Source organism: Numenius arquata, chromosome 8 (genome assembly GCF_964106895.1).
Source record: "Numenius arquata chromosome 8, bNumArq3.hap1.1, whole genome shotgun sequence".
Taxonomy (NCBI): domain Eukaryota; kingdom Metazoa; phylum Chordata; class Aves; order Charadriiformes; family Scolopacidae; genus Numenius; species Numenius arquata.
The window spans coordinates 60,296,674-60,440,852 of NC_133583.1; the positions used below are offsets into that span (position 1 = coordinate 60,296,674).

The 144,179-nt window shown below is 43.9% G+C and overlaps 2 protein-coding genes across 3 annotated transcripts in view; both read left to right on the forward strand.

Moving 5' to 3' along the window:
* The first annotated feature begins 22,795 nt into the window (after positions 1-22,795).
* Positions 22,796-61,306, forward strand: LEPR (leptin receptor). Its single transcript, XM_074151410.1, is given in 20 exon segments — positions 22,796-22,809; positions 28,093-28,151; positions 30,899-31,207; positions 32,255-32,372; positions 39,301-39,506; positions 41,056-41,201; positions 41,887-42,025; positions 44,820-45,116; positions 45,290-45,407; positions 48,348-48,547; positions 50,256-50,404; positions 50,662-50,818; positions 50,909-50,991; positions 51,879-52,095; positions 53,239-53,421; positions 53,973-54,088; positions 54,090-54,120; positions 54,618-54,720; positions 55,092-55,167; positions 60,488-61,306. Coding segments are annotated over 20 exon segments (3,540 nt in total).
* Positions 61,307-109,648: 48,342 nt separating this feature from the next.
* The window catches only part of PDE4B (phosphodiesterase 4B), a 196,249-nt gene continuing 161,718 nt past the window's right edge, over positions 109,649-144,179 (forward strand). The window contains exons 1-2 of one of the 2 annotated variants that reach the window (XM_074152140.1): positions 109,649-109,690; positions 111,886-112,121. In XM_074152140.1, coding sequence (XP_074008241.1) covers positions 109,649-109,690; positions 111,886-112,121 — 278 coding nt within the window. Of the gene's footprint in view, positions 109,691-111,885; positions 112,122-132,354; positions 132,591-144,179 lie in introns of those variants that run through there. The other variant, XM_074152141.1, reaches the window with a different exon arrangement.

Consider the following 144,179-nt stretch of genomic DNA (forward strand, 5'->3'; position numbering starts at 1 on the left):
TTGATTGTTCCCTGTTCCCTCTCCCATGAGGGTGATCATCCCTTGTCTGCCTGTGCAGATGGCTTGTTTCCTGCTGGCCCTCAACACTTGGAGGTCCTTATGGCCATCTATGAGAGAGAGAGTGCTGGGGAGAGCCGAGGGGTTATAAAAACATACTATTCCCACCAGAAAATCCTTAGATGCTGGGAGAAGATTGCTTTGGCTTTGTTTAATAAAGTAATTTAGGTATAACAAAGGTAATTGTGCAAAATTGCACATAATATAGTCTTGCCTTGGAGTCTTTGCATATAGGGAAGACTTCTTCCTGTGAAACATGCTTATAACATTTCTGTCTATTAAAATGAAGAATTTCAAGCATGTAGTTAGAGCAGTAACTCCCAGGTGGTGTGACCTGCAACCCTGATATTTTCTATGTTAGCTTTGCTTGCCAGCAGCTGAACTGGCAATCAGTGGTGGAAGTTGCCTGTGTTATGTTGTATTTTTAATTGCATGTTTTTCCTGGGGAATGCTTGTGAAATTACCTGCTCCCTTTTATGGAATTTTAAAAAAACAAACAAAAAAAACCCCAAAACACCAAACCACATGCACACACAAAAAAAGACCAAAATCATGTTCCGGTTTTATAAAGTTCACTCGAAACCCTTAAGTGGAGAATAGAGTGCTGAGGCTCAAACACAGCTGGAGGCAAAAAGGGATGTTGATGTCTCCTGGTAGGTCCAGGAGGTCAGGTGGGGCTATTGGGCTATTGATATCTGTGAATTTTATTTTCATCACCTGCTTTGAGCTTCCTTTTCCACTGTACCGGCTAAGTTGCTTTCATTTTCTTGGTCGATATGAATAAATGACAGATGCTGCTTGGGTGTTTTTGTTTGCTTGAGGATTTGGGGAGAAGTTAAACAGTATTTATCGCGCTTTACAAAGTCTATTCTTGAAATAAGAGGATTCATGGTGACATTTATATGTTTTGCTTACCCTTTATTGTGACTGTTTGATCTGGGCTTATGATTTCATTATTCATTTAATTCCTGCCTAAGACTGGTATTTCATAATATAATAGGAGCCTTTGTCGCCAGTCTTCCATCTTAAAAAGGAAAAAAAAAAAGCCTTTACACAACATAGAAACAAGAGCTGCAATAGTTGTAACTTACTGGCTACTGATCAAGCTCTCCCCTTTTGAAGCTGGTGGGACTTTGCTGCTGGGGTCAGTGGGGCAGGAAAGGAGGGATAAAAGAGGCCTAATCCCGTTAGATGTGAAGCCCTTCGTGTCTGAGGGCAATCTGTGAGCGTGTTTGTGAGTCACTCTGTGGAACAGACTGTCCATCTTCCTTGAGTGTCTGTTTCTTCTGGCTGCGTTCCACAGGATATGGGGGTGATGTTGGCTACAAAAAACTCCATATGCCTGTATTTCAACAGAGGGCACTTTACTCCGGGAGAGGATTTAACAGCTTGTCCTTGTTTCTAGTAACATGGCTCAGTGTCACCCTGCGTGGCCAATCTTTCTTTGGCATTCTGGTTTTTTTCGGACTAAATAAATGCTAATGATTGCAATGAGATGTTAGGCGGTTTTAAACAACTCCATGGTGATTAAGCCATTTCCCATATAAGTCTTGAACGAGAACTCTGCTCTTAGTTTAATTTTATAATATTAAGAAATGCAGAATATTTCTCATATGCATACATAAAGTAAGTTTTACCTTTTGAGTCAGATAATACAAAATAATATACTTTAGGCAGTCCAGAGAATGCTCTCTCTTCTGTTCATTCCTTCAAAGAAGATTGCATTCTTAATAAATATTTTGCTGTTTAATGAAAATCTACAGCAGAAAATATATTAGTTTCCAAGGATTTTTTTAATAGCTAGACAGATCCTCATTAGAAACAATTTCAAAACGCAGTGTCTTTCTGGTAGTCTCATAAGTGAGCAATCCGTAAAGTTAATTAGGATTCAGCAAATATCCTCAGTTAGCATTCAGGTTATTCAAACCCCTTTAGACACCTAATGATGGATAGAGGCGTCTCTGTGTTCCTCTCTTCTTTTGCAGTGGTTGTCCCCCAGTGTTAGTCTGATCTCTTCAGCTTTTAGCCCTTTTCCCTGAGGACTTGGGGGAAGGAAAGCACAGAAGGTCCCAGCTCCAAGTAGGTGTTGAGCTGCAGCCCTGTACTGGTCCCAGATTTCATCCTAACTCTTGGGTTGCTCAGAAGGTCCTTGGGTCCCTTACCTAACCCTGGCCACCTGGGAGATCCCCTTCCTGTTCCACATGTGCCTTTACACAGAATCACAGAATGATATGCAGTTGGAAGGGACCTCTGGAGATCTTCTAGTCCAACCCCCTGCCAGAGCAGGTCCACCCAGAGCAGGTCCCACAGGAACACGTCCAGGCGGGGTTTGAATGTCTTCAGAGAAGGAGACTCCACCACCTCTCTGGGCAGCCTCTTCCAGGGCTCTGCCACCCTCACAGGAAAGAAGTTCCTCCTCATGTTTAGGTGGAACTTCTTATGTTCAAGTTTGTGCCCATTTCCTCTTGTCCTGTCCCTGGGCACCACTGAAAAAAGACTGGCCCCATTCCCCTGACACCCTCCCTTGAAGTATTTATAGGTGTTGATCAGATCCCCCCTCAGTCTTCTCTTCTCCAGAATAAACAGACCCAAGTCCCTCAGCCTGTCCTCAGCAGAGAGATGTTCTAGTCCCCTCATCATCTTTGTAGCCCTCTGCTGTCCCCCCTCCAGCAGTTCCCTGTCCTTCTTGAACTGGGGAGCCCAGAACTGGAGTTCCATTAAAAAACAACCCAACTCACCCCTCCCCCCAACCTCTGGCAGCTCCTTTTTCTCCGGAATGAGAGAGTGAATTTTAAACTCCCACAGTCAGTAATCGCAACCAGTCCTTGCTTCCCTGCCCTGGTGGGACTCCAGCTATTGTCAGCTCCAGGTGCCACAAGAAGCTGAGCCAAAAGCAAGTCACACATTCAGAACAACTTAACAAACACTGGTTTATGGATGGTATTAACAAGATGGAAAGAGGGGCAGGCAAGTGGCAATTTAGAAAGAACTATGTCATGAAATACTAATTGGTTCTGGATGTGAGTTGATGGCTCTGACTTCCCATTTCTAATTACTTAAAACTTGTGTTTAACAGAAAGAGGCTAAAAATACTCAGTGCTCTTCTGTAAGGACGGACTTTCTCAGATACACCGAGAAACCGTTCTGAGCTGACGGTTTCTGTAACCAGAGAGGAACAGCAATTGTAGTTCCTCCTTTTGAGTGCTATCGCCTTGATCGTCCTTGCCCCATTTTCCCTCAGTTCCGTTTTGGTGTCTTTGCTATTAAAGCCAGGATTTGTTGTATAACTTGCTATAGCAACATGCATATAAAAAAGCAATATTTTAATATTATTTTTTTTTTAGCGCAACCTCGTTTAAGGAAAAAAATCCAGCATTACTAGATAAGGCCAGTAAGCACTGTAACGGGATGTATGTCATTAACCTTACCCCAGTACAACTGGCACAGCAGAATTATCTTGATTATATCCCTGATTTGCCCCTATGCAGTGAAAAATTTTAATTTGTTTAAAGTTCACCGTGTACCTTCACTTAAAAGCTTAACCAAAAATCCCCTAAAAATCGGCAGAAAGCCTCCTGGTGGTTTCAGTGAGTTCTGTGTGAGATCTTGGCAGGAACGCTTTTTCTACCAGCACTTCCACCTCTGGGATTCAAGCACTGATTTTGGCACAGAATATCTGAGAACCAAAGTCAGGACTTGTGCTTTTCCAGCAGTGTGTAAAGGTATATTTGGACAGCCACAGCTGGGACTTATCATGGTAATGGGGGAAAATGATAGCTTTCTGGGACAGTTCCTGTTTACATACATATTCATACATATATATATTCATATACTCCCTTTTGTAGGTATAATTTCATTCTAAAATGTAGAATATTATGCATGATGACTCCCGGATGAGGAAAGAGTCCACTCTTTCACTATGACAGAACTCAGATTTGAACAGGGAACAAAATATCTGACTGGAAATAAAATCGCAGTGTGTACATTAAAAAGAAAAATCTGTTTTCCAGCAGGAAGTCATCTGAAAGACAAAAACAAAAAAAGTTCTTCCATAAGATTATTATTTTTTTTTTTTAACAGGAGAGTTGTCTGGGGGTTGAATTGGACTAAATGATGGAGGTAGACTGATCGTTAACTAGTGAAAGGATCCCAGCATGAATAAATAAATCCATCCTGCTCTTCTCAGAGCTTGATTCAGTTCCTGTTGAAATCACTGGCTTTCAAGTTAAGCCTGAATTTTCCATTCCCTTAGTGAGCAGTACAGAGATTGGTACCTCCATAGTCCAGTGGCATTCCAGTGGGAATCTTTCCGTTCGACTCAAAAGGAGGAGTGCAGCTGAAGTAGATTAATGTCACCTGTGGTGGCTTTGGAGAAGGCAAAATGTGATGGAGTGAAATGAAAAGGGAGCGGCTCCTCATGGGGCAGCTCCATATGAGACCATCAGGAGCTGTGATGATACACTGGTACCTACAGACAGGTTCAAGTCCACAGTTTTTCTTAAGATGCAATGGTGATGTCACTGATTTGTAAAAAAAAAAGTCACAGGTGATTGTAATTGGGCTGTAATTTATTACCTGTCTTTAGTGGAGAGATACACAGGAAATTCCTTGTGCTAAATCTTAAAGGCTTTGTTAATAATTTTAAAAAGAGTTTTAAAAGATAAGCTTTTCACTAGCTCTGATTTGGCATATTTGGTTGTTTCTTAACGTTCTGTTTTAAATATAAACTCTTACTCATGTCCTAAGCTCGGTACAGAGTGGAAGAATTTTTATTAAATAGAAAACCCCTAATGTCTGCTTTATAATTCTTGAAAGAGTCTGCTCTGGCAGTGGTTGTGATTTACTGTCTTTCACTGTGTGAAGTTTGTTCAAAAATGATGGTTTTTCCAACTTCGTGGGCTGCAAGGTATTTTTAAAACTTATATCTCTTTGATTTGGTATGGAAAATGGCCCAATTTGCTTAATTTTAGTTTCATCTTCTGTTTATACAGTGACTGTTTCTGACAAGTGATGAAAGCCATGGTTGATGACAGCACTGATATCGGTGCGTACTCCTTTTTCTTTAGTGACAGGAATAATTACACCGATAGACAGAAATAAACATAAAGTCAATTTTGGTGGATCGTTTACAAATAGATCCTGAACTTTTTGCTGCTTTGGAAAAGGCTGCCTATAAGTAAATCAAAGGGTAAAACCATCATTCTTCCATCTGTTCGTCTGACATTTAAGTGCCTGTTTTTATTGTATACAACTCTTCTGGGTTATGGTGTAAGGTAGTATAAGTTACTGAAGCTAATTGTATTCTCTTCACCGCATCTCCTCTGTAATGCGCAGGTAATGAGGAAGTCTGTAGGTAAACTCATTATGAGGGTCAGTCAATACACGTTTTCCTGTAGCGCTTTTTGTAATCACGTTAACTTGATAGCATTTCCCTGCCCTTCTGCAAACTTTTAAATTGCGTTAATAGGCCATTCGCTAGGACTGTATTTTTATTTGGAGGCCGAGTGTGGGAACAGGATGCGGGATATTTTGTTCCCATATGAACATCAGAACTTCCTACCCAAAGTGAAACCTTTTGAAGTTAGTTTTATTAATCATGTTCAATAATCAATTTTATGTCTCTCTAACCCCGTGGACAGAGAAACTGGAGTGGTGGAAATGAAAAGTGGCAAGGGAAAGGCAACTGATGCTTCGCTGGGGTTATCCGGGGGTGCCACAGTATTAGCAGCATTCAGATGTCCTGCAGTCAGATGCGTGATGGAATAATGCTGCATTAAATATGACCTTTCCGAAGGGAAAACCTGTCTGAACTGAATAATCAAATTAGATTTGTGTTTGACACACTTCAAGTGGAGACCTTTTGGCTAAAATACCCAATCAATAAGGGAGAATTTTGATGTTTGGGGATGCAGAGTGCCTCTAAATGTGCAAAACAAGGGACTGTGACATTTTAAACAGGATGCAAGGTATGGGATACAAGTGAAAGACTAGAGTGTCTTCTGTACCCGAATCTTTCAACAACCTGGGGTTGTTCAGCCTGGAGAAGAGAAGGCTCCGGGGAGACCTTGGAGTCCCTTCCAGTCCCTCAAGGGGCTCCAGGAAAGCTGGGGAGGGACTCTGGATGAGGGAGAGGAGCCACAGGAGGAGGGGGAAGGGTTTGACACTGAAAGAGGGGAGATGGAGATGAGATGTGGGGAAGAAGTTCTTTGCTGTGAGGGTGGTGAGAGCCTGGCCCAGGTTGCCCAGAGAAGCTGTGGCTGCCCCATCCCTGGAGGGGTTCAAGGCCAGGTTGGAGGGGGCTTGGAGCAACCTGGTCTGGTGGGAGGTGTCCCTGCCCAGGGCAGGGGGTGGCACTGGATGATCTAAAGATCCCTTTCAACTTAAACCATTCTATGATTCTATTATCTTCTCTAATCTAGTCTTGTGTGAACAGCTCTAGTCTTTATACAACACAGTTGTATTTTCATCTGTGTGTGGAAGGACTGAAATTCGTGTCTGCTCTCCCTGTGATCCAGATGTCGAGGTTCACTGGTGCTTGTGGGGTTCCTTGCCCACAGAAACTGGGATGAGAGGGCTGACTCCTTCCCTGCCCGTTCTTCTTGTCTTCTTCAGCATCAGCGGTGGCTTAGCCTTTACCTCCTCATGCAGAAGCGAGAGCACTTGGCAAAGGGAGGGTAGCACTGTCTGAGGAAACGTTTCCCGTGTGGAGTCCATGCGGGAATGATCCATGCCATACAGATCATCTCCCTCCATGCGTCAGTGTCCTCTGAGCCTGGTCCACATGGCACTGAGATGTGGGGTTGCTGCAATAGGAAACAGCTGTCCCAGTCAGTGTGTCTTGGCTTGGTGCCCACGTCACACTGCTCCAATTCCTGCTGCCAAGTAGAGAGAGCAGTGTTTTCAAAATCCAGTGTCACAGCCAGAAGTTCTCTCATCAGCCCCTAAGTACGAGGGCACAGCACCCTTCCTGCTGGTGGTGGGTTGGTGGTTCCTGCTGGTAGCACGAGCCCCTTCACTGGGACTTCACCCCCCATTTTGTTGGGGCTCTGTCTCCCTCTTGACCATTTCCCTCATATCAGAATCCCATGGTCTTCTCTTCGGTCACACCTCCTCTGTGCCAGGGCTATCTGTACACATCATTTCCGCCCCGGCGGGGTCCATCTGCTTCTTGTTCTTGCTTCTTCCCATATCTGGCCCTTCCTAGCCCAGTTTTCCTCATCTTCCCACCACACGCTCTTTCTATACCCTTGTATTTTTTTTTCCTCATGCTGTTTTCCCATGCTGTGCCTTCCTTCTCACCCATTATTGTTTGTCTAGAAAATAAATCATGCAGAATATCAACATCTCGGCGTAGAAGGGGGTCCAACCATTCCCCACGGGGTTTTTTCCACTCCATTTTTTCTGATTTCCTTCCAAAACTATTGGTCACTTATGCTGGAATATTCCCTGATGTTTTGAATTTGTTGGATCTGGCTCTGAAAAGTTACTGAGACAGAAACGTCTTCACTGCTGCACGTAATGTCTCAGCAACCCACCACATCTGGTTTTGAGATACGTATAAGATGCGCTTTCTAATAGGTCTTGATCGCAGTGCATCTTAATATGGATTAAATACTGCCAGATTTCGGAGGCTGAGACCCAGATCCTCAAGGCTGGATGCCGAATTCCCCCTAAAGAAGTGTCTAAAGACGTGGTTTGGAGCAACACTGAAAAAAATAGTAGTTTAAAACTGGACACACTACGCTAGGACTTCGCTCGATATTTAGGTAAAATAATCAGATTTTTAGATTTTTCATTGTTGCAGCTACTTTGGGGAAAATTACACAATTTTCTAGAGGTTAAGAGAAAAATGCATGTTCTCAGTAGGCACTCGATTATGAAACGGATCCAAACATGGTACACTGAAGAAGACTCTAAGGCTGAGAGAGCTCAGCAAAGGGCTGCTTGCCAAAAAGCCCCAGGAAATTAATTAATAGTTGCTTGACAAGCCACTCAAAATAGCGATTGTTGCTAAACTGGAGCGGCAAACACGGGATGGTGCTTTTAAGACACCTGGTGTCTTCAGCGGGTTGAATTCCTGTGCGGACCGAGTCGTACGGAACACGAGGAACACGGTACATGGGGCTGACAGCACATCGCGCTGGCTGCTGCGCTGAGGGTGAGTTCTGCTGGCCCTCAAAATACAGCGAATTCTTCTTGGCATCATAAAGGGCTCTGTGGCTGTTCCTAGGATTTTAACCGTATTCTAGAGGTGGTTATGATCAGAAGTAGGGATTACTGATGTCATGAATGCATGCAGTGTTTGCGTCAGTGATTCATATAGAATCATAGAATGGTATAGGTTGGAAGGGACCTTTAAGATCATGGAGTCCAACCATCAACCCAGAGCTGCCCAAACCCCCGCTGACCCATGTCCCTCAGCACCACGTCTGCCCGGCTTTGAAATGCCTCCAGGGATGGCGACTCCACCACTGCCCTGGGCAGCCTCTTCCAAGGCTTCACAACCCTTTCAGGGAAGAAACTTTCCCCAATATCCAACCTAAACCTCCCCTGGTGCAACTTGAGGCCGTTTCCTCTTGTCCCATCGCCTGTTCCTTGGGAGAAGAGACCGACCCCCCCTGGCTACACCCTCCTTTCAGGGAGTTGTAGAGAGCGAGAAGGTCTCCCCTCAGCCTCCTTTTCTCCAGGCTGAACACCCCCAGCTCCCTCAGCCGCTCCTCACAAGACTTGTTCTCCAGAGCCCTCACCAGCTCCGTTGCCCTTCTCTGGACACGCTCCAGCCCCTCAATGTCTTTCCTGTCATGAGGGGCCCAAAATTGAACAAAGAACATCGGTGGATTTGCTTCTTTTCTGGACTGCCTTTTTTGTTCTCCTGGAGAAAGGCCTCTGAAGCTATAGTGGATGGACATATGATCCTTTCATTTTTCAGGGAATAATAACGCATCTGAAAAGAGCCATGAAAGACATATGTGACATTCTCTCCTATTTAGGATTTTTTTTCCCTTTGGGATGGTGGGACAAGGTGGGTGAAGATCCTTGTACCTGTTCTCTAACAAATGTCACACTGGGCAATGTGCTATACTTCTGCCAGGTTTAGAAATGTTTAATTTGCTAAAAGGCCTAGTTTTTTTTTTTTTTCATTAAGTTTTTCAAAACACCTCCTCATTTTCTCCACCATTTATCTCTCCTGCCAGCTCTATTCTGTGAATTCACCTCCTCTGTGCTAGATGACACACTTGAGAAACTCAGATTGGTGCCAGGTTTTTATAAAGCGCTTCTGGAGATAGATTTTTACCACCTCCCCCTTAGGGAAAAAGTAGTGGTGTTTACTTTTCACTGAAATGTAGCTGAGCAGAGCTCTCATCCTGGCAGGGATTATGGGATAATAGACTAAACAATGCTCCTCTTCTGAACCAAAAAGCGTATCATGGGGTTTTTTTCCATGGTTATGACATCAGCAAAGAGTAATTTTACGTGACCAGCAGCGTTTTGGCTGTGCTACGGTCCCATTCGTGCACATTTTCACGACAGTCTGAATTGGATGTATGTACATCAGGAAGAAAAATAGAAGGAAAAAGCATGTCAGCCCGTTGGAGAGCTGTCTGATGGCCCTGCGTAAGTTGCCTTCACTCTTTCCATTATCCTCTGCTCTCTATATATCAGAGCTGCTTATTCCTGCTAGGTAAATGCATGATCAGGAAGTGTTTTTACTGGAATCCCAGACCCTGGCTAAAACACCAATGATCTTTTACTCTGTCAAGCTGCATTTTTTTTTTTTATTCCTTTTTTTTTGATCCACTCCCTTGCCCCTAAAAGCATTTCCCTAGTAAGTGTTTGAGCACTTCTTTGCAGAGGGGAGAAATCATGGAGGATCTCATTCTGCTGCTGTAAGCTGGAAACGCATTCAGTGCCGTAAGATGAAGAGCTCAGGAGGGAAATCAATGCGTAAGAACATGTGGAGGACTTGTTTCTCTTTTCCCCACCATGGGGACACGTGAGAGGAAGCCTTCAAGAATTGCTTTTATTGGAACTCTGTACTTTTATCATTCCTTTGTACTTTCAGTCTCGATTCCTGCCCGTAATGATACACGCTACAGAAAGATGCAGCTACAGGCACCTCTTCTCTAGTATTAGAAGGGCAACAAAGCTGGTGAGGGGTCTGGAGATCAAGTCTTGTGAGGAGAGGCTGAGGGAGCCGGGGGTGTTCAGCCTGGAGAAGAGGAGGCTGAGGGGAGACCTTCTCGTTCCCTACAACTCCCTGAAAGGAGGGTGTAGCCAGGGGGGGTCGGTCTCTTCTCCCAAGTCACAGGCGACGGGACAGGAGGAAATGGCCTCAAGTTGCCCCAGGGGAGGTTCAGATTGGATATTAGGAAAAATTTCTTCACTGAAAGGGTTATTAAGCCTTGGAATGGGCTGCCCAGGGAAGTGGTTGAGGCACCATCCCTGGAGATATTCAAAAGACGAGTTGACATGGTGCTCGGGAACACCATTTAGTGTTGGTGGTGGTTTTTTTTTATAAGGTTGGACTAGATGATCTTAAAAGTCCCTTCCAACCTATGCAATTCTGTGATTGTATGTCCTTGTTTCATTTCCTCATCTGCCAAAGAGGGTCGCATTTTGCTATCTAAATATCTTGCTTCTGTAGAGTCAGAACAGAGTTGAACCGTGCCAGCTTGCAGCATGAAGACCTCACGGAGAGCCCAAGAGGTTTTCCGGCACTAAATCAGGACACTGCAAGCGGAGGGGATCCCTGAGAACAAAGTTGGCTGAGCGAGGTCGTCTGTGTTCTGCGTCTTGTGACTGCTCACTGTGATTTTCATAATGTAAATCCATAGCTATGCAGGGGTGCAAATATAGCAGATGTACTTGAAAATGATAAATAACTGATAAGAGGCTGGGAAAAGAGTGGAAAGGACAGTATGGACAGAGCTCAGAATGGGCCATGCTGCTTTGCTGTTATAAAAAGCTAAAATAAAAGCTCCAGAGAGAAGACTATTTGTCCAAAGAAATAATAATCTGTCATTTTACCGTGATTCCTACAAGAGGAAACTAAATTACAGCAGGACTAGAAAAGCAAGGTTTGTCCTATTTCCCCACACTGCAGTTCTCTTTCTACTTACATCCTCCTTGTTCTCCCTGGAACCAGGTTTTGTGTTCCCACACACAGGGCTTAGTCATTTAAAAGAAAATTAGATCAAACAGATTTTAATTTATAATCTGAGAAGTAAAATAATTAGAGAAAAAGAGAATTTATTAGAAAACAGGTTTCTCGTTTAAAATATTGCAGAAGTGAAGTACAAAGGTTAACATGGCAGATTGGTTTTCTGTATCTCAGAGGCAGCATAAGTACAACCTATGATGTAAATGTTACTATAGTAACTAGTGTTTTTATTTAAAAGCCCAGTAAATAGACATATCAAACCCATATAAATTGTCAAAATGTAAGTTAAACTGCAGACCCTGCTAGTTGAAGGAACACTTTTTTTTGCCAAACTTACATTTTTGCTGCAATTTCCCCCCTGCAAATGCACTCAGTATTTTCTTCTTGCCAACTGCATTTTGGCACTCAGGAAACGGGCTTCGCTCATGGTGACAGCGCTAATTACCTGGGACCTCTCACGCAGCTATGCGAAGGCTTAAAAAAGGAGGAAAATCCCTTCTAGTGAATTTTCTGTAGACCATTCCCTTCTGCTTCCCTCGAAAGCTTATTCCTAACAGGTAGAGCTACCTAACTATAAAAAGATTTAAGAATATGTTATGAAATATTACATATTCCTCCCTCCCATTCCACGGATTCAGCTGAACAGGAGGGAGGGGTCCCCTGAGGACCCGAGTGTGTTCAGTGCTGCTCTGTTTCCCTCCCTTCCTTCCTCCTGCTCCCCCTGAGCAGCCGGTGTGACTCCGTGCCCCTCCTGACCCTGTGCTGGCCACAGCCAGGGCTGCCGTCAGAGCTGACCGTCCCCTGAGGTGTCACCTCTGCTGTCTCAAATTTGCATGGTAGGCTTTGATTATAGAGTAATTACAGATTTGCGTAAATGAAGAGTCGTATCTTACGAACATCAAGGACGTGCTTTTTGTGCTCATCATTCCCATTTTGAAAAGTTCCCTGTGCTTAGTTGTTTGCCTAAAAGATGAATGAGTGGGTCCTTGCTGTTTGACCTGTTGGTATTACGTATTTTGTGTTGGACAGTGAGGCTTTTGTGACTAGACTGTTGATGTATTTAAGTTTGATTGCCAGGAGGTGACCCGTGTTGTGCTGTATTTGACGTAATTTGTTTCCTAAAAGATCATGCTCAGAAGCATTTGGAAACGTCACAAGCTTGGCAGGTTCTTGCAAAGAGGTTGGGCTACAACCTTCGCACCTGCCAGCTCAAAGTTGTCAGAGGGGTTTTGACACCCTTCAGGCTTTAAATTTCTAGGGTATGTCCTGCAGGGTTCCTGTCTTCTGGGAAGGGTGGGATTTGGGGAAGGAGATGTGAAGAAGCCTCCTCGATAAGCTTTTAGAATGGTCACCAACAGGATCTGAGCCCCGAGGTAGGCTGAAGGCAAAGTCCTCACAAAGGACTGGAAAGATTGAGAGCCAAGAGGGAGGAGCAAATGGGTGTGAAGCCTGTTTATAAATGGGAAGAACTGGCTTGAAGCTGGGAAAGGGGGCTCAAATTTATTGTAAGACTGTCACCGGGGGAGAGAGAGCAGTGAAAACCAGAAAACTGGAGAATCTGGATGCACCTCACCTGGCCAGGACAGGGAAGGAAAGGTTCTTACGCAGCTTGTGATGGGATGGAGACTGAGATGCTTCTCTGCATAGGAACAGAGCACTGTCCTGTCTGGTTGGAGTCTTGGCTATGGCAAGGAGAAAAATCACAGGTATAGTGTCTGTAATCTGAGCTGGCCAAAGAAAAATCAATGTTACTGTGCATCAGTGCATGGGATTACGATGTAGATGCAGCTTTAGTCTCGCTGTCAGCGGTCATCCTTCTCAAGCTATGAGTTAAAGCTCTGTGTTGATATTGCTGATGAGCTGAGACCAGGACTCACTGTGATGGGCAATGAACGAGTGTTTCCAAAGGAAATCACTTGCCCTGAGGAGATTATACTTTAACAGACGAGACAAGAATTGCCAGTATTACCAACGGGCTGAGACGAGTTCTGGTGACTCACGATCAAACTAATCAAATCTACACAAACACGGGGCAAGTAGCGGTGGCCTTGGCTGACAAGTCCGTACGGCCAGCAGGACACCATGCACATCTACAGTGTAGGTCCAGGACGACCACAGACCTGTTCTCCTGGGGCTGCACTTGCAGAGCCGCAGTCACTTGCCCTGCAGGGCTTACAGGATCAGTTAGTGTGGCCAGAGCTGGCCTTTTGGGCTGTCCTGCCAGTGAGCAATCACAGCTACAAACTCAACTTAAACCTTGTAAGTGTGGCTGCCCTGGGAAAAACCTTTCTTCAGGGTAAAGTAGAACATCAGATGCATCTCTGCATGTGTACAGATAGAGGAGTGCATCCATAAGGGAGAAAAAATATTTAGTTTTTTGGTTTTAATTGCTTTCCCAGTTATTTTTTTTTAAGTATATATTGACTAAGTTGTCATTTCTCTTGATGGTGAGATACAACTCCCACAGGATGACGGGACCACTGGGTATTTAAGGTTAGAAAGGACCTCAGGAACTCTCCAAAACAACCTTCTGCTCAAGGAGAGCCAGCTGTGAGATGAGGCCAGGTGCCTCAGGCCTTTATCCATCTGGTCTTGAAAACCTCCAAGGATGGAGAGAGCTCTTCCTGTTCCACGGCTTGACTGTCCTCATGGGGGGAAAAAGTTTTTATTTCTATCATTTCTGAACCTTCTCATTTCACTTTATGCCTGTTGTCTCTTATCTTCTGACCATGCACCACATTGAAGAGGCTGGATCTGTCTTCTTGATAACCTCCCCACAGGAATTTGTTCTCTACTTGCTAATTTGTGAACAAGTTTGGTGCTGATGCATCCAGAAGATGACATGTTTTTTCCTGCAAAAATGACTGCTGATTGTAAGTATTTTTAGTATTTTGGTATTATTTGTATAGATGCTTCAGACAGACTTATTTGGTAAACTGAGATAGTTAACGGAAGTAACACAGAAGCTTAAAAGCACAAGGAAACATAAAAAATGTAGAAACCTGATGTGTCTATCAACTTGAATTATTAATGTGGGGAAAAAAAGCCTGATGCAAAACTGGGCAATTTGTCACATATGAATCAAACTTTTTACACTTCTCTCATGAATAATTTTCAGTCTCTATTATCCTCAGAGACTTATCAGCTTCGTGTAATTTCTCTCTGACTCACTGAATTACTTCATCCTCTGCAACTATTTTCTTGCCTCAAAACCCTCCATTTAAGATGGCAACAGTAGTTTATATCACAATCTACACATATTTAGGTCTCTCTCTATTTTTTTCCTCTATGTATTAGGAATGGAATATTTGAATGTACACATTTCTGAGCATCTAGAATACGCAGCTGAGCATAAATAGATTAGCCTGGCAGTGGTTCCTTCCCTTTGCTTCCGTGTGTTTCCATCAGGTGTTTAGGAACGTGCCACTAGAGTGAATCGCCACGTCCATCATGGGACACTGGCCTCCTTCAGCCAGCGCAGGAATACCTGTGCTAGGGGAACTATAGTTAAAAGCCAAACAGTTCTAAATCAAAGTTTTGTTGAATATTAGCCTATTATTTCTTAAGCTTTTCATCTTTCTCTTGGTATCCTGTTGTTCCCTGCAGGGTTTTTGGGACAAGGAGCATCCTCTCATAGTGCATTGGTAGAATATCTGAAACACAAAGTTCATTGGAAGAAAGGTTTGAGGTTAATACAGTTCTGCAGTGAGGCAGGTTTTTCATTAATATTAAATTTAATCCCAAAGACAGAACTTGTTAACTATTTGTCAATAATTTCACCTGGATTTGTTTCTCACAGGAGAAGGATCTACTCCCTCTAAGGTGCTTGTCCAGTGTGTCAGAAAGAGAGATGAATTTTATTCTTTCATATGAAGCCACGGATTTGGAATCCCACTTCTCTTTTTTCCCAGTGGGAATCTTGCTGGCATGTAACCAGGGCACTCTGCGATAACTGCTCTGCAGACACGATGGTTCAGCTGTTCCTCTATTCACAGACAAACTGGTCTTACCCTGCCATCATGTGAGACAAAGATAGGAGTTTTGCAGCTCTTTAAAAAAGACAAGGTCTGTTCATACTTCACCTTGTTCAAAAGTTTCTCCTGATGACGGCATAAAATGTCTGCGAGTGAGTCAATGTTTTAAGATCCCTATTTTGCTGCCGGCACCTCTGCTCTTAACAGATGTGATTCATTCCCGTGTGCCTCCAAGGTGAATCGCTGTCAATGAGGTTTAGACACCTAACGATGAATTATTCTGTCCTGGAAGGTAAACATGTGTACTCCCAGTGCTGCAATTGTTTCTCCGGTCCAAAGCAACACTTTAATTTTTTGTCCTGTAAAAAAAATAAATCAACAAGGGCCATCTGAATAAAAGAGAGGAATTGTCCTGCTCTAAATTAGACAGGTGGGTCTCTCGGATTATCTTTTTCAATTAATATAGTTACACCTGCATCAGTCTGGGGAGGAAACCTGAGCATGCAGCTGCCATGGGTTTCCAGCAAAGGAAGAACATACATGTAATTAACTGGTTCTATTTGATAAAGGTATGTGCAACAAGTTTTAATGTCTATTCAATTGTCCTTTCTTCTCATTATAATATCTTTTTTTGATTCTGCGCCTAAAAGTTTAGTTTGTTAGTGTATTTGATGCCAATTTATTGTATCAGTCAAAGTACAGGACTATGTGTACAGCAGTGGGGAACACAAATCTTTCAGGGGAAAGAACATATATTTTCCCACAGAACATGTTTAATCACCTCCTCTGCTATTTTTAATTTGCAGTACGGATTGCAGAGAGCATTTCTGTGGGTGCACAAAAAGTAAAGGTTAATTTTGTTGGTGGTCTTAATACAGTAGCAAGCTTTTGGTTGGCTGATGAAGGTTGGATGCTGGTAAAGAGGTGCAGAGAGATTAAGTGCAAAACATTCTTGCAGCAGCAAAAATGAATTGTTGGAACACTTCCCCTTGTGGAGGCAGAGCCTATCTTTGCATCAACTTCATAATGAAAACAGACGAACTTCTGGTCACTAAATGATTTAGAAAAATTTCTGATACATACATACATGTGACTAGTTTTTATATAGAATAACAGTGTTTGATTTTTCTGCAGCAGTTCCGTAGTTAAGTTTCTTTCACCTGTTTAAATATGAACTGGTTAACCTGTCATGAATCAAATTGGATGGATTAGAAGGGAAAAAAAACCCAGAAAAATGCTGAAACCCGTGCTAGAAACCCAGAAGGAGCTCAGCTGTGCTCAGAAATGACAAATTTAACCTGGCAGAACTGAAGCTGAATTTCTAACCCTTTTTCTAGCTCTTTCAGATGCATAATCGCTCAGTTGCACCAAGTAGCTAAGGTTAGGATGCTTCAGATTCCTGCATCTTTATTCTGAACTGGAAACCTCAGAAAAGTTCTTCTGTTCAGACTTGTTATGTTGTCACTAACCTGTCACTGTTGGGGCAGGCGGCTGTAGCGGTTTTCCTCACTACAGGAGGGAAAAAACTTGGTGTTTTGGGGTGGTTTTTTTTGCTCTTGAAGAGGAAGTTTGCAGGTCTTTCTACAAACGTAGAAGAGGTTTCAGTACTACCTGGCAGCAAGATTAGCATCTCAATAGATACCTATATAAATGTAAAGCTGCGCAGGAGACTACAGATGTATAGATTATAGATGTTTTTATTTGTAAGAGGTCAGGGTACCATCATTATCTGTCAACACAGTGACTATATGAGTGTCTCCAGCATGACCGGTGGAAGAAATTGGTTTAACGTTGCATTTATAAAATAAATAAACAAGCAAACCTTCAAGGCTAAATAACATCAAGTTCTTTAGTTCCATCAGTGGAACTTCATCTACAGTCACGCGTTTCTTGCTCTCAGTGCATTGCAAAGCGTGTGCGTAGGTCACTGAAGTCTTCTCACGTGCTTTGCAAAAACACTCGGGACTTGGTATTTTATGGCATTTTGTTGTTGTTCTTCAATGTACAACTCTGACAGGCTCCTGGACCTTTGTTATTTCTGTAATGCTTCAAGAGAGAAAACCCGAGGTGAAATGTAGAACAGAGACAAAAGGATTTGAGAAAGATGACTTCAATAAACTCAGTTATACTGAATATCAAATGGAAAGTAAGTCTAAAGAGAAGAGTTGTCCAGAAGAGTTGGCATTTTCTTGGAAAAAAATACATTAAAGGCAGGAAAGCACCTGCTCCAATGTGAATTAAAGGCAGGACAGTTAGGAGAGGAGCAAATAACATTTTTCTCGGTAATGTGAACCTTTAGTTGGAGTTGAAAGCCAGGTTAAGTTATTGAAGAGGACTTGTCAAAGAATAACACAAGCATTTAGGGGTATTTTCAGTAAGTCCCTAAATAATTGAAAAGTGCATGTTATATTAATTCCTTGGATAAAATGCTAGCAACAGTTGCAAACACTTTAGAGAACAAGATTAGAATTCAAAGCGACAAACTGCTGAAGTGGTCTGAAATAAATAGGCTGTAATTCAATCAAGACAAGCGCAAGGCACTTAACCCAGAAATAATCAAGTGCACAAACAAAAGTTCTGCAGGAAGGATCTGAGGGTCGGGAGATGCGCAAAGCGAGCCCGAGTCAACACAGGCGCGCTGTCGAGAGGGGAAAAAGCAAACATCCTTATGGGATGTGTCAACAGGGCTGTCTCGTGTGAAAAGTGAGATATCTCTTCCCCCTAAATAGCACTGCCAAGTCTTTGGTTGGAGTGCTTCGGGCATTGCTCTTCAGAAAAGAGACAGCAACAGGAATAAGTGCAAAGAACTCAGTTATCCTTAGCAGGGCTCCAGAAACGGACATCTATAAAGGCTGAAAGAGCTGGAACTTAGAATCATAGAATTGCCCAGGTTGGAAGGGACTTTAAGATCATCGAGTCCAACCATCAACCTAACTCTGATAAAAAAACTATCACTAAACCATGTCTCTAAGCACTATGTCAGCCCGTCTTTTAAATCCCTCCAGGGATGGTGACTCAACCACTTCCCTGGGCAGCCCATTCCAAGGCTTAATAACCCTTTCCGTGTAAAAATTGTTCCCAATATCCATCCTAAACCTCCCCTGGCGCAACTTGAGGCCGTTTCCTCTTGTCCCATTGCCTGTTCCTTGGGAGAAGAGACCGACCCCCCCTGGCTACACCCTCCTTTCAGGGAGTTGTAGAGAGCGAGAAGGTCTCCCCTCAGCCTCCTTTTCTCCAGGCTGAACACCCCCAGCTCCCTCAGCCGCTCCTCACAAGACTTGAGCTCCAGACCCCTCACCAGCTCCGCTGCCCTAAACTTTAGTTTACACAAAGTACGATCACTATGAGACAACAATATAACATACATCAAAGGACTTCTGAAAGAAGGAATTACCTGTCTTCTGTCTTTCTTAAGTATATGAAAAAGTAAAAGGATTAAACTTCAGGAAGATTTAGTTTAGCGATTAAAGGAGGAAAAAAACTTTAAAAATAAATATGCCCTAGTGTAGGTTACGTAGGGGATTTTTTTTCTGGTTCACTGAACACCAGTGCTACATGGGGAAGTGAAAGAAAACTTACTCTGTCAAGTGTTTGTCTCGAGATACTCTAACCTAAATAGAAAATGATTTTCTGCTGGTCCCTCTTTGGATCTCGCCCGGCAGGGACGTGGCAGAGCGGGCAGCTTGTGACAGCTTTTGCTTACGCTATGGAAGCCCGGGATACAAAAACTTCAGCAGCTTCCTGACCTCAGACACAAGCTGTGCGTAGTCAGATTTCCCAAACTGTCATATTAGAATAGAGAAATATTAAAAATAGAACTTCTCAATTAGAGATGGTGGTTATTTTAATAATGAGCGAAATTGGCTGATGCTGCTTTGAGGAAATGGATCATGAATTACAGAAAGTCAATAAATAAATAAAAGTCAATCAGTGGGTTTGTTTGTGCAGCCGTGGCCGAACTATTTACACAATATAAAAGATAGTATGATATCACATTCAAGTCTGTTGACTGAGAAGAGCTTGCATTAGGTAAATAAAAATAGTTTTCTTCATACCTTATGAAGCAGAGATACCCTTTTTGCATTTTTTTTTTAAATAATATAGCTAAAAAGGAAAAAACATTGTAAAAAAACCTCAATTGCATGTATCTGGGACCTATCAGTCTCTGGTACCCTGGTTCTGAACCCCTCCTGCTTCCTCCAAGAAAAAGGATGAGCACAAGCAAGATTAAAGATGCATCATTTCTAGGGGGCTCAGTCCTCGCTTTAAATTCCTTGATATAATTTCTATGGGTTTGGTTTTTTTAATTGGAAGTTCCTGTTAAATAAGTGGAATTGCTTTACATACGCATCAGCTCTTTCCTCAAAGAGCTCTTTATTCACAAGGACAAACGCTGCAAGAGGGTGAAAATGTGATTTACACCACTACTTGTGGAGTAAAGCGTGGTTTTTATCTGCTTGTCTTAAATTAAAAGAGAGCCAGCAGGTAATGGATACATACATTATAGCAGAAGCAGGTCTTTTAAGAGAGATTTGAATGAATGGATCTCATTAAGAGAAAATAACCCACAGGCGGGGATACCATGCAAGCCTTAAACAACTGTGGAAGTGAGGAAGTGGTAAATAAAGCGTAGCTTCATTTCAAGCTGCTGGGTGAGGAAAGGTATATACAAACAGAGAGAGGGAGAGACAATCAACTGTCAGGTAGTATAAGAATTTAAATCTGGGTGTGTGGAAAGGGGAGTGGTACCGAGTGGTTTGGGGTGTGGGTGAAATTGGTCATAACTCAAGGAATTCTCATTGGTAGCAAAGAAACGTGAGGGTAGAAAAGTCTGTCTAGATTATTTTATTGAGTTTTCTTTTTATTAGAGGCACAAATCTCTATAATCATTCTTTTTTTGTCCTGTTATTCCCATTAGAAGATTGTTCCAGAAATGAGTCTTCTATTGGCCAAGACTCAGATTTTAATAACAGGCCTAAATGTTTCTGTGGTGGGTTTATAACCATCCGACTTACTGCTGGAATTGTCCTTTCCTTTAAATACTTCCTAATTCCTTCTCCTTCGGGTTTACTCCCCAACTGCTCTACCTCCCCACACCCGATTTGTTCTAAAGTCTTGTATGTTGTAGAAATCAGATATTATAACACCTTATAAATTTCTTTTTAACTCTTATTGTACTACTACATAACAGATTTGGTTAAAATACCAGTGCCTGGGTCATGCAATTTCATGGGATATTTTTTCATAACCCTTTTTTCACGTATTAAACTCTTTCAGTGGTCTCCCTGCTGTGGCTATAGTAATTTTAGTTTCCTTGCGCCTTTGTTACTCCTCCTGCTCCTAATGCTATGGTCAACATTGTTATCTTTATGGCAAACCGAGGAGATTCTGTATCTAACATGGGGTTATAGCAAATCTGTAATCTCTATTTTTGCTGTTTGTTTTAAGGGGGGGTTATCTCTAATCTGTAACTTAATCTCTGCTTTTGCCATTTTTTTTAGTATTATTTCCAAGTCTCCTTTTCATGCCGTATCTTTAATGACACCCGGCACGGACTACAGTTGGAGACAAGGTGCTCTGGGTGCATATTCTTCTGTGAGCCTGATCCACGCTGGAAATCTATGTATGCAACTGGGCCCACAGCTATCAACAAACCTTGAAAAAAAGTGGCATTTTTTACCTTAGTAACTGGACCCCTGACTTCCACGTGAAGGTAGCTTCTAAGCTACATACGGTATAGCTTTTTGGAGAAGTACAGACCGGTATGGTGTATTTGTTGTCCATTTTAGAACTATTTGTATAGCCTCGGGATGTTGTTTGCTTTCCCAACTTCAGACCTGGTCTTCACGAATTTAATACTTGAAAAACTCATTTAGCAATTCAAGGTCAGGATTTACATTTATTTCTAGTTACTAATTTTCACCGTCTTTTTCTTTGGTATGGCTGAGGATTTTTAAGTTAAACAAAATCTTTCTGAAAACAATCCATGTATATTTGGTATTAAAACATCATTAGCCATAGCAGAGTAGCATAGTAAAGAAGAGATGAAAATAGTCTCTCTGCATCCAGATTGTTCACAAAATAATGGGAAATAATTATCTGTGTTTCAACTGAATGGCTCATAACTGAGTTACAAACCTAGTGCTTTTTTTTTTTTTTTTTAAATAAAAACACATTATCTTTGACAATTTTATGATGCAGAAATGAGTTCCGGTTGGAAATCTAGGTGTTTTGAGGAAATGGCTCCAATGTTTAATATCATAATTCTAAAAAGAAAATAAATTCTGTAGATATTTTTTCTTTTTTTCTGCTACTAATATTAGCATTTTCACAACTTTAAAGAATGGGGTTTTCAGAACGAAATTTTATACTCATTTTCTAGTATGTAATTCAACAAATTACCACAACCAAATTGCACAGCACTGCTTAATGTGCCGTTTAAAAGAAATGTATCTGAATCAGTTTTTTTTAATACACTAATCTTTATCCTTCTACTGACAAATAGGCATGGTTGTGTTATGATTAGTAATTCACAATGTTTATGTTTATGGTTTTGTAACAATTCAGAGATCCTTGGGAAATATAATGAATAGGCTTAATAGCCAGAAAGCATTCCCTATACTTCTGGTTTGTGTCACCTTTTACTTTAACAATTGGCTATTTTGTATGGCCCCCACTGTTAAAACCACTAACTGGAATATTTAAACTGAATGTTAATTAAATTCTTAAGAAATGCTTGTGTGGATCCAGACAGCTCTGATTGTTCCCTGAAGGTTCTCTATTTAGCTAAAACAGTCCCACTCTGCATTAAAAAAAAAAAAAAAAGGGATAAGAACTGTTATTAAATTTCTTTCTACTATAATGATAATGTGTTAGGCTATTAGAAGAGGAAAACTTTGATTATTCTCTGTCAGTTCTCCCTGAATTTACCCTGGACAGACTCCCTCGAGGCCCGCCATGCCAGGCAGCGGAGTCAGGACGGCCGGGCAGGGAAGCCCAAGGTTTAACGTGCAGGGATACGCGGAAACTTTTCCATAAAAGCACTTTTATTCGTACTCTGTACCGAAAAGAGAAGTGATGCCATGTGACTGAACTTACTTCTCGGGGCGAAGCGCTGACAGCTAAACCCCCTGGCACCCGTGCTGGTGGGATGTGAGGAGCTTAACAGGCGTCCCACCTCACCCGCTGCCACCTTTTTGAAGGCTTAAACTTTTATTTTCTTCAGCGACGTGCTATTTGTATGAAATTAAATTAAAATACGCAGGGGGGGGAACGCCACCCCGCGCTGCGAGGGGGGTCGCGCCGCCCTCAGAAAGGGACTCCCACGCACCCCCCCCCCCCCCCCCCGCCATCTTGTGTGTGAGGGGAACCGCGAGCGGGAAGCGGCCCCTCCCCGCCGCCGGCCGGCCCTGAGGGGGGCCGGGCAGGGCGGGCCGCACCGCCCCGGCCAGCGGACGGACGAGGCGGGGCCGCTAGGCCAGCTGAGGGGAGCGGGCGGCGGCGGGGACCCTTCTCCGGCCATTCCAGCCGGCGAAGGTGCCCGGCAGAGGCGGGAGACATGACCGCCGCGGCGTAACTTCGGCTGCCGGTGAAGACTGCGGGAATGAAGCGGAGTAGGTGGGTGAATTTACTTTTTTCGCTTGTTTCTCTAATTTGCGGCTTTCTCCGAGTGACTGCCGTGGGGCTGAGGGTCCTGCCCGCTTCCCTCCCTCCCTCCCGGCTTGACCGGACCCTTCCTCTCACCCGTGGGGGTCGGCTCCCTCCATCCTGGAAGTGGGGAAAAAGGGGCAGCTTGAGGTGAAAACCGGCTGGTTTTTGCCGAAATACACGTTGAAAGCGGAACGGAGCCGGTGGCTGAGCGTGGTCTGTCCCCTCACAGATCAGCTCTCCAAAGGATAACTTTGGAGGTTGGTGTGGTGTACCCAAATCAAACCTTTTTTATTTTTTTTTTCCTCTTGAGGCTTAGTGTCTGAAGCAAAAGAAAAAAAGAGATCTTCTCGAATGAGGGTTGTGAGTCACTGATGCTGCAGAAGCTATTACAGTCCGTTCTGACAGAAGAGCACTTTGGAAATTTGCTGTTAATTATTGACACAACATTTATAAATAGAGTTTATAATGAAAACACTCGGAGCCCCTTAACTACCAAGTGTGGCTATGATACGAAGGAGCTTCAAGTGCCAGGTAACTGCAGGAGCTCTGCTTATAGTTGCATGTGAGGAAAAACCAATAGATGTTCATCAGTTAAAAGCACCGAGAGAAAAATGTGTATTTAAAATGCTTTTCTTTATTGCTGACTTAAGATCGGGAATACTTATGATTCTTAAATCTCTCAAATAGTGCGTCGTGAGGGTGCGCAAACTTCAGTGCTGTGATACTGGAGATGCAGGAAGAAATAGAACCCCTGCGCTGCCGGATCCCTGCCTTCCCTCTGGTGAACCTGTGGATGTTCGTGAAATGAGGGGATAGTTTCACTATGGTCAAGAAGATTTGTACGTTCTGTAGAAGCTTTGGGACGTTTTGCTGTTGAGTTTCAGCAGAGAGGCTCTATCCGCAGACTTGGAGCCTGTTTTTGTAGCCGTGCTACAAGGGGAGCTCTGCTGCTGATTTTAATGTCTTTAGTCTGTGGGGCCACATACAACTTGGGTTGCCTTGGTTAAAGCTTTAGTATTAAAAGGAAAAATTATTCAATGCAAGTCATATTCGTTGCTATTTTGTATATTCCATTTACTCTGAGCTCTTTATTAATGATAGAATGGTTTAGGTTGGAAGGGACCTTAAAGATCATCAAGTTCCAACCCCCTGCCCTGGGCAGGGGTCTCCCACTGGACCAGGTTACTCAAAGCCCCATCCAGCCTGTTTAATAATGTTTACTAATATACTAAATGACAAACAAATGCAATGAAATTCCATGTCCAGGACGGCTGACCAAGAACCACTGGTCTTGCCAAAACCAACAGGACTGGAAAGCCTTCGGCACCCTTAAGCAGCAGGCCAGAAGGCGCTGTGCATAGGCATTATTACTAAAATACTTTTATGCTTTATAGAGATCTTTTAAATATTTAAAAACAGCTGTAATGGGGTGCTTGCAAAAGTCAGGGACAGTTTGTGTGCTTGCAGTATAATGTTCCTGTTTCCTATTAACTAGCAGCTGTTGTTGTTTTTTTTGGGAGGAAAATTAAAAAAAGAGCTCCAGACCCTGTATGTGTGTATGTTACTTGAGGAAAAATAAGAGATCCTGGCAGCTGAGTTTCTATAAATTTCTGTAGGCTTTGAAATTGTTCATTGGAAACCACTAATATGTAAAGCTCTTATCTTGCAACATTTGCTCATCTAGTCTCTTTCTCCTTGTAAAAGTCGGTGAGAATTTTGCAGCTGAGTTTAGTGGTGTTTAGGGTTGTGCTACTCTGCTGTGTCCAGGACAGGTCATGGAGATGTGGCACTCTTAGTCACCAGTGCCACCCTCTGTTCACTGGTGTTCAAACTGGACAGGTAGACCTGCCTCATACTGCAGTCCTCTTTTCAACCCTCTTTCTGTAGTTCAGAAAGGAGATGTGCAGAAATGTAAGTTGTCAAAGACAAGAAACTGGGGTAAAAAGCAACAAAAAAAGGCAGCTCCAGAAGGAAAAGGAAAATTTTGAGTACATTTTCCGTGCCCAGTGAGCAGGTGTTTGTGGATCACCAGCCGTGCTTGTTCCAGGCTGTGCTGAAAACGTTTCCCATGCTGATGTGCCAATGGATGGTATGATTTCTCAGCTGGCCCGTAAAGAAAAATGATCTTACTTTCATTCTTGTCCTTCTTGCTTGTCCTATCTGCTGTGTTTTGTTTTTAATCAGATGTTTTTGTCAAGGCAGGGACTCTACTTGCTGAAGTTTTTTGTACAGTGGTTAGCATGGAGAGGAACATACTATTTACAAATGGAATTGGAAAATTTATTGTATGCAACAGGAGCAAAGCTGGTGGTTTCAGAATGCAGTATCTTAAGATAGATGTGTTAAAATGGGCCCTGATTCCTTCTATTTGTATAGATACCTCCCGGCCGCGCATAAAGCCATTTGTCCGTGCTGTGTTAACTTACTCTTTCTGGAATGGAGCTAAAGCTAGAAGTTTTAATAATTCTCTTTTATTTAACTTCCCATTCCCTGTAACTGTTCCTGTAAAACTTGCATTCTTTCTTACAATGAAGTTAGGAATTCTGGTAAGTTCAATATTCTCACTAGAAGAGATACTGGGTAGTCGTGTCTGGTCCAGTAGCACATTCATCTTGTCCTGGGAGTTTTCTGTAGATATCTCTTTTTACCCAATTCCTGTATAAAGTTTACACAAGCAACACTGACCTTTGAACAGGAGAGGAGCGACTGCTGGTGACATGTAGCTCACAGTGCTTTTTGATCATGTACAGCACTATTTTTTGTTCGTGAATGTTGTTGGAACCAGGATTGAAAAATAACACCTTTGTGAAAATCAGCCTAGATGGATGCAATAGAAGGAGGAAGAGAAGATGTCTCGAGCTAGTCTGAACTGTATTTTTGTCTTCTGGTACAAATATTGTTAATTATGGTTAAATTAGTGCTGATATCAGAATCTCTTTGATTGCTCTATTATGGCAGCAGGAAGTGAAAAATGCCTTTATCTTCAGTAGACTACATAATTATAACTTTCCTTCTTTGAGGTGCGTGTTGTTCTGGGGATCTGTGGCTGCTTTCTTTTCAGGTATTGCAGGGTGAAACTAACACAGCAGTTGCTATTAACGCAATTAACCATTTGCTGCCTTACTCCCAGGAACAAACAGGGGATGGTGTCTCACGTTCTGCTTTGAACATACAATGAACTATGTGTAGTTACTGAAATAGTGGTTCTTTCCTTCAAACATATGGAAGCAATAGGGCTCAGATATCTGGGTAACAGCCTTTGCTTCTTGCAGTGCCTGTGATGGGAGAGCAAGTGATGGACTTCATGGCTTATTTAGAGCTCTTGATGGTGGATATTTTTCACTTGTTTTGAAAGTCAGAGCTTTAGAGTATTTACTGTAACATCCATGACATATTGATGACTTTATAAGCCTTTGAAATGTATGTCTGATTGTCTTGTATGACATATGGAAGTGATCTCTGCCAGTTTCTTGCTAAGAAATGGTTGAGCTATGAACAGCAAATTTTTGTTGCACCTGTAAAAGAGGAACATGGACTGTTTTTCATACATTTAATGGTATGAAAAGTGTATGCTTATGTCAAGTACATTATTTTAAAAGGTTTCTTTTTCTTTGGTTAGAAAGTTGGGAAAAAAAATACATAACTCTGATCATAGGCTTTTGGAAATAATCCTGGACTGTATCTTTGTGAAACGACAGATTTAATAGAAGGTTGTAGCAAGATAATTTGTCTGGCCTTCATGGCTCACCTATTAGGAAATAGACTAATGGAAGAGGTACAGGTAAGGTTGGCCTCCTAAAAGCTGTGCTGAGAGGCAAATTTTCCTCTGAAATAGCGGTTGTGAAGCACTGCTTTTGAAATTTTGAGCTTTCCTCTTTAATTGCTCAAAATGTAGCTTAAAATGTACTCTGATTGTAACCTGGGTGAATGGGGAGAAGAGTGGATGGGACTGACTCATCTTGCAGACTGAAATGAAGGTGGTCTGTGCTGAAGAAATGGCTTGGTGCCGGTTCCAGCCCCAGATAAATTTACAAGTGCTTTCCTTGTGGGTGAGCGTGCAGGGGGACAAGGATACTGAAATGTTTTACCTTCACTGGTGAGTTGTCTGCTGCTTCAGGTAGACAGCTGTGGCTACTGAATCACCTCAGTGTCAGGGTCACTGGGTGATCTTATCGAGGCCTCTGTTGAGGGGAAAAAAGGGAGAGGAGGGATAGCTCTGAGCAGATGGTGGCTTTCCTTATTGTAACCAAATCCTTTCGTTTTTTTAGCAGCTGCTGGTTCCTCTGTGGGGCTGATCCTCCGCTCTGCTCTGGCTTGTTGAGGCACTGCCCTGGGTGAGACAACGGGGATGTACTCACACTGTGCACTGAGGAGGGGTAAAAACCAGGAAGGAATCGCCCTTTATCTCTCCTTCTGGTCTTCTGCGTCCACACACGCTTTCCTTCCAACTGTGTAGCCAGTACAGAGACTCTCCCACCACCGTAATCTGTATGTATCATAAAGTATGTATACATATATATAGTATAGTACATGCACCCCCAAACTGAAAGGCCAGTTTATTACATAGTGTTGGCGCCAGTTCTTTTGGTAACATGGATGTTCTCAAGGAAATTGTTCTCAGAAATATTGAAGAATACTTAGGAGGGACTCCCTAAATCTTACTTCTTGCCCCAGCTTTCTCTGTCTGACTTGAGCTGTACATTGTACTAATCACTCAGTTCTGGTTAACTACAATGGCAACCAAACTCTGTATGTTTTACTCTGATGTCCTCACTGAGCTTTTTTTAAAGTATAAAAATGCTTATATTTGGGTTTTAACAGAATTTATGTAACTGTGGGATGAAAATAAAAAAGAACAAAGTGTCTGAAATGAAAGAACAGTATTGAAATATTAATGTAAAGTTTAGTGAAGTCTTCACCACTGAAATGGGTGAAAATTGAGTATCTCTTGGATGTTTTGATTGTTTGGATTTGTAGTGCCTTTCATATGACCAAACCTGGAAGGTGAACAATGATCAGCAAAAGTCTGGAGAAATGAGATACTGTGTAGCTCTAGTGATGAAAGAAGAGATATTTAATTGATGTTCTAAGCAATACTTTTTTTCCTCAAATGGCATTCTGATTTTATTCTTCCTTTCTGCTTTCAAAGGTGTGAGTATCAAATTAACCGAAGTGCACCAAGATGAAACTCTAATGAAATAATAGAGTGATGATTATCAACTCTCAGTTAGTTTTCTATCTTTTTTTCAGATCAGTTTTACAAAGCAAGATGTATTGGCAAATCATTCTGACCATATTTGTGCTATTGGGTAAGTTACTAAAAAATAAGTCTGGAAATTATGCAGAATGAAGAGTCATCACCATTTCTGTTTTACAGTGATGTTTTCAAGTCATGCTACTGCATTAGTATCTTATCACAACATGCAACTAGAATAGACAAAGAACTTGGTGTCATGTTCAAGGCCAGGTTGGAGGGGGCTTTGAGCAACCTGGTCTGGTGGGAGGTGTCCCTGCCCAGGGCAGGGGGACAGGAACTGGATGATCTTTAAGGTCTCTTCCAACCCGAACCATTCTGTGATTCTGTAATTGAAATGTTGACACTCTCAGGGTTGTGCTTGTGTGTCTTATCCCAAAAAGCAGTGCAACTGACTTTTAAGATCAGGAGGTATCAGTGGAAAGTATGTGGTGGGTCAACACACATTCAAATAAATGCCCTAGTCAAAATTTGATAAGATAGAAGTTCATGGGCAATTTTTTTACCCTAATAGGTCCAAAAGCAGAAGGGAAAATCCCAGTTTTATCAGAACTGCAAAGTTTCGGTTTAGTTCACTGTAGCCAGGTGTCACTTTGAGTCTGAGCTCTGCTTTTTTAGGTAGCTGATGTTCTTGCTTTCATATGCACAGTGCTGAAAAAGGGTGCTCAATTAACTGCAAATGTTGGATATAATAAACTGGTTTTCTAATTGGGAAATTCTAATTGTCTGTGATAATGTTGGTGTATGCTGTTCAGGGACAGCTGGTACTTGCCTTTCATTTTTTTGATTAAAATAAGAACTATTTAGAGACTTTTGGTGATGATGCTTAGGGAGAAAGCAGGTGCTGTAATCCAATGAAGTTAGTTTCAAAAATTGTATCATCTTGCACTTTCACAAAAGATGAATCAATAATTAGATTTCTATATAAATATACATCTTTATATATAATATCTTTTCTGTATACATATAGATCTTTCTTTATCTTTCTGTATACGTACCTTTATCCACTCAGTATCAACTGTTGCGCTGTTGACATTCTTTTAAATACCTTACGTAACCTAAACATACAGTGTACCTTTTAATTAGAAAACCTGGATGCCTTGGGGAGTTTTCATTAGACTTCAGAGCAGTTTGTCCCTGTCTGATGGCCTGGAATGACTGAAAGTATCTACTGAGTGGCCATCTCTGTCTGATTCCGTATAAGCAAATAGCCGTGGCTGGTATCTTTGTAGCCCCGTTAACCCAGACATGAAATAAGTTGCTATTTGAAAACATTCTTAATGCATGCTGCATTTTATTAATGGGCTATAGCAGTCCTATGCTAAACATTCTGTATTGTAAAGCATTGCTATTTTTTAAGCACTTCTGCAGAAGTGGTAAGTAGCTGCACACATTTTGACTTCATAGGATTTAATTAATCCTGTGAGATTGTCTGGTGTGATATGCGAGGGGGGGTGTGTCTGTTTTTCAGGGAAATAGATGACTGGCAGGAATCTCTTCCCACCCTGTGGTTGCCTCTGTGAATTGGGCAGGATGTTAGTTATCTGTCCTGCTTCATAGGCAGCCATGGCACTTACTCATTTGTTCTTTTTTAATCATGTATTATGAACTAATAATCTGTTCGGTCAACTGAATCCTCCTCGTGCGGGCAGGAGGCCTAATGAAGCTGATAGTTGGAGTGGCACAAACTCTGTGAAATGAGAGAGGAGGAAAGAGCAGAATCCGTCAGGAGTCCCCTATACAAAATCCGTGTAACGAGAAAATGAAGTGCTGTAACACACCGCATAGTAAAACAATGTCTGCTTTTAAGGTAGCACGCACTTACTTGTCTTAAAAGCTTACAGTTTGTGTTTTTATATGATTTAGCTTATGCTTACGTGCTATGAATCAAACAGTGCTAGAGAAATTCTGTTTCTCTAATTTTGGCTATTGCAAGGCATAGAGCATGAATTAATTTCTATCTAATGAACTGCTTAAAATATTTATGCCCTTACTGAGCAAAAAGCTGAATGCAGAGCGTGCAAATGACCCACATGCCTTTCTGTAACTAGAGCTTTAATCTTTGAAATTCATGCAGTGTTTTACAGTAAGCTGTTTCCAAAACCGACATGCACATCATTCTCAAAAATCATTGTTAGCGTAATTCAAGCTATGACTTACCAACAAGAACTAAAAATGTGGCCAGAGTGATTTTATTTTGAAGAATGTGTCTGATGGAAAAGATTATTCTTTTCCTACATCTCATTTCCCAGATAATGCCCTGGGGTTGCATAGTTACATCCAGTCGTGTATTCTTGTAATACTAGTCTTTGGTATTTAACAGTTACAATGTGACTATGTGTTATATTTACAGTGGGATTATTTTTTCTACAGTAATGGAGCCATGTTATAAGAGCTGGATGGGAAATGCCCCAGCACTGCAGGAGGAGATGAGCCTCATGCCTGTATAGTGCATGAACTTAGATTTAGGATTCACTGTATTTTGAATTAATATAAGCCAATTTACCCCAAAGAGATGCTTCCCTTAAAGTCTTGGTCTTGACCTGTTTCAAGAGGTGGAGAAAACAGAGTTGGGTGTAGTGGCTCTGGGGGGAAGGCTGGCACCTGTCAGTTTTGACACCGGTTCAGAGGGGACCTTGTTAGTAATTTTGTCTGCAACTCAGAGGAGAATAGTCCGTAGAAATAGTCTGATTTTTCAGTAATGAATGTGTTTCTGTATAACATCAGCCGCTTCCTTTCCATTGTCAAGTAATATGAACTTTTTCTTTTTTTTTTCAGACATCTTTGCCTTTATATTTGCAGACTTCCTTCAAACAGCAGTTGCCCATTGTATGGTCCATCAAATTCCTCCCAGGAACTTTACATTACCCTGTATGCTGCTAAATGAGACGTTTTTGAGTCCTTTCTCTGCTGAAGTTGTAGAGAGCTGGTCTGGTTTGAGGAGAGAGCGTGAAACACCTGAAACCAAGCCTCCCTTGCTAATGAATGAAGAGAGTTTCCTGTGTTGCCTTTGGAGTGATAACAACATGGAGTGTTCTTTGTACAGAGCAAGCATGCGAGCAAGGAAGTTTATTCCTTCAGAAATAAGTATCTCTGCTTCTCAGGAAATAGGTAGGTTTTCCATTTGAGGGGATAAAAAGTTACTTCTTAGAAAAAATGATTGGGTTTTTTTTTGTTTTTTGGGAGGTTGGGGTGGGGAGGGGTGTATTAATGGATATTCATTTTTATCCAAAGCAGACAAGATAGTATGGTAAAATCCTTCATCACGGAAGTCCGTAGTGGAAGCTGAAGGAAATCGTATAGCAAAGTTTCAGAGGCGGAGAGGGGCGGGAGGAGTTGCCTGTCTTCCTTGGGGAATTCTGAATAAAATATGTACCACTGCATACGAGGACCTTAGCCCAGATCTTCAAAGGTGTTTAGACGCTATGAGAAGTATTTTAAATATTTTTGTGGGTATGGACTTTAAACTCCTTCAGGAGGTGGGGGAGATCTTTTCTGCCTGGATTGTGATGCCTTAATAAATATCTGTACGTGGATTAGAGTTGAACTATTTTTTCCTAGACTGTTTTTCTCTTCCTTTAAGCCAGACTGTGAGCAGCATACCGGCCTGTTGGCATACTGCTATCAGCAGCAGGAATCTCACTGACCTCAGTAGAGTAGAATTTCATTTTACAAGAACTGTCCAGTGGAACAAATAAATCTCCATTAAAGACTGCCATGCTAATTTATTGCTGTTGTGTATGCAGTACAGCTGCATGTGTGTGCACAATGTCCCAGTGCACAGCCACATAGAGCCTGTACCAGTTAACAGTAGCAAAACCTTCCACCACCAGCAGCAGCTTAATTTCTTTCTTCCCCTTGTGGCCTTGTCCGTAAAGCCAGGTAAAATATGTTCCTTCTCCAATAATGAGAATGCAGCGGTATCACACAGGTTGTTAGCCTTTTAAGTGTTAAAGGACATATACTGGTGCCCAATTCAGCAAGAATTATTTATAAATATTTGCACACTTGTGGTCCGGCCTCACCTTCATGAATGTCTGTTGCTTGTCCTCTCTTTGTGAGTGTATTTTATCCTGGCTCTTGAGTTGGTTTTAGTTTAGTGGGTTTTGTTTTGTTTTAATATAGTTCAGAAATGTTTAATCCCTTTCTTTTGTTCAGATTCAAATTGGAACATTGAATGTCGGATTAAAGGCAAGCTGGACCTGTTGGTTTGTAGCCTGCGGTTTTTGAAGTTGTACTTGAGAACCGACTTGAAGGTTAATCTTTTCTATGCTGTGTAAGTACACACTGTTAAATTTCTCTCAAGCTGCCTCTCAAGCTTGCAGCACAGTGGTAGCGTTAGCTTTGCAAGCAGATGGTATTTTATGTAGCTTTGTCTTATCTAAAAGTAATCTTGGGCAATATGGAAAGTTTATCTTCCTGTCTTTGAGTGAGAAATGGTTGGAATGGAGGGTGCCCCTCCTCTGTCCTTTCCATGTTTCTTAAAATGCTTTAATGAAACCAGTGTTGACTTGCTAAAATATGTTTGCTGTTACAGTTGTTTAATTTTAAAGCTATGACCTTGATTCTGGCTTTTCTGTGCTTTTGACCAAATTTCCTTAGGAAACAGGCTAAACATAAAACAGTTGAATTAGCTGAATTTACAGGTGATGACTTCTACTTAAAAGGCCAGATATCACTGGCCACAAATTATCCCTGTAGTCAGGGTAGAAGGCAAGTGTATTAACTAGTATTAAATACAGGTGTTTAGTTGACATAATACTTTCAACGTCAGTGATAGAAGGAAGACTAGGGAAAATGTGTGCCCTCTCCAGAAGGAAAGGGGAGACCTGGTCACCTGGGATATGGAGAAGGCTGAGGTACTCAACAACTTTTTTGCCTCAGTCTTCACTGGCAAGTGCTCTAACCACACCGTCCAAGTTGCAGGAGGCAAAGGCAGGGACTGGGAGAATGAGATACCTCCTGCCTCCAGCTCTGGGGCCACCGACATCAGAAGGATGTGGACCTGTTGGAGTGGGGCCAGAGGAGGCCATGGAGATGCTGCGAGGGTGGGAGCCCCTCTGCTATGAGGACAGGCTGAGAGAGTTGGGGGGGTTCAGCCTGGAGAAGACAGGGCTCTGGGGAGGCCTTGTAGTAGCTTTCCAATATCTGAAGGGGGTCCCCAGGACAGCTGGGGAGGGACTCTGGATGAGGGAGGGGAGCCATAGGAGGAGGGGGAAGGGTTTGACACTGAAAGAGGGGAGATGGAGATGAGATGTGGGGAAGAAGTTCTTTGCTGCGAGGGTGGTGAGAGCCTGGCCCAGGTTGCCCAGAGAAGCTGTGGCTGCCCCATCCCTGGAGGGGTTCAAGGCCAGGTTGGAGGGGGCTTGGAGCAACCTGGTCTGGTGGGAGGTGTCCCTGCCCAGGGCAGGGGGGGTTGGAACTGGATGATCTTTAAGGTCCCTTCCAACCCTAACCTTTCTGTGATTAAAACTGAAATCAGATTTTGAGTGGGTTCCCATTTCCAGTGTTCCTCATTACTTTAATTTCTGAAATACCATTATATATGTGTTTGTGGAAGAAGTGGATCTGAATTTGTCTCTGTTCCATCCAGTCTCAAGTGCAATAGAAAAATCTTTGCCAGTAATCCTAGTGCAGTAACCTCTGTATTGAATTTTTTTTGGTACGCCTAACATCCATGGAACAACAGATTTGAGTCCCAGCTGGGATGAAGAGGTTCTTTGTATTATGAAGGGAATTCAGTAAGTGTCATGCGGGCCCTGTAGCCTTGCTAAAATCCTTGTGGCATTTCTGTATTCAATTACTTTTTTCTGCAAAGGCGAGTGCAGTCCCTGACGTTGGAAAACTTGTTTCACTCCCCAGATTTCCTATTAATAATTTTCTTTTCGGGTCCCTGTGTTCTGGGGAACAGCTAGCAAAGCATTTCAGATTTTGGTGAGGTGACAGCTTTCCTGGTTGGCTTGCTGATACCTTAACATTTTATTCACATGAGCCAAAATACCTTGAAAACATTCCCAGTTTTAAAAATATGCATTCCTGGCATGTGTTACTCCCAGGGAGTCTGGAGATGAAGCCAGAATTCTCACATATAGGACAGGCAATGTACAAAAATAATGACCTAGAAGAATCTACAACAAAAAACCTGGGTCCTCAACGGCTTTTAATTTTTTCAGCATTGAAGAAGTATCCTCTTATTTTACACAACCACAATTTTCCTGCTTGTAAATGATATCAAGTTACTTTGAATAGAAAATGTTTTGTTCTTTCCAAAACAGTGCTATGACAGGAGGGTTCTCTAAGAGGCTCGAGCAAGGGCAATGATGAAGCTTTTACCTTCCCTACCAGCACGTCTTTGGGAGGAGAAGGAGTATTCTGAAACTTAATTAAACAAATTAGGTTAATTGTCTACCAAAAGTGAATGATCTTTCCAGTTGTATGTATTCTAGGAATGCTGTATACCCTGATGGTTAATTACATTAACTGAAATCACTTAGCCTTAGGGATCCTGTTGTAGTGGCACAGATAAATGCTCCCAGTTTAATTTTGAGCACTGATTGTGATTTGCCCTTTCAGCAGATGGTGATGTATAGGCTGTACTCATATTTCTGACCTATTTGAAGCGCCTGTGAGGCTCTGCTTTAGTTCTGGGCTTAGGCTGCTGTGTTTTTAAGGATAAATCATGGAGTTTGCCTCAAGACTGGTGCCTCGGTTGAGTGCATCAGTTATCCATTGAGCCTTCTTCAGCTGGAGACCATTAACCTTTCATTGGAGACTTACCCTCTCCTGAGCTCCATCAGATGTTCTGCAGTTTAACGGGGCAACTTTTTTAAATAAGCGTTGTCCTACGGCTACTATATATCAAATACATTGAGATATAATTATTGAAAATCCTTAGAACGCCAGAGAGCTTTGCTCCATCAGTTCCTAATGAAGGTAGTGCTTGCACAAACACAGTATAAAGAAATACTGCAACCAGAGTTACAATGGTGACCTTATTTCTGACATGCCTCATAGCTACCTAAATGTTATGTTGTACCTTTCCTGAAGTTAATGTATTTCTTCCTAAAAGAACTTTGACATTTTGTTTTGGGTTAGGTGTTCCATTTGCAAGGAATTGATAGAAATTCAGTGAAGACATTCTACAGTGTCTAATTTAAAGTCTCAAAGTTCGCCTCGGGGCCACAGGTTAATTTACCATGAGTAACAACACTTTCTGAAGTATGGTTGAATTGTGCACCAAAATACAAAACATTTAGGAGGTGTTAACTTAAGGTGTTGACTAGAAGAACTATCTGTGCGCAACTGAAAAGCGCAGTGTTTGGAGTGGAAAAGAAAAGCAAGCCTTGGACACGTGCCCTTGTTGCAATGTTAATTACTTCTGTGGTTCAGGGCATGCAGTATTTATTTTTTTTTCCCTCTTCTGCAGTGTCTCATGCTTTAGTCCCATGTTTCCAGCTTGAAGTCCCATTGCCTTTGCGCATTGTCCCTCCCTTCTCTGCCAGCTGATAAAACTGAAGTTCAGTTCACAAGTTTTCTGTTGAATATCAGAGGTGGGCTCCAGTAATCTGCTCGCAGACCTTCATCTGCTTTGTACCGATCTGGTCTTTGCCTACCTCTCTCTGCCAAGACAAATCTCTCCCATTCCAGCAGCCAGCACTATAAAACCGAATGAGGACATAGTATATATTTTATAAGCCCTCTTTCTTTCCTTCCCCCCACCACAGTTTGGATCTGGCTTAGATCTGATTGTTGTTGCCTGATGTAAAGTGCTTGTTGAACCAGGATTTATAGCTTCTCTCAGCGTGCTGCAGTTCTGATGGAAAACTCCAGTTTTTAATAGCCCCTTGCTTTGTTTTAAGTTTACCCAGAATTTCTCTCTCATTCTTCTGAATGAAGGCACTGACCTCTCCTGAACTTGTGAGGGCTCTGTAAACATAAGCTCCTGTGAAGTCAGTATCTCCAGTTCAGGAACTGGTTATTCTGTAACTGGATCCATGTGCATCCAAACTGAAGATGACAGGCTGCTCGTGTAATCCCAGGCTGCCGCATTCTCCAAAATACTTTGGCTTTCTGTTATTTTTCTTGTAATCGGGTGTCATACCTTTAGCCCAGGCTTGGCAATTTGGAATAAGTTGACGTGGGGCCATCTCATGATCATGTCCTCCATCGATGTATTCTCCTATCCCAAATTCAGTCCCATGCCCGTTTACTCCCAAATAAGTGGCCTTTGGAACACAATACTGGCACAACACAACATGGGGAGGAGCTCTCTAGCATCTTTTCCCCCTGTACCTGTGTCTCTTCTGGGTGCAAATAAGCCTAGTTTGATGGTTAAAAATGGAAAAAGTCATTAGGAATGATTAGGAGAAAGATGGAGGAGGGTGGTAACTGCTTTCCAGGTAGATCAGATTAAAGACGTGGTTTGATGAAAAGACTGCGTACTTATGGACTGATTGTGGGGTTTTGGAGGCTAATAAAATCTGTGAGCAACAACAGAAGGCTGAAAAACTTAAAAGAAAATTCTACAAAGTCTTTGAAAGGAAATTCAGGAGAAGGAGGGAAACCACAACTATAAAAACAAAAATATTCCAAGTAATTTAAAAGCTGTATCCTGTGTGCTGATGCCAGATACCATTAGCATAGGGTTCCATAATTCTCATGTCCTAAAGTCTGTGAGTCCTGGTAAAAATTATTTTAGGAATGTCAGTATTGCCTGACTGTAGCACTAATAAATGTAAACTACATATTCACATGAACCTGCATAGCTTGTGAGGTTCTTATTGCAGAGTACAGCTGCTGTGAGGGCATGGTATTATTGAAAATCCTTGCGTTACTAGCTTCTAAGTGTGTCCTAAAAACAGGGTGGATGCATAATAAGTGTATGTTGATGAGGGGGGCCCTGATTAGGGACATCCATGTGTGTGTACATAGTGGGTTCCCTGGCAGTCCCAGACAGTGTGATTTGCACACATTCTTCCCTATAATTCATCAGCCCTTTGTTTGCTCCCAACCACTCCTCAGGTTTTGACCTTTTCTTTTTTAAATCGGGCAGATTATGGCAACAGGGTCAGTGAATCAGTCCCATTTCCCCTGTGCTCTACAGTCGGTTAAATGTGCTAGTTACCAAATTGACTAAAAACAAAAAAAAAAAAGCAGAAAATCTTGTCCTTTCTCCTCCTGTAATGTAGAATTCTCTGCCCTTCCTGAGTTCAAGTGTTACAATCAATCATACCAACTATAAAACTACTAAAAACCTTTACAGAAAGGTTCTTATTCTATTCAGTTTCATTCTCTGAATTAGTAAAACAAACCCCTTACTGTACAGAAACAATTCCAAAATTACTTCAGAACAATTCAAAATATAAGCTTTTTTTTTTTTTTGGTAAGGATAAAATGTCAAAAGCGGGAAAGAGTCCAGGATGGCTTAACTGTCAGGATTTGTCTTGGCTTTGCTGCTGTGAGAAGTTTGGCCAGAAAATATTCACACTATTAAATTCAGTACCTTAAGGGAGACCTGTGTCACTGAATACCTGCATTGTACCATAGATGTGTATTTGTGTTTGAAAGAGCCTAAAGAATTTCTGTGGAATAGAAATGAGAATGAAGAATACTTTGGGAACTGTTGGCTGCTCTCAGAATAGAAGCAGCTTTGTGCCCACTTGTGCGGTATTTATTTCATAAATCGGGAATGTTTTGACTAAAGTCAGTGGAGATTGAAAACAAGTATAAAAGAGTAATCGTACACGTGAGGTTTTCTCTAAAAGTGCCTGTAAAACATATTTGAAAAGCATCCGTGTACTACAGTGTACGTGGGAAGTAGTCCGGGTCTTCTTCGTGCTGCTTCTTGAAGTTGACCCAAGGAAAATTGTATGTTTAGAGATATAAACTAAATGTGATGGTCTGTATTTCAGTATGAATGTATATGCTCTTTGTATATCCTGTAAAACATCTGCTAACATCAAGAGACAGAATCATAGAATCATAGAATGGTTTGGGTTGGAAGGGACCTTAAAGATCGTCGAGTTGCAAGCCCCCTGCCCCGGGCAGGGACACCTCCCACCAGACCAGGTTGCTCCAAGCCCATGCATGACTGCTTCTAGCAGTATATATGCTACTTCGTCATTTATTTCATTTAAAATGTATTGAAATCATATTATTAGAAAATCTAATTACACTCTTTATCAAACACATATTATTCCCATGCAGCTATTAGTTGTTTAAAACTTCAAAAGTTTATTTTAGACCATACGATTTTTGCAGTGGATTATGTGATCAAAGCCTGTGTGTGTTAAACTCTCAAGAAAGGGGGGGGGGAAGGCAACTCTCCCCCTGAAACTAAATCAGAACCTTCAATCAAATATAGTCCTATGAGCTTTACTCTGAAAGCAATAAAAGGAAAATGCAATAAGTTACTTACTAAAGACTTTCCATGAGCCTGTCCCAGACAATCGTAGTAATGAGTGTGAGTAAACAATCTACTTTCCTAGGAAACATCAGACTCTGATAGACAAGCGTGCCGGGCATGAAGATAATTAAAGCCTTATCTTGGAATTAAGTGTATAATGTTAAGACTTTTGGAGGACACAGGTGTATATATAATTTTTTTCTCAAATACTATAAGTTGTTGTAAATGACTACTGAAATGTGTTCTGAATGGTGGAGTTGTTAAATCTTTTGTTATTCCAAAACTTGTTTTTCGCTTGAATAATTGTTTTGATTATTATATTACTTGTAATGCTTAATTGTAGCAGCAGCTGGAAGGAATGTTAAATTATTTAGATTTTATTTCAGTGCCTTGTGAATAGGAATTAGAATATAATCTCCATGGGGGTGACAGAGAGCTGCCGATTAGTCTCCTGTAAGGTAAATTAACTTTGTGTGCCTGAGAACTATCTAGTAATAGTTACCAGCAGGAATCAGAAACCGGTCTGACTAAACTACAGGTGAATCTAGTATTGTAACACGTTTGTTTTGAAGTCAAGCCTAAGGAATACTTTTCATGAAATCATCTTGACTACTTTCCTTGGAAAGCATTTAAAAAGGGAGAAGCGGCAAAGTAAAAGCAATTAGTTACAATTACTGCCTTTTTTACTTTTTTTTTTTTTTTTTACATCTTATCCAGATTGATAAATCTCCTCTATTGAGATTATAGAAAGAAATACTGGTTTGTTTTGGTTTATGGTTTGTTTTTTTCCCCCTTGTAGATCAGAGCTGTCACTGGGAGATGTATCTACAAGCTCTCTAAAGGGGACTGTCGTGGTTGCTCAGTGTGACTGTAGTGACTACGATGAGTGCGAGTGTTCTGTGCCTTCTCCGAGACTGAACTATACTTACGTCATGTGGCTGAAGATGACGATTGGTGTAACGCCTCTGTGGTCACCTTTGATGTCAGTCAAGCCCATAGACATAGGTAAGTATAATGTGTATTTTAAAGCTTTTTTTTTAATGGAGAACAGCAGCGGGATGTCTCTGCTGGAGAAGGAGGGCACAGACAGAACAGGAAAAGACTTCATGGTGCTGTCTCGCTTGTGCTGTACGCGTTTTGGAGCTGCCTAATGCTTGTCTGGGCTCTAGTACAAACCCATTCTGAGGAAAGGCCAGGCTGTCAACACTCCTGAGCTTTCATTTCTAATCGGGACCTCTCTGTGCCTGAGTCTGGGGTGGTGGTGGAGCTTATCTGTCTTCCTGAGGACTTAAATTAAGAAGTGAGGGGGAAAGGAATCTGTTCCTAAAGTTACTTAGCAAATAAAACCACCTCTTTTCTCAAGTAACTCTGTTGTCCTGATGCTTGCCTCCTTACACATACAATACCAGCTTTTTCCAAGTTGGAAAACATTCCTCTGTATTTAATCAAGTTAAAACTGTGCTGAAATTATGAATTTGATATGTGTTGTTATCCAAAATGCACAGTTATTGCAGATCTTGGAAAATTTCAAAAAGGCAGGGACTCTTTCAGCTGTGGGGAAAAAAAAAAAAGGAATTTTATAAACTTCCTAACTGATGTAAAGTCTCTGGGTGGGCTAGTTTTGAAGATGAGAGGTTGCATTTTTCATCATGCTGCTTTTAAATTATGCTCCAGGAAAAAATTAAAAATTCAGAGTTGCTGCCAGTATTTAAAATGACATAATTAGTTTGTTCTGCTTAGTGAAGTGTATTTTAAAAGTGCATAATATTAGTGTACGTTCTGCCAAGATTTAGCTCGATTAAAATTATTTTGAAAGTTAAGCTGTGAGTACTTGTGAAATGTAGAGTTGTACTAGCTTATAGATGATATCAGTAGAACAGGTGGCATCAGTAGAACAGACGTAATTTGAATTGTAAGAGTGACGGAAGTGTGATGTAGAAGTTACTGACTTGTGTTTTAAAAGCTATGCTGTTTTCCGAGGACGAGTGGGTGTAATCTTAACCATCATTCTGAATTGCCTATCCATTTCCCTCTCCAGAGAGTTCTTTTTATCATTGCGGGAAATTTCTGAAACCCTCCGTTTTCACTTTGCCCTAATGTGGCTCTCCTGAAGATCTTCTTTCATAGCCATAATCAGTAGGGAAGAGATGGGAATATTCAGAAATTCTTTGTGTACAATATGAGGATATTATCTCCTGTCTCCTAAGGAGCTGAGCTTTGCTCAGCGCTCCCATCCCTCTGTGCTCTTTTCAGCAACACAGGTAAATTAGTACTTGGTTACTGGGGAAAATCATGGCTCAAGGCAAAAAATTAATGTAGTCTTAAAGCAAATGTTAGGTCAAACCGCATGTCTTGATAACTAACTCTATAACGCTGCCAGGGTGTGCTTTTTCCAGTGATATTACACTGTCACGTGGTAGCTGTAGAGCAGCTCTTGAAAACGGAGTTTAAAGGAAAGGTGTGAGAGAGACTTCTGAATCAGTAAAAACCTGTTGCCACCAGCAGTCACAGGCAATAAGGTTAGTGGTAAACTTGTTAATTAATTTGTCCGCAGTAAAGCCTGAACCTCCTTTGAACCTGCACCTAGAAACGGCAGAGAAAGGTCAATTGAAGATCTGCTGGTCTGCCCCTGTGCTGATGCTGTACCCACTCCAGTATGAAGTGAGGATCTCTGCGAGTTCCGGTGAAATCGGTGGGCAGGTGGGTCAGGTCTGCTCATTTTGTTTTGTGATTCAGGTCAGTGAGTCTCTTCCAGAACCCAGGATTTCTCACCACCCTCCTTCTCCTTGGGCAGTGGTGCTGGTGGGCTGAGCAGCGCGGCTGGTCTGGTGGAGCTGGGCAGGGCACACTGGTTTTTCCTGTGCTGGTATGTCCAGTAGACCCTGGACAATCAACAGAGTGTGGTTAAACTGGTGAGCTGGACTTCATCTGTTAAACTGAGAAAGCCACTACACAATGATGAAAGACCCATCTCCTCTTGGGTCATACAGATAAACTCCCATCTTTCTTTTTGGCTGAAATGCTGGGTTCTATGAAGTCTGAAGGCAAAGCTCTCTCCTCTCAGCAAATCCCAGATTCCATGATACCTGTGTATATGTTCATAGTTATAGCTTTTATGAGTGAATTGCTTTTTCTGTTGTTACCATGCAACTGGCTCTGGAATAAAAAGCAACTGTTAATTAGCAGTCCTTAATGAAATAACGTTTTCCACAGAGGTATGCAACTTGTACCATATTCAGATTTACAGTAAATTTAAAGAAGAAAGCTTTTTTTACCCAATTTGCTACCTAAAAACTACACTGTAGAGTATTTGTTTTGCTTCCCTCTGTCTCTTTCTTTTTCCTGTTTCATTATACAACAACAACGGCTTCTGATAATCCCACAGATGGTTCGAGTTGCTCTAGAAACCTCACTGGCCATAGACAACGCACTACTTGATTCTTCACCCTTAGTTCAAGTGCGGTGCAGGAACCGTCGGGGTCCAGGGTTCTGGAGTGACTGGAGCACACCGTATAATCTGGGAGGTAGGTCACGTGCAGTCACGTACGTGCAGTGGAATAGAACTGGTTTTCCCAGTTTGATTTGGTTTGTGGAACGAGTATTTGGGAGCATGTGTTATCCAGGGAGGTACCGTATGCATGAGTTGGGCTGAAAAATCCTGTGGAAGTTCATTCCCCTTCTGGTTCTCTTTCTGCATGGCTTTGCCTGAGATTCTGCTCCTTCCTTTGTACAAGTTGTGCACTAAAAGTGTTCTGCACAGTCACCCCCATGACACCACCTTGTCTGGCCCTGTTGCTTGCTCACCAAGCACCTTCTCAGACCCAGAAAAAGCTCTTTCTCTAAAAGTTTTTCCATTTCAAAAGACAGTTGGCAGCGTTTAACCTCTACTCGGTAGAAGATTTTTCTCGTAATGTGCTTTCTCTAACTTTTAGTTTAGTGTGAGGCTTTGTAGTGGAACTAAAAGTGCAGAACACGGTTTGGGGTTTGTAGATTTAACATAATCCAGCTTGGTTTGTAATGCTGAGCCCCAATCATAAACTGCATGATAGCCCCAGTTACTTAGTTTCAATGGGTGTGGCTTTAGGGTTAAGCATATAATCTTATATACTGTAATCAATTTACCACCCAAATTGGGTGAATTCCTGACATATTGCACACGGTAAGAGCTCTCCTAGAGTGAGTAAAGGGAATGATTTAATGATGTCACTTATATCAATATAGTTCCTGCTAAAATGATAGATCATAATGGCTCTTTATCATGGTCAGAGTATATAGGAAGGGAAAGAAAAATAGTTGGGCAGATCCTTGGTCAGTGATCAGGGTTGCTGATCTGCTTTGCAGATTGAATCGTTTTGGGTCAGCCTAAAGATTTTGGACATTTTACATTGTATTTTTCTGTGCTCCGCTTATGATTTGGTCTGCGTTGTCACAGGTGTCCTCTAAACTATTACATGACAGTGCTGGTGCTTTACCTCGGCGCTTATGTATACGCCTGCTTACTGTGTGCTAAATAGCGTAATATATGTGTTTAAATTAAGTACCAAGAAAATAACTAAACTTTGCAGAAGGAGCGCCCTTCCAAGAAAGCTGGAAATACACAGACCCTCATGGCAACCAAGCATGAAACACAGGCTGCCTGTTTAAATGACTAGAGGTCTAACTGGCCCTTAGCCTTTTGGATTTATATATCTATATATAAAAATTTTAAAAGATGTATGTGTGCATATAAATTTTGGGGGGGGTAAATACACATTTTCTCTCTCACATACACATATACTGATATTTTCAGACAGGTTATGAGTGTATTGAGAAATACGGATGTAAAACAGGTGCCACAGATACTGTTAAATTATTTTTTATTAATCCTGTTACGGGATATGTAATTGTATTAAAGGTACATCTCATCAGCAAAATAATCCTGTTGTGGCAAACCTGGGAGCAGCACAGAGGGATTGATGTCTTCACTGCAGGAAGCTCAAATTGGTGTATTTTCCGAAGGGTCAATGTTAGGATGAGCCAGTGGAGGCCCAGAGGAGTGTGCGGCACAAGCACTGCCTTGCATTCACGGAGCCACATTAACACCGCAAGAGTAAACGCTGAAATCATTTTAGTTATATTTTTGTTTAGTTATCATTTAGTTATATCATTTAGTTATACTTTTGTACAACTGACCAGTTAGTGTACTGATTTATATTTAAGATGAAAGTATTTGACACTGACAATATTGTAAGTCTGTGTTCTGCTATCTGAGAAGGCCTTAGGGTTGGAAAAATCCTAAAAATATCCGACATGGTTCCTCAACTATGGAAAACAAAGCTGGCCTTTTAAGGATTTTCATGCTGTCTTTGGGTTGATCTGTGGCAACCGTTCCTTTTCAGCAGGTATAAAACACCTGGAGCTTCCCTAAGTACCTGACATGTTTACATGCTTTGCAAATTCAGTGTCTTTATTCCTAGGTGAATTACTCATGTATCACTGCTGCCATTTGGTATTAACGACACCGCTGAGATTGTAAAACAAGTTTTTGAGACATTAATCTCTTGCTGACTTCAGTAGGAGCAGGGTTAGTAACTACTGGAAAGCTTGATTATATATTTTTTAAATTTTTTTTTTCAGTCCCCTCTCCTCCAGTTCTGAATAGCAATTCTTTCAAAATCTATGTTCCAGTGTCACAGTAATGCTTCAGTTGGTGTATGATTTCAACATCCTTGCAGGGTTCAAACAGATTCTTTATTTTTTTTTTCCAAACCTAAACTTAGCTCTTCTTTTACTTGGATCTTCTCTCACTTTCACCTGAGGACAATTTTACAATTTTAAAATCTGTGGTGTATGTGTCTGTGAGATGAGTTACAGAAGCTGACCCTTTCTAGGTTGCAAGTACTTGTTGTGGTATTTAAATAACCTGACCTGATGCCTTAAAAAAGTGGGCTGAGTAAAAAGCAGCAGTGTTAATATAGTTTCCCAAGATTTAATTTAGAGGAGCACGTATAATTCCCTTTTTCCCTTGTGCCGCTGTGTATTGGTTTCCCTGTACCTTCCAGTGATTTTCTGCTCATCTAACTCCTGTTTGCCTGGGGATATTAAAGGTTATCTTTATCAGAATTTACAAATATCAGTTATGGAGGGAGGTAGTCAGACTAATTTCTGCCCCTCTCGCCTTATAGGTGTTAATAGGAATTAAGAAGTAGGAAATTTAGAAATACAACCAGATGATGATAATAATAATAATATATTTCTGTTGACATATGCTTTTATGGCTTTTGTTCAGATTCTAGTCTCAATGGATTTTTTTTTTCCCTTTTTTTCCCTTCTGTGTAGCTGAAGTCCTGTACTTCCCTCCTAAGATACTGACCAGTGTTGGTTCTAACGTTTCCTTTCATTGCATCTATAAAAACAAAACCAAGATTGTAGTGTCCAAGAAGATTGTTTGGTGGCTGAATTTAGTAGAAGAAATCCCAGAAAGTCAGTATACGCTTGTGAATGATCGCGTAAGCAAAGTTACTCTTTTCAACTTGAAAGCAACAAAACCTAGAGGAAGTTTCTTCTATAACGCATTATACTGTTGTCATCAAAATAGGGAATGTCATCATAGATACGCTGAATTATATGTAGTAGGTAAGATTCCAGACGATTTTAAATTATAATTTTGGTGCGTTTTAATAGTCAGGTCAGAATATTTCCATTTTAAACTCCAGTTAGCTTTTTATCGAGCAGTTATGACTTGTAATGCATGTTTTCGTGTAAACGATGATATCTTTATTAATAAACTTTCAATGTGTTTTAATTAGATGTGAATATTAATATCACGTGTGAAACGGATGGGTACTTAACTAAAATGACTTGCAGATGGTCTGCCAACCCAAACACGTTGCTCCTGGGGAGTTCCTTGCAGTTAAGATACTACAGGTATGTAGAGCTTTTAATGCACTCTCTCTGTTTGGAAAGCGTTGCTCTGGAAATACTATTACAGCAAAGAATTCCGAATAGATGGAATTATAAAATGTGCTTCATTTCTGTAATCTGGTTGTTTTCCCAACTGGAACTCCAGGGGTATTAACTACATGTGCAGAAAGGGGGCCACAGATACCTGAGTATGTAACATGGATTCTATTTACCACCTTTTTCAGCATTTATAAAACCTCTAGGTGCAGTTTGGAAGCCAGTTTCTTAAAGATGTGTTTGCCTGGATCGGTTATAAAAATTACTCTTCTAGTTGCTCGTATTTACAAATTGTAAGGAAATAGGAAACAAAGCGTTCACAGTGAGATTCAGCACTATAGCAGTGGCCCAGGGAGGCAGTAGAATCTCTGTCTTTGGAGACTTTCACATCTCGACTGGACAGGACCCTGGGCAGCCTCATCTGACTTAAATTCAGATTTAGTTAATTAAGATTAGGTTAATCCTGCTTTGAGTCGGGGGTAGGACTGGAGACCTCGAGGTCTCCATTCAATCTTTGCTTTTTCTGTAATTCTGTATCTTTTTGTCTATATGCAGGCAGTAGATAAAAATACAGGAATGAAGTTTAATTCATTCCAGATGGAAAAAATCTTGCTTGTAAAGAGAGAATCAAATCTTAGTTCAATAAAGGGATTATTGCTTTATGAAGGTGGCATCTTTGGTGGCTAGAGCAATTCTCAGTTTTCTTGGTTTTGGCCGGGTATTTTGGCCGAGCTTGTTTTCAGACGGTTGGTTTAATTTTGTCTGTCTTCTGGACAGAGCAGGAGAACTGGGGCCTGGTGTGGGGCAAACACATTATTGTTTGCAAAATACAAAGCCGATTATTAAATCGGTGTATGATCATCCTTATCTTCATTCACGTGCACAAATGCTGCCTGTGATAGTATTGTTTAACCACAAAACTAAAAAACCCCTTTGAGTTATTAATATATTGAGATTAAGAGTTTCCTACAATGATGTTATTCTTTATATAAACAAGACAGACAGACAGACAACCCTTCCTGAGAAAAAAATCTTCAGTTTTGCTGCTCTGCTGGGCTGAATATGTGCAAGTTTTGGCCAACAACCTTAAATCAGCCCCGAGGGCCTAATCCTCTTTGGAGAGTTGGATTGTCTTCTCTCTTGGAGGTGGACTGAAGTCTTGAACAATCATAGTACCCAGGTGAATATTTCTCAGGATTTTGTGGACTAAAGTAAGAACTGGAATGTTTGAAATTTCAAGGGGAGGCATTTAGGGCAGGATTAGTGACTCGCTGACTGCTAAGGCAGGTTTTGTTTCTACTGTCTTCACAAATATGAATATAATAAGCGTACTGCTGGGCAGGGAGCTTGAAATAAAACCCATGCTGCTCTTGCCATGGTTTTTATTCCCGCTTTTTTACTGTTGAGGTTTAGCTAAAAATGTTTTTTTTTTTTTCTAATAGGAGGTGATAATCTGTGCATTTGTTACAGCGTCCCTGCTAGATCAAAGAGTGAACATTCACACAGGCTGAAAATGCTTCCCAGATGCTAGTATTTATTGTGATCTTTCTTTCTGTTCTTTTTTTTTTGTTTGTTAATAGTAAGATCTGAAAGAGGAAAAATAAAAAAATAAAAACAATAAATCGTGGGGAATCACATGAATGCAGCAATTACTAAAAAGTTAAAGACATTTAAAAATTTATAGTTTTGAAAACACCAGTATCATTTGCATAACATTCTGTTGCATATTGGGAACAAAAATACAGAAAGAACTTGAATGTTTTACCAACTTGAAATAAAATGAAATGGTTGATTTTTTTTTTTTTAATTGCCCAAGCTTGATTGTAAGAGGCACCATATATATACATTGGAGTTGCTTAGACATAGACAGGTCCTTGGGATGAAAGTTGGAAGTTCATGTGCTGCATTGGGTTTTCCAGGAGCACACAGCTATTCTTCTCAGTTACTGATGCAATTACATTTTACAGATGAAATCCAACGCTCTCCAGTAATGCGGTGCGATAGCTTTGCTCTTGGTGTTTTGTTTTGGTTGGGTTGTTACTTCATCTGCCTCTGCAGTCGGCGCTGCCAACAGAAACAGCATGGAAATGATCACGCTGGAAAAACAGAGAATGCAGAGCTAAACCTTCAAAGCACAAGGCACCAGTTTAATCAGTATTTTTTACTTTGACAGGGAGAGATTCAGCTGAGCGTAACTTTTGTGGTTCAGCTGAATAACTAGTACCCTCTCTGGCTGCTCTCACCACAAGTCTGAGCAGTGCGCAAGCTTAGCAGAAATTAGGAGAAATTGCAAAACTTTCCATCACCGATAAGATGTCCGGTGCCATTTTATCCAGAGTCCAGGTCTCCTCTCTTCTGCTGCCAGATGTGATACTGACTGTATGTGGGATTTTAATACCGCCCTCCAGAACTGCTGTTTTTATGGGATTTCCATCTCCTGAAGACTTCACTGGGCATGTCCAATTGGTCCACGTGGCAGCTTTCCCCTGGACGCCAGCTGATACTTTGAAAGTCATATTCCTGGCAGGAGGAAATTCTTGGCTGGACATCTGCCTTGCTACGTGTATTGCTAATCCATACCACTCAAGTAACATGATTTATGAGTGTTTGGAGATGCCTGCTCTTGGCCTACCTGTTCCTTCCTGTGGTTAATCTGTTATCAAGAGATTTTGCACTAGGGAGAGCCTTCCATGTCCTCCTTTTAAAGGCTAAAAGCCAAAGGTTTAACACCACGGTGTTATTTATCCGTTTAGTGCAGGCTCAAGTTCAAGATCTGTCCAAACGATCATCAAAAAACCCCAGATGGTTCCAGCGACACCACTTGTTTTAATTACCTTCAGAGTTCTATATTGCGGCGCTGTAGTTGTAAGGTATTAACTGAATGTTGGGGTTTTTTTCTCTTTTAAGGAGCAGAATTTATTGTTCTGACTTTCCAAGTACTTCTCCAAAATCAGAGGTGAAAGAATGCCATTTACAGAAGAATCATTCTTATGAGTGCATGTTTCAGCCTATTTTTCTTTTATCTGGATATACCATGTGGATAGAGTTTAAGCACTTCCTGGGAACACTTGAGTCCTCACCAACCTGTGTCGTTCCGGCAGATGTGGGTAGGTTAAGATTCACGCACGTCTTTCTTCACTTGTGACCTTGGATTTCATTCCTTATATGGTGTAGGTACAGTACTGCTTCACAGCATTTCAAGTAAATTAGATTGTGGAAAGAACATAAAAACATGAGAGCTTTGGTATTGTCTTCTAAAAGACATGGGATTAAATGTTATTTCCACACATTTTGCTCGGCACAGGAGCAGATTGTAACTCCAGCTAATACCTATGAAATGAAACATCCAGTTTTGCATGTTTATCCTCTTGGGGGTTTTGCAAAGACATCTACAGAAAATACAAGTATTATATTTAAAAAGACTGTCTTATTTTTAAGGTTCTTGGTTTTCTATTTTTCCTGAAGTCTTTGACTAGTTGTTAAGCTTATACTTTGATACAGCGTAGCACTATATGTATTACTTACACAGTTATATATTCATTTAAAATCCTAGGGACTGTTCATGCTTTTGCAAAGCTTCTTCACATAAAGCACTTAAATTTGTGTAAAAGCAAGAGGCGAGAAGAGTGTTTGAATGTTTTCAAACACTGCAAAATGTGCAAAGCACTTCTAATTATCTGGTTGATGACTCAGAGCACTCATTGGACTGTGTATTTTTTGGACACAAATGTGGATATATGTGGAGAGAAAGCATGGGAGCTAGACCACAGAAGTGCTGCGTAAAATAAAGCAGAAAAATAAAATACATCTATTATGTGTGGGGGGAAACGTGCATAAATGAAACCAAACTATCCTCTGCATTTCAAAGTTTAAATAGAGTAAGTAAAAATGAATGTCAGGGGAAGGAAAAGCAAAGTTCATTGCGTCATAGTTAAGCGGGGTATGGGAATTATTATTACTGTTATTACTGTTAATTTAGTGGCCGTGTGGTTTTCAAGGTTGCTCTGGTCTAGTTCAGAGAGAGCTGTTTGTGCCTTTTTGATCATCAGAGAAGTACTGGGAGCCTTAGGTGTCAGAAAGGAGGGTGGTGCGAGAGCTGGTGGGTGGGAATCCTGCACTTCTGCTGCTTAGACCATTTGCCAGGAGATCCTGGCACCTTGTCAGCCTGGCAGCTGTAGCGTCGGTCTGTGTCGGGTACGATTTAAAGCTTATTTCATTTTTTTTGTTGTTATCCCCTCACTCATCATCTGATTAGTCAAAATAAGTTTATTCTAACTTTGTTAACAAACTAAGGCTTTGTGACAGTCCTGTGCAGAGTGCTGAAGAAGCTTAATTTTGGTGGAATTTCCTATTAGTAAAATAAAAACTAAAGGTTATATTTCCATTAATCATTGCAGAATGTCTGTCACCATCCTTTGTAGCAGCTGCCTTTCTGGGCCACGTGAGCCGCTACTTTCCACGGTGGTGCACCCCGGTAGTGCCAGGCTACAGCGTTAGCTGTTTGTGGCGGGGGAGGTACCAGGTGCTAGCACCATTGTAAGCTACTGTGGTTTAAATTAAAATTAAATGTACTGAAACTTGCCCATGGCTTTGTTTTCTGTCTAATGGAAAATTCATTCAAATATTTACCAAAACTAAAATCACAAAAAAAATCTGAAGTTGATATATCAAAATCCAAGTTTCTTACAGAACAAACATTTTATTAATAATTAAAAAAATAGGCAAAGAAAAAAAGCCACGGGCAAGTTTCACTACCTGAGAAATGTCAGTGCAGATGTTACAGTCGTTTTTTTTTCTTTTCTTTCAACTTTCTAGTGAAGCCGCTTCCTCCTTCCAACGTTAAAGCAGAAATCACCAGGAATGTCGGGCTGCTGAATGTGAGCTGGACAAACCCAGTGTTTACAAACAACGAGCTTAAATTTCAGATTCGGTACGCCGTGAACAGGAAAGAAATTACATGGCAGGTACTGTCTTTTTGCCTCTAGATCGAAGCCTGAATTGTTGCAGTGTTGGCATTTAGTGTGTTGGCTGTTTTTTGTGGAATTTGTGGCATGCAACGAATCGCTTGCAAATACTCATTTGCATTATCTAGCAAAGGAATATTACCGATTATAGGTAATAGGCAAATTTCTCACTGGATTAATTTTCAGGAATTTTGGCTTTAACAGATGCCTAACTGAGCCTTTTGTTCTTACTCTGAACGTTTTGACTTCTGTTACAGCTTTATGAGGTTTCAAATGCACCAAGATCAGCTGTGATAAAAGTTCAGAAACTCTGCGTGGAGTATGTTGTTCAGGTGCGGTGCAGGGAACTGGATGGACCAGGTTACTGGAGCAACTGGAGCAGACCAGCCTACACCCTGGTACAAGATATCAAAGGTACATGTGGTCTCAGAGCGCGCTCTGATGGTCTGTCCAGTGTCAGACTGAGACGTGCCACTTTTCTTTCAAAACTCTGTAATCTTGCAGCTCCTTTACAAGGCCCTGAATTTTGGAGAATTGTTATTAAAGATCCGGTGAGGAGGCAGAAGAACGTTACTCTCCTGTGGAAGGTGAGAACAATTACATCTTGGTCTTTCACTTTGCTCCAAAAAACATGGGTGAAATTGCCAAAAAGGGAGTATGATAAGCACAAGCAGTTGATGTTTCTGGTGGGACTTTGTAGGCAAGGCACTCGGGATATGACGACTTTGGTGTTCCTGCCTCTTGCTTGGCAAATACTAGAGGTTTTTGGTGAATATTGATCCTAATACTGTGATATCAGGTGAGACGGTTCTGTCTTCTTTGCTCAGTCAGCCTGTCTGATACTTTATTTCCTTTACTTCAGTGTTAGTTAGACAAATGCTATGAAACAGGGACTTAAAATGCAATTTATTCTAATACTCAGAAAAAAGATTAACACGGAATCAAAAACTCTAAGTTACAATGAGATATGTTCTTCAGCTGCCAAGATCTCTGAGCAGAATGTGCCACCGACTCCCAGGCAGCTGCCTGTATAAACACCACTGGAACTGCCTGTAAACTGGGCAAAGCTGCGTTAAAAGGTTAATACAGGACAGAGGGGAAAAAAAAAAAAAGTACATCAGTGAGTGCCTGCTCCTGTTTGCCCTTGTTTAGGATGCAAAGTCGTCTGTTCTGGTTTTTCAGTCCTGAAAAATAGTAAGGTAAAACAGTGAGTTACTACAGGAGTCCGGAAGTTTGTATTTCCTTGTCCCCCCCTGCCCTCCCTTCACTGGAAGGATAGCAAGTAAGTATTCCAGCTCTCAGAGACAAGAAATTAAGGCTTTAAATGGACCTTGCTAAAAGAACAGTAGCCAGTCTACAGAATATCTTTATTGGGTCGTGTTTTCTTAAATTTGAAACGGTGCGTTCTGCCCAAGTAGCATTTGCTTTTGAAATCAAAGCCTGGGAAATGAACTAATGCCAATGTTTGCTGCAGCCTCTGCTGAAGAATCGCTCACTGTGCAGCGTGAGCCGGTACGTTATAAAGCATCAGACATCAGGAAACACCACGTGGTCAGAGTATGTTGATAATGGCACTACCTGTTCGTTTCCGTGGACTGAAGACACACACACCGTTACGGTTTTAGCCATGAATTCCATTGGAGTTTCTTCAATTAATTTTAATTTAACTCTATCACAGCAAATGAGCACAGGTAAGAACACTAATCAGTAATCATTCTGAGATATGGAAGATGCTAGGGATCCTGGTGGTGCTTTTGGACAAAGTCTTCTTTGTAATAAAATTCCCTTTGTTGGAATAAAAAATGTTTTATGATGGTATGTTCAGCTGTATTTGGGAAACGGATTCTGTATCTCGCCAACAGAGCTATTTGAAAAATGAAAATTCCATCATATGAAAATCTTAATGATCTTTGGGTTGGGAAAAGAGTTGTCTTTAACTGGGTTTTCTTCCTTCCACTGACAGAAGAGAAAGTAATTAATCAAAGAAAAATAAAATCTTCCTGTAGAACTGATCTTTCATCTATTTTGTCGCGGGAACACCCAGCATTCCTGCTGGGGAATGTTTTGTTGTTTCCAAAATGAAATGTGGTCTTGTTTCTCTGGCTGCTCACCTGATGGGCTGCCAGAGTACATAGTTTTCAGAGGTTTGGCTTTACTTCCTCTGCGGCCTCTACATTGATTCGGCTGCACTCTGCTTTATTAATAAAATAACAAATTAACAAAACTAATACATTTTCAAAAGCAAAAATTTATTTTAAATACTTGAATCATGTGACATTCGTATGCAAATATATGCTGTGGAGACATTAGTGCTGTCTTTTCTTGGAACTGTACTGCTGTAATGCAATTTTTAAAGCATTTTTATGGACAAAATTTTTTCTGATGTTGTGTAGAAGCATATTCTGAAAACCCTGGGGTTGGAAGCAGGTGTAATGGGAAGCGTTTGTCCGACTGGATTGTTATCTTGGTGTACTACTTCGAGAGATTCAATAGGATTTAGCTTACAAGGCTCTCAGTGTGTGCTTTGCTAGCTAAATGTTGACAGTTCAGTAGTTGTTGATATTTTTTTAGTTAAGGAGCGATAATTAAGGAGGTGCACGTGAGAATCGGGATATTCTTTTGATGTCTGGTAAGAAACTTGATTTATTTAATGTTCGGGACTGGTTGGTATAAACCGAGCTTTGCTGGCTTAGAGAAATGCATTTGCCTATGTGAACTGAAGAACAGGCCTTGTTATATAGAAGATAATGAAGCAAGTAAATGATAAAGTGCTGAAACCATAGCAGTTATTCATATGCAAGTAATTCACGGCTGTTTTCTCCTTGCTCTGGCAGTGAGTGTAGTGCAGTCCCTTAGCGCTTACCCGGTGAACAGCACTTGTGTGGTTTTGGTTTGGACGCTTTCACCTCAAATATATGTGATCACATCTTTTGTTATTGAATGGAAGAACCTTAACAAAGAAGAGGAGATGAAATGGGTGCAAGTTCCTCCAAATATTAGTAAATATTATATTTATGGTGAGTGTGCACTTAAAAATATAATACATTATGTTAATTGTTACAGAACACAAAAATGTAGCATTGCTGACCTCTCAGAGTCATTTTTCCCGCCTCTCTGGTCCTGATGGCTTTGGACCAGTAGAACAATTCTTGACTATCGTTAGAGGGTTGACTGTTGCATTAATAATCAGATTAACATAGAATGAAGCTCAGGATTGTGTTCATTTTTTGGCAATGCAATGAAATTAGTTCTGGAATATTGAGTGTACCAGCTAATTATCTCAGTTAATATGCACATTCCATTTGCATTTTGGCTTTAATCTTAGAAATTTTTACAGTAGCTCCATAAAGGTGTTAATTCCAAAACAGAATAATGCTAGATTATCCACTATAGATTATTAATTTTAATCTTTTGATATTAAAGCATGTATCTATAAAAAATCGCTTTCATTATTCCCCTCTCTCTGGGCTGATCTGGCCTCTGGTATGTGACCCAGACCCTCTGTGGAGGTAATTGTTTAAAAGGAGGATAATAATTTTGATTCAGAAGGCTGATTTCCTCTTTCCAGATCACTTTATTCTGATTGAGAAGTACCAGTTCAGCCTGTACCCTGTGTTTGCTGGAGGGGTTGGCAAATCCAGAGCAACGGATCAGTTTGCCAAAGGTGATTTACAGGATCTTTATCCATGTTGCTTACGAAATAGGAGCTTGTAAAAGTAAACTTCAAATGCAGAAGTCTGTATCTTATCAGAAAAAAAATGTCAATAATAAAGTAGTGGTAATATAGCTATAAACAGTGATCTAGACTTCAGTTGCTTTAATTTGAAAAGTCTTTGTGGGATTAGTTGAGTGAGGGACCTGAATTCCCATGCATCCAGCTTAACAGCTGAGATCCCAGGTCCCTGTGATTCTTCCTTCTCCAATTGTGGATTATTCTCTCATTTCACGCGCTCTGATTTCATTTCTTAATAGTGAGGGAACAGTGAGCACCTCCCACAGGGATGGAGGAGGAGTCACCTCAGTATTTAAAATAGTTCCTTCCTTTTTGTTTAATTGTTCTCAAGGTAAAGGCTTGTTGATGTGCAATAAAACTGATTATCAAGTTTTTGTGTGTTTAAGCTGTTGTTTCTGTTTGTTATTTCCCTATTGCAAGCCATTTGTTCACCGACAAATTATTTTACTGCATTATTTTCTGAATTCCTTTTATTTCCAGGTGGATATGAAGATGAGAATAATGCCAGCCTCTCTGTGGTTCTGCCAATAATTATTTCAACCTCGGTTTTGTTGCTTGGAGCGTTGCTGGTTTCGCACCAAAGGTAACTTGGTCGTTGTCATATTAAAGTCTCAGGTGGCCTTTAGAAGAAGATGCTGCATCAGAATCACTTCAGCCTGTACCACATACTCCTTACCTTGGCAGAGTGACTGGCGGCCAAGTTAACGAGCGTCGTGTGCTTTGAATTTGCAAAGCACTCTGAGTTCCATATTTAATCGTCATCACAAACTAAAGTCTGGAGTCAAAGCCAGTTGAAAAAAGTCCCTCTGAGTTTCGTGGGAGGCTGTGTCATTGTCATAGTGTTCTGGGTAAATAACAGCGCGCAGATTCTTTTCCTGACATCGCAAAGGCGAAGGGCAGAAGTACAGAATCTATGAGAACGGTACCAACTCCAGAATTTCCTTAATATTTCAGAATGAAGAAACTATTTTGGGAAGACATTCCAAACCCCAAGAATTGCTCCTGGGCGCAAGGAGTTAATTTTCAGAAGGTGGGTATTTCCCTGGTGATGCTTCTTCCCCCACCCCCCTGGGTCTGGCTGCTGTTTGCTCAGTACGAACTCTGAATTAGTGAATTTTTTCTGAATTACTGACCAAAGCACCGTGGAGCCTCTAAAATTAGCAATACAGTGGTTCTTTTGGCTGTAAAAAGCTAATACCTGGAAATGGGCCATGACCAGACCCCAACACCTCTTTGGAATGTAGGGGGGGTGTTTAAATTTCCAGGCAATTAATAAATCAGTTGCAGAATCCCATAGGTGTGATGCTCATGCACCTCAGTCAGTGCCACGTGTGTTTCAAAGGCCACATTCTTTGCCGGGGTAAACTGCCTCTCCATCCAGCACATGAACTGGGAGCTGCGATGTGATGAGCTGTGACAAGTCAGAGTCTTTACCTGGCCTTAACCAGTTTGCACCAGTTTTACCAAGTTTCTCATGGTCCCAGAGTCTGACAGCGTGCAAACACTGAGACGATAATCTATAATAACCTAATCATCTTCAAGCCTGTTATTTCTAGAAGAAAGAGCATCCAATGGCAGAAGATTTTTTCACATACTTAATTTGTGTTCCCAGTGAGGGTTTCTTTTCTCATCTTTTATTTTATTTCATTTCATTAAAACAGAGAATGGATGTTCTTTGAAGTCTAGTCACGGTCACTGCCTGCCGAACCGTAGGGCCAGCTCCCAGGCTTCCTATACACAATTGTTAGAAGATTTTTTTCGCTTTATATTGAGAAGACGGGAAACACAGATACAATATAACGCTCACTTGTTTAAATATAACGAATCCTGGAAGTAGCTCTGTCAAAAAATCTAAAATGCCCTCACAAAAATTAAGAGCAAGTGCCGTATTACAGACCAAAACACGGTTTGTCACTCGCGCTGAATCTGGGCACATCAAAGTGATCAAATCTCTTATTTGCACAAGTACTCGGTTGTCCCATTGTGGTCTTTTGAACATTTTACGTGCATGTGGGTGCAGCAGCAGCTCAGAGAATGCAGGAACTGTGCGTGTGTTGGGCCTTACTGGTTTTTTCGTTGCTTGTTTGCTTGCTTTTTCCTGAAAATGCCAATGTGCGTGTTGCTTATATGATTTCTTTGCTTGTTATTTAAATATGCGGCCACATTGATGCAATAAGCTCTAACATTAGAGCTGTTTGAAAAAGAAAACAAGCCAGAAAATCCACTGTTGGTGGCATTAAGGCAGTTTCTGCTTATTTTTTTACTTACAATTTTTTGTGGCCTTTTAATGTGCTGAAATACTTACTTCTCAGAGGGACCATGCCATATGTTTTAATGTGAAATGAAGCTCCTGGAAATCCTTCTGTTGGGGAAGATGTGGTTGTGGTCGGGTGGAGGGAAGAGCAGGTGTTCTCCAGCCTCGTGGCAGCAGCCACGTTGGCGTTAGCAGAGCCTGAGCCTCTGGCCTGTTCTAGAAAGGTCAAAAATGTGTTTTGCTTGCACAGGTTGTTAAATCCCAGCCTGGTCTGATGTTTCTGCTTCCTGGGAAGGGCTGGGATCTTTGAATAGCTGTTGGTTGCACCAGTGCACCCCTATTTGTCTATTTAATCTTCTCATCTCTGACAAAAGGAGCTCGTGACAATCCTCACTGTTCCCGATTGCGTGAAGTTTGCACGTTGGATTTAGCACGTTGGAAACGATTCTCCTTGGTGGCTGGTAGAGATGAAATAAGTGTATTAAAGTTGAGGAAGCCTTAACTAGGAAAGGAGGATAAAGCTGACACCCTGGTGAAACTGTTCCATATTCATATGCCTTGTTTCATAATTAGCAGCAAAGAAATGATGTGTGCAAGTATGAAAGAAATTGAAGTCTGACATGACTTTTGACAGGTTGTTTTGCAGCAGAAAGCACGTCTCTGGTGCATTGTGCTCACCCTACTGGAAAGCGTTGCTTAGAATCATAGAATCACAGAGTGGTTTGGGTGGGAAGGGACCTTAAAGCCCACCCAGTGCCACCCCCTGCCCTGGGCAGGGACACCTCCCACCACAGCAGGTTGCTCCAAGCCCCCTCCAACCTGGCCTTGAACCCCTCCAGGGATGGGGCAGCCACAGCTTCTCTGGGCAACCTGGGCCAGGCTCTCACCACCCTCACAGCAAAGGATTTCTTCCCCACATCTCATCTCCATCTCCCCTCTTTCAGTGTGAAACCCTTCCCCCTCCTCCTGTGGCTCCCCTCCCTGATCAGGAGTCCCTCCCTGTCTCTCCTGTAGGCCCCCTTTAGGTATTGGAAGGCCGCTGTAAGGTCTCCCTGGAGCCTTCTCTTCTCCAGGCTGAACCCCCCAACTGCTTAACGTTAATGGCACTGAAGGCACAGTTCCCGTCCTCAGATTAGCATGATATTCTCTCAGTCATCTCGTGAGCATCTAAGGCCAGAACAGGTTCTTTGCAACCATATGTTTAGGGCTAAATCCTGCTTTTGTACATGTGTGTAGAATTTCCAGTAGAAAAAGCAACATGCAGTACGCGTATGGTATTTTTCCTGAGTTGTAATAAGCGTTGATCAGGTAAATAGCCGATACACCACTACTGGGAAGTTCTGATGCCTTTCCGAAGGCACTTCATGTAGAACTCCTGTCTTTCCTGGTACGTATCAACATTACATCCTTGAGTCAACATCTGATCGTTGCTTTGTATATTCAGCGTAACACATTTGGTATTTGGTACTCCGGAACTGCGTTTAGAGAGTGTTATTTTATCCTGATTTTATTGCTTACAGCAGCAAGAGGTTAAAATCATAATCTAAAAAAGGCAATCTAGACTCTGTCGTGCAAGCCTTTATCTGTATGCCTAATGTCAAAATCATAAAAATTCCTCTTATTTGCTCAATAAAACAGTAAAGAAAAATAAAAAAAGCTTTAGGACCTAATGTTGAAGAAATTGCTTCAGCGCAACTACAAATATTTTACAGGGAAATTAATATCAATCTTGCAAGGACTCGTGCGTGCCTAAATTACCCTGCTGTCTCCATGGGGTCATTTGCCATGTGTAAAGTTAAATATATGTGAAAGTAAAAATCTGATCTTGGCAGAATTAGGCCAGTAGCATATTTTGATATATCTTTGTTTTGCAACTAAAGTGCAGAGTCATTCTGACTTTAACCTGCCTCAGGCGCGGTCGCTGGCTGGTCAGAGGTACTCTGCTGGGTATGAGACAAACCCAACTCAAAATCTGAAGGGGAGAGCAAAATAGAACGTTGTTTGAAATTCCTTGTTTGTTTGGATCTCGTTTCATCGGTTCAGCAAAGTTTGGGAGCTGGTGATCTGAGATTATGACTTTTCTCCTGAGTTTTATGGAAATACTTGTTGTTTAGCACAGTTTGTGCCCACGTTATTCCTTGCCTGCTTATCCTGTGGAAATACAGCACATTCACCCGGCTTGCTCCGTTGTTGCTGATATTCTATGGTTTTACGTTTTCTCAGGATCGCAAAATCACAGAATGGTCGGGGTTGGAAGGGACCTCTGGAGATCATCTCCTCCAACCCCCTGCCAGAGCAGGTCCACCCAGAGCAGGTTGCACAGGAACGTGTCCAGGCGGGTTTGAATGTCTCCAGAGAAGGAGACTCCACCACCTCCCTGGGCAGCCTGTTCCAGGGCTCTGCCACCCTCACAGGAAAGAAGTTCCTCCTCATGTTTAGGTGGAACTTCTTATGTTCCAGTTTGTGCCCATTTCCTCTTGTCCTGTCCCTGGGCACCACTGAAAAAAGACTGGCCCCATCCCCCTGACACCCACCCTTGAAGTATTTATAGGCGATGGGTTATGCATTGGATTTGATTAAATATCTGACATGTTTTCATAAGTGATGTGTCCGAGTGGACAGATGGTGGCCTTTGCCGAGCAACATACCTGCCTTTGCGTGTGATGTATTTAATCTTCGCCAGCAATATTATCTCTATGCTTTCCGTGGTACCCAGATGCACAGCTTGGAAGGAACATAAACCATCTCCGCTCGGGATAAACCAGCTGCTGGTTGTAGGAGGACAGGTATATCAGGAGGAAACGTGGTTTTTTGGTTGTTAAAAAGATTCCTGAAAGATTTCCATTTGAAAGTGCTGCTGTGGGCAGGGTACACTGAATGAACACACTGAATATACACTGAATATTAGGCTGCTTTGGCACCGCAGCGTCTGTCGTCCTCTTCAATTCAAGCAAAGGCAGCTTTCACCGGGCAATACAAATTGTGATGATTATGGCTCGATGTATAGAGTACAGCAGCAGCCTACGGCTCATTTCAGTCGCTGGTTAATCTTGTATGTGGTTTCTGACATCATTTGGAAGAGGAGGAGAGGTTCCAGTGGGCAGGTTGGTTCCAGTGTGGGAAGATGATGGAGTTGTGTGGGGCAAGTACGGAAGCAGTGGGAAACCAGCTCAGCCGGGCGAGGGCACAGGCGTTAGTGCCAGCTGATCTAGCCCAAAGTACTCGCCTAAGATAGGCAAGGTAGTTCACTCTTTTCTATGATTGTATCCTAATCTCAGTATTTTGACACGTTCCTGGTTGTTTTGGCAGCTTTCCCACCGTAAAATATGGTTTGCTAATGTACACAAAATCTGTTTTGTATCTATTTGTTTTGTCTTGAATTCATTAGGAAATACGTGTTTTTTCAAGTGAGTTTTCCTTTGTAGCTGGGAGTTCCAGTTTTGCTGTCGGTTCTGTATATACGCTGTGTGTTTTACACGCGTATATATTAGGTAGTAGCAAAGCATGCAGTTCTCCAAAATAAATGTGTGTTTCTCTTCGTGCAGTTCAAACATACAGCTGCTGTTCAGATGGGAGCGCTCTAAAAACACTATGGAAAGGCTGAATTTGACGCTAAATAATCCAATCCTAGCAGGGAAAGCTACTTTAGTTCACACGTAAATGTTTAAGGCTATTGTTTATACAATCTAAATAAAAAGCCAAGGAAGTCTGAGGGTGTAAGACCTTTGTCTTGCAAAGCACTTGCATGCTTTTTAACAATATGTGTGTGTTTATTAACGTTGAAACGAACGAGATCATTCAGCTGCTGCTGTTTCAGCTTAAAGGATGCGCTGGCTTGGCTGGAGCACCGAGCGCTTGAGAGAGCCCTTGCTTTGCAGCACTTGTCACACAAACAGGTCCCTGCTTTCTGCTCTTGTCCTTCAATTTTCGTCTACACACAGACATAAAGAAAAGAAATGTGGTTTTGAGGATTTCCAACTGTATACTCTTACTAAAACTATGGGGATTTTGACTGTGATTCTTAAAATCAGTAGTTTCATACTGAAATAAAGGTATTAAGTAATAGATGAGCATTAAAATATATCTTTTCTTCTAGCCTGAAACTTTTGAGCATCTTTTCATCAAGCACCGGGAAGCGCTGTCATTTGAGCCTCTTCTTCTGGAACCAGAAATAGTGCTGGAAGACATCAGTGTGACTAAAGCGTTGAAAAAAGAAGACACGCAAGATTTTTTAGTGATTGATTCCATGTTTACAAAAATTCAAGACTCCGAACGTGACTCTGCTTGCTCTAGCAGCCATTTCAACAGCAGCAGCTTCTCCGAGAGCTCCCGTGATGACCAAATCAGCAGAGAAATGACAAGGCAGTCTGATATTAAATATGCTACGCTTATCAGTAACTCCAGATCAAGTGGGCTTTACGAACAGAAACTGAATCTACAAAGTTTGTTTGATAGCTGCTTCCCAGCTGAGGATCCCTTAGTTACAGGCGCCTTCTCGAGCAGCTCTTGGAAGGTGGGAAACGGGGCGTTCCTCGTATTACCCGATCCACCTGGGAAGACTCTTTCCCTTTCCCTTATTTCTTCAGAGGGATTCTCAGAGCCTTCAGATCAGGATGACGCTTTCACAGACGGGGACAGTCCTGAGCGGAGCCTGTGTTACCTCGGGATAACATCGTTGGGAAAAAGAGAAAATGACGTTTTTATAACAGAAAGTTCTGGGGTGATGTGTCAGTTGCATACAACCGATCTACTCCAAGAGGTGGGGTTTCTTCAGCGTACGCCCCCTAATTTAAATGCCTTTATCCAAAGTAGCCTTAAGTATAAAGCCATTGTGCCCTACGTGCCGCAGTTTCAGATGACCGCTGCCAAGGTGCAAGAGACCACAGAGAAGAACTCTTAAGTTGTCACACCATAATTTGGTACTCTTAATGTTTGGGGTTTTAGGTGTCGATACATTCCCCTGTTTTTCCCTCTCCTGACTCCTTTCAGGAGCTCTTCTGTCTCCTTTCAGGAGCTCTCCTGTTTTGAAGCTGGGTAACGGGTTCTGTATTTGAGTGCCAGGATTTCAGTAGGAAGAAATTCCATTTATTGACCTAGTTTTCAAACGTGAGGCCTTCTGTCAGAGATTTGATTGCTGCCAAATTACCTATTGTCGGTGCCTGTTGGTGTGTGTCTGAGCGCCCCCGTGAAGAACTGCACTCGGAGTTGGACTTGGTGCCGTAGGTGTCGAGGCAAGAGGATGGGATGTGATCCGGATGCCGCCTCTGCTAATGCTTGGTTGTAGAATCATAGAATGGTTTGGGTTGGAAAGGGCCTTAAAGATCATAGAGTTCCACTGGGCAGGGACACCTCCCACCAGAGCAGGTTGCTCCAAGCCCCATCCAGCCTGGCCTTGAACCCCTCCAGGGACAGGGCAGCCACAGCTTCTCTGGGCAACCTGGGCCAGGCTCTGTGCTGGGCTGTGGTCTGTCCCCAGGGCAGAGCCCTCCACGGCTTTGTAAGCCCTCTGTAGCCACAGCTGGCTACCACGAACCTACACGGCCACCACATCACAGCACCTTCCAGTGGGGACAAGAGACTCTTCCTCCAGCTGGGGAGAGGGGGAGGAGTCGGGGCTTTTGCAAGGCCTTGCTGTGGAGATTCCCAAATGCTCCCCAAGGGCTGGGAAGGATTTGAACAACGCCCCCCCCTAAACGAGCAGAGCTGCTTTTTTGTGCATTTGCTAAATTGTCCCTTCACAGTCCCAATGTGGCTTTTCCCAGCTTATTGTTGTGAAACACGACCGTGTTTCGCAGGGGGGCGAGCGCAGCGCGTCTGTTGGCACTGCAGACCCCCGCGCACCTTTCTGGAGTGAAGCGTCTCTTCTCTTCAAACACATCAGCAAAGTGGGTGTCGAAAGAGCTCGTTCTTGTTTTAGGGTTTGCTTGGGGACCCCAAGGGCAAGACAGAAAGGAGCGACCTAATACGTGGATTGAAATACGTACGTGTGATGTTTTTGGGGGGGGGGGCTCAAATGTGTCACTTCAGTGAGAATTATTTGGGACACTGAGTGCTACGGACCGAGTCAACCTGGATGCAGCGCAGCCCCTGGATGCTCGGAAAGGCTGCCAGGTTACAGTGCATCTGTGTCCACTTGGAGCGGTGGTAAATGAATGTACGGTACAAATACCAAATATATTTGTTAGGCTTTTTTTTTTCTCCAAAATCCTGATGCATTTATTGCATTTATCTGGGATAATCTGAGCCTGTGAGTACACAGATGGTGCGGGTGGAAAAGCAGTCAGAAGGTGGTGAGAGGGAGGCCCTGACCGATGGCAATGGCCAATGTAGCTGCTCTTCTGGGGTCTCTTTTTATATAAAAAGTAAATAGAAGGTATTCATCAGTAGCATCAAAGAGCTGTAAGAGAAACTGTGAGGTCGGAGATGTGCGGAGCAGGGTATGAAGCGCTCCCTGCAGGAGTGATGGTTCCAGTAGCTAAAGATGTATGTTACTGCAAAAAGAGGAAGAGAACCTAAATTCTGGTGGCCTGGGTAGAATGATGTACTTGGAAGTAAAACCTCCACATTTTTGTTGTTGGAAGTGAGATTCTAGTACAAATGGTACTGATGTTAAACTCACACCTCTTCCAAAGCCCTTTCCTAAGAGCCCCCAGTAGAAAAGGCAGTAATTTCATCCAAGGATCCTGTATTTTTGTTACTTGGTGAGCGCAGCCATCTCTGCGGGCTTGGAGAAGTCGATTTGCCTTCACGAGCCCAGCTCCACTCGCTGAAAAACCTCAGATGGGAGGAAAATTACATCTTACATCTCAACCATATTTTCTGGGATAAGCAGGTAAAGAAAACCACACTTATTTGCAAGCCAAATGTAGTTTTTTCTACTTCATAGTTAGTAAATATTTTTCTATACGTGCCTTTTCAAAGAACTATTTTGAGGAGCTGAGAAAGATGAATATATTGTGTATTCCAAACCTAAATTTATGTAAAACTTGGACAGGCAATTAAAAACAGAAGGGCAAAACCCAGCAATGATAGTAGATGGTAGGAGAGGTGTGGAAAAAATATGTTCTAGATGAGAAATCCTACAGAGCAAAAGGGACCAAAGCGAGTATTTATCTGCACTTTGAATTTAAGACAAGCTTTACCAGAAAAAAAACCCCGCCACTTTTTTCTCAAACCAGCTGCTAACCTGGCTCTTGCTGGGTCTCTCTGTTTCTGGATGTTGAATATGACACAAATCTAATGTACTTGTTTCAAAAATACTGTGTATGGTGGGAGGAATTAAAACTTGTTTTGTGTAAGTGTCCAAAATTCCTCGTCACTTGAAAATGGGATTGAAGGCTGCAGGGACAGACCTGAAGTCTTGAAAACGTTCCTGTGGAACTCCAGGAGTAAAGCTGTGATTAACGCCCCGGTGGATGCTAAACTTAGAATTCATCTGAAAAAGAGAAATTCACGGCTGCCAGCGCATGAGCCTGGCGTGACACAATCTCCAGGTCCCGAGAGTGCCCCGGGAACAGAGGCGGGTGATGGATTCTGCCTCTCCTGATGGTGTGTCCACTAGGTCCAACATCTCCTGAATGCTGAAGATGCGGGGAGGCTGGTGGAGGTGCCTGCCCCACCAGTCCGCCCAGCCAACGCCACGGGGATCCCCTGAATTTGGGGTGGAAGAGCTGGATTCCTGCACATCAGCCTCCTCCGTGTTACCCTGGGCCGCAGAGGAAATGCGACCGGCCGAGATGTGGTTTTGTGACACCTGCCATAGTATAACCGTGTCACCTTCTCTTCGGAGTACAGACTCCCCTCCCGGTGCCCCCACAGCAGACCCAAGGGAAGGGGCAGCGCGGTTCTCTGTAGGCTGGAATAATAAACGCCTGAGGTTTGGATTTAATTACAGTGTCCAGAAAAATGATTTCGTTGTGTTTGAAGATCATCTTTCTGCAGAAATGAAAATCTCGTATTGATTTTACCGTAGAGAGTCCTCATCCAGTAGCTCTGTAAGGACAGGGGGACCATTAACTGTAGGAACGATTGGCCGAGTGAAGCAGTGAAGGCTTTCCCAGGAACACAGGGAAATTCCGGAGTTATTCGTCTGTCCCCTGTCGTGCAGGACCCTGACGTGCCTCGGCACTGACGGCAGGAGAGCGGTGGCAGCCTGGACTCGCCGTGCTGCCCGCAGCTGTGCTCCAGGGTTGCGGTGTGAAAAAAGAGGTGGAGAAAGGCCTCCCTCCATGGGATTTGGTAGATATCCAGATATCGCCACCTTTGGAGTCCAGCCTGACCTCCTGGGTGCCTCTGCTGTCCCACACGTGGTCTTTTCCTAATGGTCAGAGCGAGTGGTTCTCCCTAGAAACACAAATCGATAGGGTATTTATAAAAATCCCTGCTGTGAATAAGAAATACTGCAAATGCTGGCTGATCTCTTCAGCTTCAGCAAAAAGAAAAGCTGTGAAGTACGGTTACCGTGGAACCGAGCCATTTAACGCCTGAATGTCCGTGTGCCTTTTCTGAAGCAGCTCCACACCACGTCTCCGACCCCCGAGTTTCTGACGGAGCAGGTAAACCCAGCTCCCCACCCACAGCGAGGCGCAGGACACTGCTGTTTGAGTTCAGCCAACAAATACTCCCCAAAACCGGCTCTCGGGCCAGCATTTTCATCCGTATGGAATGGACGTTCAACCCCGTTCCTCCCCTTTCCTCGCTCTCGTATAAAGCTAAAATCTCCATGTCCTGAATCCTCCGTCTGCTGCCGTCTGCCTCTGCCCTGGTCTGGGGTTACGGCCTCGGCTCCAGCCGCTCCCACGGGCAGGATCTCTCACAGGAGAGCTGGAAATGAAAAGCTGGGCTCAGTTACCACACTCTTTTCTGTGTTTTATTCTGTGTTTACAGCGGTCTCCTCCTTCCCCAGGGCAGCCGATACACCAGCTTTACGCAGGAGCAAGATCTCCTTTGCTTACTCCTGGTGAAACAGCGATGGGCAGGTACCGTGCTGGGCAAAGGCACTTGCTAAGGTAATTCTGGAGGGTTGTTTTCCCCGTGGAAATCATAGAATCACAGAGTGGTTTGGGTTGGAAGGAACCTTGAAGATCATCCAGTTCCAACCCCCTGCCCTGGGCAGGGACACCTCCCACCAGAGCAGGTTGCTCCAAGCCCCCTCCAACCTGGCCTTGAACCCCTCCAGGGATGGGGCAGCCACAGCTTCTCTGGGCAACCTGGGCCAGGCTCTCACCACCCTCACAGCAAAGAAGTTCTTCCCCACATCTCATCTCCATCTCCCCTCTTTCAGTGTCAAACCCTTCCCCCTCCTCCTAGGGCTCCCCTCCCTCATCCAGAGTCCCTCCCCAGCTTTCCTGGAGCCCCTTGAGGGACTGGAAGGGGCTCCAAGGTCTCCCCGGAGCTGGGTGCCCAGGGACACAGCCATTCCGCCCAGCGAAGGGCTGAGGGAGAGGTTCACACTCGGGAATTCTGCACTCAGAGCCGTCTGAAGCAGGATGGAGCCGGGAGCCCACACTTGGTCTCTTTCCTGGGCTCTGGACCTGCCTTGGTGAGAGACCCGGGAATTCCCTACCAAGAAAGAGGGAGAAAGCCGGGACCAGGCTCAGGCCGTGATCTGCATCCGAGGAAGAGGGTTGCTGGGGGCAAAGTAGGTTTCAGCTGGTGGCCTTCATTGTTATCCGTGTCTGACACGGTCCCCTCCAGCCAGGGCCACTCCTGAGCACGGCATGGGGAGGGAAACGCTGCAGAAACACATTTCGGAGCATCCCGAGGGCGCGGTGCCACCATCAACCCAGGCCCGGCTGCGGGAGCGACCCCGCACGGTGTCCGTTTGCTTCTGATAGTGAAACTGTTGATGCTTCCCCGTAAATACACCTCTGCCTTTGCTACAAATAATTCAGGGCCAATTCCCAGTAAATTCCATCCTTTTGCAGAGATTTTAATTTATTTGGCCATGGCTCCACACGCACCGGGAAAGGCCTCTTCAGTTTAAACTGGAGAAGCAACTCGGAGGAACCATGCGCAGCTTCTGACGTATGTAATTAGCCCTAATATTAAGCTCTTGCAAATTAATTTTGAAAAGCATTCAGGACTATAGCTCATTTTTCGAAGACAATTAATCCAATGTGTCGTGATTCCTTTAACACGTCGCTTGCAGCTACAGTTAAATGCCTTTTTTTTTTTTTTTTTTTTTTTTTAATTTAAACTGCAAATGTTGTTTGAAGCAGCAAGAGTTTCCCCGTTCCGTTGGGGTGTAGGTTGTTGCTCTGTCTTTGAGCCGTGGATCCGCGCAATCAGCCTTGGCCTTCAAAGTCAGCAGCAAAACGGGGTTTGGGGGGGTTTTCTTCTCCCCGCGCGCAAACTGCCGACGGATTCCTTTCCCGTGCCTGGCTTTTACTTCTGGAGCGTTTACGGTAATTACTTCCCGCTGATGAGCGTGTAACGCGAAACACGCACTCTACAACGGTGTCAGAGTAATTCTGTAATTAATTTTGTGAATAAACTGTTTGTGGCTGGTGTCGAATAGGTGTTTGCCAGCCCTTGCCTGGTGCGGGAGCCAACAGCCCGGGAGAGCCCCCTCCTGCCCCCCCCCCCCCCGGGACTCCTGAACTCCATCAGAGGTGGGGTTTTGAAATTGGGAAAAATCTTTAGAGTTTCTATTTGCAGTTTATTGGAAGCTGGAAGAGCCCGGAGTTGCTGTGTAACACGTGGCGTTGCCATCGGCTGGCTCCTGAACTGTGACATACGGTTGCCCTGCAGCGTCCCACGCCGTGCAGCCAGACGTGGGGCAGAGCTCAGCGGATTTGGGGGGGTAGGTGTCCCCCCCCTCGCGCTGGGATGGAGGATCTGAAGGGTCTTTTCCAACCTCAATGATTCCGTGGTTCTGTCACCTGGCTCCTTGGTCCGTCTGTGTCCGTGCTCACAGGCGCAGGACTGATGCAAAGAGTGTATTTGCTTGTCCTTGTCCCTGCCCATGTCCCTCCGTCGTTAGTGCGGCTGCCACCACACGTGTCACCTGCTCGATGTCTGCTCTGCGTTTTGGCGCTTCCCGCCCTGCGTCCAGTGAAACCTTCTCCTGTGAGGAGATGCTGCAGGGGTTATCCTGAGCCAGCGGACAAAGGCATGGCCGTGAGCAGCCCCTGCCCCGCCGACACAGAGTTCAGGCCCATTCAGGACAGAAATGCCAACGTGAGGCCCTTGGGCGCCCTGAAAAGCCACCCAGAACCACAGGAGCCAGGTTGTCCCCATCTCCCCTTCCCTGAGGAGCAATGGTGTGGGGCTATGGGGGGGAAGGAGACCCGTGTCCCCACCCCGAGTGAACTCTACAAGCCCCTGGGTGTTTCTTTGCCCTCTCCGCTCGCCCACCCTGAGCAGCGAAGTCCTGCTTTATGAATGGGTCTACCCCCCAGGAACTGTCTCGTCCCTGTGGGCACCACAGAGCTGGGGGGGGCACCTCTCTGCCCCAGGAGGAGTGGAGGTGATCAGTGGATCACTTATTTCTGAAGATGTAAGGAAAAGTCCTGCGACAGAAGCTGGATTTGCAGCTGGACGCTGGAGGGGAAGAGGAACCGATGGAGGCAGCAACGGAGACATTGAAAGGTGGGGATTTTTTCCTAAGAAACATGTAGCTGGTTTGTCACTGGCTGGGGGTCTTTTTGCCTTTAAATAAACACAGAAGAGGTAAAATCACCTCTTGGGGTATGTCTATTAAGGCCACTGTCTCCCTGGCACCTCCATGGGAAAGGACTCGAACCCACAGCTCCTTCCCTCCTCTCCAGTGCGCGGGAGCCGGCTCTGAGCTCGGGAAGCAGTGGATGGACAGGGAGCAGGAGGCAGGAGACAGGACACGCTCCTTTTCTGTGTCCCCCTGTAAAAAAAACCCCAAACAAACCCCCAAACACTACGTGTGCTGGGGCAGGAGTGTTAATTTTTGGAGATTTTGGCGGTTGCCTAATAGTACAGTGTGCTGCACTTCTGCTGTTTTTATAGTTATCTGAATATTTTTGAGTTGTAATATTCTATATAATACAGTTATGTTTATTATCCCGCTCTATTCTAGTTCTACTGCGGTAAATTCCTGCCGTCACTAACAGAAATTATCCCGACGGACAAGCGTGGGGAGATGGTGACACGACGGGGTCTGGTCAGAGCACGAGGGCTGCGGCGGCTGCGGGGCATTTCCAGGGATAATAAGCGCGATCTCGGGAAAGTGCACTGTCTTCTTCCTTCCTGCGAAGGTTTATATCGGAAGCTCAGCAGGTGACATCTGGGGACGCGGGTAGTCACTGGCCACAGGCAGGTTTCCATCCCCTGGCAAGTTTGGGAAATTACCCTGCGGGCACCAGCTGGGGCTGAGCTGCCGGGTGCGAATGGCTATTTCTGTGCCTCCTCCCCGCACAGAATTTGTGCTTCATTTCCTCGATTCCTCTTTGCTGGAACCTGGTTTGGCCAAGGCTGCACCTCACCCTCGCCAACCCATGACACACACACCACCGGTCTGTGCAAGAGGAGCCGGTGGCCAGGAGATGGCGACGTCAAGTAGAGAAGAATGTCCCCCGCCCGCCTGACGCCGCTCCCTGTCGCGGCCGAAGCCCCGCTGTCGCCCACTTGCTCTCTGTTCCTTGTGTCGCCGCCGGCCAGGGGCAGAGAAACGCCCCCACCTCCTCGCCGAGCATCCCTGGAGCTCTCTGGGACATCAGCCCTGCCTTTCTCACTGCCACCGGTGAGGTCTGTCCCGTCTGGTTAAATCTCAGCGTGTGACTCAGTGTTTTACGGTAATAACGCCAAACTACTTTTCTGTAATAAAATCACCAGCCTCATAGGACACTCACAGGACGCTCCTGCCCCCCAAATCTGTGCAGGGCAGGAGAGACCCCATTTATCTCTGCTTTGAGCAACCTGGCCTGGTGGGAGGTGTCCCTGCCCAGGGCAGGGGGTTGGAACTCGATGATCTTTAAGGTCCCTTCCAACCCAAACCATTCTATGGCTTTATGAAGAGCTCAGCAGTGCCCTTGTACGACCTGGTCTCCCATCCCGAGGATGGAGGAGTGTCTGATGCACCGAGACGGGAAGGAGAAACAACAGGAACCTCGTGGAGTTCAACCAAGAAAAATGCAAAGTCCCGCACTGGGGAGGAACCGTCCCTCAGCACAAGCACCAGTACAGGATGGGTGCCAACCGGCTGGAAAGCAGCTCTGCAGGAAGAACCTGGGGGACACCAAGTTGACCACGTGCTCCTGGGTCAAGGAAGTCCCCCAGCACCCTGGGCTGCGATCAGGAGGTGATTTAAAAATAGAGAAGTGAGCAACACACGCTTCCAACAGTTACCCAGCCTGCGATTCTGCTGTGGATACTCCAGTTTATGCGTTCCCTCATGCAGAAAAAGGAATTAAAATGCAGGTTTGTGGTGTGAATTTCTGTCGGAGGAAGGATCCCATTCCTCCGGTCTTCCTTCTGCTGGGAAAGCAACGGGAATGAATTTTGTCAAGGCTGGAATGAAATCCGCAGGCACTGGTGCGCGCACAGATTTTTTCTGACGCGCGACAATAAACCGCTGAGATTTGAGCGCTTGACCCGGTGGCCAGATGCTGCCGTTGACGAAGGCGCGGTGGCAGCACGGTGGCTCTCACAAAGGAGCGCCGCGCTGCTGGCACCCAGCCCCGCGAGGACCAAAAGGACCAGCAAAAACCATTTCCTTTCAAGAAGAGCCAAACTGGAAACAGGCAGCACCCCTCGTGGACGGAAAACCGCTTGGTTTTGGCAGGTGTCATTCTGTTCGCTAATTATCCTAAACAAAAGAAGAGCGAATTGTCTGTGTGAGGCTCTAATTAATTACTACCCATCAGGAGCTTCTTACGCAAGAGCTGTCATCAGCAAAGCGGGGAAAGGCACTGAGAAACTCTCACTAGGAGATCTGAAAATCAGTCTTGATGGCTTATGAAATAATGCGGCGTCCCGCTGGTAGGGAATGAATGGAAAAACAAATGATGAAGAGAGAGGGAGGAAAGGAGATCCTGGGGGGGCTTTTCATGTTGATGAAAAGCCTGGGACAGTGAGGTCTCTGGGCTGCGTGGGGCCTGTGTACGATAAAGGTCACGGCGGTGCACACTTCTGTTTGCATTTCAGCTGTAATTAGAGTGTCTTGTCTGGCCTCTCTTACCACCAGCGACGCACAGCACCTCTCTGCATAGTCCTACACGGGCCCTTTCTGAATGCAAATGAAGCTCATTTCCCATCCCTGGAAATGACTTTTAAAACACCCACTTATGTCTTTAAACCCGAGCACCGCATTAATGACAGATAACAAAGGGGAAACTTTTTGGTGCTACTTTTACAAAGCTGCTTCTCTCAGCAGAGAAACCCGTTTCAATATTGAAAACCAACAGATTGTCAGCAGTGTGGTTTTGGGAGGAAGAAGGGATGCGATGGGAAAGCCAAGGAGCAGACTCACTGTTAATTCTCCCAAATCAAGGCTGGGAGACTTACAGGCAGGCGGGCAGGAGACACAGCACAGGCTGGAAAGAAACACTCCGAGACTTTATCTCAAGCTTCAAACGATGATTAAAGATCTGGGCCAGAAGATCCTGGCAGTGAAATAATTATTTAGTCTTCTGCCTGCCTTAGCGTCAAAAGCGAGTTGCTGTTTTGCTCGAACAGCTTGCCGTCCCTCTGCTTTCGGTTGCCTGGCCGTGAAAACACCAGCTGAAGAGCTGGTGCAGCCGTGGTTCCACTCTCCTCCGCTCTGGGACCATGATAGAGCCCCGCTGGGGGGGGCTCAGAAAGGTCCCTTCCAAAAATAGCTGTTGAATTAGGAGCCCTGTCCTCATCACTCTGCGGTGACGAACATCCGATTTCCTATCTGGGGTTTAATTGTAAACCACTTGGAGCCATCCAGCTGAAGCTCCTGCCTTGCTGCATTAACAAGGTTAGAACTGCACTAGCTTTTGCAGAGGCCTGAATTCAGTGTCTCTGAAGGCAATATTTCAACGCAAGCGCCCCTTTGTGACACCTTCACGGTGCTGCCCAGAACCATTAAGCAGTGACACCGACCAGAAGCACCAGCCAGGCCAGCGTCAGCATCCGAGGCAAACGAGAAGGGCCAAAAGCCAGCAGGAAAGGAGCTCTTCACAGCCCGCCCGGCTGAAATAGGCAAAGGAAGGAAAAACTCTGCTTTGATGAGGATTTGGAAGCACAGATTTTTTTCCCCCCATGTTCTAAGCTGACCACAGACCTTCTGCATCCGTTTCTAAAACCCTCCATCCTGCTTCCTCCATCACCCACAGACATAAACCAGCTGGCCCCGTACAAGTCTTGAGGGAGCTGGGGGTGTTCAGCCTGGAGAAAAGGAGGCTGAGGGGAGACCTTCTCGCTCTCTCCAACTCCCTGAAAGGAGGGTGTAGCCAGGGGGGGTCGGTCTCTTCTCCCAAGGAACAGGCGATGGGACAAGAGGAAATGGCCTCAAGTTGCGCCGGGGGAGGTTTAGGATGGATATGGGAAAAATTTTCTTCCCCGGAAGGGTTGTGAAGCCTTGGCAGAGGCTGCCCAGGGCAGTGGTGGAGTCACCATCCCTGGAGGGATTTCAAAGCCGGGCAGACGTGGTGCTGAGGGACATGGGTCAGTGGGGGTTTGGGCAGCGCTGGGTCGATGGTTGGACTCCATGATCTGAAAGGTCCCTTCCAACCCAGACAATTCTAGGATTCTGTGTCAGCAAAACAAATAATGAGAATTGAGTTTAATATTATACACCACTCGGATCACAACCTGAAGATTGTCTTGCTGGCCCTTAAAGTATGGCTGACATTCAGTGCTCTAAACAGCTGCTTTTTATTTTATCTTGTTTTCTCCTAACTTCTTTTTGTTGGATCAGTTACCATCAGGCTAAAACACAGAAGGTTTTCTTGTTTTAAAAATTTGCTCTGTTTTGTTGTAGGCAAAATGTAGCGCGTGAAAGTCAGTGGGACTTTTCTTACCAATTTGACATTCTTTTTCACACTCCAAAAAAATCACAGGGTTACAATCTAAAGTCTAAATGGCTACTGCTGCTTTGGTGTGTTTTTAGAGAGCTGATGTTAATTAGATAAGCCTAGTAAATTAACTGATTGGTAAAATGGGTTATGTTAGTGGAGTTGTACCCTGACCAAATTAGACACATCTTTTTGGACATGATTTTCTAAATCTAATGAAAAACCTAGATGCGAACAAGAAAGCTGAATAAGACCTTACCTTTGTGAGCCTCCTTACACGGAGAAAAATCGCCTCCCGGTGGCTTTACCAGATTAACCCCACAGATTGTGTCTCCTGTAGCCAGTGTCACCGACAGAGCAGGAGCACTTGGTCAGGCTTGCCCCGAGTGCTCTGTGCCCTGTGTGCGACATACAGTGACCTGGGAGAAGAAAACAGAAGGTTGGCTCAAGTCCTCGAAAGACCATGATTGATGTCATCAGTTGAGATTAACAACTGGGATAAAGGGACAGGAAGCTTGGGAGCGCTAACAGGGGACATGTTCGTCCTGCTGCTGAATTTATCTCAGGAAAAACACTGCAACGTACAAATCTAATTGTTGCTCTTAACAGGCCATTTGGAGCCATCCGTTCTTCAGGAGCAACATTCTCAAAACACATCGAGAGCTGAGGAAAGAAGCGTGAAGCAGTAGGAACCTGTCACCCAGATGCCTTCCAAGACAAAGTGTCACAGGCCAGTTTGCAGGCACCTGTCTAGACTCACACTTGCCAGTCTAGACCAGAAAAAGGAGCCCAAAGCCTGGGAAAGAAGCACCCGTTTCATTCCGTGCAGCAGTGTGAAAGATGGGATGAGACTGCTGGACGTGCCTTGTGCTTACGGTAGAGAGTGACCCCGATGTGGCTCTTGTCATTTTTCCTGGTAGCAAGAGAGAACAAATCACTTTTCAAGGCATGTGTGAAAAGTGAGGGCTCTATTTCAGCTCAGCCCTGGGCCCTCAGCCCCCACCTGGGCTGTGCTGGAGGAGCTCTTGGTGTCATTGCACATGTCCATGGCCATCATAGAATCACAGAATGGTTTGAGTTGGAAGGGATCTTTAGATCATTCAGTCCCACCCCCTGCCCTGGGCAGGGACACCTCCCACCAGACCAGGTTGCTCCAAGCCCCCTCCAACCTGGCCTTGAACCCCTCCAGGGATGGGGCAGCCACAGCTTCTCTGGGCAACCTGGGCCAGGCTCTCACCACCCTCACAGCAAAGAAGTTCTGCCCCACATCTCATCTCCATCTCCCCTCTTTCAGTGTCAAACCCTTCCCCCTCCTCCTATGGCTCTCCTCCCTGATCCAGAGTCCCTCCCCAGCTTTCCTGGAGCCCCTTGAGGGACTGGAAGGGGCTCCAAGGTCTCCCCAGAGCCTTCTCTTCTCCAGGCTGAAGAAGCCCAGCTCCCTCAGCCTGATCCCAGTCTGTGGACTGGCTTCATCTCATGCTTGTCTCATTGCTGTGGACCTGTCCAGCAGTCACTGGGATGTGTCTCTCCCAGTTACTGTCATGGGACCTGATCCAGCCAGAGCATCACTGCCCCCAGAACCTCAGGACAGAGGCTTGGAAATCTGCCTGGAGGAATGGTGAGGTAGTGAGGTCCATGTTAGAACAAAACAGGCATTAAATTTCATAAAATGCAATAGCTGGGGCTTTTTTTAGATCACTTAAAATGATTTCTTCTAAGCAGCCATAAGGAAATGGTATGCAGAATAGATTAATTGGATGAACATATATCCATTTTGGGTTAGTGATTTGCAAACATCCTGCCAGAAGAACCACTGTGTGAATGGAGTCATGGAATAACGGAGGTGGGAAGGGACCTCTGGAGATCATCTAGTCCAACCCCCCCGCTCAAAGCAGGGCTAGACAGGCTGGGCTGCCCCGGGCTGTGTCTGGTTGGGTTTTGGTAGTTGAACATGTTTAACGTGTTAATTTGCAAAATAATTATTTTCCTCTATGGAGAATGAGAAGAGAAAGGCCCATGGAGAGAATGGGTTGAAACTTCATTGAAATTAGTAGTTGTAACTATCTGTTGAGGATAAATGATCTTAAACCTGTGTTTTGTACTGGTGTTGAGCCCTTAATTTTCGTTTCAAAGTAAACCTATTTTCCTATTCCCTGTAAAATATTAATTTTTAATTAAATTAAGTGGCTGGATTACTGACACCTTATGAAATCAAACATTTCCCAACAGATGAAGAACGCTTTAATGTCAGTGCTTAATTTCTTGTATCTGTCACATGTATTACTTGGGATCAGATCAGTTTATTAAATGGAACTTTAGCCGGTTCCTTCATAAAATACGAGGACCTTCCAGCCTGAGCTGTTATGCAAGACATGAGCCGAAAAATATTGTTAGAGGCTTTTTTTTTTCCACAGAATTTCATCAACATCTAACCAACAGACCAGCCCTCCCTCCTACACTTTTATAAACTGGGCTGGATGCATTGACGCTTGGGTTTTCGGCTGCCAGCCGGCGAGTCCCCGCTGCGAGGACTGGGATTACTCACCAGCAGGTTTCTCTGTAAGTGTCAGCTGTGACCCCGACCACCACTTGCCACTTTGAACCCTCTCAGGGATGCAGAGGTTCATAAAAGGCTCGGTCGTATGAATCAGCTGCGGGTCTGACAGCCTTGTCAATTAATACTGAGCGGCTGAGGGGGAGGAAGAGGAGTGAGGAGCATGATCAGTACACAAGGAAGCAGGCTGGGGAGAAGCTGCAGCCCACTAGCTGAGGGACAGAAGCTTCTTCCTTTCTTAATATTTTGCCTGAAAAACAGTCATGTCCTGTCCTCCCAGCTAAAACCCCGTCCCTTAGGGGCAGGGGTTGAGGTGGTCCCTTTTGGGGCCGGTATGAAAGATGTCGAACCCTGAACTGCATCCATGGGAACATCCAGTTTTTCCAAATAAGGGCACAAAATAATTCACCTTCCTGCTGATATTTTTTTCTGCTGTTACCTCTATTTTGCAGGGCATCCAGCATCTGTGATGATGCCCCAGGGCTAAGAATTCCCCTGATTCCCAGCCTAGGGCCCAGTCTATAAGGAAAAAGGGGAGTCTGAGCCGTCTCAGCCTCACATCCCAGGAGGTGCTGTAGTGTCACTTCTGCACTGAAATGCTGTTTGTCTTTAACCCAAACATTCTGCTTTTTAAACTCACTTCAGAAGGAGAAATCGTCCATGGATATCCTCATCGGCTTTGGACTATGACAAAACCTTTCGTGCCGCTGCCGCTTCCCATCTCCTGACATCCCGACTGCTGGAAGCTGCACCCACACGCTGCTTTGTAAATGAGAAATTCCGGTGGTTCCGTACCATCCTCGGCTTTGCTTCGGGGCTGCAGAGAAGTAGGCTGTGTTTAAAAAACTACACTGCATTTTAGAAGATTTTAAAATCAATAAAATGAGCCTCAGTGGTTTAGTAAGCTACCGCCCTTTTCACAGGGAAAGCCAGATGATCTTTTCTAGGGAAGCTGGTCTGCTGGGCGGTGGGGCTGCCTGGATTGCTATATTTATCTGTTTACATGCATGGTTTGGGAATCAATCGCGCTCCCATAAGCAGTGAGAGAGAAAAGACTTATTAACAGCCTCCCAAATGAACTTTTGAAGGGCTCGGAAGCGCATCCTTCTCAGCACAGCAAGCTGTTTCGTGCCTTTCTCACAAATAGGTTTCTAATAATACTACGAGGAAGCTAAGCAGGGATGGAGCGCCTGCCCTGCACCTTGTCCCTCTTTGCTCAGCTAGTGAAAGGAAAAGCGACAATTATCCTTCTTCTGGTATCAAACGTGGAGGGTAAATTTCATTGCCGGACCAGGGCAGCACAGACAGCATCTGTTATACCCCACTTAATTCCCCTCTATTTGATATCTATATAAGCTTCTGCAACTATTTCAGCTGCAGCAAAGGACAGAGACGGGAGCACAAACACTCATTAATTCTGCCCAATGAATTAATTCATTGATCTCTTACAGTACCGAGGGTATACATTTCCTTCCTCCATTTCCATACTGCCCTATTAATTTCCTAACACTCTGCAGCCTCCCATCAATTTTCACCTGAATTCCTTTTTCTGGTACCCAGGCCTTTATGGGAGAGGAGAGGAGATGACAAAGCCATTTGAACTGAGGGCACAGAGGAAAGAAGACAATTGTGGGGGGAGGTACTGGCCATGCCCGGAAACCTCCTCCTGACCCTCTCTGAAAAAAATGGATTTTGGATGGTGGGGGAGGGAACAAACCAAGAAAAAACCCAGAAAATTGCACAAAATACCTGCTTCTCAGTGGAAGTTCTGGGGCGGCGCTGCTGGTTGGAGGAGCAGTGGGGGGCATAGGAACCTCAGGAACCAAGAGACCTTTCTGACATGGATGTCCTTCACAGTGCCACACCAACCAGGTATCCAGCAAAGAGGAGACCGGGGAGGGATGTAATTTCACCTTAGAGACAGCAAATTTTTGCCTTTTCTCTTGGCAGTGGAGTAAGGGCTGTGTTCCCCTTCGCTTCCCCTTATTTTTAGCATCACTACTATCAGCCGTCCTCATTCAAAACACATTTGCTTTTACTCCCTCTCTATTTTAATAGGAAACATATCTTCTTTTTACTGTTTTGACAGTACCTCGCTGAAGCCATTTATTCTATTCTGTACAAGCTCTCCTACCACATTTATCGCCAAAGTATCTGAGTGCATTAAGCAAAATGACTAACATCTGCCAAGTTATTTTTTTTCTCTTGGTCTCCTCAGGAAAAAAAAACACCAGGAAGCAACAGTGTTCTACTTTGGTGAGAGGGACTTTTATCCCATCCTCTTACACATATACATTGCTCTGTTTTTTTCACAGTAGAGAAAGCAAAGCCCAAGAAACATACACTTCAATAATTGGTGACACATTTATTAATGATGTTTACTTCTTAGAATCATAGAATTGTCCAGGTTGGAAGGGACCTTTAAGATCATCTAGTCCAACCATCAACCTAACTGATAAAAAAACCCCATCACTAAACCATGTCCCCCAGCACTATGTCAACCCGTCTTTTGAATCCCTCCAGGGATGGTGCCTCAACCTCTTGGTTCATTCCATATCCTCAGATTTGATCCTGAGACAGTTCTACATTCTGGTGACAAAGCCGTACTGTCCCTCCAGCAACTGGCAGTAGGGAAGGCATCAGCAATTCTCTTCATCCTCCTGGGGAGCCTTTTGGCTAGGGTGGGCTTGCAGCACAGAGGATAAGGAAGGTGAGAACCCTGCACTTGATTTTGTTTTATGGGGAACTAGAGTCCAGGGTGGTTACTGGTGCTGCCGAGGTGATGTTCTGCAATGTCCTGGTCCTCGCTGGAATTTCTGAAGTGCTGTGAACTTCCTTCCCAGCTGCATCATACTCCTGTACCTCAACCACGAGGTGACAAAGGCACGAATAATTGCAACCAAGTTGTACACCAGGATGGGACAGGAATGGTAAGAAGTCACCGAGAGATGATGAAAAGCATTACTCAGACCAGTGAGAGCTCGGTGTCAATGCTGTATCCAAAACTACTCCCCAGTGACTGCCTGAAGCGACCACTTGCGCATCATCTCCACACTGTTGGCATTTCAGTGTTTCAGATGTCTGGCCACTGACTGGGATGGGACCTTGTAAGTGAAAGGTCCAGCAGTGGAGGGACATGGTCTCCCTGCTGTGAAATAGATTGTCCCCCTTCAGAAAGTGTTCAGCGCCTCGTAGTGTATTACCCTGCCAGTTCCTGTAAGGAAGGCAGTGGGTCAAAAGTTTAGGCATGAAGTGACTCCAGAGAATGAGAACAGATGCCTCCCTCCTACCTACCGGGAGGAGGAGACCAACTCATCACCGCAGTAAAACTGTTTCATCCCTGTGCCTTGGCTTGAATTTGTGCTGAGCTGTGACTACCAGCTTCGGAGAGATGGACTTGGAGGTGGCCTTTGGCAGCTTCCCTGGGAGCTCCCACAGGAACGAGGAGGTTTGACCGTGAAGAGATAACCTGAGGTGCCACAAGTGGGAATCTTCAGGACTTGCCTGACTACTGCGTGTTTGAGAGTTAAATAGAGGTCTGTGGGGAAGGACAATGGCATCGATGGTACAGCATTGGTCGGTGTAAGTCCACAAGGCTGGCAGGGTATCAGTCAGATTTATGAGTATTAAGTCCTTTAGGAGGTTTACAGCTTCTTGAAAATGAAAAATTTGTGCTCATGAATGGTATTTGGTAAATATCAGCACAGCAGTGTAAGAACAGGAAGCTTTGCAGCTTTCAGTATTCAGCTCTGGTGCGGAGTACGAGCGCTCGGAGTCGGTGGAATATCTTAATGCCAGGGACGACTTCTTGGAGTCGACTTGGCAGACTCAGCGGAGGAAGATAAGAATAACACAGCCTGCGATACCATCGCAGCATGAGCTCAAAGGAGTTTCTTAATTTCATCCTCCCTCTATCAGCCTCTGCTATCAGTATTCAAGTTCCCAACAGGACGTCAGAGAGCAGTGAAGAGAAGAGGATCATTTGAGCCTGCTGCTGTAAGTGAAGATGTGGCGGTAACAACCAGGCCCTCCTCCCATCAGGGTGAAGCACTGCTGTCTATTAGGCTTTGGAACTTCGTCAGCGTTTGTGAATCGTCGACTGAATCAGGATTACTGATACTTCTTGTTGCCAGGCAGTTAAAAGATAGGATGTGCTGCCTGGAGGCTGTGGGGGACTAAGAGCAAGATCTCAATTTTCCCAGCCTTGTAGTCTAGAAGATAAGGGTTTCTTTTAGCCGTTTTGAGAATTTTGTGTCCTGCCATAACTTATGTATGTTCAGTGCTTACAGTGAAGAAACAACTCTCCTAAACTCTCCGTACCCAACAATCGAGGATTTACCTGAACCTAAACCGCAGAGATTAAAGCCAGAATCTAGGGAAAGGTGGCTGAACCTAACCTCGCTGTAAGTTTCACCTTCCTGCACATCAGACCCTCGATCAGGTTTCTTACACGACCCTCCGGCAGCACACGGGCTGGAGGGGGGAGAAATCATCTTGCCTCTTGCTCACTGCTCCTGCGCGCTATCGAAATGCTACAAATGCAGCCCAAATTTTGTAAAAGGTATTGGCGTGTTTTGAAGGGCATAGAAAAAAATCATAAAAACATCTGAAGAGGGAAGAAAATGCCATGTATAATGAATTTGAAGAGTTCGATCTACTTGGCCTATCAAAAAGTGGATTAAGCAGTGACTTGATTAGCCTGTAAAAACGCTGTAAGTTTTGGGGTTAGCAGGGGAGGGTGTAAGAACCACTGTTTGAAAGCTGAAGTCAGACAAGTTCAAATCGGAGCGTCAAGTACGTATTTTGTTGTTGTCACTGAACAACCAGAGGAGCAGGCTGTTGAGTGGTGACTTCTCCGTCACCTATCTTCTGACCCAGGCCGGGTGACTTTGGGAGATAAGAGCTAGTCAAGTACACACCACCGAGCAGGAGGAAACTGGTGGAATGTAACGGCCTATGAAGTACAGAAGGCCAGACTAGAGCTAGTCCTGGTCTAGCTCCTCTTTTGGAGGCAACTGGGACCTGTGTGCCTTATTCTTTCCCAAAAGCACATCCTTCACGTGACAAAAATGAAGGTGTTCCCTACCTAAGGGTGAGGCTTAGGGCAGGGCAGTACTGGTGTGGATCGGTACGTGTCCATCCGTGCTGGGCAGTGCATGTGGCCATAAGCCACTCCAGCACTTGGGGCCACCCTGACCAGGGCCTGCAGAGCCTGGCAGCTCCCTCTCGAGCAGGGCTCCTGCATCTGCTGCCACACAGGCCACTTTGGCCACTGGAGAGCTGGGATGGCACCAAGTGGCCTTCCTCTGCAGGAACCAGAAGTGGTCATGGAGGCAAGAGCCCAGCCAGATGCTCTGCAAGGGGATGGCTCCTGTTTCTGCCAAAACTCAGCTGAAGTCCCCATTGCCCCAGCCTCTGGCGACTTGTTTTTGTGTGAGACAACATAGTCCAGCTCTTGCGACCAAACATAAGCACCCTCAGTTCAACATCTGACCACCACATCGGGAAGAGTTGTCCGATATAGTGGTGCAAACCTTCCTTTTAGGGGACTTCAGACTTGACAGGCTCCTAAATGCCTATTAGTGGCATTTTATTGACATTTTCTCTGTCAGTATCACCTCTGGATAAGGCGGTAAGTTATAATGGTGCAAAACACTCCAGAGAAATGCTTTCCTGTTGCTTTTTTCTGGCAGTACAGCATCATGTGCTTCCATCACTCGTGGAAGTTGCCTTTCCCCTGTGCCCTTGTTTGCACCATGAAATAATGAAGGAAATACAGTATATACCCCAAATCATCATTTGAATTACAACTGTTAGCAGTCTTACACTTCTTTTTTACACTACACAGAAATAAATTTGCCCTTATTTTGGGGGGAGGGGAGACTTAAACTTTTGTTGATAATTAGTTCAATATTTTGTTTACGCTAAAAAGCAACTTCTGTATATCACGGAAATCAAGCAGTTATTCACTCTTCGCGTTACCACAACGTAACTGAAGAGCTATACAGACAACCCCTTTTCCTCTTTATGATGATACGGTACAAAACTTCCATTCAATATTGTTCTTTTACTCTGCACTGCATAAAGACCGGTTTATCAAGATCTGGTATGGTCTGTACTGTGGGGCTGTGGGACACTGGGCTATGGGATGGTACTTGAGCAAAGGCTACAGCACAGCAGCCTTCTGTTCGCTTTTCAGAGGCTGTGGTCATTAATCCCTGGAAAAAATCAAGGGCCTGTGTGTCATCCACAAATAGCGAGTTTAACTCTTTAATTCAAAAGGTTTTATAATGAATACATTTGGGTTTTGTATTCTGGATTCTGAGGTTTGGGGAGTTGGAGAAGATTCTTTAAGCCTTTTTAGTGCTGCTCCTCAACCATGAAGACTAGAAACTTCCTCTTTTAAAATGTGAACCAAGTTCTTCACAACTTCACTCCAGAAACTTGGCCTTTGATAAAGACATCAAACACCCAAAGACCTCGCATCGCTGGTAGGATCAAACAGAAGTTCCTACTGTAACGAAACCATGTAAAATGAGTTTTCCTTATCTCCTGCATCATGGGGGTTTGGGGATGGTGTGACCAGCCAGCGGCTTTAGCACACAGAGATGAGACATTTTGATGTTGTTAGCTTTAAGGTAAGAAGCTGGTTGTTTGCCAGCCCGGCCAGGCTGTGCTGGGGTGGCTTTCCATGGGTGTACCGCGGTGTACCTATTAGAGGACGTGTGGTGCCTCTGCCATGGCTGTTCCGGGGTGGCTTTCCATGGGTGGAAAAGCTCTTTGGCTGGAGAGCTGCCTGGCAGAAAAGGACCTGGGGGTGTTGGTTGACTGTCGGCTGAACATGAGCCAGCAGTGTGCCCAGGTGGCCAAAAAGGCCAACAGCATCCTGGCCTGTATCAGGAATAGCGTGGTGAGTAGGACCCGAGAAGTGATTGTCCCCCTGTACTCGGGACTGGTGAGACCCCACCTCGAGTACTGTGTCCAGTTTTGGGCCCCCTACCACAAGAAGGACATTGAGGTGCTGGAGCAGGTCCAGAGAAGGGCAACGAAGCTGGTGAGGGGTCTGGAGAATAAGTCTTACGAGGAGAGGCTGAGGGAGCTGGGGTTGTTCAGTCTGGGGAAGAGGAGACTGAGGGGAGACCTTATCGCTCTCTACAAGTACCTGAAAGGAGGCTGTAGAGAGGCAGGGGTCGGTCTCTTCTCCCAAGTTACAGATGATAGGACAAGGGGCAATGGCTTCAAGTTACGCCAGGGGAGGTTCAGGTTAGATATTAGGAAATATTTCTTTACTGAAAGGGTTGTCAGACATTGGAATGGGCTGCCCAGGAAAGTGGTTGAGGCACCATCCCTGGAGGTATTCAAGAGAGGAGTTGACATGGTGCTCAGGGATATGGATTAGTGTTGGGTGGGGTTTTGTGTGTGTTTTTTTGTTTGGGTTTTTTTTTGTTGGGTTTGGTGGTTAGTGGTTTTTTTTTTTTTTTTTTTTTTGTGGTTTTTTTTTTTTTGGTTTTTTTTTTTTGGTTTTTTTTTGTTTGTTTAATCGGTTGGACTAGATGATCTTAAAAGGTCCCTTCCAACCTAGGTGATTCTGTGATTCTGTGATTCTGGGTGTACCGTGATGTACCTACTAGAGGACGTGTGGTGTCTCTGCCATGGCTGTGCCAGGGTGACTTTCCATGGATGTACCATGATGTTCCTACCAGGGGATGTGTGGTGCCTCTGCCATGGCTGTGCCGGGGTGTCCCGTGCTCCGTGTCTTCGGCTGCCGGGTGCTGAGGGCGATGTCTCCGAAGGCAGGTCCTCAACGCGCCATGAGCTGCTTCCTCTCCCGCTTTGCCCCTACGGACGCAACGATAAAACAGTCTTTCTGCTTTATTCCTGGGCGATTTGCCACACATCTTCCCTCAAAACTCACCTTTGCCCAGCAGGGCTGTTGGCCAAACCCGGCCGGCGAGGCCCGACGGGTGCTCGCCGATGGCTCAGGGAAGGGGGACGGGCACCCTCATGGCTCCCGCGGCGGGCGCTACTGGGCCCGGGCTCCCCACACAGGGCAGGGCCGAAGGCTCCGGAGGGCTCCCCCTCCCCGGTCCTGCCGCTCCCCTCACAGCGGCCGCTGCGAGTCCGCTGGGCCGCATCCCCCGCCCCGCCGCCTCACAGCCCGGCCGCCGCCGCTCCCCCTCAGGCCGCCCCCGCCCGGCGGGCGGGAAGCGGGGCGCTGAGGCGAGCCCGCCCCGCGCCCACAGGGGACGGCGCCGCTCCCGCCCGGCAGCGCTGGGAAGAGAAGGGAAGGGAAGAGAAGAGAAGGGAGCGGAGCGGGGCGCAGTCCAAGCCCAGCCCAGCCGCCGGCGCAGCCCTGGCAGGTGGTGGCCCCGATAGCTCCGCCGCGCTAAGCCGCCGCCGCCTGCTCGCCCCCCGCTGCCATTGCCGGGCGCAGGCTGGGGAGAGCCGGCGGAGCCATGGAGCTCTGAGGAGCGGCGGCTGAAGGGGGGAACCGCGGCGCCGCGGGGAGAGGAGCACAGCCCCCCCGGAGGCTGCCGGAGAAGGTAAGCGCTTCCCCGGCTCCCCGCCCGCCGCTCCGGGCCGGGGCGGCAGCCGCGCTGGGTTACCGGCTGCGCCCGGCCGCCGCTCGCCTCCCCCCGCGGCCGCCGCCCGGGGCCGGGTCTCTCGTCAGCCCCCCCGGGGATGGAGGGACCCCCCGGGGGCCCGTTCTCTGCCCTGCTGCCGGGGGTCGGGGCGGCGGGGGGGTCCCGGGGGGCGGCCGGGGCCGGGCAGGGCGTGCGCGGCATCGCCACCTGCGCGCAGCAGGTTGGATGGAGGAAAACATCGTCCTCACTTGTGGGTTGTTTCGGGGGTTTCAGTAAGTTTTGTCATAGCGAATCACATGGCATAAAGAACTGATAGTTTGGGGGAAAAAAAAAAAAAAAAAACAGGTTTTTTTTGATTTGTTTGTGGGTTTTATTTTTTTGGTTTTCCAAAGAGGAAAGATGTACTTTAATTGTTGTTGTTTTTTTTTTTTTTAATTATTTTCTTCCATTTCCCCCAAATTTCTGTCAGAATTACTCATTTTGTTTTGGACCCGCTAAGGCTGTCTTGCCGCAGCATCACGCCCGGGAGTCATGTCCTCCCCGGGCGGTACCGCGGCCGTGGGCTGGGGGGACACGATGCCGCCTCTGAAAGGGGTCTGCCATCGGCTGGACCCTCCAGCCTGATCCACAGCCTTGGGTCCTTGTCGCTTCTTGTCGGGTCAGCCCTCCCGACGTGAATTTCTCCGTGGCATTTGCTCTTCCAGGCTTCACAGCCTGGATGCATCGTGTTCACCAACATGTGGTTTGAGTCAGTTTGGTGATTGGGGTTTTTTTTTTTCCGATTCTCCTTTTCTCCCTTGGGCGCCTGGTGGGAGTCGGGAGTTTTGAGAGGAGCTGGAAGTTGGGTTTTCTCTGCGGAGCTCCACAGGGCAGGAGAGCAGAGAGGGGTGCTCCCTTCACCTCCTTGGGTGAAGGTTGAGGAGCAATAAATCGTCTCTGTTAGACAACAAGCTATTTATTCGAGGTCTCTCGGGGTGGAACGTAAGTAAGGAGTTGTTTTGTGTGGTGCTCAGCATCTGCTGCAGTAGAAGATATCCCAAGAGATCACCAAGGAGAGAATTCCTGATAGATTTGTAAGTTATCTTAACAACAGAATTAGTACGTAACTTTTTATTTTTTTCCTCTGAATTCTGGTGTCCAGACGAAGCAGCAGTGAATAAGCTGAACAGTTGCATTTGCACGTTTTAAATCCAATGAAAGAGAGAACTTTTTATGCCACTTGGAGAGAGACGCTCGTGCGCTGCGCCCCTCGCTGTCGGCTCCCGAGATAGTGACCAGATTGCAAACAAATCTCTTCATTTAGAAATCATCTAGAACCTAAAGCTCTTTTAGTACAAAAGGTGCCTTTCTAGTACACTATGCCGTATACTGGCTGCGTATTGCACGTTATTCATACTAATTATCTCTTTCCTTTTGTCATCTAATCTATTTTAATATGTTGCCATGTGCCTGCTCAGGTACTCCAGCTACACCTAGATCTTACTTTATTCTCATCTTTGGACATTTTAGATTCCAGTAAACCATTTTTACTGTCACGCTTAAACAGGATCCTGAAGTAAAATACAAGATTCAGCCTTGTTGGCTGCTTCTTCCGAAACCATATTCAGGTTGAATTTGCATCCAGGTGCAAAAATTCAAGCAAAGTCTTCTCTGTGTCATGGAGATACCAAGTCCTGATCCCAGGCTATTTTGATATTTGTAGGTAGGACCCTTTTCTCATTTTCTGATAGTAAATAGGGTGCTGCCTTCTGCAAATAGAGCCTCTGCTCTTTGTAGTTAGGTTGCAAAAAACTCCTCATTGATCTTTGTGCCTTCTGGTTACTGCAGTTTCCTCCTTTGCAGTTGCTTTGGTACCGGGATGTGCCTTTGTATATTTGATGAAAATCTCACTGTCCAGATTTTGTGTCCCAGACCTTCCTGGCCTTCCCCAGCCACCCCTGTCCTTACTTCCCAGCTCTTCCCAGCTCTCATGGAGGCCTCTCCTTCTTCACCATTCCAAGAGTCCAACTTATCTACTGGGAAGCTTAGAACAGATTAATTTACTAATCGTCTCTGTGAACAGTAGTCTTGTTTAAGAAGTTGTAACATTCAACTACCTTGAGTTTCCATATTTGAAATAGATAGCCGTGGGTAGATTTGTAAAATCCTTCCTAGATTTTAAACACTGTCAAGTTGGGATGATTTGTCTTACGCAAACAACCCTACCCCAGAGTAATCCAAGCTGTCCCAGTATAGATGTGGGTAGTTCTTACGCATTGAGAAAAATAGTGACAAAATGGCCTGTAGAGACACCTTTATGTGTTTAAATTAAATGCCTATTATGCAGAAAATAAAGCATGTAAGTCTTTACACTAGTTCCATCAGTAAATGAAATTATACAATTATGGCAGTGGGATAAATATAGCCTTAGCAGATGGAAAAAAAATATTAGAAAGGTGTAGAAGGAATGACGATGGGGAAGAACTCCCCTAAACTTGAAGGCTGTTGCAAACAAATGTGTGTCTACATGCATTAAATATTGCTTCTAAAGCAAAAGGATATTAATCTGATGTTACTACTCATGCTCTGTTTTGTTGGTTTTTTTTTCCCCTGTATTTCTCTTAGTTTAGAGAATTAAAATAATTTGTCAGCTTCACTTTCAGATTCTTGCTGGTGCAATGTTTTGGTTTCAGGCAATGCAGAGGAATGGTTATTTAGCTGGTTTAGGTGAAACATTGTAGCTGAATTTCTTTAATTATGAAAATATTTTTCAGCTTTAAAAACTTGTCATTGATGGTATCACGTTGCTTGCTGAAAACATGCTCGAAAGGTCTGTTTCTCTGTTTAGTGCCGTTCTTTGAGTATAAAACGCCACTGGTTCTGTTTGTCTGGGAGCCCTTTGTGCTGTGACATCTCAGTTTAAGAGTATATCCCTTATTCATTAGAGAGACTGTGATGAATGGTACAGAGAAGGTAAGTTAAGAACCTTTTTCCCGATCATACAAAATAAGAAGTAGACATGCAGTGAAATTAAAAAATTCAAGACTATTAAAATACTATTTTTTTTATTAGATGTATAAATAGACCGAGGGACTATTTGCCGGGACGTTCTTGATGCACAAAACTTGGCTAGATCTGAAATAATTTCTCTAAATCACAGAAGTATCCAGAAGTATGTAAAACTGTGCAAATACTAAAAAAGACAATTTTGGAGAGCGGTAGAAAAGATGTAAATGTTTATCCTTCATAGCTTAAGCCAGTCAGTCTCTGGGAAATAAGGCTTGGAGGAAACTTTCTAGGAGAGCAGATTATTCTGCGTCTGCCTACAGTGGAATTTCTTGCACTTTCTGCTGAAGCATCTGGCGTTACTGTCAGTGATGAGAAAATAGATTAGTGGATGATGATGGATTAGATCTGTGGCTATTCAGATGCTTAAAAAGTGTAATTCTGTAAGTGCATGCACGCACTCCGAGTTTGGCACTTTCTCAGGTTTGTGCACTTAACAATACACTTTGTTTATTTTATTAATAAGTCAGGGGAGGAAGATCCAGAAAATTCCCCTGGGGTCGTCTTTGCTTCTTCCTTCTCCTTCTGTCTGTGTGGGTTTTGTGTGTGTGTGGTTTGTGAGATTTTTTTTTCCCTCCCTCCCCTCCATCCATCTCTCTTTCCTGAATGTTCTCTCCTTTTGGAAGCCAAGCCAAGAGTGTTATATATATTTTTGCCAGTGGGGAATGAGGAGGCAAGAGGAACCAAAAGCTCTGTCACGGGCTGGATAGTGCTCTGTGCACGTGGTGGCGTTTGACTGCGTCCTTCAACCTACGACTTCTCTTTCACCAGCAGGAGGGGAGATGTCCCGTTATGGGGGGAGACGTTACCAGGTGTGGGTAGGACACTGATAATACATCTCCATGAGGGCAACCAGGGTTGTTTGTTGGTGGGGCAGCCATGAAACCAGGCTATGACAAACGGAGACGTAGGATCTGGAGGCATCTGTGCAGGTTCAGAGCCTGGAAAAAGTAAGGACAATCTTGGTGGTCCTACTGAAAATGTAGGTTAGGGATCGGGACAGCATAGACCAAAGGTATTCTACAGAGTGAGTTATTTTATAGAGAAAAAAAAGGTAGCTTGTCTGGGGTAGAATTATAAAGCTTGGTGCCTTATGGGCTGAACATCTTTACTGTTAAATCGTTAAAGAGTTGAGAGACGAGTAAGAATTGGTGCTAGCACCAACAAATGGATTATGCTGGGCTGTGGGACGGTGAAATGAGGCTGGGTTGGGTTTGGTATGAGGCTCAGGATGACATGGGTGGGTGATAGGGAGTTACTGCGGTCTTATGTGAAGTTACTGCGGATTTTGGTGGCGTGGAAATGGCTGAGAGTTCAGTGCAACGTGGCATAAAAAGCCACTGGGAGAGGGATGAGGTCTGTCATAAGCTTAGGTGTTTTTCTCCACCTGTAGAAGTGCTACATGTAGTAGTGGGGCTAAAATTAGGATTAGGGATTGGCAAACTGGGTTGATGGCCTTTTCTGTAACTCCAAGAAGGGCTCATGCTAACGGGGAAATGCCTTGAAGGATAAGTCTTGACTAGATGGTGGTTAAAGCCACAGATAGGACCAGGGTTGAGTTTCTGAGCTTGGATTTGGAAATGGGAGCAGCAAACACACTAAGAGATGTGCTAAATTGTGGTCCTTAAACTGTGATGGCTGGAGCCAAGAAGGCAAATGTCTTTTGATGGGCTCTGACGATGAGCAGCCTTCCTGCGCTGGAGCTAAGATCCAGGTTTCCATTAGAACTTACTGTGCTTAGATGTTTCCTGCTGGGCTGTCACCCTTGCCAGCAGAATACAGGGACTGGGTTCCTGTCCCAGCAAGTGGAGTCAGCTCTAAGGGTTTTTGAGCCTTAATTCCATGAAGGTTTCCATCCAGCCCTTGGTGTAGCCATGCTGACCCTTCCTTGCCAAGTCATTTGTCTCGTCTGGCTGGCTTTAGCCGTAGGGATAAACGTGGATGTTTCTTTCAGAGACCCAAATCACAAGTTTAACCAGAGCCGTCCTACCCCTGTGGGACCTTCACTGTCTAACATTAACATAGTGTGTCAGTGCCTTTTGTGCCCTGCACCAGAGGTTCCTTCAAACCAGGCCATGGAGACCGTCTTGGGGAAACCAGAGCCCAAGAAGTGTCCTGTCTGGGCATGTACAGAAAGAATGAACTTGATCAAAAAGAGCTGCAAGGTTCATGAATTTTTGTATCATTGAAGACTTTAAAACCTTATTACTACTCTTCAGAGGTGTTTCCTCCTCTCTTTGCATTCCATTCTCTGGAGATGACCCACCTGGTCTAGTGGGAGGTGTCCCTGCCCATGGAAGGGGGGTTGGAACTTGATGATCTTCAAGGTCCCTTCCAGCCCGAATCATTCAATGATTCTATGAAAATGAAAGCACTGAGCTGACTGAGTCTTTTAAAGTTTCCTTTTATAATTGAAACACTGGTTAATTCAGAGGACCTTTCCTCCTCAGGTAGTTGAAAACCTCTGTGATTTCGCTGTTGGGTGACCAAGAAATCTTACAGCAGTTCTGTTTTCGTGTGGGCTGTAGGTAATTCGATGAAATACCAGTATTTCAGTGTATGAGGTACTTTATCATATATCTTAAATGAGTTTCTGATAACAGAAAAGCAGTGGAAGCCACCAGGTTCCTTTGCAATGCATCGCAGAGGTTGGATGTTCTCCTTGCTTCTTGGAGTGTTGGGAGTGGTACCTCGAGGAGGATGGAAAACCTCCTCAGCAGTTTTGTGTTATGTGGAAGGTCCAGGCCATGATTCAATGGGAGCAGGAGGACGTGAACTCTTAGATGACATTTTTGAGAAATACTTTGAAATTCAGTTGCTGAAAAGCACTTCGTTTGCGAACGGCTGCCAGTTGAGAACATTAAACCGACCTGACGGTAGCTGCTAAACAGTTAACGCGCACTCATTTGCTCTGTAATTATTTGCAGCGCGGCTGATAATACCCTACTTCTGACCTGATTATAAGCCGCAGATTTTGCAGGGAACAGCAGCTATTTGTGGTAAAATGTATGCCTTCCAAGCCTGAAGTGTTAGTGAGCAGCAGCAGAACCAGAATGACTACAGTTAGGACATAACAGGTAGCAAAAGGTTGACTAAAAGGGTAACCAAGCAGCAGGTTCTAATAGTTTTTTTTAATCAAGCCCTTTTCAACTTGCACGAACTGGGACAGGGGTTGTTGGTGTGATATTTGCAATGAAAGAATTATTTTGCCCAAGATCTTCAAGGCGTCTGTTGTAGAGGAAGGCACAGAGCAGAAGCTCTGTTCTACCAGGAAAGAAGTAGGAAGAGAGAAAAGGGGAAAGAGAGGTCAACTAAAATAAATTCAAGGAAACAATGTGGTCTTGAAGCCTACAGAGAGCTGGGAAACGGCAGGGTAAGGAGCATCTAACAGGCTGATGGTGTAGGGTGGCTTTGTAAGCCGTGTTTGGAAGAGAAGTCCTTTCTGCTCTCCTAAACCCAGAAGGAACCTGTTGGCCACGTTTTAGAGACAATATTCTGCTGAGATGTTTATGTTTTATTTACAAAGATATCTCAGGGAAGCTGCAAAAGACAATGAGAGAGGGAGCTTAATGCCAGAATCTTCTCCTCAGTATTCTTTTAGATGTTTCTCTTTTCTAACAGTGTTTCTAAGCTTGTAAACAAGAAGTTGACCCTTCGCTTTGCTAGAACAGGTAACCATGACGTTTTCATTTTTGCTTTTGCCTGGGGTCCTGCGTGAACTCAGGTGCCACTGACATACACAAGAAACAGTGTTTCCTCTGGAAACTAAGCCAAATAAAGTCTGGGAGCTGCTGGAGCCAGAGTGTTTTCTCACTAACGCCTAGGAATCAGTTTTGGGATGTAAACTATGAAATGTCAAGAAAAAAAGGGAGAGATTTCCCTTGATGGGGGAGAACCTTCTCTAAACCTTCTTGTTGCTAAACAAAACTTTGTATCCGAGTCGTGCAGATTAATGTGGATTGAATCCTTTCTGCCCAAAAGATGGTCACCAGGTGAAAAAGCACTTCAGAGCATTGGTTGAAGGAAGAATACTATGCTCAGATGGAAGAATAAATCCTTGCAATTGATTTTTGTTTCATTCATGCTTTTGTAATTCAGTAACTGCTTCAGGAAGAGATAGACTGCTTGAATACCACTTGAATAAGCAGCACCCAAAAAAAAATCTTCCGAAATTGCCAGAGCGCTTGTTAAATGTGAGAGATAAATCTGGAGTGGAGCTCCTTGCAAGAGGGATACTTTCAAGAGTGCTTATAAATAGTGAAGCCAGGAACTTCAGGAAGAGAGGAATCCAAAATGATTAATCCTCAGTAGTAACCATTTCTGAAACTACAAGCCCAAATAAGAAACAGAATATGATCCAACCTCACAAGAGCTCTCGAGAAGAAAATAAGTATAAAAACATATGGAAACCTTCAGGGTGAGGCTGCTCTGTCTGATGGGATTCTGTTCAGAGAAAATCATGTTCTCGGGCTGCACAGTGTGCTCGGGAATACTAATCATAAATCTCACAGTGCCTGTGTGTGGTGCAAGAGCTAAACCCACTAGAGCCTATTTTGGTCATTCTGCTTGAAAAAAAGGCATCCGTGTATAACATTTGCAGTCGCCGTAGGCATCAGCTTAGAAAATCATCACTGAAATAGCACAGGATTTCTCCATTTTTCATCTGAGAAGGGCTGGTGGTGTTTGGGGTTCTCAATAACACTGGCCCTTCTTGGGCGGGAGACAAAGAGCATTTAGAAGCAGGATGTGAAGTGTTATTTTGAGAGCTTGGATCCAGATCACCGCTTTTGCCAGAAGAGCCCCTCTTCTCACTGGAAAAGACTCTCACGGTATCTAGGGTATATTTTTTGGGGATCCTCAAAAGAGAGCGGGAGACCTGTCCCATCCTTGAAGGTCCTGGAAGCTTCTCCAGGGAGCCTGGGTGGGGAGGTACAGCGCGAGAAGAGCAGAGCTGGAGGGTCAGATGGGGTGTAGCAGCATCCTCGCCTGCTAACCCCGAGGAGTTCATGACGGATTCTTGCTTAAGACAACTCCAAAAGAGGTACATCATCATCGAGAAGCTCCAGGCAAGTGGTCTACAGCTGTCATAACAATTAATATTCTGCTGTAATAGGTCTTAAGATACTCCTCCCCACTGTATTTTCCAAGTATGCAGGGCTGGGAGAAGTGAATATGCCTTAGTCGGGGTTTTTTTGTCTTTTTTCTTCCTTTTCTCTGTATCAATTTTGCATTTCCTTTCTAGAATTCATTCAGAAATTTCCATTATAGTCCCTCTTCACTGCACTTTCCTAAGGAATTATGTATATATGTGACTTACAGACCTTTGGCTGAAAACCATTAGCGTAAGAGAAATACTTGGATAAGCAGGATGATTTAGTGATGGTTTTTGTCAGTGTTTGGTTGATGGTTGGACTCGATGGTCTTAAAGGTCCCTTCCAACCTAGAGGATTCTGTGATTCTGTGATTCTATGGCTTTTAGGAGGCTGGTGATCTTGTCCCATTCTGAGCTTTTCATCTGCTTTCAGCACATGCATAAAGTTTTAGTATCCTGAAATCCCCTGCTTATCCCGTTGAAGGTTTGTTGTGTTACTTTCCACATGTCCAGTATTTCCCCTGTTCTGTAGGTGAATTGGGCCTTTGTGCTTTTTCCCCTTTTTTGTTCATTTTTATTCATTTCTGTAATTTTTGGAGGAGCCACAGGACCATTTGTTTTCAAGCTGCTCGTGGGTCACTGATGAATTGAAGACTTTCAATGCCTTTTCTCAGAAAGGCAAGAACAAGGCAGCGTTCAAATGAAGTCAGGCATAAGAACTATAAAAATAAATACTTATTTACATAGTGGTTGTTTTTCTGCTGGAGCCTATTGGCATGGTCACAGAAAAACATATATTTTTAAAAAAGGAAAAATAATGAGGTCACAGGCAAGTAGGTAACTAGAAGGAAGTAGAAAGATACATTCTTTAGCATCTTTGCTTGTTTCTTAATCATATTATATCAATATTTTGTACAAGTACTAGCCTACAAGACTAGTAGTCTCTACAAGACTAGTGCTGTCCTGGTGCAAGTCTCCTGGCATGTAACACAGTTATAATGAAATTAATTCCCCAATTCAGTTACGTGTAGTAAAAGTTAGGAAGTACTCGGTAGGCAAAAGATAAGGTATTTGTTTAGAGTTGTGTGAAAACAGAGCAGCTTTACAGTAAAAATAGTAACTTAGCCCCGAGCAAACTCCTACTGACTTTGTGCACATCAGTAGAAATCTTTGATGAATTTTTCTAGATTAAATATCGCTTCTCTTCTCTGACCTGAGGTGTTACTGGTGTGGAGCTTGCTTCTTGCTCTTATTACCAGGAGGAATCGATGCGAGCTGCACTGGGTTGGTTTTTTTTTTGAGTGCTGTTGTTTTATTTATAAAACAAGGAACAAGCAGGAGGCACCTTCCAAACGGCTCTCCATGGAATGGCTTGTGCTTCCACATGCCTCCTCACCAGCAGGAACGCTTATGCTCCTCTTCTGCTTCACCTTAGGGTAGTGGTCGCGATGTTCCTCCTCCTCCTCTGTAGCACTCAGCTTCTCTGAAGCTTCTTTTCTGTGCAGGGGTTGTGAATGCACCAGAAAAAACATTTCCAACTGGCCCCCAGGAAAAGGTGCCCTTCTCCCTTCCCATAATTGACGATGTGATCAGACTGCGATACGGTGCGCTCCCTGGAGTAGTTATTGCTTTTTCCATTTTACTCTGCAGAGATGCCTTAATTGCTTCTTGATTTGGTAGGTCTTGTGTCTGCCTAATGGATCAAAGACCCGTCTATTGGGAGGCACCAGCACTTGCTTTCCAGTATAGCAGTGTAAGACTGAGGGAATGGTGAACTGGAACGGAAGCCTCTGCATCAGAGCTACAGAGAGCTGTGGATTTGGGAAAACACAAGTCATAAAACCATCTCAAAGTCTCCCTGCTTCTCTCCAGAGCTGTGGCACTCCCATCTCCAGGAATTCAGGATAAAAACACAACACATTTGGTGATTATTCCCATCATTGTGCCAGAGCACTTTTAATCCAGGGCACGTTCATTCTATTTCTACATTTGCACCTGTTACTTTGTGGTTGTATAAAACTGGTTTTCTTCGAGAAAGCTTATGCTTTTCAGGAAAACAAGCCTATTTTGGTTTTCATTATTGATATTGGGTCATCTGGAGCCAACGAGCTGCACCTGGATCAATGCGGTGTGGCACGCACCTGCTTCACACTGGTTCTTACTTCACACATATACTTCCCTCATTATTTTTCTGAAGTATGGTTACAAAGATAGGTTCTAAAAGGGTACTTGTAGGTGTCTAACAACTGTACTTTATAATCAGAGTAATTAAATTCATACAAATTAGTCGTTTGAAATGAAAAAATAATTTGGAAGCAGCATAAAATTGTTCCCCCCTGTGTTCTCGTATTTATCACTCCATGCTTGGTGACTAAAACATGGTGTGTGTTTTTACACTGTAAATATAAACAACTATTATTATAATTTCCATTAATTTTTTTGATCTGAGATATCTGGACAAGATTTTTTTTTTTTCCCTCCGGGAAGTCTGTAGGCTCAGATCATCTTTCCCTTTTTTTCTGCAGAGGAGGGTGAAAGGAGTCTTCTCCATATGTCTGTGGGGTTAAAATTATCCTGAGCGCTGCGTGGCGATGGTTCTGCAGCTGAGCGCCGTTCCGCACTTCGCAGCTAAAACGGATAAATTGAAATGGAGAAAGTAGGGGGAATGCTTCATTTCTGAGCCGCTCAGGCTGTAGGAATTCCAGGTTCTCCATTTAATATTGTCCCCGTACTTCTGGTTTCGCCCTTTTAAGCAGGACCTCTTTTTCTTTAAGTAAGCCCTAGATGTTTTTTTCCAAAAATAAGTGTATAAGTGATTCAATAAGTGATATTGTAATTTTCATTTATTAACCCTCTGGGTATCTGCCAGAACTTCCACCGCAGAGACCCGCAGTCTGGCTCTCTCCCGAGCCAGGATGGCTCAGCTGGGTGCTGAGACGAGGCTCCTCTTGCCCCAAGCTGTGGAGGAAGGAAAATAAATAGCCAACAGCTAATGTCTGCCTCTGGATGGACGCTGAGCACTGACAGGCTGCAAGTGCCTCCCGATAGGTCTTGACTTACTGATTTTCAGTCTTTTCCAGCCCGTCGCCCTCAGAATGGCTGGCAGCCATCTCGTGGCCAGCCAGGGTCCCACCGTCCTTTGGAAGAGGAAGGGATTTGGTGTTTGGAGCCCTTTTGGCACTGGCGAGGCCCCGCCTCGAGGGCTGTGTCCAGTTTTGGGCCCCTCACGACAGGAAAGACATTGAGGGGCTGGAGCGGGTCCAGAGAAGGGCAATGGAGCTGGTGAGGGGTCTGGAGCACAAGTCTTGTGAGGAGCAGCTGAGGGAGCTGGGGGTGTTCAGCCTGGAGAAAAGGAGGCTGAGGGGAGACCTTCTCGCTCTCTACAACTCCCTGAAAGGAGGGGGTAGCCAGGGGGGGTCGGTCTCTTCTCCCAAGGAACAGGCGATGGGACAAGAGGAAACGGCCTCAAGTTGAGCCAGGGGAGGCTTAGGATGGATATCGGGAAAAATTTCTTCACGGAAAGGGTTGTGAAGCCTGGGAAGAGGCTGCCCAGGGCAGTGGTGGAGTCGCCATCCCTGGAGGGATTTCAAAGCCGGGCAGACGTAGTGCTGAGGGACATGGGTCAGTGGGGGTTTGGGCAGCGCTGGGTTGATGGTTGGGCTCGCTGATCTAAAAGGTCCCTTCCAACCCAGACAATTCTATGATTCTATGATTTTAACATTAATTAAATGCTGTGCAGGTCTGAAGTGGCAGGAGGTCAGTGCTGTTTCATCCCTGCATGAATGGAGCAGGCAAATGTCCTCCTTCCCTGCCCACCTCCTGTGGCCGGGCTGAGGAAACTTGCCCTTCCTTCTCGTCCCGCGGCGCTGCCAAGGGAAGCGAAGTCATCACTTTTCTCCCCTGTTTCTGTGCTCTTGGGTAGAGGTGGCTCTTTTGCTCTCTGTCTCCGAAGCCGAGACAAGTGAGAATGAAGGGGACTCATTCCATGCCCTGTAACACTGCTGGACCTTGGGATTTGCCTCGAGTTTCTTGCCTTCTCCTGCCATTTCCAGCAGCGGAGCTCTGCCCGTTCATACCCTGAGGCTGTGAAACGTAGACCTAATAAATTAGATTCTGACTGGTTTCTTTGTTTGGGCTCTCAGTAGTTTTGCTTGCAAAGTGCTCAAGTCTTTCTCTTCTGGGAGACGTATTATAAATGCTGCTTCCAGCCAGGTTACAAGCTGTTCCGGGCACTGTGTTTGCTGTAGAAAAACAGCCGAGGGTACATCTTTCGCAGGTTTATTTTGGGCATCTTATTTGGTTTCAGGAAAAAAAAAAAAAAGCATTTCCTTCTATTCTGTGTTCTCAAAGGAAGGAATATGAGCATTTCCTTATCTCAGTGGAAGGAGATTTATGGGGGGAGCACCTGAGTGTTGGAGCGAGTTAGGAATGTAAAAGCCTTTGGAAAGGAGAAGAGAAGCTCTCATATAGTGCCTCCCCCCTAAATCCTCGATGAACAGATTAAACTGAATGTAATTAATAACATCAAGAAGAAATCCATTAAGTTGTTATAGTAACTGGGAAGCTCAGGTTTAAAATGTATGATCTGAGTGACTCAGCTCTGGGGGAAGAGATCTGGAAGCCCACGTCTGGAGAGCCGGCAGCATCCTTCCCTGTGGGCTCCTCTCTCTCTCTGCCCTGGGAAGCTCCGCTGTTGCATGGTAAAGGCTTTCACCAAATCCTGAGGTTATTTGCCAGTGGGAAGGACAAGTTTATTCTACCCACCCAGAGCAGGTTGGACAGGAATGTGTCCGGGCATGGTTTGAGTATCTCCAGAGGAGACTCCACCACCTCTCTGGGCAGCCTGTTCCAGGGCTCTGCCACCCTCACAGGAAAGAAGTTTTTCCTCATGTTGAGATGGAATTTCCCGTGTTCCAGTTTGTGCTCGTTGCCCCTTGTCCTGTCCCCGGGCACCACTGAGAAGAGCCTGACCCCATCCTCTTGCCACCTGCCCTTTAGCTATTGCTCAGCATGGATGAGATCCCCTCTCAGTCTGCTCTTCTCCAGCTGAACAGCCCCAGGTCCCTCAGCCTTTCCTCAGCAGAGAGATGCTCCAGTCCCTCATCATCTTCGTAGCCTCCGCTGGACTCTTCGGAGTTCCCTGTCCTTCTGGAAGTGGGGGCCCCAGAACTGGTCCCAGTGCTCCAGATGTGACCTCACCAGAGTAGCACCATCTCGTTTCTGGAGGTCCCCTGGAAGAAGGATATCTACAGAGGTTTCAAAAAAAAAGAAGGAATTTGTTTCCTATAACTTACTTGGGATCTTCTCATAGATGTAGGAAGTACGTCACTTCCGTTGACCTCGTTAATAAATACTTGTGTAGAGCGAATGTGGGAAAGGATTGGTTTATTTGCGTATCTGTGTACTGTCATTATTTGCACTCGATGTTTTCTTAGGATGCAGCTGCTAAATAAATATTTACCTGCTTTCTCTGGAGGTGGTAATGTCAGGTGTCTGAAGACCAGAGTGCGGAAATCTGGGATGCTTCTTTCAGCCTGGTGTGAAGATGGTTTTTGCCGTTGCAATCTGGTTGGTTCCGAGTATGTAATTCTGCATCCGGAATTGATAATAAACCTTTGAAACAGCTTGCTGTTTCATACTGTAATTCTCATGACTGGGTGTAACTTCTGCCTTAGGAACAATGAAGGTTTTGTTGAGCAATTTATTGCTTAACGGCGAGCTCTGAACCTAGAAGTAATTTGGTGGTGTAATGGTCTATGGAAATCTTGAAATACTTAGACAATACAGAGAGATCTATCGCATCTTGTTCAGTTAAAAAACACTAGTAAAAAGGCTTGTCACTTTTATGTAAGAATTTGGATTTATTTAAAAAAAAAAATACACAGGTACGAGGCTGACTGTGTTGGACAACCTGTGTAGACTTCTTGGTATGTGTTTGACTGGTCTACCATCTGGCCTGGTGTTGCAGGTACTTTGGATTTATCTGGAATTCACGTGCTGTTGGGAGACATTCAGTTTTGATGAAATACAAGGGTATCCGAGTGTTTAATTTCTGATCCAGCCTTAACATTTTGTCTCTCGGCAATTAAGGTTATCAGTAATCGGGCTCCGCTTAGTCAATAGAAATGTTTATTATATTTGTAGAAGATAAATGCACGTATATTTTAACTGTACAAAAATTACAGGTGAGCATATGGTTGTACTAAAGGGCCCCAAGGAAATAATCTGTTACTTTTGTAATGTGGGATTCTTTGATCTCTCTGCTGGGGTGACGAGAACAAGCTCAAAAGCTGATACTTTTTTTTTGTATATGTAATTTTATTCTCCAAACTGTAAGAAAGATGTTGAAATATTGCTTTAAATTTTGCAGGGAGAGTAATCTCTGCTGTAAAATCCTTCCAGTGATTTAATACTGCTCTTATACTACAGGAATACAGGTGCCCTTTAGCTTTTCAGTAAGGTAATCCTGAAAAATTAGAGTTCTAAAACTCCTCTGTACTGTTTCTGCAGTGGGGATTCCTGTATCTGGATGGTAATTTAATGACTCGGTAGGGTCGTAGTAATCCATATGTTCTCTTAATCTGCTATCCATCTTTGAAAATCCTTACCTGTATTTTCATTCAGCAATTTAGAGAAATGAAAGAAAACATGCAAGTAGCCCTACGTCTTTCAGCAAGAGAGAAGAGGAAAATGGGGAAACCTTGCAGAAATGTTAGGCCACGCCGGTGACTTACAGCATTTTGTAGGCTGATGTCTTGTGGCATAAAAAGGTCATTTCGTGTCTACATCATGCTGCTGTTTTGGCTTTTTTTTGCATTGGAACAAGCAAAAGCGTCATATTCTTCTGCACTGGCATAAGGTTAGTTTGAAAAAAATATTCACTGATAATACCTAAATATTTTATTTGTGGAAAAAAGATACATGAGGTAGTACATAATCATCTGTGGCTGGGAGAATTCCCTGTTTTAAAATGAACTTGAATATTTCAAATACGTTCTTTGGCTCCAGTGCTGCAAATATGAGGAACAGCCTCTTTCCACCAAATTTTCAAATCTTATTAGGAGAACAATATTATTTGTAGTTATCAGCCTCTTCTTTAGCAGTAGTTGAATCTCTCTAGAGGGCAGAGACTACTGTAATGGTACCAGCTATTGCATCTAGAGATACAAGTGTTGACTTTTGACATCAAGACCCCATTTTCACTTGCTAGAATTTCTCAAAATTACCAGCTTTGTGCATTTTCTCTGTGAGGCTGGATGGGACCAGGCTGGGATTCCTCTGGTCGTGCTTTGAACAACCTGGGGCCCCTGCACATCCCTGTGTTTTGCGATTTCCAGTTTTGCAATTCCCTTTGCAGCTTCAGAGTGGAATAATTTGGGCAGAAGAGCCGGAATTTTCCCGGTGACACGGAGCTCGTCCCTGGGAAATGGTGAGTGTGAAGCAAGGGGATGCGGCGAGCGGAGGTTACTGAAGAGCGTGCTCCTCATTAATCGCGCTCTTTGAAGCGATGGAATTTGATCAAAATTTCTAAAATAAGCAGCGTGAGGCAGAGACTGAGTGTTGGAAGTATCACCCCACATAATTAAAGGTTTGAAGAGTTTTCAGTAACTAGGAAGAAAAAATGACAATGAGAAAAATTTGAGGAAAATGCTGGTGTTATCACTTTCACCTAACATAATAGCACTTGATTTCTGAGGAAATTGCAGTGGGATCGAAAATATTCTTTCATTTTTTTTTTTTTTTTAAAATTGCTGATCATTTCAGCCTGAAATCCAGAATAATGCAAATATTTTCCCAACAAGCAAAATGTCAGATACTGAAGGAAACAAAATAGCAGTAGTATAAAGAAACAGTAACATCTGCTTTGGCAAAAAGAAAAATCCTGGAACAAGGAAGCTTAAATGTTCTTCTAAATCGGGCTTGTTCTAAATCTCTTGTTATAAATTAGTTTTTCAGAATACAGCGATGTTGTCATAGATGCCTCTTAAAAATGTATGAAGTGAAATATTTTGATGGAAGCGGACTTAGCCCAGTGGCTGGTAGGAAACATCTGGGCTTTTGAACAATCCCAAAGGCTTTTCCTTTAGTCTTAATTTTTTTTATTAAATATTTGTATGGGATGGGCAGACAGCAATTTCATTCTGGAGGTTGCTAGTAGGGAAGGAAAACTGGGATAAATCAGGTTTGTGGCTGACCATGCTAAGCTAATGCAGTTCTGTCCTCTTTAATACTCCGAATGCCGTGCTCTGCCTTTGCAAATGAGATGTGAAATCTAATTTTTTGTTGCTGTCTGTTTCTGTATGAAAATGGGACTTTCTGAAAAGTGGAGCCATTTGAAGACCCCTCCAAAGCTGAGAGCGTTACGACAGATGCTTTTAGGCACGAATTTTGGAATGGGGTTGAGTTCTCCCGACAAGCCTCAAATCCCGCATTTAGAGAATTTCCTCAGTTCTAAATGAACGATTGAGTTATTTTTGAAGCCTCAGAATATGACTGTTTTTGGATAAATAGTAAATAGGGGAGTTAGGCGAAGAATGTGAGTTAAAAATAGGTTCTCATTCCTAATCTGTGCCTACACAGCTTGCGTACTCTTTCCTGGGTGCTCTTGTGCAATGGGAAGCGTTGCTGGTTCTCCCTCTTGTTTCTGGCTCTGCTTTCACTGATAAGTGGTTGTTTTTCTCTTTATTTTTTCAGTCGCTTATTTTTCTCCGTGGATCTGTGTCCACTCCTGCAAGGCTGAGTATGCCTGCCAGACGCTTTGAGGTCTGTGGGTGAAAAGTGTTAAATATATCCAAAACCTGGGCAGGAGATGCTGAGACAATGGTTTTACCGTGGATATATGGGGTTTTTTTTTCTGATGAGAGTTGATGAGTGTGTTCAGTATATTGTATAATATTTTTGAGACAGCGCACTGTAGCACGGAACGACTATTCCTGTACTACTTAAGAGAATAATAGCAGCTACTGCCGCACGAAATCTGTGATCTAAAAAAAATAAATCCTGCGTATTTCGCTAACAAAAACGATGCTGCAGACAGGCAGGGTTGTTAGAAACAATATATTGCGCATGGCTCGATGCTGTTGCCCTAGAAGTAACCTCATTTTGTACTCATTTAACAGCACGGAGAGGTCTCTCCTCTCCCAGGCCCTTCTTTCTCCTTCCTCGGACTCCTTACAGGATTGTCTTTTATGAGCAGTCTCGGATGTGCCATTTATGAAAATGCAATTTATCAGCTGCAGAATCCGTCTTCCTGGCGGAGAGAGGGCACGGGGGGGGCAGGAGAAAAACGGCAGCAGCTGTTTACCTTGGCACGGAGCATCGTTTTTCCTTTTAATTTAGTTTTTGTGTGTGCCTGTGGTCAGAAAAGCTGGTTACCTGATCCTCGCCGTTACCGCTACAGAAGCGTTTGCTCTAAATTGGCCACGGAACAGGTTTTGCCTCCGGCCATTAAATTGTAGGTGGTGTTTTGTGGCCCGCAGGGCTGTGTTTTTGAGCAGGACCTGCCCGAGCGTGACTACCTGGTGCAGAAACCCACTGTGCCGCCGCCTGGAGGGCTCTGGCCCCAGCTGGTGAGTAGGGCCTTCTTCTCGTGTTTGAAGATGCTGCTGATTATGGAATCATAGAATCATAGAATTGTCTAGGTTGGAAGGGACCTTTCAGATCATCTAGTCCAATCATCAACCTAACACTGATGGTATCTGACCATGCTTGTTTAGCGCCTCATCTCCCTCTTTATAAGCCATCTGCAAATAAGACAGAACAGCAAGAAGGGTTACGGGAGACTCAAGGGAGATTCTTGTTCATTTTGATGGGACGCCTGGCTGAGGAGGGACTGAGGTGGTGCCCAGCTCCTTGTAGGGTGGAGGAGGTCTTCTGGAGCAGTGTGGAAACGGTGTTTGTAGCAAGACTCTTGCATGGGGTCTCACCAGAAGGAGCCCACCTTGGTTGCAGCATCGCACCGTGCCAAGGGACACGGTTTAGTGGTAACTTGGCAATGCTGGGTTGATGGTTGGACTTAATAATCTTAAACGTCTCTTCCAACCAAAATGATTCTATGACTTCTTCCCTGGCTTGTAGACCTCCTTGGCCAAGCACTGCTGGGCAGCAGGTCAGAGATGGCTCTGGTCTGCAGGGTGAGCTTCTGCACCGTGATGCAGCTGCAAGGCATGGATGCAGTGGTGATAAATCATAGTAACTAAGCCCATCTCTTGCACACCACGCAGGATTTGGTGGATCATGGGGCTGCTAATGTTTCTTGTAGGTGCTTTGGACTTTCTCCTCCAGCCTCTTGCTGTGCAGCCGGCGTACAGCTAAGATTTCTTTTTACTTTTGTGGGTCCCCTCCTTTGCAGATCTCAGCTTTATTTTGGTTCTCTAGGGACCTCTTACTGTTCTGAATTTTGCATTTCACCTTTCCCCACTATTCTTTAGCGGTTTTTTTTCAAAGGGAAAAATTGGCAAGGTTAGGAATATTCCTCTGTTAGAAGAGTTCTGGAGGATGCGTTCTTCTGAGGATGCTCTTCATCTGTAGGCTTGATTGTGTACTTCTGGGCTTCGGATCATTGTGTTGGTTGCTGCGTGGCTCCAGTATTTAAAAAATAATAAAGAATGAAAAAAAGTCCTTCTTGCAGGCTGTTTAAGCTTGTCTCTTTCCATAAAAACTGTAGGCGAAAGAGAGATCTGAGGATTTCAGAACTTTTCCTCTTGGACGAGAAGCAATATCTGGGGGACATTAGGAAGGTAAGAAATAAATCGGTGGCACGAGGCGAGTGCCGCATCAGCTGGCGGTGACACCGTAAGTAGGTTCATCCAGCACATGCTAATCCTGCCGGATCTGCAGCGTTCCTGTTATCTGTGCAGACCAGCACGGCTTAGTGCATTATGCTCCTTCCCTAATAAAACACATGGGGGAACACGAAGTCTCTTTTTTTTTTTTTTTTTTTTGTAATCTAAAGGGGGAAAATGTGCCTTGCGTGCATTTTCTGTGGTGCTGGCTTTTGTCGTATTTTTAAACTGACGTGGTTGGGGTTTTTTTTTGAAAACATAATTAATAATTGCTCTTTGCTCTCCGAACGCTGTTCAGCTCCACTCCGAGGAGTGGGAGGCTCCGCTAGTCATTTGCACAGGGAACAAGAAAGGTATAAATTGTGTCTTTTAATAGTATGCTTCGCTTTCAAAAATAATTACCTTGAAAAGCTTGTATGTACTGGTAGGTAGCACTATTAAGCTGTATTCTTTATTGCTGTCCGAACAGATTTTCAAGTTGATTGCATTTGACCGCAATAGCAGACATATAGAAATATAAGATTTAAAAATTATTAACATAGTAAAGAAAATAGAACAGTGTTTTCTGCAATTCTTTCTTCTGCCCAGGCTGTTAACATTCGCCTGAAAATATCCTGAAAAAAATACGGTTGCGTTTTCTCAGCATTAATAGTGAAAAATATTGCTTGTATTTCACGGGAGCTCTTTGGAGCACGTTAGGCCTAATGACAGTAAGCGATGGAATGATAGGTTCAAATTAATATTGATTTTCCTATCATAACTGAAATAAATGAAGAGCGATGACAATCGGATTGTACCCTCTGCTGGAAATCAAAGTGTTACTGGAATTTCTGGAATAGACTGACTTGGTTATTCTCAGCTTTAATGATTAGGAGAAAAGATGAGTCTTTGCAATCCTCTTAGCCCTGGCGATATCTCAGTGAGAAACCTCCTAATGAAAGTTAAGACACTATTTTAATAAGGATAATTTACCCAGTAGTAACGTGGGAAGGGAGGGGGTTTTTAAAGGGTTTTTTTTTTTTGACCCTGCAGAACTTTGACAGAACTTTCTCAAATACGTACAAAGAGTATCCTGCGTATAGCATTCACTTTTTATAATAAAAAAAAATTGGTTTAATTTATATCATAGATAAATTTGCAGCTTTATCACATCGCACAGATGCTTGATAGCTTACGAACAGCAAACTAATTTAGACTTGGTTTGCGTAATCACTCTGTAATTACCAGGTTGGCAATTAGGAGAAAGCTTAAAGCAGCCTGGGAAGAGGACAAGGTGAAGCAGTCGCTTCGCTGGTCGGATGATGTTGGTAGATCCTTAGCGCTTCTACAGCAAACTTAGTTTATGTGAGAACTGCAGGGGCAAGGAATAAAGCTAGTTTTACCTTTCAGGGCAAATCCTTCTTTCCTGAGTCTGTTTTCATAGGTTCGTTTGTGCTGAGAGATCCCCTTGCTTTTATTTTGTGTAGTGCTATGAAGTCTTCTCAGCATTTTATGAAAATTATACTAGATTGACTTTTCTGCGGAGGAGTGAGTTTCTTGGAGCTGCCATAAGCTCTGCAGACCAGTTTAGGTGTTTCTTTTCACAAGAAATGGAAAGAGACCCCTGAAAAAAACCAACTTTTTGCTCTCTAAATAAGTAGTAAACAGGGCTGTTTGGGAAATTCTTATGCATGTGTTTCTGGGAGGCTGTGTCCAAGGAGCTGGACGTAACAGTGGTAGTCACAGAGCTAAAAGTTCAGGCCTCAAAACTGGCAAAAAATAGCCTAAATTGGTGAAAGGGAAAAAGGTACAGTTAATTCTGTAAGAATTGACAGAATCATAGGCATAGAATCACAGAATGGTTTGGGTTGGAAGGGACCTCAAAGCCCACCCAGTGCCACCCCCTGCCCTGGGCAGGGACACCTCCCACCAGACCAGGTTGCTCCAAGCCCCCTCCAACCTGGCCTTGAACCCCTCCAGGGATGGGGCAGCCACAGCTTCTCTGGGCAACCTGGACCAGGTTGGAGGGTCTCACCACCCTCACAGCAAAGAAGTTCCTCCCCACATCTCATCTCCATCTCCCCTCTTTCAGTGTCAAACCCTTCCCCCTCCTCCTATGGCTCCGGAGCCTCCCTGATCAAGAGTCCCTCCCCAGCTTTCCTGGAGCCCCTTGAGGGACTGGAAGGGGCTCTAAGGTCTCCCCGGAGCCTTCTCTTCTCCAGGCTCCAGGCTGAACCCCCCCCAACTCTCTCAGCCTGTAACATCAGTTTTAGATTTCTTCTTCTTGCACATCTCCTAGCCTGCAGCCTCCAACAGGCTTAAGAATTCCACTAGGACGTGTGTGTGATGCAAAAATAAAACAGTAACGTTCCTGAAACTAATTTTTCAGGGGAATGTAATTCTGCAGAAAGATTTGACTGGTGTTTCTTTGAAGTTTTTATTTGTTGTAGGCACAGCTTGTAGACACGCTGCGTGTGTGTGGCTGCTCTCGGTGGATGGCTCGGGGAGCTCCCGCACCTGCCGTGCTGCTGCCACGCTGTGAGACCAGTTGGCCGTGACCTCCATTCCCTTTTTTTTTTCCAGTAAGCAAGCTGACCTTCTTAGCAATCCCGGAGCGATGTATTGCCCTCCCATCTTGAACCGGTTTCGTTTAAGGTAAAATACAAACCCATCACTTTTCAGGTATCAACTGCTATTTATTTATACCTTGACCAATGTTGAATCGTGTGCAATTTCCAAGCCTGAAGTGAGAGCCCGTGTGTTTCGTCTGGCAGAGCTAGACCTGAGATTATAGCATTTTGGTTTTTTTCCTTTTTTTTGGGTGACTATCACCCTGTCTGAGCATGTGCTTCACCCTGTGAAGTTTTGATGACCTTTAAGGAGAATCAGGTTGTTTGAATCCCAACTCACAAACGATGCAGTTGTCTGTGTGATGAGATAATCTCCTTCACTCCAGCCTTTTCCTTAGTAAAGCTTCTCCATTAATTCACCCTTCAGGTTTCTGGCTTTATCTCTGATCATCTTCAGGTTCTCTTGAACCTGAAAGGACCAGCGTTTTGTCGCTAGGTAAAATACTGACCCAGCAATGTACGTCCTGCCCCTGGCATCGCTGCTGGGGAAAAACAGGTATGGTACTGTGGAATGCGGTAATGCTACAGAAATAATGCAGAAATACTACACAAACTCAGTATTCTCTGAGTATTTCTGTGGTATTTCACTGGTTTTTGTTTTGTTTTACACTGGGGTTCTTTTTTGTTTTCTTTTTTCACTATCTCTCAATCTTTGTGCCTTGCCTTCTTGAAAAGCAGGTGGAAATAAATATAGAGTATGAAAGGAGCCGGATAAATAGCTCTGCTTGCCAAAACCTTTCCGTAATCCAAAGAACTGGCACCGCATGGACAGCAAAAATGTAATCCTCCTGGCCCTGCCTGGCCTGCGGTTCCTCGGGGAGGGAAATACATCTGTAGGGGTGAGAGGGTTAATCTGCCTGTCGTGTTCCCCGGTGGCTTTAAACCTGCCCATGCGGAGGCCAAAATGTGTGTGTGTGGGAAACCAGTGACGTGGTGAAATGTGTCTTATATTCCAAACCGTACCAGAACTTGCACATTAAGATGCGTTTCAGGAATTTCTTTAAATAGTGGATTTCACACTGGATGAGTTGAATAGCTATTTTTAAAGAAGTGTGTAGGAAAAGCAGGATTTATCACATGTAATCTTATCCTCACCCCAGTTTTGAACCCCATTAATTGATTCCTTCGCTGTGAGGCTTCATCCCTCTGACGGAGGGACTCCATCTCTGAAGGATGGAGTCTTCACTGTCGTTTTTTAAAAAACATGGTCATTGAACACAAGAAAAAACTTCAGGTGGAAGAAGTAGGTCAGCAGCTTGGCGTAAAAAGAAATCTCATACCCTACCTAAGATATATTCCAGGCAAGTGGATTAGACCCAACTGCAGCACTGAAAAAGTACTTTTCTTTGTAGAAAATGCAAAACCTTGCTGCTTTTAGGCATTCCCTGCTACTCGCACTTAACGGGTCAGCTGGGATAGAGTTTCTTTTGGGAGAATTGGGGTAGCGGGGAGAAACCCTTCGCTTGTAACAGAAGATTGCATGAGTTAGAAAGTGTGCGTGGGCAAAAAAATTTCCAGAGAGCCTCTTTGGAGTGTTTTTGGTGGGTTTTCTGTTCCCATAGATGTTAGTCCCAGGTGTCAGATCTTTTACGTAAAGGCACAAGAAAAGAATGACTCAGATTTTAACAGTAATTTAGTCATGACTAACGGAAGCCTTCGATTTTCTTGCTAAGCTCTTCAGAAATGCAATCCACATTGAGCAAAATATGTTTTTTATAATTATTCATGTTCTGGTTAAGCTTACTTTGACGAATTGATAAATATTTATAAAGGAAAGGGAGCTGTGGTAGAGGAGGACTCAGGCTTCCGCAGAAACGATCTGCCAGTCAGTCTGGTCCATCTCCCCACGTCTCATCTCCTACTCTCGGTTCTGGTCCTAAATTTCACTGAACTTTAGGAGACAGCCTCATTCTTTCAGATTTTTTTTCCCAAAGACACTTATTTATGCGTGTGTTTATTTACTTTATTACATATTTACCTATTTATGTGTGTTTGTGAACTGACATAAATTCAGGAGGGAGATGCATGTGTTAATCCCACTGGGGGACCCGCCGCAGTCTGAGCTTGTTCTATGAATTTTCTCCACATATTACAGTAGAATGAATATGTATTTATTTCTGGCAGCAAATAGTCATGCCATATTATTCCTAGTCCTTGCATACATACTACTGTCATCGTCTTTTTTTCTTGGATGACATCTGGGACAGTATCATCTAATTTGCTGTCTGATGTCAGTTTTGGGCTCTTTTTCTAACCGGGCTTTTTAGTTTCTCCTAATTGTTGGAGATTGATGAAATTATTAAACTTATTCTAGGCTTTTACCCTGATGCTGTAGTATGATTTTATGCTGCTAATAGGGTAATGAGTCTTGGACACAAGAGGAAAATTTTTCACAGTAAGAATAATGAGCTGGATGGGGCTTGGAGCAACCTGGTCTGGTGGGAGGTGTCCCTGCCCAGGGCAGGGGGTGGCACTGGGTGGGCTTTAAGGTCCCTTCCAACCCAAACCATTCTGTGATTCTATGTGGCCTGTTGTCATAAGAAGAGGATTTTTGATGAGGCCATAAATCTGTTTTTCCCTCTGGCCTGGGTCTGGTGACAGCCAGCGATGGGTGCTGAGAGGAGAGAGAGTCTGGGGGGAGGCGTTGCAGAGTTGTTTTCTGCCCTTTGCTCCTGTTCATCCCTTTCTGGAGGGAAGCCGTGCAGGTGCTTTAGAAGACAAATCCTTCAGCTCTTTTCCAGTGCTGCCTGGTAGAGGATGAACCGTACAGCCCCGTGTGCTGGCACGTGTGCTGACATGGCAGGGAGTTACGCCTGGCACGGATCTGAGCCCTCCGGGTGCTTTGGCTGGCGACGAAGGGATGGATATACGTGTGTTGGGTGTAGGAACCCTGAGGAAATGAAAACAACTGGAGGCGCCTGTGCCACGGCCAGAGCTGCAGGCGGGCTCCTCTACAGCGCTGGCATTGTGTGTTAGTGTTTCCTTTGAGTTTGTTTAATTCTCTCTTTCTCTCTCAATATTTCTTCCCCAGAGCGATCTGGTTTAGAGGGAACCAGGTTCTTTGCAGCACTTCTCTTGTGCGTGGAGTAGCAGATGAGCAGCTGGCTCCTGGAGACTGTCGTGTCCTTAGACCTCTGCCGTCAGATGCACCGCTCTGTACTCAGATGCTGAGAGTTAGCGCGGGTTTTGTTTCTTAAAGCTTTTTTTGATTTAAATAGGGAGAAGGGCAAGCTAAGTAGCGTTTAACCTGGACGTGGTGGTATTAAGCTGAATCTGAACCCTGGATGGCACCGTTGTGTGGTGGCCGTAAGCCAAGCCGAGCTGCCGCGCTTGAGAATTCAGACTTTGTGGGGTGGGGAACCAAAGAACAGGTCTGTAAAACCAGCAATCGCTGTGTCAGATGGGCTTTCAGGACCTGCTGTCGGGGCTTTGAACCCTCATAGCCTCACAGGCTGCCTGCTTTCGGGGACCCTGACTGCTGGTCGTGGCAGGGAAGAGAATTCGGTGCCCAATTTTGATGCCACATCTGCTCCTCATCTCCTGGGTGGATCACCAGGCTCTGGCAGCCCTTTTTTTTGCAGGCAGTCGGAATTGCTTCTTGCTCTCCTGAACTTGCCCGGCAGGAAGAGTTCATCTGAATATGGTTAAAAAATCCTTAATTGCTCAGAGTGGGCATCATGTTAGACGTCTAACATCACCAAGCCCGAAACCATCGCACAGCTTTTTGTGGTGGCTTCAATGGTGAAGCTTATGAACGGTGGCCCTTTTTCCACCGCCGAGATAATCCTTCCAAGCAGGGGAGAAAATTTGTCAGCACAAAAAGTGGTGCTCCTCTGCTTTGGGGAAAAGGAAAGGGAGAGGGAAAGGGAAAGGGAAAGGAAGGGGAAAGGAAAGGGCCCACAACCCTCAGTGTTCTCTCTGTAATCATGAATGTAGCCTTTTTTATGAGCTCTAAATCCCCAGCAAGAAAGGGTTGGGGGCCTGGGAACACTCCAAGGATATTTTTTCCCCATGTTCTGGTTTCTCCTGCTGCTTCAGCCGCTGTGTTCCGTTCCCCTTAGCGCTCTTGCGTAGTTCAAAGTGGCTGCAGTGTCACCCCCTACAGAAGGCTGTCATTTGGTGGCTGAAGTGGTGTGTGCGTGCCAGTGTAATAATAAATAATGTTTATTTATGATTAAACCTTAGAATCGCATACAAATACAATTCCTTTTCTTCAGTGAGAGCCAGCTCAAGCCGTTCCTGGAGACCTCTTATACTGTACCGCTGAAAAGGGCCCATTTGAAGAAAAATTCTCTGCAAGTAGAACCCGTTAACTTTCATCCCGTATTGTTAGACGTGTTTCAGGGCTTGCTCAGGCTGCAGAGCCTTGTGAATACTGGTTACTTTTAATGTGATTTTACTTAATATTGAATTGCCCTTTCACTGACAGAGAGCTACATAACATCTGCTGCCAAGTCTTACGAAAATGGACAGTAAGTTATAAATCAGCTCTGATAGCTCCGTAGTTTATTATCAAAACAGTTTGTTATTCAAAAATACAACCTTTTTTTCTTTCAGGTTGCCCATCTGAAGAAATTGGATTGAAGAAAAAGAGGTTTTTTTTTTATAACGGGGTGTACTTTAATCTCAATAATGAAGAAAAGCAGAAGTGTCATGACAGTAACTGCAGATGAGGTAAGGTTCTTCTAAAGGCATGTTTTCTTTTTCCCAGTGCTTCGTGAAAATCAGATTAAAAGCTTGTTTCGTCTTATTTTGTAAATATCAGCTGCTTTTGTTTGCAGCTCATATAATAAGCAGAAAATAAGCCCTGCACATTTAAAAACAAACCAACCAAACCCCACACGGTGAGAAGTTCAGAGGAATCTTAACACAGAGCAAATATTTTACTGTTCGTTGGTCAGTGTAACGCTCACGTGCTGCACTTATAAGTGTTTCAACATCTTCCCCACTGTAGTTGCTGAACACCTAATGCGATGATGCACGTGTTATTCCGTTACTACACTTGCTAATCATCAACATAATCCCCTATTAATTAAACTCCAGATCCCATTCTCTGGAGAATTGTATCAGTTTGTAATGAATGGCGAGATAACCACAGCCTTTAATTGACTCGTTTGTCACAGCTGGGGCTCGCCAAAGATGGAAAACCGTGTGGAATGTACATGAAAATACAGTGGAGGAGTGGAACCTAATAGTTAATGTATCCCATAGAACTCCTTCAATAAATAAGTGCTTCTTTTACACTCTTAGACTCTGTGTTGCTCTGCTTTGTAGTCAGTTTGCCTGAGCGTGTTGCTCAGTCCTTGCTGATTTTAATGAAAGCGGGCATCTCATGAAAGCAAGCATCATCTAGTGGGAAGCTAGGAAATTCGGCTGTATGCTTCTTTAAGTAATAACAAAAAAATTACACAGTTTTATAAAATTTATAAGTAAAGGCAAGTTAAGTCATATAGAAGGCAAGGTTTCCTTTCTGGGCTTCCTAGGAGTATTTTTGACCTGATTTTGTGCTATGAAAGAGTAGGGTTTGTCTCACTGAAGACCTCTAGCATGTTTTTGGAGGCATAGCGTACCACGTATTGTAAACTTCTATCTAGCTCACTATGATGTTGATCCCTGTTCACGAATCTCCACCAGCGTGCCTTATAGCACTTCATGCTATATTCAAGGAGTAAAGTAAATGTGGCCCATGTTGTTTCCTCTCTGGATGCTTCCCGTGTTTGTGGGATAGGCAAGCAAGTAGGGAAAGTTGAGCAAACTGGTAATATGTTGTTCTCCCATCAGTCTTGTCTTTCCTTCCCATACTGAGAGTCCTTGCCAAGAGGTAAGAGAGTACCAGAGTTGTTTAATAGTCTCATGACTATGGAGAACATTACCAGTTACCAGTTCTCACTCGTGTTTTCACTGAAGTGAAGTAGATCCTTCTGCACTCAGTGCTGGACACGGTGGTGACTGTTCATCTGGGGAAAGTGAACCCAGGGCTTGGAAAGGTCTGAGAAGGGTGGAGAGAGCAGGGCAGAGACAGAAATTCAGAAGCGGGTAAAGAAGAAGAAGAATATAGAGGGGTTGCCATAGATACATATCCACCTATTACAGTAACCCTCCAGCGTCCACTGGTCGCTCATCAAACGCAATAAAGAAATATTCACACTTATCAGAAAATTACATTTGACTACCTAAATTCTCTTAAGTAAGACCAAAACCGACAATCCTCTCGCAGCACTGTTCCGCTCTAGGAGACCTTCTGGCTTGGGTCTGGGAACACTGATGGACACTTCTGAGGTCATGATGGTGCTTTTAAATAAAAATCAGTAGAAACTAGAAGAGGAAAAACTGCTTCAACTGATCAAACTCGTTTTTTGAGACTAATTCTATTAGGAACGCCAGACATAGGGCAGGGTAGCCTGGCTGGGAGTTCTCACTGAATAGCTTCTGGATAATTCGGGAGGTGTCGAAGTCCAGTAATCTTGACACCTTTCTCTGTCTGGTGGTTCATCCAAAAAAAGTGGCAAACCGGTATGTTTGTGCTGCAGGGAGGAATGATATTTAAGATGGATGTTGAGTGGAATGTTCTCTGAAAGAGTTCAAAATATCAGAAGTTCAATGTATCACTGAGGTGACCTGGATTATTAAAGGGTTCAAATAGATTAGAGTTAGATCCTGAATTTAGCTTAGACAAGTTATGAGTGAATTTTCAATTTCATTCACAACTTCATAAAATGACAATGCAGCGAAGTCAGGCTCTGCCAAGATTTCATGGTACAGTTATCTTTTGTGAGTGGCGATGACTGCAGAACAACAATTAAATGTGTTTTATCCCCGTGGAGGAAAACATTTATTTGCAGAACTTCAGTGGCTTTTCTTCTTTGCAGAACGCTCTGGATTACCTGGAGTGTGGGCTGAGTAAGTCCTACAGTACTTCCAGCCATGCTCTGGGCATAGACCTCTGGAGAGGCAGAAGATGTTGTTCTGGTAATTTGCAGTTACCGCCGCTGTCCCAACGACAGACAGAAAAAGCAAGGACACCCGACAGGGACATCGTCTGTAGACCAACAACTCTGCCGTTGTTGACACCTCCAAGTATTGCCATCACCACATACCAAGACTGGTAGGTTATTTCTCTTTGTTCTGAGCCTCACGTACATGTGGGGTTTTTAGTTCAGGTTTTTTTGTTCTGTTTTCTAGGTTTGGGCTGGTTTTTTTCTTTGTTTTTCAAAGGCACTAGATAATTATCTTGTATATATTAATCAGTATTATTGGTGTCTATCAGATAGTGTATCATGGAGGCAAGTTTACAAAGTAATTGCCTGTTTTGGAGGTGCTACTTCTCTTGAAACGCCTTCTGTTCGCTTCTTTTGGTGGATCTTAACGATCTTAATGAAACGTTTGTGTCGTAAATTCCGTCCTCGGCCAGAGGATTTGTGTTACTAGCTTTCCACCCACAGAAGAGTTCGGGATGGTGGTAGACTCTTCTACAGCTTGAGGAAAGGAAAGGCTTTATTGAGGAAAAAGGCTTTATCTCTCTGGCTATTTCCTGTCCAAGTGTTAGGAGGAAGGGTTGGAAATGCATTTGAATCTGATGTTGAGCTCAAGGTCCCAAACGTTCAGGGACCTGATTAAAAGGGGATTGCCAAGAGGTGAGTTCCAAAACAGAAACTGAATGTTTGGTGCTGAAACAAGGAAATTCATCTGGAGGGAGGAAGGGAAGACAAAGCCGCGAGTATTCATGTTCTGGAATTGCAAGGGTAGATTTTTAATGGCAAAATAAGGTTAGATGTCCAGGTTGCTGTCTGAATCTTGAAACGGCACTGCAGTGCAACCTTAAAACCTCTGCTCTTAACTTCACATTTCAATTGTGCTTTAGATTCTAGTTTTCAAATGTTCCGCTCTCAGTTCCATTTGCTGGCAGTAAGATGTATTCACAGCGTTATTTCCAAGTCTGAATCTGGTTTTAGCTTCTGTTAAACTCAGCACTCTTCAGAGCTGGCATTTCAGTTTGCATTTGAACAATTAACAGATTTGTTCGTTGGAGTCCTTTAAAAGCAGTTCTCCTATTGAAGACAGGATTTTTAAACTGTGCACTCGAAGAGATGAGATACAGAAATCAAAGAGGAATTAGCAGGGGCTTTTTCTCAATTTTTTGCATTTAATTGCTGTGGATAAATTTAACAAAATGAATTAATCTCATTTCAGATGGATTGTGAATTTTGACAGTAAAAGGGTTGGTTTGCCTTTGTGAGCGTTTTACGAGTGTTCCCTTTGGTGTATCTGCAGCAGTTTGTAATCTTGAACTGCAAGACACCTGAGAGCCTGTTCAGAAGGTCTGCATTTAAGAATGAATTAGTTCTGATCTTTGCGCGCACCTTCATGCGCCATTTGGGGAAAATGCAAGGAATTGCAATGGATTTGTCATTAGTTTCCCTTGTAACACAAGGGGGCACCGCTGCTCCTCTCTTCCCTTACAGCAGAGTCGAGGCGTGTGCGTGTGTTGTGTGGCACAACGTGTTTTTCTTGAACGATGTGGCAGTCAAAGAGGAAACGTAACTGACAGTCAGGTTACTGCTATTTCTTTTCTGCTGTTAATCTCTTATAAGTGAGCAGAAAGCTTCCGACTTTGCTGTTTTGCTTGAATCTATCACTCTGTTTACAGCCCAGCAGGGAGCTGGGAGTTAGGGGTTGGGGCAGCGGCGATGGAGAGTGTTCCAACACGTCGCAACACGGGCGTCTTGGCATCTCCCTCACCTTCCTGACTTGAGCACCGGTTCGATTGGCTGCTCTGCCAGCTGGGAAGAAAACTGGTCTGATTTTTCCCATTTTCTGTTCAAGTTCCAGTGATCAAGGGCTTTTGAATAGCTTGGCCCTGTTCCCTACTCCATGCCATCCTTTCCCGACGCAATTCCCAGTTGCTCGGGGCCTGAGGGAGCACAGTCACGGTGGAGATTTCTTTGTGTAGGAGCGGTGCAAGCGGGATCTGGTCCCAAAGCTCTTTGGGCTTCTATATTGTGGTTCAGTTCTGCATGAAGTGTACCCCTGAGGCAGGTTATATTTGTGTAAGCCCAGTACGTGCCATTGTGTTGAAACAGCTTTGGAATGATACGAGCATTAAGAGACTCGGTGAGTGGGCAATAAAGCGATAGGGAGATTTCAGTGCAGATAAATACAAAGTGATATATCTGAGCGTGAGAGAATTGTAGCTGCAAACCAGTATTAACTGCTCAGGAGCGAGATCCTGGGTGTAGGATAGAAGTCCAACAGAGCTGCAAGGTCAGTGCTTATTAATGGTCAAAAAGCAAATTAATTGTTAAAGGTTTGAAGGAAAAGAATAGCGGATAAAACATAGAACATCAGGACATCATGGTAGGAACCCATAACTTGGTAAAATGTTGCATATAGTGTACAGTTCTGGTTCTTCCTCTCCAAAATGGGTATAGCAGAACTAAAAAGAGTTAAAGGCCTCTAAGATGATCAAACATACGGAGCAGCTTCTGCACTGGGATTGACCAAGGAGTCTGGAACTCTTCAGCATGGAAAAAACAGTTGAGGAAAGGGATAGGACCGAGATCTTGCTGGTGGTATGAAGACGTGGTTGATCTATTGCTTATTGTCCCTTCTAATGTGACAATGAGGGGCCATCAAATTGGGTTTGGCAGGCGTGAAGCAAGTGCAAGGAGGTGGTTCTTCAGGTAGTTTGTAGTCACCCCGTGGAACTTTGTGCCTTAAGGTGCTGCAGATGCTAAAAGTTGGAGCAGGCTCAAGGGAAAGCTCTGCAGGTCCTCGGGGGAGTGATCTGTTGTGATTTCCTTCTGAACCCATAAACCCCATCTCTTGTTCAGCTTCGGAGCTGCAAGTTGTTTAGGGCTGGGAAGTATTTGAGGGGAAGTATCATAGATGTTGTCCTTCTGTTCCTTTCTGTTCTGTGCTTTTAATCTCTTGTGGGAGTCAAGATTATGGGTTAGATGTACCATTGGCCTGACCAGTAGGACCATTCTTGTCTTACAAGTCTGTTTGGTTTTTATACCTCACTTTCTGGGTGTCTTTCCTTGGACCTTTAATGAAAATGCTTGAGGCCACAGGCAGAAAACTAACGTGTTTTAAGCAACCAGGGGGAAAAAGGCTTTACAGGTAGGGAGCCTAATGCCATTGAACAGTGTAAATCTCAGACTGGGACAGGAAGGAGAATATTCCTTGTGAAAAGAGTATCCAACCCTTAGTTTCATAGGGTTATAGGATATTTCTGGCTGGAAGGGACCTGAGAAGGCTTCTAGCTCAACCCCTTGCTCGCGGTGAGGTCAGGCCAGGCCAGGTTGCTCAGGGGGTTTTATCTAGTCTGATCTTGAAAAAGCCTCCAAGGATGAAGACTTCACATCCTCTTTGGGCAACCTCTTCTGCTGTGTGACTGGCCTCAGCTCAGAGAAAAGTCTCAGTTGGCTTCAGGATGCAGAGGTTTCCTGACCTCTGTTTATGTTCCCAGGATGGTCTTGTCACAGCTTGTACAAGCTCAAGTTCATTGATACTGTCACAGCAGTGGAATTAGTGAATCCTGCAAGAGGAAACTCCTCACTGAAATTTAAATGTGAATGGCCTTGGTCTACGACATTTGGGGTCTACACAACTGAAATGCTTAAACAATGTAAGGTCCAGATTTAGGTTTTCTGTGAGGTAAATCATCATAACTCTTATGTGTCCAGTACAAATTGTTTAACATTGCCTTAGTAGGGTTGTTTAGTTTTTTCCGGAGGGTTCATAGAGTTGTAGCTTGGAGATGCTTTCTCCAGGAGATCAATAGCACTCACTCAGAAGTGTGTAGGTTTACCCGAGCTTTCTGATATCTATTTCTGTGCGCACAAAACGCCACAGACAGACGTGGAACACCTCATTATTATGACATGAAACATGATTCCTAGAAATAATGTCTTTATTTCATTCGTCTGCTGTGCATAGTAGCTATCATCTTTTTGTGTAATGACTGTACGATTGTGAAAGAGCTTCCGAGCGATATCACGATGACAGTCAACTTTTCATGCTGATATACAAGTTCCTCATTACACTGTTATATTTAGTGTATCTTCAGTAAACCATATAAAACTGCTATAAGGAACATTGTCTCTCTTTCTAGGGCAGGTCGGGTGGAAGTGGGGCTTTCCATGGGCATTTCATCCTCGATGAAGAAGTCCCTTCATTTTGTGGTTTTGTTTCCTATTTGTTCAAGCCGTTGTTGTCTTTGTAGAAATTTACCATCTTAACCAGAAAAACAATACTGAAGTTTCTGGAGAGGTGGGGATAAATCAAAACCTGATTCCCAGGTGGATTGCTGCCAACTGTAGGGTGTGAAAGCTCGGCCTCTGTTGGGGTTCACAGAATCACAGGATGACATGGGGTCGGAAGGGACCTCTGGAGATCATTTAGTCCAACCCCCTGCCAGAGCTGGTCCACCCAAAGCAGGTCCCACAGGAATGTGTCCAGGCGGGTTTGAATGTCTCCAGAGAAGGAGACTCCACCACCTCTCTGGGCAGCCTCTTCCAGGGCTCTGCCACCCTCACAGGAAAGAAGTTCCTCCTCATGTTTAGATGGAACTTCTTATGTTCAGGTTTGTGCCCATTACCTCTTGTCCTGCCCCTGGGCACCACTGAAAAAAGACTGGCCCCATCCTCCTGACACCCACCCTTGAAGTATTTATAGGCGTTGATCAGATCTCCCCTCAGTCTTCTCTTCTCCAGACTAAAAAGACCCAAGTCCCTCAGCCTTCCCTCGTCACAGAGATGCTCTGTTATGAGGACCAGTTATTTCTCTTTTCTCCCATTAACTTGATTAAATCATTGGGGAAACTCTCACTGCGTCTATTTGGGATGTACATTCCGCTGAGCCATTCTTCCAGTTCTCCCATTTCCTGTTAGCGCAGAATCTCCGCTATAAGCTCATGTTTATCTTTCTATAGTTCTTGTGCTGGAATACGCTGGAATTCTCTTTGTTCTGGATGTTTTCTTTAGGCTCACTCTGATCTCCGTTGCTGCAAAGCATTTCACTGTTTGTGCTCCGTATGGAGCAAAATGGCAAATACCGCTGTTATCAAATGAGATTTCTAAACTGAAATCGTGGAACAGAATTTGTGAATAAGAATATATTTGTGGTTCTTCCTGGAGTAATTTAGGAGATGCCACATCTGTGAAATACAACGCTTCCCTCTGCTACCCCTGCCTCTGGCACAGCTCTATGGGTCACCAAGCTCTTTGCAAGACCTTACCTATCATAGAACGTGGACACGTTATACTACAGCAGCTTCAGTACTTTGGTTTTTTTTTTTAAAAAAAGTATCGTTCATCATTGATTAGGGGAAATTTGATTCTATCATCACTGAAAATGGTACAAAATTCAGCCTGCAGCACCAGCGCTGGGCCACAGCCTGTGCGCTAAAAATGCACCAATTGTGGAGATTTAGCTGTTCCTGGGATTGCAGTAATTGTGGTTTGAAGAAAAAAATAACAGAGTTCAAATACAGAACACTTACTTGTGAGGGGTAGAGGAAAATAAGCCTTTTCCTTCTGTAAGTAGTTTTTCTGCCACATTTTTTTTTTTTTTCAGAAATCACCTTAAATTTAAGTTCCAGTGATAACACAAAAGTGAGAACTGTGCAAGGGTGAGCCATGTCTTTGATAAATATTTTACCTTAAGATACACCGGAACGTAGAAGCTGCTCCTGAGTTGTTTTTTTTTCTTATTGGAACTGTGTTTTCTTGATACCAGTGCTGTTCTGACAAAGTCTGTAACCAGCCAAGAAATAACGGGCAGGCTGAATCCCAAGCAATAATTCTAAGGCAGCTGGGATGTAATAATATTTTGTGTGAAGATGGCAAAGCAATACACATACGGAACAGCTTTCATGAATCATGCAAGGGAAGAGAGATACCCCATAGAGAGCTTCAAGTGGCAATCTGGATGCAGGAATCTTATAAGCTTCTTTTGTACAAATTTTATCCATATTTTCCTAGAAGTTGTGAAAATGTTTGCCACGATCCTGCTCCATATTTTATAACTAAAGCTTCGTGGTAACAAATCCAGGCAAGAGGGAAGAACGAGGGTGTGAAGAATATATTTGTAGCTACACCTCGAGCATCCAAAATAGTTCTTTTACCCTGTGTTTTGATACTTACCAGCTCCTGGGTGAGGTTTGACAGCTACCTTCTGATTTACACCATTTCTACACATTTGACTCGGGTCCGTGGAGACATTCTGACAGTTTGGCCTCAAGTTTCTATGTTGAAATAAAAATTAAGTTTTGTGATGGGTCCCAAAGCGTAAGAAAATAAAGGCCTTAAGAATTCTATTAAGAGTTGATGGAGTTAATTTTAAATATGGTAAGGAGTGCACTTTTTCAGGGCATAGAGACTCTGTTAAACATTTAGACTGTGGTATTAAATGCTGTATTTAAATATGCGTGTTGCTAATTGTCCAGGGCAAAAGCTGCCTAGCTCTCGTGCCAGAGCGAAATGAGAACTCCCTAGGTTTGAAAGAAGTCGTCTGCTACCAGAGTTGGTTGCTATTTGAGTCACATTCTTGCCACTTAATAAAAAAAATGTAACCACTAATCTGTCTTTAAGGTATTTTTTTTTCACAGCATTCATAATTAATTAGCAAACTGTTGTGTTTTGTGTGCCCGTGAGCTTGCTGTAATATTGATGATCATTTGTCAGTGACCCAATGGCCTGCTTTCTTCTGAAAGAATTCTATTGTGCAGCTTGGTGATCTAAAAAGAAAATATTAAGGGACCGATCCTATTTTCCATGTCCGTCTGAAAATCTTCCTGAAGTTGGGGGACGGAGGGAAGGACGTGTGAGTGCGTTGCTGCGGTGGGAAGCAGCGTCAAATCCGATGCCTGTAGTACTGCGCGTTGTTCTCCAGATGGTGATGGTGGGCAGCAAATTAGATGCAACATTAAACAACAAAACACACAAAAACCAATTCAATATTGAATTTTGAACTGGGGCCGAGACCGAACCTTCAGCAGAAATGCTGACTTCAGCCGGGGCCGGCTTGTAGCCGTGGGGAAGCCGTTAGGCTGGTAGTAATTAATTGAGGGATAGATAGGGAAAGTTGGAATGATAAAGGGGATGGAGATTTGCACGGAGGATTAAAAAGGATAATAAAACTGTAGTCAGGCCAGTAAACTAAGCAGAAGGTAATATGTCCAGTCACTCCTTTACATATTTGAAATCTGTAAATCCCGTGGAATGAAAGGAAATATTTAGGGTAATAGGAAGATTAAATAGGAGCAGTGGGATTTAAAACAGAAGTTCAGGAGAAATAAAGCTGTTTTGGAGAAGTGTGGGGCTTGTTTTGTTTTGTTTTTAAATATTGTTTCATAGAATCACAGAATGGTTTAGGTTGGAAGGGACCTTAAAGGCCACCCAGTGCCACCCCCTGCCCTGGGCAGGGACACCTCCCACCAGACCAGGTTGCTCCAAGCCCCCTCCAACCTGGCCTTGAACCCCTCCAGGGATGGGGCAGCCACAGCTTCTCTGGGCAACCTGGGCCAGGCTCTCACCACCCTCACAGCAAAGAATTCCTGTGAAAGAGTTTGAAGTCTTATTTCTTAGATCATTTCAAATTCCAGTAGATAAGAACTGAAGAAATATGCTGCAAGCTTGGAATAGAAAAAAAAAAAATAGCTGAGCTGGCTTCCCATATGATGTCAAAAATAAAAACCTAGGAGGAAAAAATCCCCCTTAAAAACATACCTGTATTTTAAATTATTTAAATCACAGAATGGTTGGAGTTGGAAGGGACCTCTGGACATCATCTGGTCCAAAAAGTTTATTATTTATATAAGTCACATCAGTTTTTGTTGGAATAAAGCAGGATCAATTATTCTGTTTGAACATGCTTCCTGCGTCACGAAATGTGGGGCATTTACTTACCTTGAAAAAGGAGGTCAGCTGTATTCGTCATAAGATCTCGTATATTCTTTGGGGAAAATAGTTTTTAATTTTGCTGTGCTGTTTCTGGAAAATGTATAGAAATAGCTTAGAAGAAGTTCTCTGAGGCTTAAATGTGTTTGGGTTCAACCAAGATGAGTAGTAGGGGCTGCTTGCCTGGCTTGAGAAGAGGAAATTCCTTGATTTTGTTGTCATTGTTGCCTCTCCCAGCTTCATTTAAGACCTCACAAAGACATGGAGGAGGAAATTTAGATAAGGAGATGATTTAGAGAAAGGTCTTCTCTAAAGGTTCTTCTACCTGAAAGGGGCTTGTAGAGTGGTGAGGGTTAGTCTCTTCTCCCAAGGAACAGGCGATGGGACAAGAGGAAACGGCCTCAAGTTGCGCCAGGGGAGGTTTAGGATGGATATCAGGAAAAATTTTTACACTGAAAGGGTTATTAAGCATCAGAACAGGCTGCCCAGGGCAGTGGTGGAGTCGCCATTCCTGGAGGGATTTAAAAGCCGAGCAGACGTGGTGCTGAGGGACATGGGTCAGTGGGGGTTTGGGAATGTTGGGTTGATGGTTGGACTCGGTGATCTAAAATGTCCTTTCCAACCCAGACAATTCTTTGATTATAATTCTAATTCTAAATTTTTTGCTAGTTTCTCCCTTGATAAGATGTCTCCACCAGAGAATATCCCATCTTGACTTGGTTGGGGAGCTGGTGGTTCTTCCTGGCCAGGAGCTCCGTAGAGTAGAGGATCAGTCAAAGGCACAAAACTAAACCATATTTAGTTTGTGGGAGTCACTGGTGGAGCCGCGTCCCCATCTGACACCACGCAACAAATCCTGGAGATCTGTTTATAAAAATAAATCACAAGAATCCCTCATAATAGGAAAAAATGGTGGGCAGCTGAAATAGAGAGGGGTCATGGCTTGCTTGGCTTAGACATGGTACAAGCGCAAACTAATCTGGAACAAAACTGCTGCAGAGATAATTTGTGCTATCTCTGACTTATCACTGAAGTTATTTTCTCAGCTAAAAATAAACAGATAAGTGTTTTGACTGCCTATATTTAGACATTGTCTGCTGCTGTCAGTTTGTGAAGCTCTTGCATCTTCTCGGTTGGAATAATTTTTTTTTATTTCCATGTTTTCAAGAAGGGCTAGATAGAGTAACTATGATTTATGTGTGGTGTAGTTGGTATAGAGGAACTTTTAAGAAGAAACATAATGTGAGATTAGTCATAGGTTTTGAATGAAAAATGTCATTATTTTAGAAATGTCTTTTTGTACACAATTTATATTCTGTTGCTGCAATGTAATCTTTTTCTTAGTTTACATTTATTCAATTGGTTGGATTTTAGTCTTCTTATGTGCTTAAAATAACATCCCCTTTTTGTATGAGTTGCAAGGGGAGCCCAGTAATTTTATTAAAGATGATCCTGAAGTTTGAGGCTGTGAGATCTGCCTGGAGATACCAGTCCTTCAAAAGAGAGGTAGCTCCAGGCACACAAAACCAGGCTTTTAATGATTCAATTTATAATTATATACCTCGGTGCAGAATGAAATAAGACAGCTCGAAACGTATCTCGAATGGAAAGAAATGAGTCACTGTTAATTAGCAAAAGACAATGAAGCTTCTGAAATATTATGTTCAAACTTCAGCCGCCCGAGAATATAAAATAAATGGAGATTATGGAAATACGGTTGATATAAAAGCTGAATCAGATAAGAATTTGACACAACTTTCTTTTATCTTCAAACTTCTGACTCATGGTAACTTCATCTGAAAGGGAAGATCAAACCCAGTTTGCTTTGTTTACCTGGAGAATTACCTCCTGGTTCTCAGCTGATCCGTGGCATGAGATATATTTTTATTCAGTATTACACGTGATGGTTCTGGTGGTGGTTTCTCTGGTTTGTGCTCCTGGGCAAGCAAAGAAGTTGGTTTAAATTTTGCTGGGAAGGTGTGAGCGCCTCTAGAACCCACAAGGGAATAAACGTAAATGTTATGTGCTTTAAAACGATCTGTGTTTCCCAGTCTCTCCCTGGGTGCTGGCTGGTGGCAGGCGGAGTCATGTCTCTGCAGCTCGGTGACCAGCGCCACGCCTGGCACATCCCTATATTTGATAACAGATGAGGGAATGAAAAAATTAGTGTATTTGGGTTGCTCTGTGGATGGGATGCAGTTCTGCTTCCCAGCATCGTGCCACATCTGTTTAACAGAGCTCCTGCTTCTGCAGGTCCCATCCTGGATGCTGTGTGTCTGGGGAGCTTAAATGCTTGGAGTCTGATTCCACGCACTCATCCCCCAGCCAAAATTCAACAAAGTCCACTTACAAATCACGATGTTCAAATTCACCTGGCACTGGTGGGTGTCCAAAGCCTTTAGACCTTCTCTTACCATCCCTGGAGGGGTTCAAGGCCAGGCTGGATGGGGCTTTGAGCAACCTGGTCTGGTGGGAGGTGTCCCTGCCCAGGGCAGGGGGTTGGAACTGGATGATCGTTAAGGTCCCTTCCAACCTGAACCATTCTATGGTTCTATGATTATGTGTTTTCAGTAGCTACATCGTGACCTCCTGGAATCTTATTTTTTTTGGATCAATCCCTTCCTGGGTTCTTCAAACAGAGACCCTGAGACCATTGAGAGTGTCATTGGAATGAATTAGAGGACCGAGGATGTAGCATTGTCTTCTGCTGCCAACCTCAGTCACGTTCTGCAGGTTCTTACCCCAACTGCTGCTCCAGGAGGCTTGTTACCCATTGCTGGACGCTCTCTTTCCATTAAGAAAAACATGAGACTCCTTAAATACTTGGACAGGCCACAGCCACCTTCTCTCTTTAACCCCGCTTTTATTGGCAGCGCACTGGTCTCTAGGTTTTTGGCTTTGAATTTACTCCCTTAATTAAGCTGTAGTGGCCAAAGCTGGATGTGAATTCCCACAGTTGTGCACGATGCAGCTTCGGTTGTTTCCCAGCACCAAACAGGAGGCACTTGGCAAAGCTGGAGGTTCCAACCATGCTGTTGAGCAGTAACTGCAGGGAGCTTTACCTGTCTGTGTTGTTTTTTTTTTTAGGGAAAAATAACTATAAGTAAATGCACGTTGTAAACCTGATACTGTTTAATTTGAGAGAGCTGATAGGGTGTAGACGATATGAAACACAGAGTAATGAAAATAACTTGCATACAGACTGGAATGATGTTTTCTCGATCAACTGCAATCTGGAAGAGCCAGAGTAAAATACAAAATTTGAGCAGACTCAGATTAATGGTGGAATTTTCTGTTCCTCTTCAACTATCACAGGTGAGACCAGTAACAGAAAAATATGTTTGTTCATGAAAATGATTTAGATTCTTTCTTTGAAAGGAGGAGGAGGAGGGTTGTCCAAGGCTCAGCGTTGACTTTTACACCCTTTCCATTGCCTCCATGAGATGTTGTCAATGAACCCAAACTGTCATTTTCCAGGGGTGAATGTATGACCGGACAAATTGGGTGCCCAGATTGGCTACGTGGGATTATCTGTTATCAGTAAGAACATTGTTCTGACAGAGCAATTGATTTTTTTCTGTACTTGTCATTGTATTATGTCATTTTGATTCTAGTTACATGAAAATGAGAGCTACTAACATTTGTTTGCTTGTCGTATTTAACAAGGAGGTTACCTGTGACTGAATCACAGTGGGTGATAGTGGCTAGGAGCTCTGGTCCCCATAGACACAGGCATGGAGGCACCTGCAGAAGCATCTGGACATGGGCGTGATGGCCTCTTGAGACAGTGGTGAGTAAAGACCTGGTCCTGGCTGTCGAATGCTGGTGACTCAGACCAGCTGAGGAGCTTAATCACAGGCAAATTCACAGCAGAATGAGGTGCAGCTGATGCTGATTGCATTCAGATATCACACCACCCAACGACTGAAACAACAGCCTGGCAAGAGGTGAGCTAGTGGGGCCAGGCAAATATCTTTGTAGGTGTTATACCGTTCGTACTACAGCTCTGTAGTTGCATAAAGTCTTTTCTCATCACATTCGGACATAAAGGATATGTGAAGTCAGCATCCTGGCCTGTATCAGGAACAGCGTGGTGAGTAGGACTTGGGTGATGATCGTCCTCCTGTACTGGGCGCTGGTGAGGCCCCACCTCGAGGGCTGTGTCCAGTTTTGGGCCCCTTACCACAAAAAAGACACTGAGGTGCTGGAGTGTGTCCAGAGAAGGGCAACGGAGCTGGTGAGGGGTCTGGAGCTCAAGTCTTGTGAGGAGCGGCTGAGGGAGCTGGGTGTGTTTAGCCTGGAGACAAGGAGGCTGAGGGGAGACCTTCTTGCTCTCTCCAACTCCCTGAAAGGAGGGTGTAGCCAGGGGGGGTCGGTCTCTTCTCCCAAGGCACAGGTGATGGCACAAGAGGAAACGGCCTCAAGTTGCGCCGGGGGAGGTTCAGATTGGATCTTAGGAAAAATTTTTACACTGAAAGGGTTATTAAGCCTTGGAATGGGCTGCCCAGGGCAGTGGTTGAGGCACCATCCCTGGAGGTGTTCAAAAGACAGGTTGGCATAGTGCTTAGAGACATGGTTTAGTGATGGTTTTTATCAGTTAGGTTGATGGTTGGACTAGATGATCTTAAAGGTCCCTTCCAACCAGGGCAATTCCATGATTCTATGAAATTTTGAGACTTTTTTACATTGGCTTCTCTTTTCTCTGGAGTCACCCCGGAGGTCTCTGCCTGGGAAGAGTAAGTTGGCTTAGTGAATTCTTTTGTGAAATACTAATCTATAGCTCTGAAACGAGAAAATAATTGCAAGTAATACAGATTGCTCTAACATATGTGATTACTCACTGTGGATAATATAGAAGGCATTTAAATGTTCTCTGAGAAATACTCTAAATCAAGCACAATCAAAGTTGCTAGGGAAATTACCATTATGAATAAAGTATCTTACATCATGCCCTGAGGGCTTACAGTATATACATTTATTTCCCCTTATATATCTACTAGGAAATAACAACATAAATACCTGTAAGAGCAAAACGGCATTATGGCACGATAAGAAATTGTACATTTTTGTTAAGATACTAAAAAGTGCAAGGAACTTGGATAAATTGTATCTCTGCCTTTCTGTGATGTGGTTTACTGGGGAAAAAAAAAACATATACCAAATCCAGTTTAAGGACTAGATGGCAGGTGAAAGGCATCAGGCTCGTTGTTACTATTGACTTCTTCATCCATGTTCTGAATGCAAAGAAGTTATCTATGACAGAGGACACCTTGTAGTGTCCTGCTCAAACGGTATGGTGACCTGGTTGCCGTAGATGACTAATTCAGTGTGAGCAGAAGAGCATCCAAACCACTTGAAACCGTTGAGGTATCTTTCGTAAAGCTTGAGTTAATTTATTTGTGACTAATCTGAAAAGTATTCTGGATCTTCTTGACCTTGTTAGAGGTACTGGAGGTTTTAAAGACCTAAAAATTTGTGACATATACAGAGGCTGAAATTGTTGGGTGCTGAACCAAAAACTAATATACAAGTTGCCTATTGATTGAGGAATAGCCTGTTTGAGAGCAACTGGACCTTAATGAAATGGGAAGAGCTCGAAAGGTCTCCTTTTATACAGGATAGGTCCTGTTCAACCTTTGCTGAGCTCATAGATGTGGGTAGTTCCTCTGTGCTGGTGTCCTGACGCTCTAAGATAAAGAAGGATGGACTTTTCCCGTTGCTGCTTTCTTTTGCAGTTGGCTCAGCTCTTACAGTGGGAACCAAAGGGTTGGTGGGTATGGTGCTTCTGTCCTCTGTGACTGGTTACAGGGCTACAAAACGTCACTTCAAAGGCCTGTGCAACAATTTCTAGTGTCTGCCCTTCAGAAAATTCCAGAGGCCCCTACATCTGTGGGAATGGAGATACAAACTATATAATCTTAAACTATTAAGTGTAGACAAATCTTATCTTCCAATGGTAATACCAATTGCAGTGATTTATTGTTGGTTGGGGTTTTTTTTCCCTCTCAAATGTGGGAAATTTGTCATGCAAACCAGTAATTAGTGACGTGTTCTGCCTCTCCTTCAGCATCTCAATTCTGGAAACTTTCAGGAAAGTACAAGAAAAATCCTCAGACGTGTCATTTAAAGTTTGCTGTCACGGAGCCATCTTTTAGAAGCTCTCGCTTGTGAGGCAGCAGACGCTGCAATTGAGCAAAGGCAGGCATCTTTAAAAAGTACAAACCAAACACCAAAAATCCTTCCACTTCTGAACCAAAGAGACTTTCCTGCTTCGGGCTTTGCTCAGCCTTCTGTTAAAGACGACGTTATTAAGGGAGGGATGAAGAAGTTTACTACATTGGCGTCTCTTCACACCTTCCGGATAATATTTCTTTGCTGTTATATTTATGTTATTGCTGAGCACTAGGTCAGCACTGCATGTTTGGGGAGTTTGATCACTGTGCTGTGTTGTGGCTTTCCTTTACTGCGTTGTAGGAAGATCAAATGCACCTCAAATTGAATGGTGAATTCTTATTATTCGGGCTAAAACTATTTCAAAGCGTCAGAGTTTGGTATGATGGTTTAAGAATGTCAGTCGTAGGTATATGTTTAAATATCATCAGATCTGGTGCTACTCTGGGGGAGCTAAAAGGAAATTTTGGACTAGGGTGTGTTAGAATTAGCTAATCCTGATACTGCCTCTAGCGTAATCAGCAGCACTCTCTGGTGGAATGACCATAGTGTGCCTCTTGGTCGTGGTAGAAAGGAAATGAAGGCACAAAGTACATATTTTACTGTTTCCTCCCATGTCAGTCCCTTCAGCTTATACTCTCTTACTCTTCACCCTTCCTTTCCCCTAATCTCCACGTCTCTTGTGTCTAGAGAACTAACTCCACCACTGGAAAGATTGACGTTCTCCACCATAAACACATCCTTATGTATAACACTGGTTGTATGGCATTTTTTTTATTTTCTTGGAATCTTTTCCAGGATTTAGCAATGCTGCATCCAGCTCTTCTTTTCACATTGCCGTTGCCTTTTTAGCCCTTTCTCCCAGCCATTGCTTTGACTTAAAGCCTTGGCTGTCGTTTCTATCCTTACATTTTTGTCCGGGGTGACTTCTATTTTCATGTTAGAGCACTATTCTTTGGCACCATTTTTCCTGGCCACTTACCCTGCTACGGCTTCCAGTTCATTGATATATTTTTTTTGTCTTGCCCTAAGTTTCCTCCCAGACATTTCTCTTCCGTTTGATTCACTTGCCTCCCCCTTGTGTCTTCGCCTGTCTCCCATTCCCTGGGTTGCTCTTATGTATTCCTGGTGCTGGCTCATCTCGGCAATTACATCTTCTGCCTTAGGCCTGGAGCTGAAGATCACATCCACGTCAGTCCTGTGACACTTCCACCACAAATTTATTCCCTCCTCTACTGCAGTCTTTTTAACTCAGTTCTTTTCCAGTGCAAGTGACTGTTCCCATATTCTTGACTCTTTCTTCTACCTTCTCATTGCCTCTGCTTCTCTCTGCTCATGTCTTTATTGGTTTAGTCCAAGAGAAAATGGTCATTTTGTAGGTTTGGTTTTTTTTTTCCTCCCTTACCTTGGTTTATTTTCCCCTTTTTCCTCAAAATCTCATTCTTCTGTCCTTTCACAAACAGAAGTTCCTCAACTTCTCTGTTCCGCTGAACTCAGCAGTTGCTTCAGTGATCCAGTTCTAATTTCTAGTCTCCTGCATGATCACTCCTACTCTAGTCAACCCTTTTATAATAGAAATATGATTTAGGTGACCTGTTAGAGGGGGGACAATAATTTCACTGCCTCCTACTTAGGTTTGTACTGCCCTTTCATCTCTCTCTGAGCTAATGGAGCTGATCAGCTTCTAGAGATTCCCTCCTGGAATTCCATTGTAGATCCTCTCCCAACCCATCTTCTACCTTCTACGCTTCGCAGAAATCCAAATGTTAAGTAGCGACAGTGCTGTGAGATTCCATAATGTTGCTGGCCCTATAGGGTTTTTTACATCAAATGTGTTCAAATTATAGTGTATAAGAAAGATACTGGCTTCTGGGACTCGGATAAAGTCTTTCCCTTGTGCATCCTCAACTATTAATAATGGTTCTAGAGATGGCCATCTCTCCTGAGTGACCTTCACAAACCTGTGACTTAAACCAGCAAACACTGATATGAGTGAGGGACCATCAAAGTCCTTCCAGGGTGAATAAGTATAAAGGAACAGACTTTCTCTGCTGCTTCAGGAGCACATATTACATGTATGCATTTAGGCAGCAAATGCTTGAAGAACAATTAAAAACATGTGGGGAGGATCTGTATTTTATAATGATTGGCCCAAGTAATAGGCTTAATTTTCAAATTGTTTGAAAGCTTGAAAAATACCTTTACTTTTGCTTTTAAAGACAGAATACTAAAAGCCAGGATTTCTGAAAAGGAGACTCTGTACTTGATTAAAAATATGTCTTCCTCTGTTTCTTCCCTTTGAAAAAAGGAGTAAAACTAGTACCAGCAAACCACAAACCCTTGAAATAATTTTTCTAATTAATTTGCTGTCAGGCTAGCGTTATCTTTTTGGGATGTCTTGCTAATGTGTATGGATGGAACAATGACCTGAGTAACAGGGGAGCTTCCTACCTGTTTTTATCTAAATGTGCCTCTGCAGAGCGTGCTGTACGGAAGAATTGTCCGGTTACTCTGCCACCGACTGAAAGTGCTGTTCAAAGTCAACTACCCACTCTTCCTTTCCTACTGAAGCATGTAGGGCATCTCACAGTTGCCTTTTCCCTGGCATTTTATTTTATCCTGGCAATTATGGCTTAGAAACAGGTAAATAATAGTGCTACTGTAAAGAAAAAGTATGTATCCTTGTTGCTTAGCAATTGCTCTCGACACAATGAAGATCAGCCTTTGATGAGGAATTGCAAGATGGAAAATATTGTTTCCCATCTATGTTGGTTATTCTAATAAAATATATTAAAACCTCCTGCAATCCTAGACACTTTGGTAAGCTGGGAGGCTTGTAGGAAAACTCACACAAGTATCCTTAAACTTTTGAAAATTTCCTTAATTGTGCTTGTTCTGCCAAGCGGTTTCATTTTCCTGCCAGTGCTACTACGCCCTTTTCTTTAATCATCTTTTCACCCTCCTCTACTCTTCCTTCCTATTACTGGCCTCTTTTCTGATAAGCTGAAATTACTTGTTACTCTTGGACTACGGATCCTATTGCCCACAGTAATCTGTAATGATAGACAAATTACTGCATTACGCTGTGTTACTGGGACATAAGAAGTTCAGAAGAGAGCGAGGTGCCTGTTGACCATTTTTGTTTATATATTAGGGGAACTTCAGTAAACTGGTCCTCGTACCTGGTAATCTCTTCAGGTGTTGCGTCTGCCGTTGCCTCCCATTGCCGACAGCAACCTCGGCAAATACAGCAAAAGTCAATTTTCAGAATTAACGCCAAGTTTATTCTGATACCAAGCTTTCATGCTGGTTAGCTCAAGTCTCTTGAGATGTTCTTCTTCTCGCCTCTTCTTGGCTAATCCTGGAGTAAAGCAGCATGTTTTGACAGAATTCCAATACTACAAATCAGTAGAGACTACACAGACTTTGGCTGCACCGTCCTCTGTACGTGCAGCCTCAGAAGTTGGCATCGTGAAGGATGGTAACTGAACCAGAGAGAGAGCACTGCTCTACAGCCTTGTCCAGGTGACCACTAGCTTCCATTGTCACCAACATATAGAGGAAATGCAAGAGTCTGCCTCACCTGGAGTCATAGATTAGATATTAGGAAAAACTTCTTCCCCGAAAGGGTTGTCAAACCTTGGACCAGGCTGCCCAGGGCAGTGGTGGAGTTGCCATCCCTGGAGGGATTTCAAAGCCGGGCAGACGTGGTGCTGAGGGACATGGGTCAGTGGGGGTTTGGTCAGTGCTGGGCTGGTGGTTAGACTCCATGATCTGAAGGGTCCCTTCCAATCTAGGCAATTCTAGGATTGTGTGGCATCTGGGAGATGTTTAACAGAAGAAATATCCTGTACTGATGGTCAAAATAGTCTGAGGTTCTGTACCAAGCAACGAGTGTCCCAGCCCTCAGCTTGGAGAAGCCCCTGCATTATTCTGGCTGCCCAAAGCAGTGGGTGGCACTTTGTCTTTTCGTTCTTTATCATTGCCCGAGGGAGAGTGGAGCCTTTTTGGCATTTCTTCGCGCCATCAGCAGCCTTTGCACATCTCGCCTCCGTATCTTCTACCGGCTGTGGGGCTGACACCTCATTACCAATTTATAACTGTCCAAATAATGAGAAGCACTCCCTTAGTGGACGCTGCGTCTGAAAACATCTCTGAATGCAGGTAAGGAGAGTACACCCTCAGTCCGAGGAGAGTGCCGTTGTAGTGTGTGTTATTGCAGGGTGCTTTCAAAAGGTGAGTTTCCCTTTGAGCCTCCTTGCAATTTTAATAGCTCTATGTGAAGGCATGGAAATACTGTTTCTCATATCGGATATATTCTCACAGACCCCCTCCAATATCCCGTTTTGCCTCCCCGGTGAGTTAGAAAGTTCTTTTTATCCTTTGGAATTCCAGGTTCTAAGTATTTGTGATGGATTTTATTTCTCACTCGGCGTAGCTCTCGAGCTTCCCTTTGTCTTTGACTGGCTGTCAGCGAGATGTGGAATAACAGATCACAGTCTGAGACGTCATAATTCCTAAAGCATTACATGTTCCCGTTCTGCTGCTGCGTGAACCTCTCGGTATCAGATAACACTGCGATTTTCCAGTATCCTTGGGTTAGGCTCAGGCAGGTCTTTCTACTTAAAAAATATATATAAAATAAACAAATGGAAATGGTGAAGAACATAGCAGCAGGTTAGGTAGAAGGTTGGGCAACTCCTCTATAGTCTCTGCTATAAGGAAGCTCTCTATAGCAAGCCTTTTGCTCAAAGCTGAGGAAGGATAATGTTTTTGTAGAGTGTTTTGGGATATATAAGTGCAAAGAACACGGGAATGGATCAGGACTGGGGGGGATTTGTTGTGTGATTGGTGTCTATGCCGCGCGCTCAGCCTCTTGCACACAGATCAGAGCACTTTCACCACCGGCTGCCTGGGTATGCTCTTTCCTTTCTCCTCCTCCTTTAAAAAGAATTACTGTGTTTACATTTAAGGGTCGCCTACTTTTGACCAGTTAAAGAGATGTTCTGCCACTCCCTGCAGTATTTATTATGTTCTTACTGTCACCATCAAATCTTGTCTTTAATTTCCTTCTGTAGATGATGGTTTTTTAGCCTTGCAAGCGCAGAGGTTGTTTATGTCCAGACCAAATCTTGGGGTTTCTTTGGTGTTTCTAAATTCATACATTGCTTAAATTAATTGCAGTTAATTCACACTGTCTTTGCAGGGAGGTGCCAGGTCCCCCACCCTTTAGTGTTTCCCTCCCTTTGCTCACCCTGCGCCAGCTTCCCCAGTGCCTGGCAGTGATTTCACCCTTTGACCACAGGTAGATCCCAGCCAGTGTTCAGCTTCATCTGGGCAGTGTGCGTTTTTGTATGCTTTGTTCTTGCACGGTATTATTCCTTGCTTCTTTTTTGTGGGTTTTTTTTTTTTTGTGTGTGTGTGTGTTTTTGTTTTTGTTTTTTAATCCTACTAGACCTTTTCTTCCTGGCCCACCCTGAGTGCAGCACACATCCCCATCCCGGCCAGCGCTGCTGCCGTCCCCGGGGGGCGGGAGGGGAGGGGGTCGCCCGGGGTGCGATGCCCGGGAACAATGTCATGGTGTTTGACAGCTCGTTAAAATTTCATGAGAATCCGACACGCTCATAACACAAGACGGAGCTTGGAACAGAGTCCAGTTGTCAAAATAATACCGAGCCAATAGGCATGTCATGGGTGGAGCTACTGCGGTACAGGCAAAACTAATTCTGAATGAAGACCTTTTTATTAAACACCCTGGGCCTGAATGAATCGGGTTGCCTGGCTTGCGACAAACCAGGGAATTCCTTGATTTTTATTAGCGCAGGCTGAAAAATCCAGAGGGTTGGGTTTTTTTTTCTGTGAAGTCCGGGAAGCCAGAATGCTCTAGGAATGGGATTGATGGGGAGCCGGCCGTTATGAATTTTTCATGAGCTGGTGTGCGGGGCTGAATGGCTCCGGCGCGCGTCGGTGTGGAGCTGGCAGCCGAGCTGCATCCGCACGGAGGCTGCTGCTGACACAGAAACCACTTTGGCGCATTTTCAGAGGGGAGAGCTGGGCTGATAAAGGGTTTTCCGACAGCCCCGGCTTATCGTTCCTTCGATTTATGCTGCCGTGGCTTCAGGCAGCCTTTCCATTTGGAGCCCAGCCTTGGTGAATGAGCGGGGTAAGCTCCGCCGATTTATCAGCCTTTTCAATCTGCGGCGATGCCTGCCTGATGTGTTTTTGTTCCGTTTTCTGAATGGTGAGAGCTCGCACAACGTCTAAGCTATGACAGCAAAAGATTCTTCCAGGGAACTTGCCACTCCGGAGTCGGAGATTTACATAAGGACTTTCAAAGAACAAATGCATTTAGAGCTCGAGCTTCCCAAGCTGCCCGGGAACAGACCTACGTCTCCAAAAATTTCTCCTCGCAGTTCGCCGAGGAACTCTCCGTGCTTTTTCAGAAAGTTGCTCGTCAATAAAAGCATCCGCCAGCGTCGCCGCTTCACGGTGGCTCATACATGGTAAGATCTGCTGGGTATCAGCACGGGTTTCCAGAACAGCGTGTGTAGCTGGGGTTTTAACGGGGGGGCGATAAGAGCTGAGATTCCTTCACCGCTGCTCCCTGCGAGCGTTAAATGAATAGAGCAGAAGGCAGCCAAAGTACGTTTAATGCAGCGCCTTGACAATTGTCATTCGGCTTCTGTTCTGCGGAATAAATCCAGCCCCGCTATTCATGTGTGCTGTGGTTAATCTCTGTCGAACAAAGGTGGCAGCCGGTAACTGTCCCAGGCGTCGTGTTGCTGTGGGTAGAACACGTTAATTCATTTCAGAACCTTCAAGATGTGGTGGGTTTTTTTTGTCTGCCCCCGTCAGCTCTGACTGCAGATGACAGCACAGCACAGCCCGGGCGATTCGGGCAGGAGTTAAAGGCTGGAAAGGGCTTTGACTTTGCTGCGTGGGGCTTTTAAAACAGTTTTTGCTGGCCACAAATATCCCTTCTTTCAGCCATTTTTTTCAAGGAAACTCCAGCGAAGAGTCTTCTTTTCCCTCCCTTCAAATTGCTGACCCCAAATAGTCAATTTGCGTGCCATTACAGTTGATTGTGAGCTGCCCCTGACTGTCAGTCACCCTGGTTAAACCATGCCATAAACTGTAATCAAAAGATGGAATTCAGGAAAATCTATAAGCAATCTCATCGGTTTGTTTACTAAATTTTCTCTAGATGGGTCTCGTACAGTCCACCTTTTAAATTCCAAAAGTCTCTAGAAGTATGCGCTGGTTGACTGTGGGAATTAAACCAGAAAACTTTGAGTAATTCATTTGAATAATTGAATTGATAATTGAACATTTTTAAACCCTGCTGACACACAGCCGTATCCATTACCTTCCCATTCCATAGCCTGAATGGGAGGAGAGCGGATGAGGGTATCCTGGCTGTATCTGCATGAGCTGGTTGATTTGGAGGTACCTGAAATGCCCATCCTTGTCTGCTACTTTTAAAAATAGAACATTATTTCAAAATGGTTTATTTGAGTCGTGCTGGGATGTTCCAGAGCTGTATTCACTTCAGAAGTGAATTACCAGTTACTTGCTTAGAGTGGATTAGTAGCTCTTACAGTTGTTTTGTGCTGTTAATCAGGAAGAAAAATAAGAGGAAAAGTGTAAACTTTGATACCAGGGAGTATCTGCTGAGTAGAACTGGGATAATTGACTTTTAAATTTTTTTTAAAACACAATCTGAAATGCATTTGGAGTGTAGGAGCATTCAATTCAAATTAGAATTCTACAATTGTGCAGACTTTCTGCTTTTTTTTTTTTTGTATCTTAGTCCAAGTACTAATAACAGCCACCCAAACTGGTTACACGCTGTAAGGGTTTCAGTGCGTTCTTCGGCTTCCTCTGGCATTTTAATTGGTTGTAGTCTAATTGCGTTTAGGTTGATACACAATAATTCCCTTGAACATCTGTCGTATCTCTCGGGGTTGGAACGGTGGGGTGCTGCTTTGGACTAGGTGATCTCCAGAGGTCCCTTCCAACCCCATATGGTTCTGTGATATGATTCTGCTCCTCTTCTCCCCAGTAGCAGGTTTGGAGGAAAGACGGTGCTGCTGGGAATCAGTAGAGCAGAATGTGGTGAGACTCAACACAGGGTATCTGTATTGTGTGGTGAAAAAATACTATATATATATATATTTATATATGCACACACACATATTTGTAGATGTAACTAATAATCTCTGCTTTAATCCACTTGTAAAGCAGGTGGGAGTACTCTAGGTTTATTTTTTAATGGATTGATGGAAGGTTCTCATACTCTTTCCCTTTTTTAAAGTTTTTAATAGGTGGTTATGAACTGCACGTAGGTGTTTTAACCTCAGATAAGAAGTAAAACATTGTAGAAACAAAGAAAATCACCCAGCTTTCCCGAACGTATGGGTACGAGTACATGTTTAATGCAGTCAAAACACACCAAATCCAGACATATTTTCAGTTTGCTTTAGCGTGTTATAGAACGGGAGGGAATTCAAACCATTTAAGTGTGATGCAACATAAGAACGTCTGCACAGCTGTTGCACGTGTGTTGTGGACGGTGTATTTTCGGTGTACATTCAGTGTAACTGAATTTGCTTATTAGTTGTGAATTTGTTGTGCAGTGCGTGGGAACAGCATCACCTGCGCTAAGCAAAAATGCCACTTACGTAAGGGGCTCTTTGGTGCTGAGCCGGGAGGTGGTGTCTGGGTAGCAAAGGTCTAAACGCAGAGGAAACGCCAACTACACAGCGATAAGGGGCAAGGAAATGAGTTCATGCTGTTGGAAATCATATAATCTATAACTTTCTTGGCCTCATAAATAGAATAGAAGCAGTAAACTTGCTCAGTTTGGGGTTGGTGTGGTAGGTTATGATCTTTCACCACCTTTAGCATCATTGCTAATGTTGTTACTTGATGAATCTTTTGTTCACTCTCCTGTGCCCCTTATTCTTGGTCTTCCCTTGATCTTCTCCTTTATTTTTTGAACTAATTGCCTTTTCTAGGCATTTTCCTCCTTTTATAACTGAATACATTTCAACTTCTTTCTCCTTATTATGTTGGTGAAACCTCTGTCATCACCAGTCTTCTCCAGTATCCAGGCATCAGATCTTATCCAAAATGAAAAAGGAAAAGGAAGTTTCAGGTTTTGGTTGTTTTTTTTTTTTCTTTTAAATAAGGCCATGACTCTGTGCTCCAAATCTTTCTTTTCCTCAGGATCCAGTTCTCTCAACAGTACATGACCCACACGTCAATGCAGTTGCCTTTCAAACATCTATCAGGCTGATCCCTTCCTGCTCCAAACCCCTAAAACACTTTGCTGCGGCTGCTCTTGCTGTGTCCAGACTTCAAATCCCTCATTCATATAAAATAGCCCCGTTTCTTAATGTCTAGACAGTCCTTGGCTCTGCTGTGTGATGAGCACGAGCTTTTTAATGATGTGATTTCTCGAATATGACGTTTATTGTCTTTACTTAACTAAGACTTTAATGGGGCTTTTTTCCAAATTAATTCACACTTAGCTTTCGTAATTTTAGTGGGTTTAAGCCTGTTTTTTCTTTATGCCTATTCTCTTGTTTAAAGACAGGCTGGATCGATGGGCTGAGACCAACGGGATGAGGTTCAATAAGGCCAAGTGCCGGGTCCTGCACTTGGGTCACAGCAACCCCAGGCAGCGCTACAGGCTTGGGGAAGAATGGCTGGAGAGCTGCCTGGCAGAAAAGGACCTGGGGGTGTTGGTCGACAGCAGGCTGAACATGAGCCAGCAGTGTGCCCAGGTGGCCAAAAAGGCCAACAGCATCCTGGCCTGTATCAAGAACAGTGTAGTGAGTAGGACCCGAGAGGTGATCGTCCCCCTGTACTCGGCACTGGTGAGACCCCACCTCGAGTACTGCGTCCAGTTTTGGGCCCCCTACCACAGGAAAGACATTGAGGTGCTGGAGCAGGTCCAGAGAAGGGCAACGAAGCTGGTGAGGGGTCTGGAGCACAAGTCTTACGAGGAGAGGCTGAGGGAGCTGGGGCTGTTCAGCCTGGGGAAGAGGAGGCTGAGGGGAGACCTTATTGCTCTCTACAAGTACCTGAAAGGAGGCTGTAGAGAGGCGGGGGTCGGTCTCTTCTCCCAAGTTACAGATGATAGGACAAGAGGCAATGGCTTCAAGTTACGCCAGGGGAGGTTCAGGTTAGATATTAGGAAATATTTCTTTACTGAAAGGGTTGTCAGGCATTGGAATGGGCTGCCCAGGGAGGTGGTTGAGGCACCATCCCTGGAGGTATTCAAGAGAGGAGTTGACATAGTGCTTGGGAATATGGATTAGTGTTGGGTGGTGTGGTGGTGTGTGTGTGGGTTGCGTGTGTGGTGGTTTTGTTTTTGTTTTTTTGTGTTGTGTGTGGTTTTTTGTTTTTTTTTTTCATTGGTTGGACTAGATGATCTTAAAAGGTCCCTTCCAACCTCTGTGATTCTGTGAAAATACAGGAGAGAACAGAATGGCATACTAGGGGATTTTGCTCTGTTTTTTCTTTTGGTTATCCTTCAACGCAATTGAAATACAGACACGTACTTGCTTTTTAAAATGTAAATCATATACTTGCCTTATTTTTTTGAAAACATGGTCTGTTTTCATTACATAATAATCTTCGGTGGTGGAATTTAGTAAGTTAAATAGTATAGAATCATAGAATCGTCTAGGTTGGAAGAGACCCTTGGGATCATCGAGTCCAACCATCTAAAATGGCACAAGCCAGGCAGAGGGGTAGCATTTGAGTTTTTTCCAAGGCTGGTGAATAACAACTGGTGGGTTTGGTTCCTTGGAGCTGCAGAGTGCACTGTAGGCAAATCAAAGCTATGAAAATACGTCACCTTTTGGTTTGCTTTCTGATCATTGTGCTTCTAGAACCAAATAAGAAAGACTTACCTAGTGGCAACCCACACTTGGAGTACTGTTTCAGAAAATTCAATTTCTGGAGACTGTCTATATACTTGAAATTTTTGAGGATAACAGAAATTTATAAGATGCACTCATTTCTTCAGTCGTTGGGTCATGTTATGGTGGTGTGTGGAAGTCGCACGACAGAACTCATGGAAAGAGTGCAAAGAGACCTTGGAGTCCTGGTGGACAACAGGATGCCCATGAATCAGCAATGTGCCCATGTGGTCAAGAAGGCCAATGGCATCCTGGGGGGCATCAGGAAGAGTGTGGCCAGCAGGTGGAGGGAGGTCATCCTCCCCCTCTGCTCTGCCCTGGTGAGGCCCCATCTGGAGCACTGGGTCCAGTTCTGGGCTCCCCAGTTCAGGGAAGACAGGGAACTGCTGGAGAGGGTACAGCAGAGGGCTACAAAGATGATGAGGGGCCTGAAGTATCTGCCTTATGAGGAGAGGCTGAGGGACTTGGGTCTTTTTAGTCTGGAGAAGAGAAGGCTGAGGGGGGATCTGAGCAACACCTATAAAGACTTAAGGGGTGGGTGTCAGGGAGATGGGGCCAGTCTTTTTTCAGTGGTGCCCAGGGACAGGACAAGAGGTAACACGCACAAACTTGAATATAAGAAGTTCCATCTAAACGTGAGGAGGAACTTCTTTCCTGTGAGGGTGGCAGAGCCCTGGAAGAGGCTGCCCAGAGAGGTGGTGGAGTCTCCTTCTCTGGAGACATTCAAACCCCACCTGGACGTGTTCCTGTGCAACCTGCTCTGGGTGGACCTGCTCTGGCAGGGGGTGGGACAGGATGATCTCCAGAGGTCCCTTCCAACCCCATATCATTCTGTGATTCTGTAACTCATGTGGTGGAGTGGAGCTCCTGGTGGGATCTCATCCCTGTTGGCACCAAGCTCTACCATGTCCAACTGCGGTGAGATGGCCCCTGCCCTGTGGTGCCACCTTGTGCACCAAGGCCCTGATCTGAAACCTCCCGGCCAGCTTCATCCCATTCTTGGGCTGGAGGAATTGACTTCTGCTTTTGAGACAAAGTTAATGTCTCTCACATCTCTCCCTGAAAGCACCATATGATACGCTTTTGGACCCATTTCAACTCTGCTATATATATATCAAGATGCATTTCCATAGTTCCAGTGTTGAATAACACACTTGTCTTTATTTCCATGAGCTGGTCTGTTTGTGTTTCTCACTGTAGATGTGATTTCAAGCCTTTCAAGCCAAAATAGGATGATTTTCGTGCTTTCTGGAGTTTCTCTTTCAAACTGAGGACCGGTATTGGACACACTGTGTTGCTCAGTTATCTATTTAAATTCTTAGGAGAAACTAACTGAAGGCAATAGGGAAAAGGATGGGGCAAACCCAGAAGTTTCCCCTCGAATACGTTCTCCCATCTGTCCCGAGGAGAGTTCCTGAGCACTAGCAGCAAGTGGCAGGAAGGATTCCAAAGGACATGAAGGTGAGGAGGGGAGACTTCTTCAAACGACAGAAATAAGCACACAACGAACAAACACCGAACCAGCTGGGTAGCCTTTGCGTCTCTTCCGACTGCATATCTTGTCTCTAAACCCTGTCTACAGCCACAGAGGAGAGAAAGGAGAAACTTCTTTCAGCCCCAACCACTTTACGTGGGAAAACACGGTGCTAAAATACTCACCAGCCAGTGAAGATTCAGGCAAAGTACAAACAGATTATTATATTAATGATAATTTGAATTTGATAGATCGAGTCATTTCTCTGAGAGGGGGAGAGAGAAAGAGGGTGGTTCCCTTCTCAGAGAAATAAACACTGTTTCTGGAATTTGTAATACCTTCAAGTAAGTTTTTAATGCTCACAGTGTGAAGAATATCGATTCAGACAGATTTCATGACTTGCTGTGGTGGCTGGGACCTAGAGGATCCACGATCCCATCTCTCATACGGCTTAACTATTAAGTTAATGTTTTTTTTGTGCCAAAATGGTTTCTTACAGAAGCTTTACTGTTGAATTTAGCTTTGCTGAAAGCTGCGTTGATGTGTGAACCTCGCCACTGCGATAGCATCTACAGATTTGTGCTGTGCGTTTGCAGAAGGGACAGTTTGCTGCTTACGTGCTTGAGTCGGTTGCCAGGAACGAATGTGTCTGCCACATAATTTATGCAGTGTAGATTAGCTTCACTCCAGATCTGTGCCTTCACTGGTCCTTCATTATTTGGTGGTTTGTTTTTTTTTTTAAATCTTTTTCAGCTTTTTTTTTTGTGTTTCTGAATAACCACAGCTAGCTCTCCTCAATGTTCTCCGTGTTTTTCTGGTATTACCCGGCATTACCTTAGGAGAACATCAGATGGGACCCACAATGACATTGTGTTTCTCTGTCGCATGGTACAAGTTTGGGGGTAGTTTGACAAGTCGGGTTTGTAGGTTTTTCCATAACAATCATAGTATGGACCTTCTGCAAGAGTCAAAAATTAGTGTTCTTAGATGTTCTTGACAGAGGTGAATTAAAGCAGAGCCACAGAAAATACTCTGCTGGCTCTGTGATGGGCAGATTGGCAAATATGGGTTTGGAGAAGTAGAAAGAAGAGAGCAGATTTGGGAAGTTCCAGCATGAAAATTAGAGTTGCTCTCAATTTCCTATGGGACTGCCTGAATGGGAATGATATACAAAATGTAAATAATAGACCTAACTCTGCTCTTGGGATGCTATGACTTTTACCAAGTTTTGGGAGGTGTTGGCTTGGATAAGTGTTTGGATCCATGTTTTTCATTACACCTTATAATTAACTTCTTGCCTTCTTTGCTGTACTGTCTGGTCTGACACAAAATACGGTACTTTATGAATCAATCGGCAGCGTTGCTTGGCACGTGTGAGTTCCTGTCTCAGCACACTGTAAGGCTATAACTGATAATAAATAATAGACATCTGTGAAATGTACTGAAATGGTGACACACAAGCATAATGCTAAAGTAAAAGAAGACCTGTGTGGCAGCAGCTGATAATGTCTTGGGGTAAAATATTGCCATAGCTACCCATAATAAAAACGTTAATATGAAATATGAATGCCATATATGCATGTATTTTCCCAGAAATCCATGTGTAGGTTCAATCTCTTCTTTCAGATAAACCTCTGCCACTGGGAAGCACCGGAAGAAAACTTAATATTAAGTTTTTAAGTTTCTCAATTATTTTTTTTCTCTCAACACTACAAATAGGTATTGCTGAGGGGCAGAGCAGATATTTAATAATATAAGATCAAGAGTCTAGAGAAACAGCAGTATATTAGCTGATTTATTTTCTTCTTATGGTAAAAAAACCTAATTTTTTTTGTGTTGGACAAAACACTTGATTGATCTACTGGTACCTTCTGATGAATATGGACCTTCCTGGTGGTGTGGTACATTATAGTATATTCCCATTTTCCATGTTGCTAGGATGGTGCACTTAAACAGGAATCAGGTTTGATGCAAATTGCTTTCAGTTTTGACTCCTTTCGATAAAACTGATTGACAAAAATGTGAGAAGAACTTGGAGTAAGAAGGCTGATAAGAGTACGTAGATTCAAGTTGGCCATTGAATGAGTTGAGGAGGGAGGAAAGAGACACAGGTAGGAGGAGGGGACAGTGCTGAGCGACCAAAAATGTACAGTTTGAGGTATTTTTTGACATTACAAACAACATCAGAGTAGGAAAAAGTACTGTTTCCAAACTTCCCAGTGGTGAAGAGAGACTTCTGTGGCTTTAGAGATGGGACCCTACCACAAATGGTAGAGAACCTGTGGCTGCCCCATCCCTGGAGGGGTTCAAGGCCAGGTTGGAGGGGGCTTTGAGCAAGCTGGTCTGGTGGGAGGTGTCCCTGCCCAGGGCAGGGGATGGCACTGGATGGGCTTTAAGGTCCCTTCCAACCCAAACCATTCTGTGATTCTATGATTCTATGAATGATAGAGATGGATGGCCAGAGCGAAACAAGGCGGGGGGTGACCTGACTGACCCTGCTGCTGGATGCGTCCATCAGCCTCTTTATCTCAGCAGCTTCTCCCTCTGCAGCAGCAGCCACCAGCTGGCTTTGCTGTCGTTGCCAGAGAAAGCTCTGGGGAACAGGGATTTGGGTTTATTTCTTGTTGCCATAATAATCTGCTACATTAGGAAGCTGCCCACTTTGCTGCTGTCTAGAACTTTGTGTAGAAAAGGAGAGCTTTTATGGATGTCTGCACTCACTAGAACTGAATTCATCTTTAGATGTTCAATGTCATGTTGTTTAAAGGCCTTATCCTTCTCTTTTTTTTTTTCTAAGCCAGCAAGTTGCATTTTACCATGAGAGAGCAATTTATTGCAGCTTTCTCCACAGCAGATTTAAATGCTATGAAGGCATAACATCTGCCCGGCAGTTGGTGGAATTAAATGGGGACCATTTTATTAGTTTGCCCTGACTCAATCTGTGCTCATGTGGAGAAACAGGTTTCGTTGCCCTTCTCGTAGCTCCATGTGTCCAGCATTATGGGGCTTGGTTATTGCCAGGGTGATGACTTTTCATTGTGCAGCTGTGTACAGTGTGCGATGCATCGCGATGCCGGCCTCAGAAAAAGATTCTGAATAAAAATCTGCAGGTAGATTCCTACATATGTATATACCGAATCATTTCCATTTCATTGCATATTTGCCTCGGTACAGTAACTTCTTGGATTCCTGGTTTATCGCTCTCTGACGTAGCTGTCTAGACGTTGGCACGGAAAAGCGAGCTCATTGTACCATCTGAAAACATACCTCCTGAAAGGAAGCATAAGGAGACATTAATCTCATTTTATCAGTAAAAGAAAAACAGGAATCAATTGATTTTTCTCCTAGCTCGGGCACAGCTTTTACACTGATAGAGGTTGACAAAGGGCAAGTGCAACAAAAATGTTTAAGAAATTACCTCCTTTTATGACTTTAGCAGGTAGTTTTAACCACAGTATCATAGTATTTACTGTATGTTCTTAAAATATGCAGAATATAGTTTGTAAATGAACGTTTGCCTGCTGCCTTTTCAGTATATAAAGAACATACTGGAAAATTAAAAGCATTTTGTGCTGCTGCTTTGTTTCCCAAAGCTTTAATGAACCCTGCTGACGTTGTACATGGGCAGGTAATAATTGCAGAATGATGGACAACTTCATTAGGTTCGAGGGAAAGTTTTCTTTCATAACAATAACGCAAAATGAGCTCTTCCATTTTATTGGATTCATTATTACCAAGGTAATTGGAGGGTCTGAACCTGTGCTGAGCCCAGCGGAGCTCATAGCACAGAAATGAGGTTTAAGGGAGCTCAGCAACGTTCAGGTGGTCTTAGGTTCAAGGGTATTTTCAGATCTCCGTTCCTTAGAATGGTATACTAAGTCAAATTATGTATTATTGTTTAAAGTTAATGTTTATCATAGACCTAATCATCCAGTTGTGACTGAAGTTCTGTGCCACGTGCTGCGGTGTTTCTCTTTTTTAAGCAGAGAAGACAAAATATGGGGGGAGTTACCAAAACGAAGACGTTAAAGCATCCTATCCTACATAGCTTAGATAAGCAAGAGGATTGCTTATCTGTGGATTAGTTTATTTTGTATTTTTTCTGATGGGGAAAACATGAAAAACAATCAAATATGACACGTGAAAACTCAAGAAGAGGTTGCCAAAGAACACAGAGCCGAGGCAAAGCAGAGGATGGGAGAGGACGAAGGGCTGGAAAGGAGGAGCCAGACACCATGTTCATCCTGCAGGAAGCCGTTTCGGGATGACTCTGCATCGATTCCAATTGACGCAATCACTGCTTGTCACTGGCATGTCAGGCTGTCCTTAGGCAGCTGTGGCTCTGAGAGGCAGCTGCTGGGGATTAAAGACCAATGTCATTGGAAGAGGCAAGTCTTTGAAGACCTGAGCCTTCACGGAATCAGAGAATCACAGAATGATATGGGGTTGGAAGGGACCTCTGGAGATCATCTAGTCCAACCCCCTGCCAGAGCAGGTCCACCCAAAGCAGGTTGCACAGGAACGTGTCCAGGCGGGGTTTGGAATGTCTCCAGAGAAGGAGACTCCACCACCTCTCTGGGCAGCCTCTTCCAGGGCTCTGCCACCCTCAAAGGAAAGCAGATTTCCTCATGTTTAGATGGAACTTCTTATGTTCAAGTTTGTGCCCATTTCCTCTTGTCCTGTCCCTGGGCACCACTGAAAAAAGACTGGCCCCATCTCCCTGACACCCACCCCTTAAGTCTTTATAGGTGTTGATCAGATCCCCCCTCAGTCTTCTCTTCTCCAGACTAAAAAGACCCAAGTCCCTCAGCCTCTCCTCATCACAGAGATGCTCCAGGCCCCTCATCATCTTTGTAGCCCTCTGCTGTCCCCTCTCGAGCAGTTCCCTGTCCTTCTGGAACTGGGGAGCCCAGGACTGGACACAGGACTCCAGATGGGGCCTCTCCACATCTGACCATTACTTCTGAAACCCCCTTCAGATTCAGGCTTTGGAGGAAGTTTTTTCTGTATCTCAGGTGTTAGTGACCTACACACTTCTTGCTTCCGAGGTCTGTGCATCCGCAGGCGGTTGTAAATACCTAGAGAATCCACTGCCAGCCTCGAGGTGCTTGTAATCCAGCCGTCGACTTTTCAGTTACTCAGTGCCAGCTTTCAAATCGTTATTAAACCACCCTTCAGAGATTTGAATGCCTGTTTCCCGAAGACTTCCTAACATAACGTGCCAACTATTACTGTTCAAGTGTTGCAGAAAGCAACGTGGGGACTAATTTACCTAGTTAAAAAAAGTAAAGCCAAGTAAATCCAGGTCCTGATGCTGTTTGTACAACATTGTGAAACTTCAGGGCAAATAAGCAGTGCTCACAGCATGAGACACGTCTGTTCCTAGCTGTACCTTATCTTCAAAAACTAGAATTCTATCCTGAAAAATCAAGTTCCTATGAATTTTCATAGCAATAGCATTTGCTTTTAAGAGGCTTAGGTAGCGTACTCTTGCAGAAGTATTTGCTTAAGCCGTACAGGCCCACGTTGTTGAGAAGCTGTGCTGGAGAGCCTTGTACAAGCACCTGCTTCAGGTGGCTCGGTTCTGTAGCTCTCCGCAGGCACTTAGTCCAGTGTTTGGAGTTCCTTCTCTGCCCGATATTGTAGATGTATTTTATAATACTGGTATTTTCCTATGAATCTGCTAA